Source organism: Xiphophorus hellerii, chromosome 9 (genome assembly GCF_003331165.1).
Source record: "Xiphophorus hellerii strain 12219 chromosome 9, Xiphophorus_hellerii-4.1, whole genome shotgun sequence".
NCBI classification, from domain to species: domain Eukaryota; kingdom Metazoa; phylum Chordata; class Actinopteri; order Cyprinodontiformes; family Poeciliidae; genus Xiphophorus; species Xiphophorus hellerii.
In genome coordinates, this window is record NC_045680.1 from 4,148,250 (window position 1) to 4,251,986 (window position 103,737).

At 37.3% G+C, this 103,737-nt stretch overlaps 3 protein-coding genes and 1 non-coding gene across 6 annotated transcripts; 1 reads left to right on the forward strand and 3 right to left on the reverse strand.

The window, feature by feature from the left end:
* Window positions 1-3,217: 3,217 nt before the first annotated feature.
* Window positions 3,218-8,650, reverse strand: LOC116725230 (interferon-induced protein 44-like). 3 transcript variants are annotated; one of them, XM_032571151.1, is made up of 8 exons: window positions 8,601-8,650; window positions 7,207-7,726; window positions 7,065-7,113; window positions 5,644-5,839; window positions 5,391-5,522; window positions 5,119-5,290; window positions 4,089-4,189; window positions 3,218-3,996 (listed from the first exon to the last, which is right to left on the reverse strand). In XM_032571151.1, the coding sequence occupies exons 2-8, from the start codon at window positions 7,676-7,678 to the stop codon at window positions 3,802-3,804; spliced, it is 1,317 nt and encodes a 438-aa protein (XP_032427042.1). In that variant the 5' UTR covers window positions 7,679-7,726; window positions 8,601-8,650; the 3' UTR covers window positions 3,218-3,801. The 3 variants fall into 3 exon arrangements, with proteins under 3 accessions (XP_032427042.1, XP_032427041.1, XP_032427039.1); XM_032571148.1 differs by having other exon boundaries at window positions 3,802-3,996; window positions 5,391-5,543; XM_032571150.1 differs by lacking the exon at window positions 8,601-8,650 and having other exon boundaries at window positions 5,391-5,543; window positions 7,207-7,678.
* A 2,907-nt stretch (window positions 8,651-11,557) lies between these two features.
* hmcn1 (hemicentin 1) lies at window positions 11,558-94,915 on the forward strand. The gene is given in 117 exon segments (XM_032571892.1): window positions 11,558-12,085; window positions 26,739-26,809; window positions 27,946-28,104; window positions 28,193-28,315; window positions 29,505-29,676; window positions 31,044-31,150; window positions 32,312-32,432; window positions 32,506-32,769; window positions 32,859-33,003; window positions 34,020-34,141; window positions 34,843-35,112; window positions 38,299-38,440; window positions 39,550-39,677; window positions 39,778-39,891; window positions 40,094-40,252; window positions 41,645-41,836; window positions 41,913-42,008; window positions 43,942-44,069; window positions 44,161-44,305; window positions 44,385-44,497; window positions 45,416-45,575; window positions 45,719-45,884; window positions 46,751-46,878; window positions 47,998-48,249; window positions 48,821-48,916; window positions 49,072-49,266; window positions 49,387-49,517; window positions 50,333-50,480; window positions 50,911-51,037; window positions 52,064-52,218; window positions 52,301-52,579; window positions 53,048-53,329; window positions 54,579-54,687; window positions 54,767-54,936; window positions 55,144-55,298; window positions 55,831-55,954; window positions 56,077-56,178; window positions 57,026-57,202; window positions 57,284-57,435; window positions 57,624-57,747; window positions 59,202-59,377; window positions 60,646-60,742; window positions 60,937-61,059; window positions 61,167-61,322; window positions 61,710-61,771; window positions 61,773-61,992; window positions 62,107-62,274; window positions 63,089-63,202; window positions 63,294-63,380; window positions 63,486-63,677; window positions 64,633-64,806; window positions 64,878-64,991; window positions 65,085-65,230; window positions 65,320-65,470; window positions 65,601-65,798; window positions 65,880-65,993; window positions 66,430-66,617; window positions 66,934-67,030; window positions 67,174-67,335; window positions 67,458-67,571; window positions 67,664-67,788; window positions 67,790-67,867; window positions 68,429-68,510; window positions 68,624-68,755; window positions 69,011-69,160; window positions 69,311-69,470; window positions 70,197-70,321; window positions 70,398-70,572; window positions 71,182-71,279; window positions 71,360-71,638; window positions 71,722-71,918; window positions 72,021-72,102; window positions 72,863-72,999; window positions 73,209-73,350; window positions 73,471-73,523; window positions 73,525-73,560; window positions 73,562-73,617; window positions 73,725-73,852; window positions 73,932-74,044; window positions 74,046-74,089; window positions 75,504-75,625; window positions 75,748-75,912; window positions 76,092-76,199; window positions 76,684-76,821; window positions 77,603-77,737; window positions 77,921-78,190; window positions 78,768-78,814; window positions 78,816-78,959; window positions 79,087-79,300; window positions 79,421-79,555; window positions 80,108-80,298; window positions 80,849-80,930; window positions 81,046-81,315; window positions 81,460-81,630; window positions 81,714-81,884; window positions 81,978-82,148; window positions 82,569-82,600; window positions 82,602-82,740; window positions 82,828-82,998; window positions 83,091-83,261; window positions 84,288-84,434; window positions 84,538-84,557; window positions 84,559-84,676; window positions 84,763-84,884; window positions 85,604-85,841; window positions 86,515-86,577; window positions 86,711-86,830; window positions 86,929-87,063; window positions 87,144-87,175; window positions 87,177-87,258; window positions 88,252-88,377; window positions 88,473-88,601; window positions 92,240-92,605; window positions 92,750-92,869; window positions 93,024-93,150; window positions 93,268-93,478; window positions 93,480-94,915. Coding segments are annotated over 117 exon segments (16,935 nt in total). The 5' UTR covers window positions 11,558-11,757; the 3' UTR covers window positions 93,636-94,915.
* On the reverse strand, window positions 54,258-54,339 carry trnas-aga (transfer RNA serine (anticodon AGA)). Its single transcript has one exon. It is a non-coding gene; the product is annotated as a tRNA-Ser (tRNA).
* Window positions 94,913-98,507, reverse strand: arpc5b (actin related protein 2/3 complex, subunit 5B). Its single transcript, XM_032571893.1, has 4 exons — window positions 98,215-98,507; window positions 97,561-97,633; window positions 97,063-97,239; window positions 94,913-96,557 (listed from the first exon to the last, which is right to left on the reverse strand). Exons 1-4 carry the CDS (start codon window positions 98,352-98,354, stop codon window positions 96,495-96,497), a joined length of 453 nt encoding a protein of 150 aa, XP_032427784.1. The 5' UTR covers window positions 98,355-98,507; the 3' UTR covers window positions 94,913-96,494.
* Window positions 98,508-103,737: the final 5,230 nt, after the last annotated feature.

The following is a 103,737-nucleotide window of genomic DNA, read 5'->3' on the forward strand; positions in this document are numbered from 1 at the left end:
ACCTAAATGATACACTGGTTAGTAAATTATGAGAAGGACAGGGAGTAAAGCACTAACACCTGATACAAACAAGCGTATTTTAATTTGTCACATTTTTCTAAACCATAACTAGGTACATTTTCCAGTGATTTATGTGAAAAATGTGTGCAACTCATAAGTCTTGTCCTTGCCATTCTGGGAGTTTGTCCGCCTCGCCCTTGTTTTCTGTAGCTCTTTCACTTTATGACACGCCCACAAAGGCACACACATGCCCACACACACGTACACCCACTGTTCTCTCACACTCGGTGAAAAACAAGGCCTGAATGAACACTTACTGATGTGATCAGCGTTAGGGCTCGGGGAAGGCAGGAATGTGCAGACGAAACAACATCTCAGTGACTTACAGTCACAGCTGACTTGACAGGTCCATATGTAGCTTCTTCTCTGTGAATGTTTCTTTCCCCCCTCACCTTCCCACATAAGTTTAACATTTTGTTTCACTTGCATAATATGTGCATACTTCTGTGGTTCAAAATTTAAAGTGTGTCTACATTAGTCCAAATATTTTATGTACAGTATCTGCTTCTCTTTTTTTCCTTTACTTACTATTTTTGGATAAAAATAGCCTCTAGCCAGAAAAAGGAAAGCAATATTGTCGACTGTGTGCTTAATTTACTCATGAGAGTGGGTGCATGAGACTGAGGGAATGAGGGAAATTGTTTGTCCGTACAAGTGCTGGCATTCATGTGTCAGTACAGCACAGTATGTGTCTATGAAAGGGAGAGACCCCGAGTGGGAGAAAGAGATAACAAGAAAGAATGGCAGGGATTTTGAGGGGTATGCTGGCGTGAATAAGCTAAACCAGTGAGCCTCATTGGTCAGATTAGTTGTTTCCACCACAAAAGATGGAATTTACAGCTATGAGAGGCTGTAAACCCAGAGATTAGGTCTGTTGGGCAACACAACGCCAGGCCTCGAGGCAGCCTTTTCATTCGGCTTGTTGGAAGAGGGGAGGCATGTGTCATGTGGATTGTGTTTGGTAGACGGGGCGGCTGACATTGTGGTGCTGTCATGCTCGGTCAAGAGAAACCTGCTAATGTCAGTAATTTGAAACTTTTCAAGCTATGGAAAACTACAACGTAGCACACAGAAACACCTGGAAGTAAGCTTAAGTTCATGTAATGAACAGAGGACATGTTAAATTATTTAATGGCTTTTGCATAAGAAAAAATATTTTAAAAATTATTACATACAAATGCAAAATATTTATATTCCTCTAAAAGATAATTAATATCTCTTAAGTATTTGATCAGGGTTTTATGTCATAGAACCAAATGAAATAGTTCATAAAAGGGAAGTGCATTGAAAACAATTCATGGTTTGTAAAAATTATTCACAAATAAAAAATTTATTAAAAGTGGGAATTTCTTTTATTCTAGGCACTCTTTCCTCTGATATCCCCAAATAAAATCCATTCTCCTCAGTCACTTTCAGAAGTTCTCTAGCTAATAACTTGAGTCTAAATCTGTGTAATTTAATCTCACAATAAACCCAACTGTTCTGTGAGGGTCTCAGAGGTTTGCCAGAATATTAGAGAACAAGCATTAAAAGGAAGATCAGAAAACAAAGCAGACAGGTCAGCGATAAATAAGTTTGAGTTTGGCTATAAAACTAAATTTAAAGTTTGCCACATTTCACAATGGACTCTTCAACTTAACTTGTCTACAAATGAATTAGGAATTTCCCCTTTGAGCCAGATTATTGAAATTCCTTGCCTCTAAGAAGGTTTTTAGTGGTGAATTTGATTTGTTGCTCACCTAAAAATGTGCTGAATTCTAAGACAAGTTCACTATCACTGCCTTGGCTTATAGAGTAATAAATGTGTAGGAGAACATGTTCTAACAATCCTCTTTTTCCCCGTGAGAGCATTTGAGGTACAGGATGTGCCTCCAGCTTCTTTTTTGATCTGAGAAAGCAGGTGTTTCATTGTTACAGAGAAACATGTTGTGTAATCATTGCAATGCCAGATTTGGAAAGATGTCATTTCCATGAACTCTGGCTTTCCTCTTTGTTTGCCATGCAAAATCATCAGCAACACAGGTTGTCTGTCCTCATTAGTTGAGCAAATCTTGGTTAGTGAGGTCAGGACTTATATTTGAATATTTCCACAGCTTTCCATTAACATCCTGCAGTAAACACCTAGTAAAATTAAATGAAAAAAATTATAATAAATACTAGACTGATGTCAAACAATTGATGCATTACATTGTACATGTGCATTTTTTGTTTCATTTTCTTTTTATCCCTTATAACTTTTTAAGGAGTCTGCCTAAAAAGTGGTGAAATAGTTCCCCCTAGTGCTAGACCAAATATAATGTTTGTATTTCCTTTGAAAAGAAGACAGTTCAAAACAAGTTATGCTCAGAAAAAATTTATTATGGAGCTCGAGAATTGAATGCATTGATGCCAAATGTAAAATTTAAAAATATATACAATTTCTTTTTGTCTGACTACTGTGAAAAAATACCACATGTGTCAGCAATAAATCCGAAAGTCATTGTAATTCTTTAAAGTTGTCCAATGGGGGTTCCATCATTTTTTAGCCTAATTCTAAGTTTCCACTTAAATTCCTTCCTATATTTTATATGTCTTTAAATCTATATAATATACAGTAACAATGTTTTACAGACAAGTCAGGGATTATTTTTGGTTACAGCTGATTTGGTTGCTGTAATGCCAATAGAGAAGTTCCCTTGTTAATTGAGAAGGGACACATTATCTTCAACATATTGTTTTTTAATAGGTACTCACTGAAAACTTATGAATTATTACCATTTCATTAATACCAGCTGAGGTGATTGTCAAAAGGTGATTTCCATGTCCAAACTCTTTTAATAACAAGACAAGGTCTCCTGCCTCGGCTCCTCTCACATCTGCACCATATTTAACAATTAGCCACCTGTCACTGTTTAAATTCTTCATTTTATTTTACTCACTACTATTATAGGTTCCTCTGTTGCTACTTTGTAGTCTATCTGGGATTCTTTTACTTTTTAACAGAATCCTTGTGTGTTCTCCTCTCATACTCGTAAGTTGTTTTTGGTTTAATTGTTAAATTTCTTCAGGATGAAGCTCCAGTCTGCATTTTGATCCTGCCTCAAACTGACACAATATGAATCCATAGTACCTACATGATCACATTTAAGATTGAACAGAAAACCAAGTGTGGGCAAGATAAGCTACAAGACCTTTATTTCAAACAAATGTTTCAAAGAATGACTCTGAAAATATTGTCAGGCTTTTGAGACATTAAACAATGAGAGACTGCAGTATTGAATTCAGTAAAGAAAAAACTCAAAAAAGAGCAAAATGGGTTTTAGAAAAAACTAGAGAGGTTCTGAGTAATTTCTATGCAACTCGCATTTTTGACATTTTAACTCTCGACTGAATTGTCACTCCAGTAAATGTGTAGGTGATGGTGGATATGTTTTGTTTCTACACAGAATGTGTCAAAGAATCTTAGGTTATGTAGAATCTTACATGTGCAGTGATGCAGTTTAACAAGCATATTTTATGGTGAACAATATTCCCAGGGAGAACAGCTAAATGGAATAGTGACATGTAGCTTTAGTAACATTAATATACTGAAAGTTAGAATTATATGTTTGGCTTTTCAAGCTTGAAATTAAAATTAAATGCATAGATAAATGGGATATTTTATTTTGTAGAACATTAAACCTGTGCAGGTAAAAAAAAAACACATAGGTAAAATTTTAGGATTTGCAGCGGTTGATCTGTTGCATCTGCTTTTTCAAAATCTTATTCCCTGGTTTGAAGCGTGCTCAATTGGTCGCTGAAATCATCGTAAAAATTATCCGCCGATCGAAGCATCTGGGTGAGCGCACTGAGCAGCAGGATGTCACAGTTGACGTCTAGATCCAACGTCTCGGTGTAGTTCCTCACTGGAACAATGCAGCTCAGCGGTATCCCAAGCTTTGCACTGGCCTGTTGCATCTGCATCATAGAGCACACATTATTCAGATCAAATTTTCTAAACAACAACAATCAACTTTCTGATCAAATGTTCTTTGTGTAAAAACACTCACTGTCTCCTTGAGGTAGATGCTCTGGTAGATGTTTGTCAGGTCTTCTTTCACTAAGAAACAGGCTTCATCAACTTTGGTCAGTACAACCAGCTGAGGAATCCCTGCAAACACAAGCAGAAACATTTCCACACTGGAGGCTCAATAGATCGGTTTGTGCACCTAAGTGGCAATAACTTCACTTCAAGTATTTTCTTTACACATGGAGCCATTACTTTAAACAGAAAATTATAGTAAATATACTACCAAATTAATTAAAAAGTGGCTTATGGAGGACAAAGTCACTGCATAAAAAGACTCATCTTTTTTTTTTTTCACGGTTTGACTATAAATTAAATGTAACATTTCTTTTAGGTCAGCTAGGACATTTGTCTTTGCTAAATGCCAGAATAGTTATTTTTGAGAAAATGTATAATATTCTTCAAATTACATGCACTAAGATAACTATACCATTAAGCAATGGGGGGAAAAAAGCACAGCTGATGATGAGCCCCTAAAGGTCTGGTTCATTCTTGAGTACAATTTCCAGAAATCTAACAGTGTCATGTTTATCAGTTTAAAGAAGATTAGACACCATGGGGATTTCCAGCCATTGTACTGTATGAGTTCAGTAAAGAGATGGGTTTTGATTCCCAGACATGGATCCGTTTAGGTTTGAACTGTGCAAATGAACCCCACAACAAACGCAAAAGACCTTGAGAAGATACTGGCTGATGGTGATAAGAGATTCTTTATCCACAATGAAGCGTCCTCTGCTAAAGGAAGAAGCCATAAAACCAAAATTCACATTTTTTAAACTCTCTTTGAGACATTAAGATTAATTTTGAGCCAATTCTTTTACAAACCAGTACACCAGTTATGTCAGAATTTCTGCAAACTTGTGAGAAGGTTAAAGTTTGACCCTAGTGATAAGAAAATGTGACCTTCTGAGTTTGAAGAAAGTAAAGTAACAGCGGTTACTAATATGATACACGTGTTTACACATTTTCATTATACGAGATTCATTTTATATAAGAGATTCAGCTTTACTGACGTAGTTGGTTGGCCTTTTTGCGGATAGCTCCCAGCTTCTCCTCCATCTTTGCGGACATAATGGAGATGTTGCAGGCATCAAGTACGTATGTGACACAGTGGATCTTGTCTTTGAGACTTGGAGATTTGCAATAGCCACTAGCATCAGAATCCAGAGGAGTAGCAGGGTTGAACTGCGGTAATGTTTGAAGGAGAAAAAAAAAAAGAGCTTTGTTTAAGTTAACTGCTGTCAGATTTGTGCTCCATCATGTACGATGTAATCAAATGTCACACCTGGTAACGGTCAGGCAGATGACCTTTGAGGATGCTAGTTATATCTTCTATATCAAGTCCTGTGTCGTTGCTGCCCTCCAGTCCCATCGTGTCACACAGGATGACTGGCAGAAGTCTGCCTTCTCTTCCAGCCTTCAGTGAGTAAGTTCGAAACTAAAAAAGGTGAATTAATACACTGACAATAGGAATATTGGGAGGATTTTTGTTTCAGATGAATTACTTTAAAAAGAATGTAAATTTGACTGATTCAGACCTGAGTGGTGAGGCTGGTGGAGGAACAACCAGACATGGCCTGGTTGGTGACATGGCCTCTGAAAACAGAGTTGATGGAGTTGAAGAAGCTGGACTTTCCAACTCCGACTGGTCCAACGAGTAAAACCCGAGCTTGGGACACAGAACTGATCTGGGGTTTGTAGTTCTCTATGTAATTCATCAGCTCCAGCTTATGTCTGTTGGAAGGTAAAAAATTTATAATTCAAGCAAATTATAAACTAAACAGTTTTATTTTCTTTTTTTTCCCAGTGAGATGGGTGTTGTGATTCAACCACAAATTTAAAGAATTGATCAACTAAGATTCAGATTAAACTGCATCTAATATGGAACTTTTATTCTTTAAATGATAATTAAATTAATCCTAGTCATTTGTATTGAATTTGCTTTTGGTTAAATCAGACTAATTCAGTGCACTAACATGAATCCTACACTTCCGCCACTGTGATGAAAACAAAATTTACATTTCTTAAATTTGGGAAAACCCAAGTCCAGATAGGAGCTAGCTCTACTGTATAAAAGCCAATTGTGTAACTACAAAATTTATATTGTAATTAATGGAATAAATAACAGTACTTGTGAATAGTTCAAATGAAGATATTTTTTCTGATGCTGTGTGTGGTGCCATTGTAGTAGGTGGGAGTCACAAGTCTGGTTTAATCAACTCTGTAGATTTAAATTGATGAATTTCCAATTCTGTTGATATTCTTGTTTTTGCAAACTTGTTTTTCTTGTTTTTGTTTTGTTATTTGTGATACTGCAGTCAGTTGAAAAAACTGTCCCCCGCTCCCATCTGCACAAGCAGCGGCGGTAAGTCCAGACAAGTGAAGCATTAAACTTATGTTTTACTGCAGTTACAATCTATAACATAAACAAAATTACCTTAGACTTGATATGTAACGCTAACAGATTCAAACTGAATTTGAAAGACACCATCAACAACAGCATGGCTTGTCAGTTACAGGAAATTGGCAAAGAATGGCAAAATTTAAAATGAGCTTTAATTACGCACTTCCTCAAAATGTGTCTTTTTAAGCTTTAGACTGAAACCACTGTAAAATACTCAGATATTCAATATGGAAGATTGGCTTGGAATGTTTTGCCTCAAACCCATTATTGCATCATGTACATTTAGAAAACTCTGAGCTGTAGTTTAGAACACCGTAAAATGATTGATCAATGTCTGCAGTCGCTTGAGTTTCTGTTTCGTTCTTTATGCTATGTGGGTAAAGTCGGATTATTTCTGTGATAACATTTGTGTGGTTCTTGTCCGTAACCATGGCAGGAGAACAAAAAACTGCAGTGTTTACACCACAGTATTGTTAACTAGGTTTCCAACAGCTCTCACTTTACCTCCCAGCAGTTGTGTTATTGTGTGCAAGTGTGAGTCTTCATTCATCTTACTCAAGGTTCCAGGTTACAGTCCGCCATGGATCCTCAAATTTAGTCAGCTCTGTTACAGTCATTGTTGAAAAGCAAACTTGAGTTAGAAAATGCATAAAATGTTCATATAAAAATAATATTCAGACATTTAAAAGTAACTCACCCACCAGCTGGTAGACCTCACACTCTATCAAGTTCAAGTCATTTCCATGCATCTGTGCAGCATTAAATGGGTAATAACTTGCTGCCTCGCTATGTACAACTGGCATGCCCGTATTAATAAGAACCAGGGATTCTCCAAAATAAGGACCAGAGTTGCTCATCATTCTAACAGCGTATGAAGCATTAGCAACTGGATATTTGATGAGTTTTCTTCCCATAAAAGTAAAAAGAAATGCCTGGTCATCTTTAGCATATTGTCCAGACTGATCAAAAGGTTGAGTGGTGTAGCCTCCAAAAATGTAACCAGAGGCATTGTAGCCCACAGACAGAGTGGGTGACAGGCTGTCACATTGCTGGTGAAAGGCAGCAGCAGTATAACCATGGACACTGGCTTTGTAGAGCAGTTTCAGTTGAACATGTCCCAGTTGGGAGCAGATTGCTTTCTGATGAGTCTCACTTAGCTTGGAGTTCATGATGGGCTGCTGCTCCGGTGAACTGAAGGAACCTTTGATATTCACTCACTTTGGGGTGGGAAAGAGAGACATTACTATGGATTACACAACTATTTGTTGACAGAAAAAGTAAGAAGAAAGCAATGCATTGTGACAAAACTGAAAAAGCCAACTCACATACATCTGTAGGTTTTTTAATTATTATTATTATTGTTACAGGAAGTTGGAAATCAGAACTGCCCTGTGGGTTGGATAACCACACCATGCAACATTAGTTACATTTTAAAAAATTGGTCTTTATCTGCTTTGACTTCATCAGCTTTCACAAAGACTTTTTAATGATCATTACTACTGACAAGTTTCACATTTGTTTGTATTTATAGATTAGACAGCAGAAAAGATCGAAATAATTTTTGAAAATTGCGGAAGTTTAGGAAAAAGGATTAGTTGTCAGAAAATCAGAAAACCGCTGCAGCAATAAAACATCTCTTATTAGTCCATGAATCCTCGCTTGCATTTGCAATAAATTGGGAAGGGAGACACAAGCGTGTCACGGGCGATTGTGTAGGTGGCGACACAATCTTGATGCCGCCGATTCTCCTAGAACACTCAAAATTTATTTTTAATTATTCTCCATTTCTTCTCAGCAAACATCATTTCACACTTTTATTTGGTGTTTACTTCCACAAATTATTTTTTTTCCAAATGTTTCTCTCTTAGAGATAATCGTCCATCACTAATGACTCTGGGGTCTTTTAGTTTCTCCTTTAGTTAGTTTTAGTTTCTTTGAGAAGTTTCAAATTTATTTCACTAAATACAAAATCTGAACTTATTGGCCCTCCTACACAGCAGTTCTAAGTTTACATACTACATTTCTAAACTTTGAATTAATGTAAGTTAGTAACTGAAAGTATTGCAATAGACACATCAGTGTTAGTCTTACCTTGCTTCTTCAAAAGAGCACTTGGTGTCTTTGCAGAAAGCTCACTGACTGTGAAATAAATACTGCTGGCACTATAACCCCTCCCACAGTCAGCAATAGTGAAACACATTTGTTTGAGACATCTGCTTTCAAAAATTAAAGTCTCTATCATAAGTGTCATGTTTTGTCTCTTCCTTCAGTAAATTGGTCTGAAGCAGGCACGTGGAGGGGGGGAGGGGGAGGGGGGCGAGGGGGCTTGAGCCCCTGCCCTTTTTATCCTTGATGCCCCTAGTGCCCTTTTTGAGGGTTTTTTTTTTTTTTCAAAAAAAATTTTTTAAATTATTTTTCTTTTTAATCTGTATGTCAGAAGGCCTGTTTGTGCCCCTCAGCAATAATATTTAGCTAAATATAATAATTTAGTAAAAAATAAACTAGTCTGGCTGCCCTCAGTCTAATAATGACTCTCAGACCCTCCATGTTGTTCAGACACCGGGTCCATGGTGAGGAGGAGGGGGCGGATCTGTGCCTCTAACTATCAAATTATGGGCAAGAATATTTTTTCATACACTGGTTTGTGAATAAAAACGTAGGTCTGATGTTGACATTAGAAAAACTTTCTATTTATATTTTCATAATCGTCCTCGCAATAACGGGACAAAATCTGCCTCATCCCTAAACACAGAAATGCTTTGTGCTGCAGAGAAACTTCTGACTTTAAATTAATCATTCTGCTAAATGCCCGGTTCGCTACAGGCAGCTTGAGTTGGTCCACCGACAGATATAAAGAATATCTGTCTTTATATCAGACAGCCAATATGGACCACCTATCGATCTATTTGAATATGTTTGTACTTTGTAACGAAAAGCCCCGTCACATGAAATCTTATTTAGCAACAACAACCACGCTTCATTCAGAGTTACTTAAATCCTGATTCTTCCCTCTTATGATGCTTAGTTTGAACTCTGGCAAACTGTCTTCACAAGGTACAGGTGTCTGAATACATGTGGTGGCCTTATTCTCAATTTGTGTTGAACTGATCCAGCAAACAGTGGCTGGTGAGTGTTTCTCAGAAAAGCTGTTGATTTGAAAAGGGGAATTTATAATTGGCTCAAAAAGGAATTTGGCGATATTGCAGTAATATGGAAACTGAAAGCTGCTAACAATTGGCCATGGGCATTCTATGTAACATCCATAAACATGCTTCTGCCTTTTTATTGAATACTTTCACTTTTAGTTAAACTCTATTAGTTGGGACAAAATAATACATCTCAATGTAGTGGTGCAGCTAAAACTGGAGGAAAAATTATTTACTGTAGATAAAGCTAGTTGTAAAGGAAGTTCCTTCTAAAAAGGCTACATTAATGATTAGAATAAGTCACAGCCACATCAGACCTGTTTAGGCCTTAGGAAACCTTCCTAAAAATAATGGGCCAAGTCATTGTTTGCAACTTTGGCAACAACTACAACAACAAAAAAACCACCAACTTTTTTGTTCCAAAAGAGGTTTTAGGCAAAATAATAATAATAATACTTTTAGACAAAAAAAAGTCTTGTACAATAACAGAAAACTTATTGTACATCTTTATTTGAAGTAATTTATTTGTAATTGTTTTGTTATACTCTGCAACAATAACTTCTATTTACCTAAATGCTGCTGCCTGTTGATCATTTCACTCCAGATCTTAACTCAATGCATTGGTTCTCTGTTTATGAAAGGATATCATTTGAACTTTTTGAATTGGTCTGTATGGTACCGGATGGTCTTTGGCCAAAATGTATTACATTCCTGAGTGGGTTTTGTCAAGTATGAACCATAAAGACCCTTAAGGTCATTAGAGATCTCTTTACTTAGTGTCTTCAGCTCTAGAAATAAAGATGTGGAGGTTGCATTTAGTTTCTAGTTCTTCAGCTCTGGAATAACTAATCTGAGAGCCAGTGTTGTGAAAAAAAACCCACTGACATGTTTTCTTTTGGAATGTTTGTGTTTGACACAACAGTCAAGTTCTTTGAATAAAAATATTGGCAGGGCACAACAAAGCGGTCACACAGAAACTGAAAGTATCGGATAAAAGCCTCTCGTGCTACATAGATATTTTCACATCTCTAATTTTTTTCCAATGAGGAAGGTGCAACTTTCAGTTTTGAGGCATGTTCCTTCACGCATTCACCATTAGTCTTACATCTAGAACTGGAAAAAAAGCAAGTTGGCTTGCATTTCTACATGTAGTTAGTCCATAAAAACCATATGTAAATTATAGACCCAGGACTTTTTAATGCTGTAATAAAAGGGACAAATTGCTCAAATTTTCTTTAACGAAAGAAAAATCTACTTTTTGATGATTGTTTGACTGTTTTGTTGTTGTTGTTGTTTTTAAAACACAAAGCAGTGACACAAAAGTTTTCCCTACAGTTATCACACTTGCATTTTTTTGCTCAAGTGTTCTAAGTAGCTAAAAAATAAAAGAACAATTTGTTTTCACGAAACATATTTCTATAGAATTGTTTTTTCAAAACGCATTTGTAGAATATTCCATTAAATCGAATTTTTGTTTTGAATTTAGATGCGATATCAGCATATTGCCACTAGATGGAAATGCAGACTTGAGCACAGACAAGAAAATCTCGGAGTCTTCACACATCTGTTTTCGACTTGTTGCTCTTCAACTTGTGGATTTTTCAATATCTAAAATCCAACCAACTATTTATTTTTTCTTAAACGTTGCATCTAGTGACAGAAAACAATAGAGAATACACAACAACCTAAATGGATTAATAAGAAAGAGTTTAAAAAAAAAAAAACCCGAGTGGAGTAATTTTATATATAAAAAACGACATAATGCGTTAATATTTTTAAAGTGAGCTATATCAGTAGGCAGATATTTTGTAATAAACAAAATGCACGCAGGATGTCTCGCGAAACCTCTTCTTGTCCAATGGGACAGGCTTTGCGCTTCGGAGATTGTGTGGCCAGCTTAGAGGTGGTCTTTGTATGTCAGAGCAGATGAAGGGTCCTGACTCTGCATTTCTGTGAGGGACAGTGCCAGAGCCGCTGGGACCGGGAGTGCAGCTCATAGATCTCTGAGGAGCTGCAGAAACCACAGAGGCGCACTAAAAGAGTCCCGTGTTCCACTTTGGCTCACTCTGCACTTCATAAACCGCTCTGATGTCTCTGCCTTTATGTCGACACTCGCCCTGAGGGTCATACTGGCGAAAACCAACTGTACAAAAACTCTGCCAGAGAAGGATTCTTGGACTTTTGAACTTATGTGGCTCTTAATTTTATTGTCAGTGGCCTTTTCAGCCGCGCAGGACTCAGGCACCCTGGCCAAGAATGAGGACATCCCGGAGGGAGCATCCACCCTGGCGTTCGTTTTCGATGTGACCGGCTCCATGTACGACGACCTGGTTCAGGTCATCGAGGGAGCTTCTAAGATTTTAGAAACATCCCTGAGCCGACCGAAGAGACCGCTGTATAACTTCGCTCTGGTGCCCTTTCATGACCCAGGTAATACAGATCAAAAGAAAGGAATGCATGCATTAAAAAAAAAAAATCTTTAATTTTATTTGTGCAATTTTTCACAGTTCTGCGTTTTCTGTTAAAACAAGGGTCCATGTGCAGTTTTGAACAGACTGGAAAAATATAAAACTTGTTCAGATAATTTTTCAAGTAAGTTAGTGTAAAAAATTTCACTTTTTTTATTTTTGCACATAGACTTTCTTGGATGAATGTTTTACACTGAAGATTCCTAAACGCCCTTCCACCCCCAAATTTCTGATGAGTTTGGTCAAGGATTCCTCCCACAATTATGTCAGTCATATACTTTGTGAGGGAACGCTTAGTTGTGGAACATTAGAATAAATAAGTTTTAATTATTATTTTGAATATGAAAGAAAAATCAACAGCTAAAGTTTTCTGCTCATTTACCTTGACTTTAAAAACTGAAAGCTGCTTCTATGTGATATTTTGAAGTTTGGAATGGTGATTAGGAAAAAATAAATCAGGTTTTTGCTGTTGTAATGGTTTCTGATTATATAATCAGAAGATCATAAAACATCCTGCAACCTATACTCTTATTTTATGGGTTTGGAAGGTCCATAAACAAAACTATAGATATCACAAGCCAGCCCCTTTCTCAGTAATTGCAAAATAAACTATGACCCATTCTAGATTTTAGAAGCCGATCTAAGTTTGTCCGTATGCTGTAATTCCACACTGATGAACTGGAACGTCAGCAAAATGTTTTCATATTTGTGGACCACACAGATTCTAAACCTCAACTGGGAACAACTTTATGAACAAATGTCTTAAAATTTAAAAACTGCTGGAATAACATGGAAATTGAGTCTGAAAAAAAATGAAATTTTGCAATATAAAATGTGTTGGACCTTGAATATTTTGAGAGTGTTTGTAGTCCAAACAAAAGCAATTGGAAAGGTGGAAGATGTGATAGTTTACTCACACTCCGCCCTCTGAATGATCCTCACCTCCTCCCTAGCAGGAACTGTTGGACTTAGTCTCTGTGCAGATGTTTGGGCTGACGGTCTCTTTCATTAGCATTCCGTCAGGGGTGACTGAGAGGCTCTTAGTTTTGTAACGGCTTGACGATTGTCATCACCTTCTAAGTGCTCTCTCATTCTCAGCAGTAATGTCTAGACAATATATCATCGGTTCATTTAACACCAATGTCACGCTGCAGGTCAGAACTGGCAAATAGTCACGTAAGGCCATTCACTGCAACAAATTCTGTGTTTAAGAGATGTTTCATGAGATTGATTGCAATTATTTTCAAAGTGCTTAGGAAAAACACACAGGAACAACAACATTTTAATAATAAAAATTTTTAAATTTGACACTTTTCTAGGGAACACTTAAAGGAAGAGGTGAGCGGACAACTCTGAATGAATCTGATTATTTTTGCAGGTTTGGATGCTTTTTAGCTTAAATGTAAAAAAAAGACACATTCAACGCTCAAAATAAGAATTGCCTTGATAGATAAAACATCTCATGCCATATTTTGACAATGTATTGCAGCATCATTTCCATAAATGTTAATGGCTCTTGTTGTAAGTTTGCTCCCACAGCCTGAACATTTTTATGTCAAATACTGTGAGCAGGTTAATATGAAAATACCTGAACCAGGAGACCTGAAGGAAAAGAAAAGAAATTAATAGACAGATGATTTGTGTGGTGAACACAAATTCCTCATCCAGATGTTGCTTCTCTGCTGGTTTTCAACATTTTTCTGAAGCACATATCCTTATTTCTCTGTTCTGTGAGCATTCATCTTAAAAAAATAACCACATAATACAAGGCATAAATCTGTTCTTTTATACACAAATGTAATAAATATCCAATTCATTATGCATTTTTTGAGTGTGGAATTTATTAGGATGTGATATAAGAACTGCAATGCTTTGACGTATCAACAGAAATGGAAAAACAAAACTTTCGTCTTGGACTAAGTTTAAGTTTTCACACAATTCTTCCTGTCTGATGAAGTAAATTCTGAGATTGTCTTCTCACAGTTACAACAGTCTGAGTTTGAGCTTCCATGTCGTCTCCTTTTTACAGACTTTACAGCTGTGTGTTTGTCCTTCACCGGCAAGTGACATTCGTTTGCTTCTGAAGATGTTTACGAGGATGTCAGAGTGAAACCCCTCAGGGAGTAGAGGAATGATTAGCACAACACACTGCGAGCAGGGGTAGCTGAACATTTTTCCAAATGTTGTTTTGACCCCGGATCTCTGCCTTCCCTTCTGCCCCCTCCTCTGTTTTGTTTTCATTGGGACATTTATGACACAGATCCATTTTCTTTCCGTTTTATTCAGCCCAGTGCGATAACACAGCCCCTCGTGTTTGATCTGGCTGCTTTTACATCAGAAGTCTTTTTATTTGTATTGCAATCTGACTCGGTAAACACAACACTGTGTGTTCTTCTAAAGTCTATCCTTTTGCAAGTTTCTAAGAGAGTCTGTGTATGAAGCAAAAGTGTGAGGAGGATGCCTGGATATTGGGGTCAGGCCTGTATGGGAAGATAACCAGGAAGTCTCCCCCCGAAACTCCATCCTGCAGGGAGAAAACAAAAAAAGAGGAAAGAAGTAGGATTCCTTCTCAAGCCATTTTACTCACATACAGTAAATGCAGTCATGTTCTAGTGGAAAGAAATTTATTCATAGTGCCTTTCAAAATCATTTTTGTTCAATTTCGTCACCTCATAAATGCACACAATTATAGTATTGAGATATGTTTACCAAACTCTCAGCTATGACGTGCAAACATGATACATGGTTTGCAAAACTTGCATTGTGTGCTTGATCATAGTCAAAAAATAATGTTATATTGACACGTGCATTTATTTCATTGAAACACATTTTATAGATTAACTACAGACTGTCTTAAAGACTTTATTTCAGTTACAGCTAATGAAAACATTTAAGATTAGAACAGTATATCAGATCAATAAAAAAATTAATGCAGGAATGCAACTTAATGAAAAGTATATTTAATACAAATAGGACTAGACTGTACAGCTGAAAAATTAATCACACTATCAATTATTATTGATTTAGTTTTTGTTTTAAATATCTGAAATGCTGCCAAACTGGTGACGTGACTTTTCCTGTTTTATCCACAGTTTGTCCTCCACGCTGTTGTTTTTTTTTTAGTTAGCAGTTATGAAGCACAGTGGCAAAATCTGAAACTGCTGCTTCACAGAACAGTTGTATTCATACTTAAATTAAATCAAACACATGTACTAATTAGGTGACTTTTGGAGGTAATTGGTTTTTATTTACAGGGATAAGAGAAAATAAAAATGTGTTGAACATTTTCAGGTTTTTATTTGTTAAGCCTTTGAGAGAGAATCAAGTAGAAGATCAACTAGTGAAACACATTTGTACTTATATTTTCTCTTTTCTTTTTCATTATTGCATTTAGAGCCATGTAAATGTTCTTTTTTCTTGACTGGACAGAAGTGTAGAAAAAGAAGCTGTGTAAATTTGAAAACCAGCTGAAGAAAATCAGCTCAAATCAAAACGTTACATTTTTCTAAATTAAATCAAGCATTTCATCAATTGTTTGGATGCATTTTATGAAGATTCCTGGTTTGTTTCAGCTGTGTGCTGTAGAAACTGGTTCCTCTCAGTTGAAAGCCTGCCTGTCTGACGTTTTCCTGCCAGTTGTGATTAGTAAGAGGGAGACGGCTGAGGAGTGATGAGAAGGGAAGGCAGAATAGTTTCTACCTTCTCTGGAAGATCAAAGCCTCTCATCTCAAAGCCTCCTTTGTTGGTTTTCAGCGTCTTTTCCTACGAGTCCCGTGTTTTTCTTTGTTTCCTTCTGTCGAGAGCTTTTCATTTTTTGTCTTAAACACTCCGCCCGTGTGAGATTACAAGGAGCCTGCATTTAGCTGGACAGAGTCAGTAATGATGCCATTAGGTAGGAATGCCAAAAGAGAGAGAGGAGGAGATTTTGGAGAAGAAAAAAAAAAAAGTGTAATGTGAGTAACAGTGCTGGTTTTTGTAGTTTTATATATGCTCTTTTATGACCCTATATTGTTATTCAAGGTGATATAAGTAAACATTGACTTTGTTTGAATAACTCAAATAACTGAAAACAGATGTAGGAACTGATGCACTCAGTTAAAGGTGTGTGCAATTTTGAGCCTGGTACTTTAAATGCATTTGGAATTACACTGAACCCTGCGACAGACTGGCGACCTGTGCAGGGTGAACCCCGCCTCTCGCCCGGAACGTTATCCGGAGAAAGGCACCAGCAGCCCTCCCAAGGTTTCTGTATACAAGGGTATACAGAAAATGGGTGGATGTTATGGATGGAATTACACTGATAAATTGAATCCATTTAAAATAACTGATGCGGATAAGAGGGTTTTTAAAATACACCATGTGAGGTTTGTTCCCTTCAGACACTCCACATGTTTTCCTTTTGACTGAGCCTAAAGTTAAGAGGTTCCATTAGTCCAAGCAGGACCATCAGCTTTCTTCTGAAGCCACCATCTGGCCTATATCGACTGTTTTTACTATTTTTCTCCAAATTTGTTTCTCTTTTCATTGGGAAATGTAGAATGAAGACATAAATCTTTACCATTGGTACATAATTGTGAAGTGGAAGGAAAATGATTCAGTCTTTTCAAATCTTTTTATAAATAATCTGAAAACCACAGTTCTGCATTTTTTCAGGAGGGACTGGTGTTGGATAGCAGCGTGAGGAAAGAACATTGTGTGGAAATGTTGAAATGACATCTGAAGATGTCTGCCAGGAAGTTAAGACTTGAGTACAATTGAGTAATACAAATGGATTTTAATCATACGGTTAAAATAGTTATAAACCCAACAAATTCAACGTGGGCAACAGATATCTGAATTATAGAAAGATATCAGTCACTCAGAAAATTTGTGTACAAAGCTGAAAATGTGACGGCCTCATTCTGTCAGCGAGAATGGCCTAGATTTCCATCAAAACAAAAAGATTGTGGAAAGATACTGAAAATGTTTGATTTAAGTTTGCTAAACAAATATATGCAAACTTCTGGATTTGAAGAAAATAACAAAAACATTCTCCACTGACCTGAAACTGAAAAAGTTTAGTCTGATTTAATGTTAGATCATGAGAAATAATTTTGTCTATATTGTTTTAATAGTACCAACTGTTTCAGATGTTGCATAATAAACTACTTTTGAAAGCATCAGCCAGAGCTTCTCCTAAACCCAGAATTTTGAGCTGTGTCTAGACGCAATTATTAATGAAACATTTTCCTAAAGTTCTTTTTTTTTAACTCATTAATTTTACTGCTTTACATCACACTTTTATTGACTCATATGGAACTCATTCGCTTTACATCCTTTTAGGCCTGACTCCAACGCTAAGCATTCACATGATTTGGTATTGCATGACATCATTCTGGCTGTGACTCCTAAGGCTGGTTTCTCTGTGCAAGGCCCGCTTGCATACTCGAGTTGAAACATATGTTCATTTTGAGCAGTTTGACTGCTGATTTGCATCGTGGAGAAAACAAATGCACATAGTGTAATAAATATCTGTCCATCACATGTGCTTTCACACATGCACATTCCTTAAAAAGGTGTGTATGTGTGGAAAAGCATGATATATTAAACTGCTGTTCAAACAATGTTTATGGTACTCAAACATCCTTTATATAGTTATGTTAGCCCTTAAAATACTTTGAAATTGAACTTTTTGCTCTCATACCCTGTCCAAATTTACCAAGATGTTGAAAATCAGAATTGATTAGCACATTTTATCAGCTGTGATGGCTTTCCAAGAGAAGGTGTGTTTTGTGAGGGTTTGTTTTGTGAATTACAAATAATACCATTTTCTTGCGAAGCAGAGTACAAGGGATAATTTTTTGTCATTTCTTAAGTAAAACAGACAGCTAGATTTTGTACTTTATGGTCCTTTTTGCCCTATTCTAAAATTTTAAATCCAGCTCCAAAATCAACAAAGTATATATCATTAAAGAAACGCTAAACAGAAATATTGTGAAAAAACAGCTGAAATCTTAAGTATTTATAAAAAATATATATATTTCATTAAGCAAGTAGAGTACATAAGAACAAACGTAAATGTAAAAAGAAATATTAATACAAATTAAGGACATTAATTTCAATTTAACTGTAGAATTGTAAATGCTAATAGAGATTCACAGATCAGTGAATATTATGCTTTAAATGTATCTGTGTACCTCACAGCTGTGAGTTTTAACAAATTATGCTAGCATAAATGAAAGGAGATATAGTGGAGCATTGTTTGAGTGCTAATAAAAAATCTCTATCATTTTCAATGAACAAATTCAGTGTGTTGGTCTTGTTTAGATAAGAAAATGCCATAAAATTATAACTGTATTTATTACCGTATTATATTAAATATTGATGTTTTACTCAGACAGGCTGAAGACAATTGCATTCCACACTTTTCAGATTTAGATATCTTTGTTTTCAGATAATATCTGAAAACAAGGAGTTATCTTCTGTCAACATCATGTCCCACTTTGTATTGGCATATTACATAAAATCCCTATAAAATACAAACAATTTTGTGGTTTTAACAAAACACAAAAGCATCAAAGGGGATCATTTGTTTTTGTAAGGCACTGTAGATGGGTTTCTCTCTGTTCTTATTTAGATCATGTAAAAAGATGGCTTTATAAGGTGATAATGTATGAAATTTGTGGTAACTATGTGTTATTCCTCACCAATCTAGTAAAACACATTATTTCTGACTCTGTTAAGTTTGGCCTGTTTTATGAGACCTTTTTTTGCTGAAGCAAAGACATTACATCCTTGTAAAAGGTTAATGAGGCTGTACCAGCAGGACCACACGTTTACAGCTGTAAATGAAACATGTTTTATGCCTAAGCATCATTTCCTATTTGTGTGTACCCAGACTAAATAAATAAGCTTAGGGGCGACAATGGAAAACTGTTAGCAAATAATATTAACCACTGAGTTTTTAAACAGGCATCACAGCTGGTGTCTCATTCATCAAAACTGACATACAGTTGATTGATACAGCAGTTCCAGAGTTTCACTGGTTCTGAAATTGTGTGTGAACCAGGCAACTGAATTACAAGCTGCAGGACCAAAGGTCATACTGTCAGTGCTCTCTGGCCTGTACTGCTATAAAACATCTGTCGAAGAAAATCTTGTACCTACACTAGGTACGACGGCTTCAGCTCTATCGGAAAGACTTTCCACAGGATTTAGGAGTGTGCTTGTGTGGATTTTTGACCATTCATCCAAAAGCAGATCTGTGCGGTCAGACACTGATGATGGATGACCGCTAACAGTCTCCACTCTAATTCACCAGAAAGTTATTTTATCAGGTTGAGCTCAGGCCTTAAGCACCGTCACTCATGGCAGAGGCCTCCAGCCCCTGATTTTGAGAGTTTCTGTCCTGCAATGTTTAGACGCAACCCTACTTCAACACACCAAAATAAAATTGTTGGAATTAACTCCTCCCCCCGTCATCAAATTCTGCAGTTGCAATGCAGTTAATCAATGAAGGATATTAGTTCTCAAATGGTGGAGTTGAAGACATGGACCGTGTCTGGTCCACTGGTGTTCAGTGATGTTGGAATTGATGGGGCATTTCCAAAGTGCATCTGCAAAGTCAGCAAAAATAACTGCCCAAAAGATCCCAAAATGCCGCAGCATTAATATATCTTTTCACTTGACCTTAAGAAGCCAAGCCACATTTCTCAAAATAAACCATAAACACCTTAAGCCTCCTTCAACTACCCTTTACACTTGGCAAAATGCATTTAGAAAGTACTTATTTTTATATAAGATGAAAAAGTCCATAAATACATTTACATTTTCTTGCAATAGAATATTTCAGTGTCTACCTTCTGTTCTTCCACAAGAAAAATGCCTTAATCTTGGTGTATTGAAGTGCCAATTCACATAGATGGTAACATCTTTAGAGTACAAAGTTGTCTTTCATTATACATAAAATTGCTTTGTTGCTTTGAGCAAAAGAGAATGTCTGTAGTAAACTTCTGTACCTTAAACCACATATGTATAGCTCAAATCCGGGGTGTAATACATGCTTTCTGATCTTTTGAATTTAACTTTTTTGCTGTATGCAGATATACAGCACAAATATAAACGCTGTTCTTTGAAGTTGTAATTGAACCCTGCACGTCTTACCAAATGCTGCTCTTTTATTTTGAGCTTTAAGTTGTTTAATTACTGTGTTCTTCTCTTGTGGTTTCTGTTTAGACAGAGCGTAAAATTTCATTTAACTACAAAGATGAAGAAATGTTATGAAACTCTATCGTTGATTTGCTTCTTTGGTGAAAGTCCGTAATTTCCCACATGCTTAGCCAAATGCAGCCTGCGATTCAAAGTAACTACAGAGAGCAAGTGCCAGTGAGTCAGTAATAGCCAGAAAACTCAGTGTTTAAGTTGAAACTGATTGACCCCTCACCAAAATGTAGCACATAAAGCTGGCGAGCATTAACAGCCAAATGCATCCCATATATATATATATACGTATATATATATATTTATTTATATATATATAACAATGCAAGTTTGGTTATAAATCAATATCCCAAGACGACTTCCTAAACGTTGTTCAGTCCATCAACCTCAAATGGAAAAAGTCTAGCCAGAGTGGCAAGCAAGCTATAGTTGAAAGTAATCCATAAGAAGTTGTTTGGGCCATGTTACAAAAATTGAAGTTTTTTGGCCAAACTAACACTGTTATAATGATGTTACATGGCTGTGGCAGTATTAAGTTTTCTTTAGCAGGAACAAGGATATTAAGAAAATTGAGCAAAAATTGTCCTTCTAGGTATAAAGCTGGTACACATGTGCAAAAGGTAGTTCTACATAGTATCGTGTCAATACACTGCAAATGTTTGTAACATGATAAAAAGTAAATTGTTAAAGTCAGCACCACTTATTTATCCTCTTAAAGCACCGTAGGGGGTCTCCGTGATGTCATCTGTCTTTGCAACAGACCCTCCAACAGATCTCACATGTGGGAAGTATTAGATGCTCTTGTGTGGTTAGTGAGTGAGTTGCATCTTGCTTTACTTGTTGTGGAGGACTGATCTTGATCAATTGAATCATGCCATTATTAGGTATGTATGGTGGGTGACCTTTTGTCCCCCAACACATCCAACTTTCTAAAAGAGAAGGCCAACCCAGCAGAGATTAAATGCTTGGTGGTCCATTTCTTTGTGATTAGAAGTTTCCATCACAATTTCTGTTTGTGCTGGTTTGAAATAAAGCATATTGACAGCTCTGTTGCTTTGAGGTTACCGTAGTTATTGGATGATGGTTAGCAAAGTTATGCAGCATAAGAATTTGTAGGTTCAAAGCAAATGGCAAATAAAAGAAAATAAGAAAACAGAGAAGATGGTGGAAGAAACAGAAGCACATCTCAGAAAAGTTGAACAATGCAAAATAATATGCCTTATGACTAAAGTGACCTAGAAATTACAGTTTACAGCACATAAATTAAAGAGAACAGAGTTCTTTGGAAGCTGATTAAGTTCCAAATGTAGTTATTGCTTCATAGCAACAGGAATATGGTTGAGTCACCATAAACAGCAAACATAATTAGACTTAATTCAAACTAAATAGAGATTATTATCCCAACAGACTAACCACTTCCTATCCACCGAACTATACCATTTAAAATGGCACATGCGCATTTTTAATAATGCTGGCATTTATGTTTTTACAGCATCGCAATTTCCTGCTTGGGAAAGTGAAAAGGGCAGATTTAGACATTGGCGATCCAGTAAATCTGTCTACATTAAACTATGTTTTTCTTAGGGATCAGACCTCTGTTTAAAAACAAAACAAGTTGAGAAAGCAACTATATAATAATATATATATATATATTTAATAAAAATTCACAAGATTCATAATTCCCAGATTATTCTTAATTTTTGACATACTGTAACTTTTAATTCTCTTTCTTGTCTCTTGTTGATAGATGTTGGTGTGTCCTGTAAGAGAAATAAATACTATTTGTATGTGAATGTGATTTCAACATTAGATCTCTGAATTTTTTATTTTTATTTTTTCTACAATTGAGTAACTTTGCTTCTGGTCCTACTTGCCCTAAGATACATCATATTTCTCAGAACATGTTGGATTCTGTGTAATGTGTTTATTGCTTTACACTTGGCCTGCTAGTGGCTTGTCCAAACTAGTGGCTTCATGTGCTGTTTCACATGTGTTTTCTCTGTGGGGGTTGTTAAATTATTACACTCCAGAGCTGTCAAGATGATAGACAATCTCTTTCTGGCAAAATTTACACTGCGTCAGCAGACTGGCAGAAGGCTTGTATCTTTAAAGCCACTTTTGCATGCAAGTCCTATAGCAGTTTGGACACTTAAGATTTATTATTGTACTTTTACTCATATTTTATCTTACATTTGCTGAATTAATTTAAAATTGAATGTTATTAGAAATCCCAAACCATGTTCCAAGAAACAAGCATATTCCAAGAGCCAATTGGTAAAAATTGAGGTATGCTGTTGGATTTTTAAAACAGAGAATATATTTGTAAAACCTTTTTGATTTGTTTTGTTGCTTAAACCAGTAGGAAATGGTTATAATAGCTACTATCTACTAGTGGCATCATCTTAGGAAAGGTTTTGGAATTTAAATAATTTTCTTATAATTTTACCCAAGTAAGTTATTCTTACGTTATTCACAAAGGGCCTCAGACCTTAAGGGAGCACCTAAAGTGACAAAATCTTAAGAGTATTGATTGGAACTTTTAGTGAGCAAAAGAAAAAGCTAATTAATTTAGCTGTGCCAACATTCCTGTTAGATTTTGTATTCTGTACTTTCCCATTTTATGTTGGTTGTTGTTTCAGCACATCAAACAACTTCACACAAGCAGGCAATCATAGTGATTTGCTGATATCTGAGTTTCCACATTAAATGTCAAATATATGACATAGTAAAATGACACAATAATAACAAGGATGTAATCGGTTAATTTCTACCAACTGATTACTGAAGGTGTATTTGTTTTTTGTGACTATGGCTGGCAGCAATTTCTAATCGTGCACCTGCATTGACGCACAGAGTTGAAGCTTCAAGAACAACTTTGCTGTAATATGTTTATCTCCCTGGTGTTTGCTGAAGTCCGACCCGTCTCAGAGGTAGCACCCTGAATAAGCATTACGAATCTTTGCAGAAAATACTTTGGTAGAGTTTTTGTACTTCCTAAAACTCCACTTTTAAGCACCTTAATTATTCTAAAAATAACTGGACCTGTCTTCCTCCACACTGAATGATGACATCAACACAATCTGTGAGGGCTTAGATGCGGTGTGTTCACTGATCAAAGAAAAGCTCAGACTTTTCATTTCTCAACAGATGATCACAGATCAAACTCTGCCAAGTGTTAGAATCATCTGATTCTGGTCACCAGATGTTTTCTCAGCATCTCCATTATTTATTAGAACCTATTCATTTTTGCTAAAACCTTTTTTGATCTAAGGTTTAAATAGGATGCGATGTTCTTATGATTTGCTTTCCTTCCTGCTGATGTTGTGCCTGCTGCACGGTAAATGTTCGACTAATTGAAATCACTTCAAGCCTGAATGTAGGAGGAAGTGAAACTCAGTTTGCCGCTGGAAAGTTGCCTGAACTCATTAGATGTTCTTTTTGTGTTTAGGCGTGCATGTGTTTTGTAGATGAATGCTTTACATGCAGAGATTACAAATAAATACTTCCAAATGCCTTCGTGATAGTGAGGCTGATTTCGACTGTTTATCTCGTTTTCTATTGTGTCAACAACTAGCTCTACAACCAGATTAAGAAAACGGATGTAATGGAGGACTTGATTTCGTTTAGTTTGCGGTAATCACTTTCTTTCTTTTGTTGTTTTTTCAGACATTCTTTCATGTTTAATTCATTTGCCTGACCGTCATAACTCGGTGAGGACATTTATCCTTTTATTTAAGAGACCACCTTTGGGCACTTAACTTACCAAATTAAAATGTTTTTGGTGTTGATTTAATCTTATAGACATATCATTTATACAACCTGGAAAGTTCTGCCGTGCCTTGCAGAAGAAATCATATCCCTTGATATAAATTTCTAGAATTGATATGAGATTCTAGAATGGCACTGCTCATGATTGTGTGTTGGAGTAGCTTTGGGAAGTTAACTCTGATTTCTTCTTTTTGTAAACTTTTGCTTATAATTGGTTTCATATTTGTATAATTATTTGCTGTGGTTTTGGATGCTGTTCAATGGGAAGGATTTTTAATCTTCCTTTTTAACTTTATGATTCATAACAGTGGTAACAATATATTGTTTTTACATCTGAGACCTTGCTGACTTGCATCTCAAAATCTCAAATATTACCTGAGCACTTGAAAGGAGGTTTCCTTGCAAAATCAAAGAGTAGAGAGAGAAAGTTCAAATCATCTCTTCCATTAATCCCAGTGAGGAAGGATCACATCCCCAAATCCAGTTACTTTCTAAACATTCTCCCAGACAGACATTTAAACAGGAGCGACAAAAGAAAATTATTTGAATTAGGAGTGTTTGACAACAACAGATTGTGTCATCCAGGAAATTATACTTTGGAATATAATCTTTGATGCTTGGATATTGAGCTGTTAGCATATTAGAAGCTCAATAGTTATGTATACAGCAACCAGAAACCATCTACAGGCCTTTTCAGATTTTTTGCAAGACTGCCTGCTGATGGAGATCTTTCCTCTGCACAGCATCACCATGTACAACCACTGTTTGAAGATACTGGGATGAGTTATGACAACATTTAATTTTCCTTTTGGGTAAATAAAATATTTTTGAATTAAACCAAATTGAAATTTTCCACATTTAGTCCTGTTACAATTAACATTTTTTATGTATTTTATTTAGATATTATTTAATAGAAGGTGGTAGGAATAAAGTGAAAACAAAAACTACTTTTCAATGTTCTTTGAAAATAAGAAGGGTATATATTTGAACTTAACTTATTTTTAAATAAAATACAGGGCAACCAACTTTCTTCAGAAGGCAAGGAAAACAGTCAGAGAGGACGCCATGTGGATACAGCTCAGGATATCCTGTTGACAGGATAATGTTTAACTGAGCAATCCACAAACCTGGCTCTTATGGAGCTCTAAGAAAAAGCATGCATTGAAAAAATTTATCAAAAAGTCTGCATAAATTTGCCAATATCCATGTAGGGCAGTGAGTTTAAACCTTTTGTCCTTGTCAACCTTTCCATGTCTGGAAGATTTTATTCCAAATTCATATTTATTACCGATGTGAAGGCACCAGTAACAACCAACACACTGGCTTACCAGACTCTGCTCCTTAAAAGCTGGAGGAGCACAAACAGAAGCACCCAAGCACTTTCTGAATAAAACATCTCTTACTCTGATTGACAGAGCTGTAGAAGTTATTGAACATATTTATTTTGCCTGGTGTTAAAGGATGCATCAATTTGGTCAACAGGTCATCACCTCTGAAATGTGTTGAAGAATTTGCTCTGGTTGATAAGACCAAAATCTAACTTTTTGACCTGCATTTTGCAGTAATTTTTCTTTTTTTGAGAATCAAATCCTGTTTATTTGGCTAGTTGTAATTCTATGTCTGAGGTATCCCCTTACTACAGAGCATTTGATGAATGCTGAAAGAACTTCACATTTGCAAATATGTCTAGTTGTTTGGTGTGGTGTTATTGGGAAAGCTCATAATGATCCCTATCACCAAAGAATGTAGGCAAACACACCATAAAAATCAAACTTCAATTGTCTTTATATGTCAGAGTCAGGATTTATTACCTAGGGAGAGTTTTAAACAGATTTATTTCAGCTCATGCTGTTTCGAGGTCATGGGTTTTTACCGGGTTTTCCACACTGGCGGTGCTCAAAAGAGTGGCTGTGGTTTGAGGCGTCAAGCCAAAACAGTCTAAAGAATTGTTACGACAGCCATGGGAACCTCTCCCTAAAGGAAGAGGTGTCAATTTTTCCATCTCTGAAAAGTTTAACTAGCAGCCAGGTTAATTTCCCTACTGGTTTTTAAAAATGTCTTTGATCACCATAAAAGCTCCTCAAGGCTTCACAGCAGTGTCAGTAGTTGAATTATTGGGAGCAAATGCAATTTTCTCCTTTTTCTTTATTACACCATATGAGTGCTTTTTAAGAATAAATAATACATGTTATAAAACTGGAGTGCCAACAGACTCCTTGCTATTTATGTTGCCTATAAATTAATGTGGTAAGTTCTTCTTTGAAAAGATGATCAGAGGATAAAGAAAATGGCAAAAAATCTTAGCAGTACGTCAACCAACATCTTGCAGGCTGTTTTAAAACTGCATCCTTCCTCAACAGTCAGGGATTCTCTGTAATTGCCCCATTTTCAACAAGGAACCCCTTGTTTCCCAGTGTTTCAATATGCTTGCATGTGCAGAACCGCTCTGTGTGCGTCTGCTGTTTTTTGCAAACAATCATCAGTCTCGTTCTTAAGTGCAGCTGCTGCAGTCACCTAGTTTGACTCGGCAGAGATCTTTACTGCCCATCAGCCAATAAAACATCTGAGAACCAAAAGCGACTATAAACAGTAGCATATGTAAAATAGAGATGTTATTACTAATCCCATTGATTTGTGTTTTCTTGCAGAGATTGGACCTGTAACAATCACAACAGACCCAAAGAAGTTCCAGCATGAACTTAGAGAGTTGTACGTTCAGGTGGGTTCAGACACTTGCATCTGTCAAGGAAACAGCAGCTGCAGCCTGGATGCCCAGGTCATCTGGACTTCATAACATAAAAATTCAGAAGGTTGTAGTCATCATACCAGACGTCAGGGCTGGAAGATCTGTGAGCTGTTGCAGAACTTAGTTATTTTGACCTGGAGGCCTAAAACAAAGCTTGAAAGAAAGTGTAAGCCTGACAAGTTGGTAATTGCATACCAGAGTATTGTTAAGCTTGGTATTAAAAAGGAACTTTGTAGCATTCCAGCTGGAAGACAAATAAATGCCTAAACAACACCATTCAACAGCTGGACATATATCAGTCAATGCCAAAATGTGTTTGTTTGACAAGTATTATGGATAAATTAAGGAAAGAATAAAAGCTTCGAATTAAATATGTTAAACAAAGGCAGATAAACCCTGAATAGCCTTTGATGAAAGACTTCGGCAAAGAACTTGCCAAAGATCGAGTGCACCATGAAAGCAATCCCTTTTTCTGTCACAGCTTTATTCTTCAGTCTGTAATTCTTACCCTCCCCTCCTAACATTCACACTCCTTCCTTTTGCTTGAAAATGTTACAAAAAGGGTTTTTGTTTCAGAAAAAAGGCAGAACTGTATGTGAAAATAACATTGTGGCCTTGCTATAAGGCTTAATGTTGAGAACATGTTGAGGTACACTGAAAAGAGAAAGTTGTCAAATGGAAGAAAATGGAGTTCACTTGTCTCAGGCTGAAGGTGTATCATATTTTGGCTGTTTGCAACATTTGCATTTCTGTTTGTTTTGGTTCTGATACCCTTGCACCAGTTGACATAAGAAATAACAGAAGAAATCTTACTTTGGTAGGTAGTATTTCTTTTAGTTTCCTAAAACAGACTGAGGAAATTATAAGACATTTATTTGTCTCTCATGGGAGAAATTTGTCTTGGAAGAAAGGATATAGAAACAGAACATAACAATGCTCTTTTAAATACATTCAAACAAACAGAAAACATTAAGCAGACATACATCAAGCTTTGTGCGAGTAAGAAGTACAATGATGCACAATACTGTTGTACAAGAAAATAACTTATTGACTTCAAATGGGCAATAAATACCCACAAGCACACAGTACAACTTTTTTTTCTCTTACAGGGAGGTGGTGACTGCCCAGAAATGAGCATCGGTGCTATAAAGATCGCTTTGGAGATCTCTTTGCCAGGATCATTTATTTATGTTTTCACGGATGCCCGTTCTAAAGATTACAAACTGACTCATGAAGTCCTGCAACTCATTCAACAGAAACAGTCACAGGTTTGGAGATAATTTAGTGAATCGGAAATTTCTTTAAGTTCAGAATCAAAGAAACTTTATTTTAATTGTTCCACTTTTTTTTTTCAAGGTGGTGTTTGTGCTGACGGGTGATTGTGATGATAGGAATCATGTTGGTTACAAAGTGTATGAGGAGATTGCCTCTACAAGTTCTGGGCAAGTTTTCCACCTAGACAAGAAACAGGTTAATGAGGTAAGAGGATAATTACTGTATGGCCCTGCACTGTTATCAACCTGCATATTAAATGTGAGTGAAGCATTTGATTTTAGACTTGATTTAACCACAGAAAAGTGTTTTTTCCTCTTAAGTTTTAGAAATTAAATGACTTCAGACAGTTTTTACAACCCATGTCCCGGTGGGGACTCTAGATCTAATGTGGAGGGAAAAAATGTACTGATTGATGCATACCACTGCTCTTTTCAGCCTCTCCAAAATGTAAATCAACATTCTTGGATTGTGAAAAGAGCCAGTGCATGAAATTTAAATGTTCTGCAGTTTTATTACTTTTGGAGAGGAATTTATACAAAGGAAGTAAGGCCTTTAGATCCACAGAGAACATTCAGACAATTTACTCTTAATAGTAAAAAAAAAACTTTCTTTATGGATCTTTATTTGTAAAGTGCCTAGAGATCAGCTTTGATCTTAATTTGAGCTATGTAAACAATATAGAAACTAATTATTATTTCAAAAATTCCTTGTGTTTATTCCTGTCTTCATGGACGACAAATTGTGTGGATCTGGAAACATTTGTTCTTTATTTGCCAAAGTTACATGGGGTTAACTAAATATTTCACCTGCCTGAAATACTCTGTTCCCCCTGCGAAACATGGGAACTAATTCATTTGCCAGAATCATGGATGTTACATGCTACATGATATGAATTTTATGCCATATTGCGAATTCCTAGTGGGAATTAGTTTTAGATTTGGGGACCCCAATATGTATCACTTATAGTCGTCTTTAAATTGAACCTTGAAAAGACAAGCCGTTACCCCATATTGTGCTAATATTTTTTAAAAATGTGTTACCATTTTTCATACACATCTTTACCTGAAGTGTCAGTAAATGTGGAAGGCCAGATGCTTTCACACATCACATGGTCAGAATAGCCTCTGGGGATTCGGGATGTGGAGGAAATATGGGCATGGCATGTGCGGAATGCAAAAATCTGTCTGATAAAGAGTTTCATGTTTCCAAGAAAATGCTTATGTGTCATAGCTGACATGTTACTTAATTAATTTATGCTCTTAAAAGGTTTTCTTTTAAACTTAAGTTATGCTTAGTAGTGTTATGTCAGTAATTAAATTTTTTTGCATCTTCTAGTAAGCACAAGTAGTCGACCTTTTATCAACACTTTTAACATTTTTCCTTTGCATAACAGGTTCTTAAATGGGTAGAGGAGGCTGTGCAGTCCTCAAAGGTCAACCTGCTCTCCACTGATCATTTCAGTCAGGTCAGCAACACCTGGCAAATGCCCTTTGATCCCAGCCTAAAAGAAGTTACGGTGGCTCTCAGCGGCCCAGCACCTGATATTGAAATAAAAACTCCCCAGGGTAAGATTTTCACTCTGCTGACATGGTGACTGAATTCTGCTTATTTTTTGATGAGCACTGTTAAAGATTAGATTTATAACACTCTTCTATTAGCCTTAGGAAAAGAGATTATTTTAAAATTAACTTGAACTACACTAGAAGCCAGTAATTTAGCAAAATTCACCCTCATGCTTATGTCAGGTATAAATTCAGCAGTAGGATTTTGTTCCTATTGTTTCCAAAAAATGGAAGAGTAATTCCAGAAAGAAGTATGAAAAAGTAGTATAGACGTAAAGGAAGAAAAGAAGAAAAGTTCAAAGAGGAAAGCTTGATACAGGGAATACAGCTGGTGCTACTGGCTTTAAAAAAACATGATTTTCTTCTAGATATCATTAAGTTTCTGAAAATTCTCCTTTTGTCAAACAGTCAGTCTGCAGGAATCTGGCCAGAGCAGAGCAGTCAGCGAAACTCTTCGGTGGGAAATAAATCCAATAGTCATCTTCATAATAACTGAATTCAATTTTATGTTTCTGGAAAATGATGGCAGCATCTAGAAGGAGAAAGGAAGAGGCTCTAGGATGTAGCCAGGTGGTACGCCCAAAGGTGTTCAACAGGGTGCTGCATAAAGTCCTTGATGCTGATGCAAAAACAACTGTTACATGTCAGACAGAACAGTTAGACCCCTGGAGAGTTGCATCGTGATGCCTCCAACAAACCAAAACATGTGTATACATTAAATTCAGCTCAAGAATACTTTATTGATCCCAAAGAGAAATTTAATACTGTCTTGAAGGATTTCAAGCTTACATAGAAATAGTTCAGTTGAGCAGAGGTACATACCAGAAGAGGTACTTTTTTTGCCAGTGCGAGAGATACAGTAGATAAGGTAGCTAAGAGTCTAGCTTAAATTTGACAAAAAGAATGATCAAGTCAAGGCCTAATTTTTTTTATTTTTTGTTTTAGCAGAGGGAAACCACATTATCTGGACTCCAGGGATCTTCACACGTTTTCTTTAAAAATTACATCAAGAGACTTTTGCTTTTATGGCAAATTTCAGTTAACAGTTCGATGGAAGAGATGACATTAGATTGCTAAAAGGAATAATTTGCACTGACTAAGGAATTAATTGCTAAAACTGAAGTCCTACACAGCAAAAGAGTTTGAGTTTGGAATTTCCACATCTGGGAAACATATACTCTACACATGTTCTTTTACTTACAGTGTCTTGACTAATGTTTACAACACATCATGGAATTTAAAATGTTCTTCTTTAATGTCACATTTTAATGTTGAACTTACAATCATGTGGTATAAAGTTGTAAAACTTTGTGACATAAAAGTTGCTGAATAAGTAAATAATTGCATCTGTATATTTGTTTGACTTTCAGGAAAACTCTTGGGGAAGACTGACGGCCTGACTGAGCTTTTGCACATTCCCAACTCGGCCAAAGTAGTCAACATCAAGGACCCGCAGCCAGGAATGTGGTCTGTCAAGGTAAACGCTTCATTCTTCACCTGAGCAGTTAGAAACAAATTCTCAGCTTCTAGCAATTTTTAGACCAAGGATAACCATTTTTTAAAAATTGATCTGCCTTCAAATTGATTAACTTTGTAGAGAAGACAAGCTTCGCTTTCAAAGCTGTTCCATAGAAAGTTTAGAAAGAGAAGTAGAAGGAGAAAAGCATGATGTGTAACGAATTAATGTTCATGTTCTGTCCCTATTTCAGGGCAATTAAATCATGATCAAAAAGTACATTGTTAAATGTTCAGCATAAATTATAATTTCCAAACAGACCTTCATTCTCCTACACTACTGGTTCCTTTCTGACCAAAATAAAGCAGCACTGATGATCAGTTGTTTGTACAGATCTAGTACAGTTTTCTGTTTTGCTAAAAGTGGTTGGACAGTAATCAACAAGTCCTGTGTTCGAGACACAGTGACTTATGGTGTCTTTTTTTAATGCATCCTACTGCTAGCTAAAACAACTCTGCATTTAGACCTAAGGTTAATGTCTAAGATTGGTTGTAGAAGGGGAAAAATACTGTTTACTTTTCAACCAGATAAACACAATTTAGCATAGAAGTCAAAAAAACCTTGTGACGTAACTAAGAAGAACTGCTTCTTATCTATAGCAGAATGTTTTCTGGGCTAACTTTTAAATACTAATACTGTCAAAGCCTTTGTTTCTTGAGGAATTTGCTTACGGTAATGTGTTTTTCTGTTAAAAAAAGAAGAAGGTACAACAAAACCTGAATATATTCATGAAGTCTGAGTTGAATTCAATTCTGAGAAAATGGGAAATGAGCCAACCCTTGAAGACCTCATTATCCACTCTGATTATAGTGATTGTGCTTATCTTCTGTGTGAGCTTCAGTCCAAACCAGTCAGCCCAAAGGTGTGGATGTTTTATAAGTTCAGGTGATATGAACAGGGACTTAGTCACTCTTGCAGCTGTCTCTACTTGTTTGGTTGCCAGTCGTAAAGCTCAATCTGTCATCAGACCACTCAGTTTTGCTTTTGATCCAACAACTATTTCAATTAAACTGTTCATCAAAATATAGTCCAAAAATCTAATTTTTGAATCCTTGTTCTGTTGTTTTCCTATCAGTTCAGTCAAGTTAAAAATTACCCAATGTTTTTCTGTTATGGTCGCAGACATCAAGTAAAGGGAGGCACTCAGTCCGGATCTCAGGTCTCAGCACCATTGACTTCCGCGCTGGGTTTTCCAGAAAACCCACAATGGATTTTAAAATGACAATCAGCAGACCAGTTCAAGGTGAGGAAAGCCAACCTTTCAAGGCTTTACTTGTTTAGTTTGTTTATTCACACCAGTAATCTCCACTTCCTAGGTATTCCCACTCACATCCTTCTGAACACCACTGGACTTTCCCCTCCTGCTCGGCCTGACCGGTTGGAGCTCCTCACAATCACCGGCGAAGTTATCAAAACTTTGCCAATCAGGTATTACCCAGAGCGACAGCCGTACAACCTCTGGAACATCACAGAGTTCATCCCTCCCAACGAGGCCTTCTTCCTGAGGCTTACAGGATATGACAGCCAGGGTTTTGTGTTCCAGAGAGTCTCCAGTGTCTCTTTCTCCAATATTGTACCTGGTGAGTGATGTGCATTTTCACCCATCTCTAGAAACAATGTTGTTTATTCCCTGTTAAATGCCATCTTCTTTACTTTGCTTTTCTTTCAGATGCACCTAAGGTGGTAATGCCAGCCACCACAAATGGTTATTACCTACAGAGAGGGTTTATCAGATGCCAGGTAGAGAGTTTGTTACCATTTACTCAGCGCTTCAGCAGAGATGGAAAGCGACTTGGAGTAGACCAACTCTTCAGGTGACATATACAGTAGCTATACTATTAAATTAGGATATGCTTTCAGATGTTTGTCAGATTATAAGTATCTTTTTTAAGTTGATATTAAGCTTTCTTTTCGTGGAGCACACGTTTCTGTATAAAAACATGTTCTAATTGGTCTGATGCAATATTCTAATCTTAAATGTTGTGTTTTCTTTAACTGTAAGTGAATAATCATCAGAGAAAATGAAAGACTTGAAAATGTCAGTGTGCCAGAAATTAATCTAAATAATTTGTTTAATCTTGTAAATTCAGTTTCTGAAATAAATTAACTTGTGAAAATTCCTTTAATTTCTTGAATATAGCTTTACTTTATCAAACTATTCACAGTTGATGATGTAAGTCTGAAGTTGAAGGCTTAACCACCGAAATTGTATGCACATGTAAAATATGGACATTTTATATTTTTCTGTCAACCATCAAATAAAATCTAGTTTTGAAAAATAGTTTTTGTTTGCAAAAAGTTTGGCTGTAAAATACTAAAAATAGAGTACAGGACTCAGCTGAACGATGGTCCAGCTTTCAGATCCTGTGTTGAATTTTTCTCTTTCTTATATAAAAAACATTAAATACTTCTCATCCTTTTTAGTTTCTAGGTAGGGAGTTAGGCTTTTTAAAAGTTTTTTACCTGCACCAAGTAATGTCTGGTGATCAGATATTGATCAGATAAAATGAATAAATCAGATTTGTTAGTGAATGAGAAGGCAAGGTCTTTTAAAAAATATTGAAGGACCTCGAGAAAGACCAAATGCATAAAAAATATCTTAGAATATCTGGCTACTAATAAGGGATATGCAAAAAACAGTGTTGGTTTTTCTTCTTCTGTTTTTTTAAAATATTGTGTGGTAAAGCAGGAATGATACGATTTATTTTCATACCCTTATTTTCACATCATCCAGTCAGACAGGACAATTATCAACTCAAAAGAATCAGATAAACAATACATTGTTCTTTAATTTAATATCAGTACCAATATTTGTGACTTTTAATTCCAGTGAATCAGATAGCGTGTCATGGGAAATCGAAAAGGTAACTCTGAAGGACGAAGGCCACTACGAATGCATCGCAATTAGCAGCGCTGGAACAGGACGAGCTCGTTCCTTCCTGGATGTGTCAGGTAAGATAACATCCCAAGACTCTCAGTAATACAGAAACACCATGTTTTACCTGTTTTCATATGATCATGTATAAATCTAAATGAATAAATATGAAACTTGGTGTATCAAAGCATCTTTATGTCAGCCCTTGTGAAGCTGCTGGTAAGAATCTTGGTTATCCTGAATAACCTTTTCATAGTAAATTTACCAATTTTAGCAACACATGGTTAACCATTTCACTTCTAAAAACATTTGTTGCAATATGTAACATACAAGACCCATTATTAAGGAAAAAATCATATTACGCAAGTGGTGTTTAGGTGTGGAATAGCTTTGTGCTTTTTAAAAGAGTTGAGATAAATACTAACATGTTTAATTTACAAATAAATATCTAGCTTTACAGAACAAAAAATACTGCATAGTCATTGCAGAACTTTTAGCCACTACACATCAACCCAGATTACACCGACTTGGGATGGCAGCTTTAAAGAGATATAGAGAAGAATGTCATCAACATAAAAAAAATCTCAGAAAAAGCGTGAATGATAAGTACGAAAGTTAAACTGGACTCAGAACTGAACTTTTTGGAAACCCTACAGGTGAGAGAGGCAATGTTAGGATCAAACATTTAAACTCTAATAGAATAAAAACTGTCGGAGGATATTTTTTTTTATATTCAATATCCAAATAAAATAACTACAGCATTCACTTTTCTCTCTAGAACCGCCTCCTGCCATCACTGTTGAAGGGAATGTTACCGTCTCACCTGGCAATCATGCTGTCCTCACCTGCCAAGTCGTCAGCACTGTTGCCTTCAACCTCACCTGGCTGCGAGGGGGCTACGATGCCCGTCTGAACCCACGGGGGAACATCCTTGCCAACCTTTCACTGCAGGTGTCCAGTGTGACCCTGGACGATTCGGGCTGGTATGAGTGCATTGCTGCTAATGAAGGAGGAAAGACCACAGATCGGACGTATCTCACAGTACAAGGTGATAAATATGTCCTGAATTTCCTCACTGCAGGACAATAAAGGATATTTCTTTTCTATTCTATGCGTGTTTATGTCAACAAAAAGTTTGTAGGTGTCCTTGATTGATTTTACTCGGCCTGAACTTGATCTTTAATATTGTTTTGTTTGCTTTTATTTGTGCGTGATTGAGTGTTTCTGCTGTGATTTAAAGCAAAGTGGAGTGATACTCTTTCCAAACACAACTGCCTTTCCAGATACATAATTCTTCCATAAGCACCTCTATCTTACTCCTATAGATTCAACCCAATGTTTTGTATAAGAGATGTAAAAATAATTTCCGATAAATGATAACGAAGCGCTGAGATTTTCTTTTTCATCTCCAAAACGTTATTATTCCACTACTCCTGATGCTTCTCTGGCAGTAAATCAGGCACACTTCACTGCAGATTATCCCAAATTACCAAACATTCCCAGCCAAAATCCGTTGGAAGAAACAAGGTATACAAAGCAGATAAATGTTCTACTTGATTCAGTTTGTCCAAAACCACTTACTGTTTCCACCTTGTTACACCACTATGAGTTCCTGGAGGATTTCATTTCAAATCCATGCGCTCTATACTGAAGCCCACAGCTGCCAATTGTGTTGAACTTCCAGCATTTTTAAATTTTCAGTAAAAGGGAGTTAATTTTGCAACACTTAATTAAAATACGGGGCAATATTATGTAAAATCAAGTTTTTTGATATTTACATCATGTTATAATTTTATTCCCTCATCAAAAACATACTGGGAGTGTTGCTTTGATTTTTCATGTATGTTTGAGAAATCCTTTAATCTCCCGTGGCAACAATTAAGCTGCGCTAAACACCTCGGTGGACATAACACTGTCTTGAGACACAGCTCCTCCACAGCTACAGTTTCCAAACTTTAGAGCTTCTGCCCTCCCTGCAAGGCCTTCAATCAGCTCCTTCAGACTAGCCAGCAGCAATTAGCAAGTACTAAGGGGAAATGCACATCTGCTGAGTTCATCATATGAACTACTACTCAGTGCAACACAGGTAAAAACATTGTTAAAGGGTTAGAAGTGTTGCCATAACTTCCTGATGACGGAGTTTAAAAAGATCAGGTTTTAAAGAGACAGAGCCCCAATTTTAATGCATTAAATTATTAATTCAATTTTCTTTGAAGTCATATTTGATATATTTATAGCCTTTTTATAACAACTGAAGTTAACATAATTGCTTATATTTGCTATAAAATGGCACTATATGGCTAGAAAATAAATAGTAATGCCCCTTTCAACACACATTCTGCATCAGGCTCCCATTCAGCATGAGCCACCACCATAGTAGGCATCCAAAGACATAAAAAAATCCTTGCATGTGTACTTAATGCTCTTTAAGTTTAATTTTGGCTTTCTATTTACCATTGTGTTTCACTCAGAGACATCTTTTTTGAGCAAGCCATTGTTTCTCCATTTTTAACCTGATTACATGTATTGAAAATGTGAGCATTTCCAGTGATGTAAGGCACACGGGTAAAAAAAAAAGCCCTTTCAGGATTTCATCCTTTATCTCCTCAACTGTGCAATAGTTTCTTATTATTCAGTCACAACTATTTTTGTTCAACCACATTATTACATAATCTGTGGTCCTTCGTTCTTTACGTCATTTATTTCTCTTTGTGAAACAGCTGTTAGCATGCCCCAGATCCTTTCTAATTGCCCCTAATCAGTAATATCCTAGTGATTAACCTCACTTTGAAGTAAGGCAGGTTGACTCACACCAGAAAGATGCAGAAGGTGTTTCTGCTCCAAGTAGGCTTAAAGCCAAACTTTGTTTTGCTGAATTTGTAGCTATCTGTCTTATACAGGAAAAGACACATAACTTTTTTCTTATTGTCTACCCGTAAATTATGTTGAACATTTCCTGTTTTAGATTAATCAGACCTTTCAAACTTATATGCATGTTAACTAAGAGTTATGTGTTATTGAACAATTTGGTAAAGCAAACATGGTGATGTCATTCCTTTGTATGTTATTTCACAACACTTTAGTTGTTGCCAGGCAACACCTTGAACACACTGCTTCCTTGTGTGGCATCATTGAAAAATCAAAAGAAATCAGCCGAGCTCTCAGGAAGAAAATAAAATAGTCAAGCCATTACACTGCTCATTAAGGACAGATTTTGACTAGGCCATGCAAACACAAACGTTCCTGTATGTTCTCTATTACTGCAAGAGCTCTTGTAGTAATAGTGTTATTACTGGATCCCAGTTTTAGGTATTTTTCAATCTTCAATAGGATTTCTTCCAGTGTAATTTTAGTCTCATCTGACCAGAGCATTTCTTCCCACTATTTGCTTCTGTCCAATGCTTAGATGATGAATTTGACAGTGCTGCTGTGTTTTTTAGTCTTCAATGTGTGTGGAGAGTATAGTTATTTCATTGTACCATCTGCTAAATGTCCTGCATATCTTTAAAAATGTGGAATTCCCTATGATTGAAGTTGAAGCAAAAATGTAAAATCTGTTCCTTCACAGCTAATGTATTTTGACAGGTTTGTTTTATTTTAACCATTTGAACCCAAATATTTTTCCTTAAAGGCTGCCCTAAAGAGAGAATAAAACTTGAAAAGATAATAACACAGAATCTAAAACATCATGCACGGTCCTTTTTCCGTTGAATTTGTCCTCAACATGTTGGATTAACACATGTTAGAGCTGTGTGCATTGAGAATATTCCAATCATCACTCTTCTGCAATAAACACTGGCGATAAAATTGTCAGTGAGACTATAATAGATAAAACACATTTTAGAAGAGAACAGTTCTTCATCATGAATCAATCCAAGGGTCTATAGAGACAGTTCCAGATTCTCTGGATTCCACATTGTTTTCTGTTTTAGTAGAAGAAAGACATGCTGTGAAATAATATTAGTGATGTTAGCAGTCATCCCTCCTCTTGCGACACCGGCCATAAAATTTTAGGCTCCGCTCCATCATGTAACTGGAACTAAATTCACTGTGTAAGCGGATAACCCTTGTTCCTGCATGGAAATGTGTTTAAGACCTTCCCCTGATCTTCCCAAGAGCAGAGACTAACTCCAGTATTTCAATATGCGAGTTTTATTTTAGAATTTCACCCTGCCTCTCACACTCTGACTGAATTACTGAATAATTGAAACCTTTGTTGTTGTTGTTTGTTTAGAGGTACCCAGGGTGTCAGTGGAGCCTCGAAATCAAACCTTCATGATGGGAGATGAAGTGAGGATCAGGTGTTCTGCTACTGGCTATCCTCCACCCCATCTGGTTTGGACCCACAACGACATGTTTATTACAGGAACCAATAGGTAAATTAATTCATTTCACCATCACACTTAAAATATTATTAATTTTACATTCTAGGCATTTTTTTTGCACAAAAACTGTTTTGTTTAAACTGTTGAAAATTGCTGCTTTAGGTGTTTGTCCTTAAATGTTGAGTTCACACAAGAACAGGAAAGACAAAATATAAATTTTTAAATACATCATAATGTCATGTGCTAATTACAGTAGAATATCATCTTGTTACATGTCATTTGCAACGTTGCCTTTGACAGCTTATCGTTCATTCAATTCTCTGTTCTCTTTACTCTAATAAACTGTATTGTAATCTTTCTGTTCTTGTTTGCACAGTTTCCTCTTTAGCAAAATGAGTGAACGTTTAATATAAAATGTCCTCATTTGTCCAGAGTTTTTAGACACACTCAAAGAATCACAAAGGGGGGTCTCTTCCCTTTCAATAAAATGTCGATTCTGTTAAAATACATCATCTGAAAAAAATGTCACTTAAGTTATTTAGAGACATCTGTGGTGGTGTTTTAGTTTATCTCTGTGCAAATCTATATGTGGCAGAATGTGATTTTAGACTTCTGCTTGTCCCTCTTGTACTTGCAAACTCTCCTAGACTCATTACCAGCAGGCAGCGAAGAGTCTACGAAAACAGTTTTCATGTTTAGGACATGGAAATTTAATTTTCATGGTAACTTGCTGCAAAAATTGATATGTTTTTATATCTCTTCACTCTTTGCTTTTAGAGGTATTTGTCGCACTGGCGTGTTATATGTCAAAATGTTCAGCATATGGCCAAACTTGTGGATTCAGGGGACAGGGTTAGACTGAAGCAGTGACGTATAGCATAACTTGAACCAAAGACAGACAAATTTATATTCATGTTAACTAATTTTCCACGTCTTGTGTAGACACAACTTTACTCAATGGGTTATAGTGTTTTGGTGCACAAAATGTTAGCTTTATGAGAATAGTTCAATATACAAAATTTAGCATATAAATCATAATTATTTGTCCAAGTAAAATCTTTTTAAGAATATTTTTTATGGAGTGACTAGATAATTAGTATTGCCATTTTCCCTGGTAAATTGTAAAATCTATAATTTTGTATTATGTGTCTGATTTTTAGATACCGGATGACTCCTGATGGTACTCTGGTTATAAAAAATGCAAAGAAGAAGGATGGAGGAGTGTATGGTTGTTTGGCCAGTAACCAGGCTGGTACTGACACGATGACCTCCATTCTCACCTATTTTGGTGAGCATTCAAATCATTAGCCTCTTTTATGTTCCTGCTGTGTTAGTGTTTTGTCTGTTGTTGTTTTTTGTTTTGTTTTTTACACTTTATTGTTTCCTAGAATTTCCTGTGGTGATAGCACTCTTAAGAGAAATACTCAGTAACATTGGAGAAATCACAACGATGTCCTGTTCAGCGTCCGGCATACCTCAGCCTGAGATCTGGTGGTACAAAGGTAACAGTTTAAAAGCATAACAATGTATTTAATGTTAACGGGACAAATGCAGAGAAGAAATAAAGTCTTGAAGGAGACTTAAACTATTTAATTTACAGAAATAATGAAGAACATAGTCTGAATAAATGCATTGGGTTTTGCATTCTAAATTTCAAACTGACTTTTGAAAGCTGATATTTGCTGCATTTGCTGTAATTACTAGGTAATATTCAGCTCCATTCCTCGGATCTGTTGGAGGTGGACAAAATAGGAGGAACACTTACCATAAAGCAAACCCAGTTGGGTGATGCTGGAGACTACTCCTGTGTGGCTGTAAATCCTGCTGGTTCCTCCTCATTAAAGATCCGTCTTGATGTTGGAGGTACGTATTGGTGAATATTATGAAATCATCTTTTGACTTTTAAAGGAGTCTTTTGTAATTTTATACATTATGACCAGAAATTGCTTGTGCTTCATTTAATGTTTTTTTTTACTTTTTGTATTCTGCACCAAAAAGGTCTGTTACCTGATCTTGTAATCATTGTCAGCATCCAGTCTAACTTTATGTAGAAAGTTAGCAGAAAATATGAATCGAAACTGCAGATTTTGCCTTTGTAGAGAGAATAACAAAATCTTCTTTGAATGTGCAAATTAAGGTTGAAATTTCAGTGGAGTAAATGGAAATTCCAGGCCAGAGTTTAACTCCTCAGTGGATTTGGATGCATAATGTCATAAAATAGCTATGTGGCCAAATATAAGTCGATTGAGCAGCCATCTGTTTTCTAAAGAAGGTGTTGTTGACATATTTTCCCATTCTCAGATATTTTACGCCAGTGGTTCCCTGAGTAGAAGCCAGAATCTCATATGGTAATTCATTTACAATTTTGTCTGGAAATTAAATTAAGTTAAAACAACATTTTCTAGTAGTATAATGGCATCAATTGTGAAGATTGGATGAAAACTGTATATCTGAGTATTTTTTGGTTGTTTTTCATTTGGGCTTTTAGTTGTTTTAGCAATCGTTTTAAATTTCAACTATAATTGGCATCAAACATCTTTACTGCTGTTATTTTGTGAGTACGAGGTTAAACATTTTAGGAAACACTTCTTCAGTGAGTTGATGTTAATGACCTGAATGTGATTGGGATTTTTTCAGCGTTTTGTTAGATCGATTCAGCTGTTATCAAAGACTTTAATCATGGAAAACTGATGATTAGAAGGTCCATTTAGAAGGTGCTGGAGATTACAACTGAAGGTGTTAATGAATAAAAACACATTATTATTATTGACTTTAAAAACAAGTTTGCTATTAGTAGATGCTGAGCAACCTTATTTTAACCCTGTGTAACAGTCATTACTGCTAGATTCCTAGAGTTGAGTAGGGGGTTCCCTTTGCTTTTGTTGTAATAATGTACCGAGTAAGAACTCGCTCCATGATGTTTTAGAAGGAAGAAATATCGGTGATGCTGAGGTGCAGAGGGGTGCAACTTTTGTTATTTTTCTCATGTATAATAAGATAATGTAAGTTCAGTGTCGTGAAGATCTGGGTTTACATGGACAAAGTGAAATAAAGTGAAAGTGTGGAATACTCCAACTGTGCTTTTTGCTAATTCGGTTTAGCGTGGCTAACCACCGCTGCTAACTCCTTGTCCAACCTCTCACCTCACCTGGAGTAGAAATTGTTCTGAATACTTTTGCATTAATTTTTCCATATATATGTAGGATGTTATTACTCATCACTATCATTACTCTTCTTTACGCGTGACCAATCCAGCTACACCGAAGTTCACTCTTCAGCCTTCAAATGTAGTAGAGGACATTGGCTCCAACGTGACATTGTCCTGTCAAGCGCATGGGCATCCTGAGCCGCAAGTCACATGGAGGAGAGAGGACGGGTCCTCTCTGTTTAACCGAGCCCACTCACATAGCACCATCATACAGAAAAAAGGGGACCTACACATATTTAGTAAGTCTGTTAAGTCAGTTTTGTTCCTATTAAGTCAAAAACAAATTGTTCATGTTGTTGTTCCTTTTTATCTCAGATCTATGGGTGGAGGATGAGGCGGAGTACATCTGTGAGGCCAAAAATCGCTTTGGGAAGATCCAAGCCAAGGCTGGCATCACTGTGACAGGACTTGGTAAGATCGCTTTATAAAATGTCTGAATTATTGTAATGTATTGTATTTATTGGTGTGTCTTAAAAGAAGAAGACATTTTAACTCTAAGGTTAAAAAACCCTTGGTAAAGTAAGGATATGTGTAACATGCTGTCACACATATCCTTGCTTTAAGTGAGGATATGTATGAATTAAAAATGACTCACTGCTAACAAATACCTAAAATTGGTTGCACTTAAATATTTTTCTCTGTTTTATCTGGTCCTAGTTATTGTAATCGAAATGCTCACATCTTTATACATTCTGTGGATTTCTTAATGTTGGGACCATAATATTTGCATCTGTTCTTCTGAGTTCAGAATTCAGTCTTATTAAGACAAAGTTTGTGAGGCGTGGTTTGCTTGTAGTGTAAAATTTTGAATCTAATTTTGCAATAACGATTTACTTCCTGCAATAACTCAACAACTAGTTGTCGTTTTATTTGAAAAATTAAAGATTTTACTGGAGGTCTTGTTGATAACGTTGTCAGACTTTTCTTGCACAAATCCATGTGTCAAGTGGGCGTGTGTCTAATATCACATTGGAGCTGTTTAACAGAAGCTAAAAATGTGTCTGTAAATGTTAATGATATGTAAACACATATATTAAGATACTGATCCAAGTACATTTATTTTTTTCTGAAAAATATAACCTTATGTTGTCATAATTCCTCTTTATGGTCAGGTACTTTTCAGGAACAAATTACAGTATGTGTTTCAGAGTGAGCTTGCATGTTTTGACCTATGCATGTGTGGGAACACATGTGTCTTGTTAACCACCATTAGTTTCTCTGCAGTGGAAACACATTGAGTCCTTAAATGTGGGCCAAAGGTTGGAAAGTGCAAACACACATCCATATGACATATATTACACACCCCACTGCCTGCCTTTTCCCTACCGGTTAAATTACCTAATTGGATATGAACACCCAGTGCAGAAGCACATGCACAGATGTTTTATTAGCATCATAAAGTAAGATTACTTTACCCACCTCTGCATTGGACTTGACAGACACAGCTACCGTGTTCATTAAACTCACATTTTGCTCCTGTAGTTTTTGTATGGTATTGATCCTCAAATAAAAATAAAGTGAAGAAGGATCTGTGTAGTGCAATCTAGTAAAACGCAGTATGATTCAAATTCAAATCCAGTTGCAACCAAAATACAATAGAAACTGTTCATTTCTAATTAATCTTAGTTAAGCTAGAAACATAATTGAGTCAATTGTGTAATTGAATTAACAATTAACACTTTGTTCACAAATGGCAAGACATTCGGTGTTTTTGATAAAAGCATGTCAAAGTTTTCATCTATCACATAAAAACAAGGTGAGGAAAGTGTTTCCTGACCAGGTTGTCTGGCCGAATAGATATTTTTTGTTACAATAGTCTGGCAAATGTAATTATACAAGCACAGTTACCTCCATATTGTCATACAGGTGAAACAAATCTTTCTCTGTGTTTCTGAAAGATGATAGTTATTTGATAGATGCAAATGGCGTAATGTGTCCATGTTCCAAGTAATTTTTAAAGCCAATGATCCCTTTCATAGAGTTAAAGCAGCCCTCTGGAAAAATGTTGCTCATTCTTGTGTTGGTAAATTAAATACATCTGCTTTCTTTAAGCACACCAGGGGAACATACACATTTGCTTTTTATTGAACTCTATATGAAAATTTTTACTTTTCCTCCGTTATATTCAGTTGTCTACATTGATTAAAATCATATACGCTGTTTTCTGCACTTTAGGCAAAATACATACTTTACTTGTAATTTTGACCTTAGTTAAAGTAATTCAAAACAATTTTCATGCATGGTGTGAGATATAAGGACAAACATTATTATTAAACATTATTATCAAAACTTATTTTCTGCTTAAAGAAATTCCCAACAAATTTGATCTCTTTTCTCTTTGAAGTTAAACCTGTGATTGCAATGAGTCCACCTGTTATCAGTGTGATCGAGGACCAGCAGCTCACTCTGCCCTGCATGCTGCTGGCTGGAAATCCACTGCCAGAAAGGCAGTGGCTCCACAACTATGGCCTGGTGGGATAATAATAATAAAAAAGTGCATAGTTTCTTGCTCCTGCACGCTCCTGTTTCCGGTTATTTAAAAACTCCCCCTGCAATCTTCTAGGTGACCCCAGACCAGTATGTCACAGTGAGGAGAGATGGTAGCCTGCATATTGAGAGAGTTCAGATGGATGATGGAGGCGACTACACCTGCTTGGCTGAAAACGTTATTGGGGCCACCAACCATACAACTGCCGTTTACATCTATGGTACATTTATGTGCAAGAAATATATCACACAAAGATAACTACAGAAATGTTTTAACATCGGCTAACCCCCTATTCACAGTAATCCCTACAATTCAACATGGACCTCAAGTATTTAGCACAATTGAAGGAACACCTATAACTCTGCCCTGCCGTGCCAGTGGAGTACCCAGTCCGGACATCACTTGGAGCAAGGTCTGTATGAACAACATGTCTCAATTAAAATAAATATTCCAAAGCTCTCTGGAGACTACAGAATGGATGAGATATTGCTATATTATTTTGTGGATTAATGGCTATTCACTGCTTTTATGATTTTTCTTTATACTGTAGTTACTTTGGTAAGTTACAGTCAGCAATGATCTCTGCTTGTAAACTTTTAGCTGTGTAAAATGATCAGTTTCAGGTTCAGAAGACCTTCATGACTTTCATGACCTTTCAGCATGGGTCTCACACCAATGTTAGCACAATAATTCCTACATTAAGTGTTTCTAGGATAAATATATGTAAAGCATACACCATTGTTTGTTTCTCTGTTATTCACAACTAACTTTTTTTCTCAGTAATTTTCTCGATTGTAAAAATCTTTGCTTCCTGTTTTTAAGTGTAATTTAAAAACACATCTTTTTTTAATAGTGTTTGGTCCAGTGTGAGTTGACATGATTATTTTATTGTCCAATGTTATAAGTCTTTTAGTATTTGTTTTATGTGTTGGTATTTATCTATGTTCTATTTATCTTATTTTTGTAAAGCACTTTGGGGTAACTTGCTGTTTTTAAAGGTGCCTTATAAATAAACTGGATTTGGATTTGCTGTGAAAGTAAAAGGGGCAATAGATTCTCTTCGGGTTGCTTCTCTCTGTAACATTAGTCAAAATAGTTGAGTCATATGTGAGCCACGCTGTTTATACAGAAAACAGTCCTGAAGCTCTGACATAACCTATGTATTTATGTTTAGTCATGTGAAAGAACAACGTTGTTTTAATAGCAGCATATTTATTTAATATTGACAGGGAATTGCATAATAAATTTCATCACTCTTGGTTACAAGTGTTTTGACAAGACGATTAAATAAAATAAACATTGAATTCTGTCCTCTCCATTAATCTTTTAGGGTGGGGAGCTGCTAAACTTGGGTGGTCCAGCTTTCTCTTTGGATTTGGACGGCAGCCTCCTCATCACTTCTCCCTCTGGAAAGGAGACTGGAGAGTTTGTCTGCACAGCTACCAATGCAGCGGGATATGCAACTAGGAAGGTGCAGCTCACAGTCTATGGTAACCAGCTTATTATCTATAGATGCCTTATGTTGTTTATTGTAATATGACATGCAAAAGTATTCAAACCACATATCTAGCTGGGATGTTAGTGTCGCACATATTCGAATCACCTCTAATTTTATCACTGGTTTCTTTCCCAGTTCGACCCAAGCCTGGAGTTGGTGGCCCTGGAAGTTTAGGAGAGCCTGTGAGGATGTCAGTGATCAAGGGGGAGGATATTGTTTTGCCATGTGACGTTCAAAGTGTCCCACCACCCACCATCAGCTGGGCGAAAGAGAAACAGCTCATCTCGCCCTTTTCCCCGAGGTAAAATCCAACTCATATTGAACACACACAGAGAACTAAAGGCTTTGCATTGTTTTTTTTACTTTACTCCTGGGAATGGTGTAAAATCCACAGGAATTGTCATTGATCACAGTTCATTGATGCATAAGGATAGCCTGGATCTGTACACACACAAAGCGCTGGCTTATTTCAGAAAGACAGTGCCAAACCAGATTCTGTCAGTATTATGACAGCATGTCTGTGTAGCAAAAGAGTCCAGGGGCTAAACAGACTCCAGTCTGCAATCCAGACCTGTCACACTGAAAACATATGTTGCTTTGTGAAGCAAAAATATGACAAAAGAAGCTTTGAAGTTTGAAATTGCAAAACCCTGTGTCAGACAAAATGAGAAACACATCTGCAACTACTGTTTCCTCACTTCTCAATGTTATTAAAAGGGAAGATGATCCAAAACCAACACGCCTGCATCTGACTGTAAATATTTCCACAATTACATCCAACAAAAAAAGATCTCATAAATATTCTCAGATTATGCTGTTTTTATATGAATGAGTGGTTCAAATTAACTCCATGCTATCTAAATTACAGTGCTTTGTCCCTGTCATTCTTTGAGACTGTCTAAGCTATCCTACATTTAGTCTGTGATCTGCCAAGGTAACTGTAATTATGGATAATGATCAACTATTATGAATTACTGTGGTATCTGTTTGGAGTCCTAACTACTTAAATCATTGAGTGGAAACGATTAGTGTTCTACTTAACTTTGCTTTTCACATTTTTGGCAGCTTGGAAGCATAATATTTGGAAAAGGGTTTAATTTTACTGATTAATTTAGCTGCTGTTTCTTGTGTGTGAACAGTAAGGCACTGTGTTCTTCATCCTCCCAGGCATCGTCAGCTTCCTTCTGGATCAATGAAGATCCTTGAGACTAGAGTTTCAGACAGTGGACTTTATGTTTGTGTTGCCTCAAATATTGCTGGTAATGTGACGTTGTCCATCGAGCTGAGTGTTTTAGGTAAGATGAAAAGAGGCTAGAATATTTCACATTTATTTATAGAGACAGAATGAAAATGTATTTTCTCTTTTTCTAAGAACCTCTCCATACAATATGTGTAAATGTCTTAAATTACACCAAGTGTCTTCTTAAGATGAATTTAATCAGCTTTATTCCATTTTTCTTTGGACTTAACTGTTTTTATGTATTTCTGATATAATTATGGCATAGAAATAGTCCTGAAAATCCTAACTGATCTAAAAGTTTAATCTGATTTATAGTCAGACAATGAACACAAATTGTCACTTATCTTTTTATACAGTTTGCTGTGTTAGCAGGTAGTTTGAACAGAAGTGGAGGCATAAGTTGCCTGACGTTAGTCAGGAGGTAGCCACAAAGAGAGAGGGAAACAAGCAGTGGTAGGCACAGCTAACTAAAAAGCACTAATTATAAACATTGTCTCAGCTTATGCTGAAGGATTGTACCAGCAAGGAATTTAGCAGAAGCTAATGCTAAAGTGCTAACTTCAACCATGCTGATGTACACCAGGTGTCAATAACTACAAATGTAGATGACCAAACCTTCAATACAGATGTTGTCCTTTAGTCAACTGAAAGTTTACAAAACAACGAAGTAAATTAGCACTTTAGAGTTCATCCTCAAACATTAATTCAGGGGAAGGTAAGTGCTCTAAAGGTTTTCAGAGTTAGCCAAAATGCTAAAGTACTAACTTAAAAAAATAGCTTGGTTGCTTGGATTACAGAATGAAAAGACAAAGCTGAAAATAGGAACAATCGATATGCAAAGAAATTCTTTCAACTACAACACTGATGTTTACCACTTTAAAATTTTTTCAAGAAATTCTGGAAGTTTGAAAGAACATTTAATAAAATGGGCGACAGCTAAATATATTAATGTCCTGTCTATACTTAATGGGCTGTAAAATGGTTTTAACTGAGCTTCTGAACATTTGCAGTATTAATTGTCTACTTTAATGCCATCGAAGTGGCCCAGTCAATACCCAGAGTAATATTAGCATTATAATGATTAGCTGATATTTCTGATCAATAAGTAAAATATAATTTGAAATAAGGCAGCCAGAGGTTTTGTAAATCTTTTCCTCCGTTTTCTCTCCTGCAGTTCCTCCTAAAATCCAGCCAGGTCCAAGAGTGGTAAAGATTCAGGTTGGTCATCAAGTAGAGCTGGCTTGTGCGGTGGTAGGAGTCCCAGAGCCGACGGTCAGCTGGACCAAAGATAATAGAAACTTCCCCGTGTCACATGATGGCACTCTAATACTGAGGGATGTAAAGCTCGATGATGAAGGAATCTACACATGCACAGCCACCAACACTGCAGGCCAGGACCAGGCTCAGGTTAAGGTTCAAGTCCAAGGTGGGTTTCTCTATATTCCCTGGTCACTTTATTTGGTACACCTTGCTTGCTTGGACCACATTTTGTTTTTGGAACTACAGTACATGTATCTGCAGTTTGTGAAATACTCTGACCAGTTTCTTTAGCATCAACAACCGTGTGAATTTAAAAAATCCCCTTTGTTTTGATGCTTGATGTTAACTTAAAGGTAATAATTTTTACATATCTGGATGCCAAAATGCTTTGAGGTGCTGGCGTGTGATTGGCTGATTGTTTGTGTTTACAATTTGACTGGTGTAGAATGGTGGCTACCTCTGATACGACATCAACAGGAAATGTGATGAAAGAGAGCAAAAATATTACAGGAGTGGCCAACAGTTACTTAGCAAATGAAAGGAAAACTTTTACCAAAAACTATATTTTCACTTATGTGAATTAGGTTTAAAATTGATCAGATTTTTTAAATAGAAAAAGTAAAATAGAATTCAATAAATGATTTAATTTTCACAGCAAAAAATAAAAATAAATAAATTTGACGTTAAAGTGGCAAAATGTCTGCATCTTCATAAAATGCTTATTTTATTCATTTCAGTTCCCCCTGTTGTTGAGGTGCCAGAGCCTCCTTTCAACAGCCCTCTGCAGGAGAGAGTTTTGAACCAGCGCATCGCATTTCCCTGCCTTGCAAAAGGTGCTGTACCATTCCCTCTCACATTTATGTATGGCTAAAACAATTCCTGATATTTCCAACATGTATTATTGGTCTAAAAGCAACTGCTACAGAGAATAAATAGTTGATTTTTGTTTTTTTTAATGAATGAATGATTGTCTTTACTTTTGTTTCAGGTCTACCTAAGCCAGTGATCCGTTGGTTGCGTAATGGGGTTGAACTGACGGGCAATGAGCCCGGTGTGTCCATCCTGGATGATGGTACTCTGCTGATTTTAGCCGCTGTTTCACCTCTGGATGATGGAGAGTACGTCTGCACTGCAGCTAACGATGCAGGATCCACCGAGAAAAAGTACCAGCTCAGAGTCAATGGTGATTTAGCTGTTCATTGAGTTAAGAGACATTGAGTTCAGACAGTAGCAGACCATCCTGAACAGCAATATATTCCTATGAATATTTACAGCATATTAAAAATATATCACCCATCTACAGTACCACCAGATTTCCGTGATGGGGACACACCAGGCAATGTATCAGTAATCCTAAATGAGCCAATCAGTTTGGTGTGTGATGTCACAGGAAGTCCAAAACCTATCATCACCTGGTTTAAGGATGGCACTCCTGTAAGTGTCTGCACTGCTTATACCATTTTTATTTTATTTCTCTTTTCTACCTGCCACAGTTCTACACAGACCAGATTGCAGAGAAGAGTTGTTGACTCGCTAACGTTCTCTGTGCTGACTCACAAACTCAAGCAACACGTTTCAGATTTTTACTTGCAAAAAGTTTGAAATCTGTGAATTATTTTCTTTCAATTTCGTAATTGAAAAATCATTGAATTGTTTGACACTATTTGGTAATCTCACTAAAAAACCTAACTCCTGATGTTTGTGGTTGAAATGTGAAAAAATGTGTAAACGTTAAATGAATTTGAATAATTTTGCAAAGCACAATAAAACTACCTTTCAGAAAGGATTAAATCACATTGTTCATACCTGATGATAGGTTATAATAATAGCTTTCTTTTCTCATTTCATCTTAAATGCAGTCATTAAAACAATACATGCTCAAATCACATCCAAGAAAACAGATTTTAAACATGTACCTATCAGGTGCATGCCCGTTTATTGTAATTACCGGCTTCAAAAACCATCGTCATGGTAAATTATTGCAAGACTGGCTACTTCTTGATGTTTTGGCTGCTGCTGTATTTGTTTTCTGCCAGGCAGTGAGAGGAAAATCCAAGCCTTTTCTTTGAGCTCTGATTTATTTGGAATGTAAATCAAATCAGTCTGCTTTCCACACTTTTGCACATTAATGCTGCTTTTCAAATCTGCTTGCTATTAACCGAATGCGCTCCAGTAACTGCCAGACAGCATTTCCTGAGCTCTCTGTCACTGTGTTGCAATTGATTTAATGTATTAATGCTAATTTACAGGTTGTTGCCAGTAACAGCATCCAGATTCTTGACATGGGAAAATCTCTGAAACTGCTGAGGGCAGAAACAGTTGATGCAGGCAGCTACAGCTGTAAAGCCATTAACATTGCAGGCAGCAGAGAAAAAGTGTTTGGTTTAGATGTACTTGGTAAGTAAAGCCAAGGAGTAGTCCTCATGACGCATGTTTGTACATCTAGATAGCTTTCATGTGTCTGGATCTATTCTACTACTGTTGCTACATAAAGTCTGCCATAGCTTGACATGAATTAATATATTGCCAATTGAATGTACAGCTAGTTGATAGTTGATGCTGTTTATTGCAACTTTTTTATGAGTTAAAGTATATTATAGAGGAAACATTTAGTATTTTAACATTTATTTTCAGCCATATATGAAGTTCTTTGGAGAGTTTAAACTTCTATAAAACATACCATAAAATGAAATGAAGATATGTTAAAGTATCAACTGCAAACAGAGACCCTGTATGAACTCGAGGGTAAAATGGTCCTACAAAAGTTTGTGCATTTGTAGTAATTTTTCTGTAAAATTCACCTAATAAACTTGATTCTTTCTCTCAGTCCCACCAACAATTGTAGGATCTGGCTCTCCTATGGATGTCTCAGCAATTCTCAAACAAGAGCTCACGCTTGAATGCAAAGTGCATGGTTCACCTTTTCCCACAATCCAGTGGTACAAAGAGAGAAAGTAAGTGCATTCTGATTTTTACATATACAGTATACTTCTCTGATCAGTAGTTAACATGCACTCATTATAAGCATAAACTTTATATTGATTTTGGGGCTTTTAATGATTTGTTGTTTCAGTTTTCTGGGTGAAATGGTGATATGACGCATTTTAAAAAGCAAACAATTGGGTGCACAACTGCATTTTCTCTAACCCACAAAGTCAAAATACACACAACCTTACATATACTTACAATTCCACTATTGTTTGGTGTAATGTCCCTCAGAAAGTGGAGGAAAAATCCTTTCCTTTTGCAGCTATTGAAAAGCCTTCCTGCATAGTTTTGGCTGAATATCCGAGGGCTGATGATGAGAACATTCCAGAAGAATTATGTCACTCTGCTTTCTCCATATCAAAGCTTGTTTTGACCGGATAAAAGGACTTTGTTGGGCAAAGTCCACCTTCCTTATTTCTATACCACTTTATGTAGAATATCAGAACCGTCGGCACTAAAATATTTTCTCTTAATTCTGCCAACATCACAGCAATGTGGTTGCATTGGAATGTTGGTCTCATTTAGTGGCAATGGTGGTGCATTGCACAAAGTGATGGGAATAATGCAGGAAGGCGAGAGGACCAAAACTCTTTAGCTTCACCAAATCAACAGCTATATATTTAAAACTTTAGCACAATTAGGAAAACATTTGCAAACACACATCAAAGTTGGGTTTAGAAATAGAGAAAGTTGGCTAACTTTAAACATCTGGAACGGCCCTGCCCTCAGCCCCTACGGAAAGCTTAGACTTCTCTAAAATCCTCAATAGAGTCACATATGTGCACCAAACTCCTGATTTAAAAAATCTTTCATCTTTTATGTTCTATAATCATACTGTTTTTGAAAAAGAACATTTCTAATGTATCGATAAATGTCCAAAATTAACATGAGACTCATGGCTATGATGAGTATATGTAAACCTCTGACTGGGAGGATAACTGTAAATTAAAATTAAACTTTATCTCTGTCGTCTTGTTTTTGTTTCTCTCTAGGTTGGTGTTTCTTGGTGATCCCAATCTGGAAGTCATCAACAACGGTCAGGTGTTAAGGATAAAAAGTGCTCGACTTGGAGACCAAGGTCGCTTCCAGTGTAGCGTCATAAACACAGCTGGAAAACAGTCCAAAGACTTCAACCTTAATGTTTATGGTGTGTGTTTCAGTCTATAGTGATAAAGCCAAATGGTAAATTATACTATTATGATTGCTCTTTTTTTTTTCTGTTGTCACAGTGCCTCCTGCCATCATAGGAGGCAACTTAACAACGGATGTGACAGCACTGCTGGACACAATGGTAACACTGGGGTGTGAAGTACGTGGAGTACCGCATCCCACCATCACCTGGTACCGCAGAGGAGAAGCCATCATGTCCAGCCGACAGGCTCAGTATCTAGAGAGAGGTATCCGACTGAAAATCCCACGAGTTCAGGCGTCTGACGCTGGTCAGTACACCTGCAAGGTTAACAATGTGGCCGGAAGCGCTGAGAAGAGCTTTGAGCTGGACGTCTACAGTAAGATTTTTTATTTTTAGTCTTAATTTTCATTTAAATAAATCTTGACTATATGTTTAGGCTGTCTGTTTCAATGAAGAAAAATTGTGCATAATAAACACTTACGTGGAAACAAAAACATGAAGATTAAAAATTATGTTTTAGTGGTGCAACCTGATAAAAAGATTGTATATTTAATAAGAGGCTGTGTTTTTTATTAATGAATTCATGAAAATTAATATTGCTTGGTACAAAATAGGAATGAATTGATCCAGAGCTTAAGTTTTTAGGTTAGTTAGCATTTTAGAGAGTGTTTACTATGAAATAAAATAATTAAAAAAAAATTGAATAATTAGTTTGACATCATGCCCCACCCTGATTTCGATGATTTTTACTTGTGGAAGCATTCACTGTTAATACACATGCGATATTTGTTAAGCGAGAACGCTTTAACACCTTGTCCTCTTCTACTTTATATATTTCCCGCAGTGCCTCCCACCATTACTGGAGGGGAAGATGGGCCCACGGAGAGAAAAGTGGTCCTCAGTAAACATCTGACCCTGGAGTGTGAGGCAGCAGGTCACCCACCGCCCTCCCTCACCTGGCTGAAAGATGGAGTCCCTGTGCATCATGGAGACAGTGTTCGTCTTCTAGAGCAGGGAAGGAAATTAGAAATCCTCTCAGCCTCCATCTCGGACTCTGGACGCTACATCTGTGTGGCTACGAGCATCGCTGGAGAGAAGGAGGTCAAATATGATGTCAAAGTATTGGGTAAAGAGACACAAAGAATGGTATTATTTTGGCATAACCACATACTGTACTAAGTATATATACATATATTATTCATTTCATTACAATCATCACGTCTAATCTATTTTACTTGTATGTATTTTAGAACTACAGCTACATTACTGTACATAAAGATAAAGTTAGAAATTATAATTACAACAACAACACAAACACTTAAACAGGGAAGAGGGCTTAAGTGAGTTGTCTTTACAGATGTTTTTTCCTTTTTCAGCTAAAAATATTTAGAAAGTTCTGCTACAGTCCGATGTAGAGGTATAGACAGCTAAATTGAAAATCAGTATCAGCTAAACATGATGGTTGTGCAGAAAGTAAACTCTACATGTCTTTAAACTAACAGTCTGAAAAGCAAATATCCCTAAGTTGTTTAAACATTTATTCAAAAAGCACCCATACTGCTATCTCAAATTGTAATTTTCAGAATGCAATAATATTATTAAATTTAGTCAAAATTATAGTTTTACTACTAAAATTAATGGTATTTATACATACAATTATTACAAATAGCAAAGTATCAGAAAGAATTACCGTACTCTTGTACTTAAAATAAATAAATTTAGGATTTTAAGATGCTTAAATTATCATTGGAAATTATTGTTTGAATATTGTTTGAGATTGCTGAAATGTTGATTGTTTATAGGAAACGAGCCATTCTACATTTATGTTACCTGTTCCTTCTTAGTTTTGGATTGATCAGTCTGTCTTCCCAAATTTTTTAAGCCTTTGTGAGAATTTTATGTCAGTGAATCTCTAGTGAGGAAACGACTAGAATTGTCTGAATTCAGCTTTGGTTGTTAGAAGCTTTTCTGTATGAGAAACCTGAAACAACCGCACTGTGTTGTGGTAACTTTACTGCCGACACTTTGTGACAGCTGGAACAAAAACATTCTGCCGTTGTCGGCAGGATTCGAACCTGCGCGGGGAGACCCCAATGGATTTCTAGTCCATCGCCTTAACCACTCGGCCACGACAACCCATGTGTAGAAAATGCCAGTGGTGCTGCTTTTTTTTCTGTTTGAACAATGTGCTCACGTCATGGGAAACAGACACCTGCTTCTACACTGGGGTTTTCTCTATCTAACACATGCAAATAGACGGGAACGGGATCAGGAAAATATTGCCCATTCAACGCAATAGTTTTACTATTGCTTGTTTTGCCCTATAGCTTGAAATGTTATTTTGAGATTTGACTGATTTTCTGTGTTTGCCCTAGTTCCTCCTTTCATTGATGGAGCTGATGCAGTGGCAGACAGCTCAGTAATAATCAACGCTCCTTTGGAGCTGGAGTGTCATGCCACTGGGACGCCTGCACTTGTTATCACGTAAGGCTTCAGTCCAACACACCGTCAAAAATAAACAATCAGGCATAGCCAGGCAATATGCCAACTATTTTTTTTCCAGGTGGTACAAAGATGGGAAACGAATCAGATCTGGAGAAGGGTTGCGGATTGCAGCAAGCGGGCGACGGCTCATCATTTCTCGCTCTCAGATCTCTGACACAGCTAATTTTCGCTGTCTGGCCACTAATGAGGCTGGAGACCATGAGAGGAACTTCAATGTGACGGTCCAAGGTACAAAATAAAGAAAAGATACTTAGGATAAAAACGAAGTCTCGGTGATTATGCAAAATTAATTTGTTTTAAAATGAAAATACAAGCTGCTGGAAAGCTTCTTATTTGGGTAAATATCTCCGTTAGTTTAGGTTTGCTCCACATATTGTGAAATAAAATATATATATATATTTTTTATAAAAGAGTCTATTCTTTGCAATTCTACAGTCCCTCCATCTATCCGTATGACGGGGCCTGCTGATCGCTCAGTGATTCTTCACAAACCAATCAATTTGGAGTGCATCTCCAGTGGCATTCCTCCACCCAGTCTTACCTGGCTTAAAGATGGCCGACCTGTGGTCACAACAAAAGACCACCTCAAGGTTGGTGTCTGGCTATTATTTAGTTAAAAAGTATCTGTTGTTAGTTTGCATCTATAGTTAAGCCTGAAATTATTCAAACCACTGACATATTCATGTTTAAAGGATTTTTAAAAATTTTTGTTGACATTTTTGAGTGACCCAGCCACAGTGTGATCATATTCTGTTATTCCTTTCTATAACTGTCTTGAAAACCAATGCTGAATCTATGAGGAATGTCAGAAAGTCCTTGCATTTAAGTATCATAATCCAAAACCAAAGTGACATGACTTTTTCTTTGTGATTTGCTCAATCTGAATGGCAACACAGGGTACAATTTTCCAACAGTTTCCACTGAAGAGATGCTTTATTAGTACACTAATAAAGCATCTCTGTAAGCATCTCAGGAACAGAACACAGTAGTCTGTGTTCTGTTCCTGAGTAAGAATCATCAGTATGCAAAAAGAATAAACATTTCATGCCTGTGCTTCTATATAAAGGGTAACAACCATGCTTAACTCTGTTGACCCTTTATCTGCCTGTTGAACTGCCACAGCTGCACTCAGCAGGAAGAATACTAAAAATCACAGAAGCCAGACTGGAGGATTCTGGAAGATACACCTGTCTGGCCACAAATGCAGCTGGAGAAGCTCAACAGCATGTTCGACTGAGTGTCCATGGTAATTTACAGACACACCGCCCTCTTCTGTCGTTTATTTCCTGGGATTTGCTGAACATCTTTATTTTAACTACACACAGCTGCCATCATTCTTGCATAAAATGTTTTATATCTCTCTCTCAGAGCCTCCCAGCATCCTCCTTTCTGCAGACATCGTCAACCAGACTGTTCTCTCAGGCTTCCCCACTGAGCTGGAGTGCAAAGCTACAGGAAGTCCATTACCTGGTGAGACTGTTGCAGACGTCCTCCACCATCCTGCTGTGATCACTCTCAGCCTGGAGTTCTTCTCAGCAGCTCTCTTTGTTTTTGTAAAAGCAAAGAAAATTTTAATTGTATAGCACATTTTCAGCAACAAGGCAATTCAAATGCTTTGAATGATTAGACAGAAATTATAACAAGCAAAAAAAATGTACATTTCAGTGAGCTGTTTAGTGCACTTATTTATCCATATTCTAGGTCTGTTTCTCTCACTTCCAGTTTGTTTTAAACTTTTAGAAGAATGTATCTGGCTGTTGATGTGGACAAATGTACCCATTTTCTGACTTATGCAGGCAGAAAATCAATATTTTGAAGTGTGACTAAAAGAAAAGGGGCTCTGCCTCAAGCTTTATTTATAAATTGAACTAATAATTTAATTCATCTTGTTAATATTTATTACCTTATTAAAATTAAGGAATTAATTAAAGTCTTAAAAATCCCGATTAAGAAAAGAACTTCTTCAGGATTTTGCCACTAACAATTACTTCTAAAGTTTGGTTTTATTTTCAGTTTTACCACTGCAATAAAAATTAGTTCAGAAGTGAAAACCTGCACAGGCTAAAATGATGCTGCAAAGTTTTACGTACATGTTTTGCCATGAGTCTATCCTTACACGCCTTCTAGATTACATGACTTGTTAACTCTCATCACTTTATTAAAAGATTTGGAAGATAGTATGTTGAGCTGACCTGTTCAGCTACACAAACGTGACTAAATGAGTTGTAAGCCTATCATTGCAGTTTATGTTTCTATTTTCTCTTTTTTATATAATTCATGTCTCATGACTGCTCTCTGCTTTATTTTTATGCATCAGCTGTAACATGGTACAAAGATGGCCGACCTCTTACTGGTGCAGCTGCTGTCCCAATCCGGAAGCGCGGCCAGGTGCTGGAGATTGAACAAGCCCAGCTATTTGATGCTGGAATATACAAATGTGTGGCTGTTAACCTAGCAGGAGCAGCAGAGAAAGTCTACAGTCTGCAAGTGTTTGGTTGGTGCTTCGCTGGCTTAATAATCCTCTCACTTTATCAACGGCCATATCCAACCATTCTTGAAATCTATTTACTTACAGTCCCTCCAGAAATCTCCAGTAGAGGTGGAACTGTTACAGCTGTGGTGAATGAAGCTGTAAAACTTGAGTGTGAGGCCTCTGGGGTTCCTGTTCCCAGTCTGACATGGTTAAAAGATGGAAGCCCTGTGGCAAGTGTATCACATGGCATACAGGTACAAATCAAAAGTTTAGCTAGCTAGTTTTCATCTGTGAGTAGTGAGATTTGTTGTACTTTGTACCTTTGGTGTTGTATTCACAACATAGATACTATGAATACAATTATGTTATCAGAAGCTTCCTTCTCTAGGATTCTATTAACTCGCAAATTCCTGAGCTAAACTCTGATTCTGTTTTTTCTCAGTTGCCATCTGCAGGCAGAGTCCTGTCTCTGAGCAGTGCCCAGGTCAGTGATACTGGTAGATACACCTGTGTGGCAGTCAATGCAGGCGGAGAACAACAAAAGGAGTACGATTTGAGGGTGTATGGTGAGAAAACATTACCTGCTCATTTTTACAAAGAAAACTGTTTTATGTGTTTACTTGTGTTGCAGTGATTGGAAGTTCTGAGACACACAAGTTTGACAAACATGCAAAAAGATAAGAAATCAGAAATGGAGCAAACACATTTGTACATCACTGCATAAACAAGACAACAGACTTTTCTCCTCAGGACACAGGAAGTAACTCAAAAGATGGCACCAGTTAACACAATAAATCTGTCTTTGTTTCAGACAACAAATTCTGACTCATGCTGACTCGAGAACATACGTTGCCAGAGGCAAATCATTGGCACTCCTGGTAAAGATGTGTTTCAATACCTGGTTATCATGGAAACTTTGGCACCCTAAGATGCTGCCATTATTTTAAACTGTTATTTTAAACTAATTATTTATTGCTATGATTGTAGTTAAATAATGTTTAAGTGTTGAGAAACCATTGACTTTGCATCCTAGTGTTTGTAGGGTGACATGTCACCAGCTTCCATTTCTCCAACTTCAACAGAATACAAGGACCGATTAGTAAATCAAAACTATACTGAACCTCATAAGTCTGTAAATGACTATAAGAAAATAGCTTCCCTCTTAAACCTGTGCATGTCTACATTCAAAGTAATAAGAGTTTAAAATAACTCGAGCTGCATGAGGGGATTTATCTTACTACCATGCATAGTTAGCAGGATGCAGAGGAGATTGAAAACACCCAAAGTCTCAATGATAACCAGTATTTTGAACACATTTTACCAATGGTGCCAATAATTCACCACTAGTAATGTGTGTTTTTGCGTCAGCTTTACTGTTCTGCTGAATATCAATGAGGAGTTGTCCTCAGAAACAGAGGCAGATTTGTTGTGTTAATTGGTACCATCTTTTGAGTGACTTCCTATGTCCTGAGGAGAAAAGACTGTTGTGCTGTTTCTCAGTGACCTGCTTTCTGTGTAGAAACAAAACATCCTGCAAAGGATATTTATCTCAAGTTATTTACCAGACAAGGCTAGATCTGCAAAGAGAGGAGCATTCTTTTCTTTAATCCTGATGGAGAGAGAATTAATTCTGGTGTTTGACTCTTTTTATTAGATGAAGACTTACCTTATGTTCCCCATCTGGCATTTAAGATTTTCAAAAAACTGGATAGCGTTAGACTCACATATTTGTGCATTGATATTTGAGGTATTATTAACAATACTTTTTGTTTCCTGAGTCATGTTGTTTTGTTTTTTCATACAGATAAGCCATTTCAATGGATATTAGGTTTCAGAATTGTTTTGTAAATTTAACATGCTCCAAGTTTAATTCTGCAAACAAATCTTGAACTTGTTTCACATTGTTTTGCACTCCAAGAAGGATAAAAATGATCAACGTATCGGAGGAATCAAATACAGAGAGAACATTTTGCCTTGCATGGAAACATTTTTCAGTGACATTTACTCATGTCTTACCCAGTTCCACCAAACATCAAGGGTGAGGAAGTGAATGCAACAGTGATGCTCGGTGGTCCAGTAGAGCTGCACTGCCACAGCGACGCAGTGCCTCCACCAACTCTCTTATGGCGAAAAGATGGCCGCCCTATTTTCAGGAAGCCTGGTCTAATTGTCTCTGCAGATGGTAGTTTACTCAAGGTAGAGACTGTTAGAGATTCTGCACAAGTACATCTTGTGCAGAGCAAAATACTTATTTGTTGGGATGTTATGTGATAGACACAAAGTTTTACAAAAGTGTGATATGGAATGAACATGATAAATGGTGTTCAAAATGTACAACAATCTTGCAAAAGTAGGGTGTGCATTTGTGTTCAGTATCCCCAAACGAAATAAATCAAATGTAACCAATTGCTTTCAGAAGTCACCTAGTTAGTAAATAGGGCAGAGCTCTGTGTAAAGTCATCTCAGTGTATTTACAATTATATGTAAGGGCCAAGGAACAACGCAAACATGTCAGGAAGAAGTTTTAAGTGGAGTCAGGTTATAAAAAAATATATCAAACTTGGAATATCTGAGCACTCACTGCTCAATTAATCATTAAAAAAAGTTAAGAGTATAGCACAACTGAAAAAGGAGAGTGTTAACTGGTGGAGTTTGAGAGATCCCCACCTCAGTGGAAAAATCTGTGAACAAGAAAAGTAATAGTTGTGCACAACACAAATCTGAGCTTTATGGAAGGGTGGCAAGAAAAAAACTATTATACAAAGTCTAGTTTGCAATTTGCCACAAATCTTTTTCAGGGATTCAACTAAAATTTTGAAGAATACCAAAATTTAGCATTTTGCCCCACATATTAAATGCTATAAAACTAACTCTGCAGCTAACCCTGAACAGGACCGCTTTTCTGTAGCAGGGACAGGAAAGCTCTCAGAGTTGCTATGCAGATGGATGGAACAACTTGATTCAAATAATTTTATCGCCACTTTAACAAGCCTTTTTGTGCTATATCATATTAAACACCCAGTCACTGAAATCAGGTTTGTGGCACCAGGGGCACACCTAAAACATGCATGGCTGTAAGTCATAAAGGACCAGGGCTGAGAAACACCAGTTTAGATCTGTGGTTAAATAGAAAGTCAGTTTATGAGAGTTCTCCACCCAATTTGATTGAGCTTGAGCTATATTGTTCAAGAAAAACAAGCTCAAATTTCTGTCCCTTCATGTGGGGTATGCCAGAAGAACGTAACTTGTAATTGTGGGAAAATGTGGTTCAGACTATAGAATCTTGAAGGCTGAGCACAAATCCACACCAAACTTTTGAGGGGATGTTTTGATTGAAAACAATTCATAATTTTTTTCTACTTCATAATTTTACTCTACTTTGTCTTGATCTATCACATAAATCCTGGAAGTTTAATCTTTGATTTTTCCAAACTCCCTGATATGTCTGTGAATGTAATTTTCAGGTTGATAATGCTCAGCTGCAGGACACAGGAAGGTACACTTGTGAAGCCACCAATGTAGCAGGAAAAACTGAGAAAAACTATAACTTGATTGTTTGGGGTAAGTTTAACTTTGTGCTCACCTGTAATTCTTCTAACAAGAAAAATGCTAAAAATGCCTATTTTTTATGAACGAATCTTGAGTGTCTTTAAATTATAAAATCCTATGTGTAAACTGATCATAGTCCAGTTGTTTGCAGTTACCAGTTTAATTTGATTTGAGTGCCTCCTTAAGGTGTCTTGTCGTCATTACAGTTGCTCCCAGTATCCGCGGCTCTGAGGAGGTTTCTCCTATGACTGTGATTGAAGGAAGTTTTACCACTTTGTTGTGTGAATCCAGTGGTATACCACCTCCCAGCCTTACATGGATGAAGGATGGTAAGTTTATTTATGCTAGCACAAGTCAACAAACCACTGCAAGAGACTGTGGTATGTGGAAGTGCATTTTAGCGCTTTAGCTAACCTTTGCTTTCTTCATATTTTAGGTTACACCCTAAAGCCAGACCAGCGACTGAGGGTTTTGTCTGGAGGGCGCCAGCTGCAGATCTCCAGTGCTGAGAAAACAGACACGGGCTCTTACAGCTGCACAGCCTCCAGCGCTGCTGGCACCACCTCAAAGGAGTACAGCCTCCAAGTTTATGGTGCATACTCCAGCAACATCAAATCCTGCATTGATCTGTTCTTTAAGTTGCTCAGCTGTGTTTTGTTGTACATTATCATCAACTGAAATCCCAAAAGTCAGTTTCACAAAGAATGAGAATACTCCATAATAAGCCTGTCGCATTGAGCAAATAATCAATTAATCACATGATTGATTAAAACGAGTGCGATAATTTCCATTATGATGATAATGTTCTTTCAAAGGCAATATTTATTTATTGTTTTTGGTTGTTGTGCCTCAATACTTAAGCTTTTTGTGCATGAATTATTGCATCATTTAATTCAGAAAAAAGTGTGGCATATGCATTTCAAAGTAATGTGAAATCAGCAGTTTCTCTCACATTGTCAACGACTTTGTCCTGTTGCAGTTCGTCCTTCAATCGGACGTAGTGAAGACGACTCCAACGATGTGACAGTGACAAAAGGACGCGGATGTGACATTACATTGCCCTGCAGAGGGCGTCCCACAGCCCACAGTCACTTGGCTTAAGGATGGGCGGCCCATAGAGGACCAGCATGGTGCAAAGGTCCTAAACGAGGGCAGAGTGTTGCAAATTAAAGACGCTAAGGTGTCAGACACGGGACGCTACACCTGCATTGCTGTTAATGTGGCAGGACAGGCAGACATTAAGCACGACGTCAGTGTGCATGGTATGATTCTGGGATCATTTTTGGTTTTGATTTTTACATTGAAATGTTCAGTTTTCAGTTTGATTAAATAATAACCTTGTTGATCATTTTCCACCATTTTCTCATCATGTTTAGTCCCACCTGTTATAACCGGTCAGGTGCAGTTTCCAGAAAACATCAGTGTTGTGCTGAAGAATCCAGCATCTCTGAACTGTGAGGCCTCTGGTATCCCTCTACCTTCTATCTCCTGGCTGAAGGATGGAAGACCAGTCAAGGCAACTAGCTTGGTGCGCATCATCTCAGGTGAGTTTGAGTTTTACTGTGCATGGATTTCTCTCATCTTATAAGTAATATTAAAGTTGTTTGTATTTGTTTAACCATTCCTAATTTCTTGATACTTTACTTTTTGTCATTAAAAGTCCTGTTGATCAGACCGTTCCTTTTGTCTGCTTGCCTGTTTTGTCTGGTGCAGTTCCTTAAATCAAAAGACATTGGAGATTCACACTTTGTTACAGTTAACAGAAAGTATGAGCTGTAGACTGTAATAAACTCATATGGCTGAAAAATAGTGTTGAAAATATCAAATAATTCAAAAACTTCAGCAAAATTCCTTCCAAAATTTTTTGACAAATGTCTAAAGTGCTCTGACTCTACACCATGCAGCCTACGATTCGGAGGATTAAAAGCATAATTGCAATAATTTGGAAATTGACTACTGTAGATCATTTCAGATAGATTGATGACTTGGAAATAGGTTTTGGCAGTCTGAGTTTCTCACTAAACAAAGTTAGAAATATGTAACATAATACAAGTAAGTTAGAAATATGAATCTTAATTTGTGAAGGAGCAAGTTATTTCAGTAAACTACAGATTTGAGTTAATTTGGTTATTTTTGCAGCAGTTTCTCACGACCTTGTGTGAAGCTTGAATCTCATTAAATTAGGATTTTAAATGTTTTAACATCTGTGAGCCCAAATTCTTAGTGTTAACTGGTTATAATCTCCAGAGCACAGGAATGCACTTCAACCAGAATCAAATTTATGTGCAGGTTTTCCTGCTTGGTGTCTGTTTACGGTGGGAAAGAGTCAGATTTTAATATGATCTGTTTAACCTGTAGGGGGGCGTAGTCTCCGTCTGTTACACACCGCAGTGGAGGATGCTGGGAGGTACACTTGTGTTGTCGCTAACAGCGCTGGAGAAGAGAGGAAAAACTTTGACCTTGACATTCTAGGTGAAGACAGTGGATTTCTTGATAATTTTCATGTTTAATTTTAGTTTAATTTCAAGCAAAATTATGAACAAGTTGAATGTTTCATTGGCAGTTCCTCCAAGTATTGTGAAGGAGGGAACGGTCATGGATACTAAAGTAAGAGAATCCCAAAACATCACTCTAACTTGTGAAGCATCAGGTAAATTACACGTTCTCCTTCTAAAAGATACTTTGTAATGTAAACTACATTTTAAAAAAAGATTCTTAACTTCACGACTGTGCAATTGTGTAAATTTATTGCCAGGTAACCCTCCACCAGAGATTAAATGGCTGAAGGACGGACAGCTGTTGGTGCCTGACAGACGACAGCAGATCACATCATATGGCCGTTTTCTCCAAATCTTTGAGGCCCATGTTGCAGACACTGGAAGATACAGTTGTGTTGCATCAAACAGCGCAGGGGAACGCAGACGGCATTTCAACCTCAATGTTCTGGGTATGAAGGCACTTTATCTTAACATTTCATGCTGAGCTAAGCACCTGATGAAAAACATTCATATATAGACGCAGACACGTTGGTTGGCACCCCTGGTCAAAACATGTAAAAATGATTTCAATAATGTTAAACCTTTTCTATGCTGACCTGTATTTCTAGTGTTGCTATTCTTACTATTCCCCAACTTTCTGTTTCTTTGGGAAATATAAATATGATGCTCCACTCATTTGTACAGTAAACAGTTTCTCACAAAGTTTAAAAACTTCCTGGATCTTGGATAATTGGTTCACTAGTTATCCATTTTATGACAAAAAGTTTATTTCTACCTGAATTTGGAGTAAATAATCTGAAATTTCACCAGACTTGATCCTCAAAAACTTAACCTGAACTATTTTTTTTATCTGATTCAAATTCAGTTTATATTCCAAACAAACAGTCTGATTTGTGATTTTATTTATGTTTTTTAGCAAGCTTCTGTGTGATACATGACTAAGGCGGTAGCATTAATTAAAGGGGCAGTATTATGTATTTTTCAGTCACATAGTTTCATTTTATAGCGCATTCAAGTCACTGTGTTAACTTTAGTTGTTATCCAGCCATGTTTTTGATGAGGGGAACAAGTTTATAACATGATTTAAAGTTTAAAAAAAAGTCAATAATATATAATGCTACCCTTTTAATACTATAAATGTTAAATGATGCCATTAGTTAGTGGTTTAATCATTCATAACTTCTTGAATACCAGTAATTATTCCACAGGTGATTGTCTTCAAAGCTGTTTTGGTCTCTGAATAAATGTTCTCAAAATTGAATCTTGAATTTTTCCTTTTGCAATAGGAGACTAATTATTTTAAAACTTTTCACACATCTTTACCAGCGGTGCCAACAAATATATTCCTTTTTAATCTATTCCTAACCTGATTGTCTGCGACTGTGGCCCTGCTTCTTTTGTCAGTTTCTCCCACCATTGCTGGTTCGGGTCCTGACATTTCTGCGGAGGAGGTTACAGTGACCCTGAGCAGCCCCACCTCCCTGGTCTGTGAAGTCCAGTCCTACCCACCTGCTTTGATCATGTGGCTCAAAGACGGCAATCCATTTGAATCGACTCGCAGTGTTCGAATTCTTCCAGGTTTGAGGTTATAAGTGTGAAAATGTAGAAGCAACTTGACTTTTGTTTGATGTGATTTTTGTTTTTAACAGGCGGACGAACGCTGCAGATTCTTAATGCCAAGAAGGAGGATGCTGGCAGGTACACTTGTGTAGCCACAAATGAAGCAGGAGAGACTCTGAAGCACTATGAGGTCAAAGTTTATGGTGAGATTCCTGCACAACAACATTGTAATAACATAAATATTATCTATATGTTGACCTAAATCTTTTTTTTTTTTTTTTTTTTTTTAACTGAAGTTCCTCCTCAGATTAATAAGAATGATATCCCCGGGGAAGGACTTGCACCTAAAGAGGTAAAAATCAAAATTAACAGCACATTGACCCTGGAATGTGTCGCTCAGGCCTTTCCTTCTCCAGCACTGCAGTGGTATAAAGATGGACAGGTAGGAATCCACAATGCTACCTATTTGCATCTGAAAGACTTTTTTCTCTCAAAGCAAAATTCAGTCAAACAATTTTATAATTTCTTTAGGCCCTGATGGCAGATGACCATGTGTCCATTATAGCCAACGGTCGCATTGTTCAGATCAAACATGCCCAAGTGTCAGACACTGGCCGCTACACCTGCGTCGCCACTAATCTAGCAGGAGAGGACGAGAAGGACTTTGATGTAAATATACAAGGTGAACTGGTTGGACTGGTGCTCGGGCTAATTTTATGGAAATTTACTCCTCCAGGGATAAAATCTGTGTCATCAAAGAAATCAACAAACTGGGGTTTGAAATGTTTCTTTCTGTTTTTCATTTATTGCAGTACCTCCACATTTCAATAGGCATGGTGGAGACAGGGATTCTTCATCAATCCCGGGTTTTGGAGGGGATCCCCGTGATGTCATACTTAACAATCCAATCTCTCTGTACTGTGAGACAAATGCTGTACCCCCTCCAACCCTCACCTGGTACAAAGACGGAAAACTCCTTACCTCTAATGATAAAGTTTTGATCCTACCCGGTGAGTCAAGTTAGCAATAATAAAATAAGGAAACAAGAAAGCAAAGTTTACATGTAACAGCCCATGCTGTCTGGTTCTCAGGTGGGAGGGTGTTACAGATTCCCAGGGCGCAGCTTGACGATTCTGGCAGGTACACTTGTGTGGCCATCAATGAAGCAGGAGAAGACTCCATCCAGTATAATGTCAGAGTGCTAGGTGAGGGTTTACTTTTGGTACATATCCAGAAGTGTCTAATTTTCATGACTATTGCATAGTTTCCTGAAGACTTTTGTGTCAAATTATTCATTTGGTGTCTTATAACTGTATAATTTAGATCCCCTTTAAAAACTCTTATAACCTATTTTAATAGTTCAAGCACCAAATACGCCAAATATGCAATAATAGATACAGTGGAAACTATCTTAGAACTACCAAAGAAACTTCTAAAGTTTTCCACTTTACTTATGGGGGTGCAGCCAATCACCCAAAACTCCCAAAGCTCACTGTTGGAGAATTCCAGCAAAGAAAAACAGAGTCTCCATTACAACCAATTATTTTTAAGGTTTTAGAACAACATTTTGCAATGGTTGTATAAGCATTTGTGTGCAATCTTTCTATGATTTCAAGCTTTTTCGTGTCTTTACTGCATTAGTACCTCCAAGCATAAGAGGATCAGATAGTGATGTGCCTGAAGAAGTCATTGTCCTGGTCAACAAAACTGCCCAACTGGACTGTCACGTGGATGGAAACCCAACCCCCAAGATCACCTGGTTTAAAGATGGTCAGGTGATGAGTTCAGGCGGACCACGCAGTATTCTGTCTAATGGACGAACATTACAGGTAACAAACAGGAAACACAGAAATATATAAGCAAACACCCTACAGTCGCTTGTTCAGCTACGATTTCATCATGCAATAAAACTTTTAATCTCGGCTTGACAATTTTAGTATTCCAGACAAAAAATATTTTTTATATATCCTGCAATGTCACAATTTTCTTTTCCAAAACCACTGCATTAAAATGATTTCAGGCCTAAGACTTACCATCTTTTTCATGTTTTCATGTTTTGTTTTAGCACAATAGTTTTTTGTTTAACATTGTTAAATTGATACTGTAGCTATTATCTTGATATTTAAGCAGTTTTGTCTCCCTCAGGTGTCGAATGCTCAGGTTTCTGAAACAGGACAGTATGTGTGTGTGGCTGAAAATGTAGCTGGAAGTGCAGAGAAACACTTTAACCTGAATGTTCATGGTAAGCTATTAGAGACTGTTCTGAATTCCCTTTTTGCTTTGTGAATTGGATGTAATTTTAATATGAAGACTATAAGTTGACTGAAATTTTTATGCTTTTACAACTGGCTTTCTTTGGATTACTGCATGGTTTTTTTTTTGCAGTCTCTCCCACGATTGTTGGTGTGACTCCAGAGAATGTGACAGTGGTGGTGAACAACTTTGTGTCCCTCACCTGTGAAGCTAGCGGCTTCCCTCCTCCCACCCTGAGCTGGCTAAATGACAGAGGACCCATACAGCCTAAAAGTAATGCCCTCATCATGCCAGGTACTGAAATTATTATCAGTCATGTATAAAAGAGAGGAAATACAGTATTTCTGTTCAAAAATGTGAAAGAACAGAATATTACGTAAGATTCTGAACATGTCTGTGTCCTTTTGTTTCTTCAGGTAGTCGTACTTTACAGATCCTTAAAGCAAAAGTGTCTGATGGTGGAAAGTACAGCTGTGTGGCCATAAATGCAGCAGGACAGGCTCACAAACACATCTATCTCACTGTTTATGGTAAGCCTATAATTTTTTTTCTACAGATTCTTCTCGGTTTTTTCGCTTTATTTCATACACTGAACAATTTCTCAATTTCCTTGCCTCACCAGTACCGCCGAGTATCCGGGGCAACAGCGGAGACGTGCCTGTGGAGGTTAATGTTCTTGTTGGGAAATCTGTAACTTTGGAGTGTGAGTCCAACGCTGTCCCTCCTCCCATTATCACCTGGTACAGGAAATGGCAGAGTGGTGACAGAAACAACAAACATACATATTCTGCCAGGGGGACAAATGCTTCAGATCAAACGCTCTGAGGTGACACAAACAATGCCGGCTTCTTTTTTCTATTAGTTATGGAATCAGAGTAAATACTTACTTCAAAACAGTACCTTGCAGAAGTATGCACATCCCTTGAAATGTCCCACATTTTGCTACATTGCAACCTTAAGTTTTGTTGTATTTCATTGGATCTTATGTGATAAACCAACACAAAGTAGTACAGTAACTGATGTGGAAGGAAAAGAATACATGGATCTTAAAATGTTTCACAAATAAAAATGAAAAAACTGTGACATGCATTTGTATTTAGCTCCCCTGGGTTCCTACTTTGTAGAACTACCTTTTGCATAATTAGAGCTTTAAGTCCTATGGTTTGTACATGTAGAGACTTAACATTTGTGTGCATTTTTCTGTGCAAGGTAGCTCAAGTTAATTCAGATTGAATGTATAATGTTTATGAATATACATTTTTAATCTGAAAGTTCAAAGGGCATTGATTATTTTGCAAGACACTGTTTAATGCCTCTTATATGTGCAGGAATCATTTGTATTTGCAAAAATATGCAAAGTTTTTATGCAACAGCTTATTTTCTGCAGGTGTCTGATACAGGCCAGTATGTTTGCATGGCCTCAAATGTTGCTGGTCAAGTGAACAAGAACTTCAACTTGAATATTCATGGTAGAGTCTTACACAATAATTATCAATCCATAGATTTCAAAAACAGCTATAGCAGATGTTTGAAAGTGTTTTTTTCATTTGCGGCACAATTACAAATAGTTCTAACTCTTCAGTTCCTCCCAGTATCGATGGTCCAGCAGAGGAGAATGTTGTGGAAACTATCAGCAACCCAGTTGCTTTCACTTGTGATGCTACTGGAATCCCTCCACCCAGTCTCACGTGGCTGAAAAATGGACACACTATAGGTACTGCGAATATATCCAGACAATGTATGACTTAAGTCATACAAGGTTAATAATCAGTAGCACTAAATGCTAAGGAAAATGTAACATCTAAACTTTTTAACTCAAAGACAGAAATAAAAGATTCTCAAAACATCTTAGGTATTGCTCCTGGATTTAGTAAATATAAATGCCATAATCCTAACAGACCTAAAACAATCAATGCTTTGTCTGATGATGTGCATAATCACAATTATGGAAACTTTGTATTTCCCTTAGAGAACTCTGAGTCTCTGGAGATGAACATCTTCTCAGGAGGCAGCAAACTACAGATAGCACGGCTGCAACTTTCTGACAGTGGGACATTCACATGTGTGGCCTCTAATGTTGAGGGCAAAGCACACAAGAGTTACCACCTCACTATACAAGGTACAATAACATCATTACTATGAGCCTTAGGCTGATTGGAATCCTTTAGGAGAATAGCTTAAAAGTATAAATGTAATAGTTTCTGTTATCACAGCAAACATTTTCATATCTGTCAGCTGTTTTGTACTTAACTTAATAATTTCTTCTTAGTCCCACCCAGTATCTCTGGATCAGAAATGCCCAGGGAGATGGGAGTCCTTGTTAATGAGAGCATTGAGCTTGTCTGTGAAGCTCAGGGAATCCCGACTCCAACAATCCAGTGGTTGAAAGATGGAGAAGCCATCAACAATACAGAACTCAAAGGTCTCAGGTACTTAAATGTACACTCCCCAGGTGTTTGATTAGCCTTGGTAGTATGTCATTAGCCTGCCTGTCTGAACTTTTACACCCTTATGCTCCAGACAGATTACAGTAATTCACAGTATGGCTTACTGCACTTGATGCAGGAAGATGTATAGCTTTGAGGAAATAAACTTGCTTTGTCCTCCCACACATTTAACTTTGTGGCATACACAGCGAACTTTGTGGACATGTCAAATCACTCCATGAGTGGGACAGGTTTACCAGACCTAAATTACCATAATTATTAAAAACAATCATCAAAATAAGTATTTAGAGTAGTTTTTAGGGGTTTGGGTTTTTCTTTCTTAAAAATAAAAATCTGTTGTAAAATTCTGAATGCTCTGCATTTAACCATAACATGGGTTAAATGTTATTAACCCATGTTATGCAAAATGGAATTAGTTTTCTATTACTTTGCACTGACGTTGTAGGTTTTGCAAATCTTGTTTGGCAACAATACTTAAGGATGAATTGAGGAAAGTATCACATTAATGAAAGCATAGTACTCTCAAAGGCACTTTCAATAAAAACTTGAAAGTTCTTCCAAATAGTAATTTGGAATATTCTGTTTTCCAAATTCTTTTTGAAAACAGAGTTTTTAAAGTTTACGGTGTTTACTTAAAGTCAGCTTAAAGGCACCTTACTCTGCCTTTAAGGTGTTAAAAATGTAAAATATCTCTGTCTTTTCCTCTAGGGTCAGTCCACATGCTAATACTCTAATTGTGACCCAAGCGGACCCTGCTGTCAGTGGAAAGTACACTTGTGTGGCCTCCAATGCTGCCGGAGAAGAGGACAGAATATTTAATTTACATGTATATGGTGGGTTTAATTCTTTATCTTAAACTCAAAGTGTATATCTAATCTATTGCTTGATCTCAAATTTGTCTTCTTTCAGTTCCTCCATCCATTCTCGGCAGCAGTGAGGATCTGACCGCAGTTCTGGACAGTTCTGTCAGTATCGAATGTGTTGCTACTGGGTCACCTCGGCCACAACTGAACTGGTTGAGGAACGGGCTGCCTCTCCCAGTCTCCTCTAACATACGACTTCTCTCTGCTGGACAAGTGCTCCGGTGGGTCAATGGTCAGGGAACATAAAGAAGGCAGTCAGGATTATTAGTTTTCTGGGGATTTTTTCCTAAAACATTGTCTGAAATATTGTGTTTAATATATTTGTAAAAGAGCTCTTATCTTAGAATGTGTTTATGTAAAAGCTTTAATCATGAAATAATGGGTTTCCAATGCCTTGTAAAAGTTTCATGCCATTTAAATTTTTTCACATTTTGGCACAAGGAACCAGAGAAGCTAGATTTTTGTTTTTTCAGAGATTATTTGTCTCATACCCTACTGTCACAACATAGCTTTAACAAATATGTAAAAAAAAACAAAAAACATAATTTTTATAAAATTACATACTGCAGCTTTAAATTACACACAGATGCTATTTAGATTAATTTTGAATGTAGGTGGTTGCCTTTGTTCCATTCTGTTGTTCTTTGACAAAAAATAGACATACAATACTCAAAACTTAGGCTTCTTGGTATTTTGTAATGTATCGGAACACGAAAAAGTTCAAGGGTTGTGGATATACGTATTTACTGTACAAACTTTTGAACTACAGTGTAGTCACTTGTAAATATGAAAGTGTTCATGATGGACCATTTTGTCCCTTCGTGTACCAGGATAAACCGAATCCAAGTGTCTGATGGGGGAAGCTATACATGTGTGGCATCTAACAGAGCAGGAGTGGACAACAGACAGTATAATCTACAGGTTCACGGTAAGTGTATTCTTTCATACGGTTTTTCAAGGCGAAATGAAGAGCTGGCCAGTAATGAGCTTTTAAATTTTCACCGTCAGTTCCTCCTGGTCTGGAAGGAGCAGGAACCACAGAAGATATGACTGTCATCAGAGGAAATTTGGCATCATTGCTCTGTATTGCTGATGGGAGCCCAACTCCTACCATTTCCTGGCTCAGAGATGGAGAAACTTTAACCGCTGACCACAGAATCAGTCTCCTCGGCTTTAACACCACCTTACAGTTTAGCCAGACCCAAGTGAATGACACAGGACGCTACAGTTGCGTGGCTAATAACAATGCTGGCCAAGCAAGCCGCAATTTTAACCTAAAAGTTCTGGGTAAGTGAAGGCAAACTTTATTCTCTAGCTTCTATTTTTTATTTTCAGCTTTTGTTTTAGCTTAATTTTGCTTACTTTTTCAGATCCTCCACGCATCAGGAGCTCTGATCAACCAGTAGAGGTTTCTGTAGTGGTGAATAATGTCCTGGAGTTACTCTGTGAGGCCACCGGTATTCCAACACCCACTTTGACCTGGCTGAAGGACGAACGGCCACTTCCACAGACAGAAAACCTGCATCTCCTCCGTGGGGGAGAGATACTCCATGTTACCGCAGCACAGGTGGGTCTCCCCAGATTTAAACTGTAAAATCCTACCTGTTTTTATCACAGTATATGTTGTATTATTGTAAAAATGTTTAAAAATTAACTTTTTCCCCCACAGCTGGAGGACACAGGCAGATACAGCTGCTTAGCAAACAGTCCAGCAGGAGATGATGACAAAGATTTCCTGGTTCGAGTGCATGGTGAGTATTTTAGCTACTGTGTTGTTTTGAGTCTTCAATAAATTTACAATATTAAGAAAAAATCCAAACATTGAGAGGATAGAGGTGAATATGACAGTGGACAGAAACAACACACGTTTATCCAAAGCACACAGGCAGTACACTAAAAATATGCTTTCTGCATATCATCAGAAACAAAAAATTGTTTTTTTAATAAAAACAAAATATTGATTGCTCAGTAAAATTCATAATTGCCGATCAGAACAACATTGACCACAGTTCTGAACGGTGCGGCCGGTATCGAGTGTCTTAGTACTGGGTGTCTTCAACTACAACTGGAACTGCATTTATTATAATTGTAATTACATTAATGGAAGCATGTTTAATGATATTTCAGATTAATGTGATTTTTACTCCATTCAATAGTATACAATGCTAATTTCTTGTCATATCAACACTACTCTTGTAAATTTTTAACAGGCACTGGTTTTACAGCAATATCACAACTAAAAAATTATTAAATTAGTTTGTAACATTAACTTATGTCTCAATGAGATCTAGGTGTTGCATCAGTGTTGATAATTGGTCTATTGCTCAGTTGTTTACCGCCAACCTTCACCAGTATATAGATATTATTTAAAAAAAAATTATTTACAGAAATTTATTTGCTTGCTTTTGTTTGATGAAAACCATGGCTACAATTTTCAATATTTAAACAAAAGCCTTAAAATTGTATTTATAAATAGCATCTGGCCTTTTTTGTTGCTGTTGTTCCTCTCAGTTCCCCCTAACATATCTGGAGAAAGCACAACTCAGCATCTGTCAGTGCTGCAGAAGGGTCAGGTAACTCTGGAGTGCAAGTCTGATGCTGTTCCACCTCCAACTTTGACCTGGCTCAAGGATGGCACACTACTCCAGGTCAGTATCTAAAACCATTACTAGAATAGAATAGGATAGAATAGAATCAGTTCTTCGTTAGTTTGTACCTTAATAGAGAACCACAGTGTATTAGCATAGCCATAAAAATTTGTAATATTAATACAAGTGGACTAGAAACTATGTATTGATGTCAAATATATAATGCATACTCTGACTTACATTTGTATTCATGTCTTTCACACGTGTAGAAATCACCACGGCTCCGTATTCTGTCCAGTGGACGCTATTTACAAATCAACATGGCGGCTCTATCGGACAGAGCTCAGTACACCTGTGTGGCGAGTAACATCGCGGGCAAGACCACTCGACTGTTTAACCTGACTGTTAACGGTAAATAAAAACAATCGTTTGAGACATTAAGAAGTAAACAAAACAAATCACAATAAAATTGGACATTTTGTCTTATGAAAAGTCAAACTATTTGGTAACTATGAACATTTATCCTATCAGTACCTCCAACTATTAAGGACGGCTCTCAGATGGTGGTGGCACACATCAACAAGCCAGCGACTTCTTGAATGTGTGGTAAGCGGAGTGCCACCAGCCTCGAGTCACCTGGAGGAAAAATGGAGCAATAATAGCAGAAAATAACCCCAGGTAGAACATGTTCTTGGGTTCTGTATTTATCCTAAACCATCTTCTTGTGAATTTATTACAATATTTTAATGTCCAGATCAATGTCTAATTTGTTCATATTTATCCAGATATACATTTGCAGAGGATGGATCTTTACACATCCCCTCAGCTCAGGTGACGGACACCGGGCGCTACCTGTGCATGGCAGCAAATCAGGCTGGTACACAGCGCAAGAGAGTCGATCTTCAAGTTTATGGTGAGTGATAGCTATGCATGAACAAAGCAACGCTAAGCAGAGCTGTAGTCACTATAATTTTTTTCCTCTCATCTTGTAGTGCCTCCTTCTATCACAAGCAGTCGCACCAATGTGACTGTAATTGTCAACGTTCAGACCACCTTACCCTGTGAGGCCACCGGCATTCCCAAACCCACCGTCAGCTGGCTGAAGGAATGGTCGAACCATCAGTACTGAGCAGAATCAGAACATGTACAGGTCTATTCAGGTTTCCTACCAATCTTTACTCATTTGTAAAACATAAATCTTTTTTAAACCATGTATCTCTTTGCATGTTGTGTGAAAGGTGTTTTGGGATTTAATGTTCTTTGTAAAAGTATTCATACCTCTTGAACTTTTTCACATTTTGTCAGAATATAACTACAAGCTTTGGTGGATTCATTGTGCACATCAGAATAAGGTGTAGCTTTGAAGTACATAGTAAAAAATTGTACATTGTACATATCTTGTAAATAAAATTGTAGTGTGTGTTTCAGGCACTAATACTCAGCTCCCTTACTCTGATATTTCTAAATAAAATTAAAGCAACCAACTGCCAATGGAAGGCCTTCAATTTATAAACACAGTTCGCTTGTCTGTACTTTAAAGCGGGATTAGGATTATGTTAACAATAAAAGAAGCCCCAGATTTGTAAATCTTAAAATACGCTGTTCATTCAATCTTATGGAGATAGAAAATAGTGTTTTACAAATGGAATTTACCAAACTATTATTGTCCACCAAAACTTACAGGACATCATAAAAATGTATTAATCAGACAAGTATCTGGTTAATACTTGTATTAATCAGACAGGTATCCAAACGGCTCATAAAAACTCTGGAGAAGCTCCAGAAATACACAGCTCAGATTGGAGAACAGCATGACTTTTCCTTGTGCACTTAACAAACCTGGCCATAATGGAAGAGTGGCAAAAATGTTTATGGTTGGTTCAGGAAACTATAAGATGTCCAAAGTAAAGTTTGTCCACCAGGGAACATAGTAAACACATAGAAGAAGGTGCTCTGGTCTGATGAAACCTACAAAAAAACTGGCACAGCGTTTTACCTTCCAGCTGGACACAAAAGCTTAAAACACACTCTGAGCTGCAATGGAATAATTTAGGTTAAATCATTTTTATGTGTACAGTTGGCCGAGTCACATTCCAGACCTAATGCTACTTTCTAACCAACCCGGCTGATTTTGAGCTCTTTTGCAGGAAAGAGTGTTCAAAAATGTCTGCCTTTAGATGTGAAAAGGTGGAACAGTCATGCCCCAAGAGGCTTTTGATTTTTATTTGTAAAAAAGAAAGAAAAACATGGATCCTTTTGTCCGTACTTCAACATTATGTTTCATATTGTAGCTCTTTCACATAAAATCCTAATAAAATAAATGTGGGAAAGTCAAGAGTGCATGAATACTTTTTTGTAGTTTGTTTTCAAAGTATTTATGGTAAATGGCCTGTATTTTATAGCTCTGTATTAAGTCCAGAGGACCCCAAAGCACTTTGCACTACATTCAGTCAGTCACCCATTCACACACTGAGGAATATTCATTCCAGATTAGGTTGTAGTTAGGTAAAACGTCTTACCATATGTTTTCTTAAAAATATTTATTTGTCCTAATTATTTTTTAGATTGCTATCATCAGGCTCCTTGGTGATTATAGCTCCTACAGTGGAGGACACTGCAGAGTACAAATGTGTGGTTTCTAATGAAGCTGGAGAGGAATCCAGATTCATTGCTCTTTCAGTTATTGGTGAGAAAAACTATTGTTTAGGTATCATCATTCTTGTCATTATTTTGATTGAGTTTTTTATGCGGTTAATTAAAACGTAAGATTTATTTTTTTTAATTCCACAAAATAATTTGTTGTCCTAGTTCCTCCATCTATAGCAGATGAACCCACAGATATAGTTGTTACAAGACTGTCCCCGGTGGTTATTGCTTGTACTGCAACTGGGGTGCCTGCACCTGCAATCCACTGGAGCAAAGGTGGCATGAAGCTTCTTAATAAAGGAGAAGGATACAACATTTTGCCATCAGGTTAAACTTTTATTTATTCAAAACATATTCTATAATTTTAGCTAAACATTTCAATATTAGTCCACTAAATTACTTATGCTTTATGTCATTTTAAATGCTTGTTAGGTATGATTCATCTGAACTTTTGTAACTGATGTGAAGCATATCGGTTTATTTGTGTTGTCTTTATCTTCCTTCAGGTCAAGTACAGATCCCTGCTGCTCAGCTCAGTCATGCTGGACGCTACACCTGCATGGCCAAAAATATTGCTGGCTCCACCCACCGACATGTGCAGCTAACAGTGCAGGGTATGCAGACTGTAACAAGCTATATCTTTCTTTATAAGTACTTTATTAATGAAGTTAATACACAATACAAACACAAATTTTTCAGCCAAATAAGGCATAAGCTGTTGAATTTCTATGCAAGAAATCAACATTATGTGTTCATGAGCTACATTTTTAAGTGTGATAGGGCTCCATGAAGCCTATCGAATTATTGAGAAGTCAAACAATACTGCAAATATTACTCAAAATCAGTTTTCAAAACTTTTTCAAAAACCTTATTTTGGAGGAGAAAACTCTAAATTGTATAATTAAATGCCAAAATGTTTTATTGCTACTCTATTATTATTATTATTGTTTCTGATTTATTTCCAACTGATTTCTAAGTTAAGTTGGACTCAAGGCAGTCATAATTACACTCAAAGTATCAACTGTAAAACTAAAAAACACTTTTACTGTAAAGTACGACGGATGATGAGTATCTTCTTTTCTCCATTCGTCTCTTCAGAACTGCCAGTGATCCAGTCCCATCCCTCCACACTGGATGTGATCTACAACAGCACCATTACTTTGCCCTGCAGAGCCACAGGCTCACCTAGACCCTCCATTACCTGGCAGAAGGAGGGCATCAACCTACCTGCCACTGGTAATCACGTCTTCGACAGTGCCATGCAAAAATATTAATACCCCTGGAGATATTTTCACATTTTGTGAATTACCACCAGAAACCATAATGTTTTTATTGAGAGGTTATGTAAGTTTTCATCCTTTCTTTCTGTTTTTCTGTAAGTTTTCATGACAATACTCCTGATTATATTAATGATGCCCTGATTACTGCACTGCACAACTAATAACTGATCAGATTAATCAGTAATCAGATATCCCCATCTGAATTGTCGATCCCTGTAGCTCCTCCAAAGTCCCCATGGATCACCTGTCCTCTTCTCTAGTTAATGCTTTCCCTGGCCGAACTCTTAAGTTTTCAGTAGACAGACATTTTTTGGCAGGTTCACAATTGTGAAATACAGTTTCCATTATTTGATGATGGACTGAACTGTTTTCCATGACAAGTTTAAAGCTTGCAATATAGTTTTGAATCATGACCCTGTTTAAAAATTCTCTGTAATTTTATCCCCTGACCTTACTGCAATCCACTGGTGTGTTCCTCAGTCTTCATCAGGTCGTTTATTCACTATTGTTCTCTAGTAAACCTTTTGAGACCTTCACAGAATACCTTGATTTATCATGACAATACATTACACACAAATTGATGTTGCTTCCCAAACAGGAATTTTATTTTATTCACCAGTATTGGAGTACACTAAATGCAAATGCCTGGCAGATTTTCTTTTGTCAAAAACTTTAGACCTGCATTTTCTTCTCTACTCCACATTTAGCACAGACATAAATCTCTTGATTTGCTTTAGGTGGAGGTTACACAATACTTCCTGATGGAAGTCTCCAGATCTCCAAGGCGTCTCTAGCAGACTCTGGGACTTTCATTTGTGTAGCACAAAACCCTGCAGGCACTGCACTGGGCAAGACCAAACTCAGAGTGCAAGGTGGGTGACGCCTAATTACGATGTTGATTAAAACAGCTAACTTTCACATTTCTCACAGAAATCTCTAGCAGGTGTACTCTATATTTGAACAAATAATATCTTTAATCAATGGAGGCATTGTTATACCATTAGTTTTCTGATCACACTTTCTAATGTCTGAGTAAATGAACTTTCTGTTTGCAGTTACTCCAGTGATCCGTTCAGAGACTCAGGAGTTACTTGCACTTTTGGACTCCTCTGTGACTCTTCATTGCGAAGCTGCAGGATCGCCTCCACCCTCCATCACATGGCACAAAGACGGGCAGCTGCTGAGTGACTCCGGACACCAGCGGCTGCTCAGCTCAGGATCCCTCCAGATCGCCTTCGTTCAGCAGAGTGATGCTGGAAGATACACTTGCACTGCTGCCAATCCTGCCGGCACTGACAGCTTGGATATGACACTTACTGTACAGAGTAAGTTGGAAACTTAACGTTATTATTCAGAGATAAAAATACTTTGTGTTGCTTTTATGTTTTATATCTGATTCCTAGCTGGATTTTTAGATTTTTACCACCACAAAAAAAGACAAAAAAAAGGATGAACTTTTCTGCAAAATTCACCAACTGCACAATTCTTAAGTGGAATAAGATAAGCAGTATTTCAAAAGAGCTTATATTTTATAAACAATAATATTACTTATTATTAATTTGGTGTTAAGAGATGAGCGGTTTTTTTTTTCTGGTAACAAACTGCCACGAAGTATAAGTCTGATTTTTACCACCAATGACCAAAGAAAAACATTTTCACTTTTCTGCAATATTCACCAACTACACAATTCTTAAGTAGAATAAGATAAGTAATATTTCAAAAGAGCAGAGGAAATATTATGTTTTTTTAACAATAACCATATTTGTTGTTAATCTGTTGCTAAGAGATGAGCGGTGCACGTGGTTTTCTAGTAACCACGTGCACAAAGTAAACATCAGATTTTTACTTTTGCAAAAGTAAAAGGAAATGCATTCTTGTCCTTTTTTTATTATTATGTTATAGTTCCTCCTTCTATCAGTGGAGGAAGACAGGAGGTAGTTGTTGTGGAAAAAAAGTCAGGTTCAGCTGATGTGTGTGGCGGAGGGTATCCCACAACCCGAACTGTCCTGGAAAAAAGACGGGAATCCTCTCAGTGAAAGCCGAGGGGAGTTCACCATCCTGCCATCTGGGGAGCTGATTATTGACAGCGCTCAGGTATGAAAACACACAGACCAGGCTTAACTGGAAATGTTTGTGTTTTTACTCATCTCTTCACACAAGTTCTTATGCATATTTGTGGGTTAACAAGAATGTTGTGTTTTTAAACAAAATAATATACCAGCCTGAAGATGCCGGCAGTTATACTTGTGTCGCAACGAATTCAGTCGGGGAGGACAGCTGGACGGTGACGCTGTCGGTTCATACGCACCCCTCCTTCACCAAACTGCTCACAGACGTTTCTCTCAACAAAGGAGAGCGACTCGTGCTGACCTGTGGTGTCAGTGGAATCCCAACACCCACCATTAAATGGATCATGAACAACAAAAATATCCCAGGTATGATTTATTACAAAATTGCGATAGCTTGGTTGGTATCGTCATATTTTTTATTTAGATGTTTCTTTGTATTTCATCATCTTTAAATGTGTTTTCTTTGTGCTTGTCCCACTGCTGTAGTCCACTATAATCATGTGAATGGTCACAGTGAGCTTGTGATAGAGAGAGTAAGTAAAGAAGACACTGGTACCTACACATGTGTAGCTGAAAACAGAGTGGGGACTATCAAGTCCCTGGGGTTCGTCTATGTAAAAGGTAAACCAGACTCTTATGAAACATTCATAAAGGGGTTGTTCTGAGTTTTTGAAGTGAGGTTCTGTTAAAAGGTTGTAAGTAAAGAATCTAGACTAGTTGCTTGTGGAGGCTGAAGTTAAAGTCCAGTTTTTGGGGTAATCCAAAAACAATAACTTTGCAGTCCAAGGAGACATTTTCACCCCAACATGTGTGTGAAGGAACAATACATTCTAGGTTCTTTGAAAAAAGATAGCATATTAGGTTTCATACCTTAGTTTTATAGTTAAAGAAAACTTATTTTGATACTAGGTTTAATTTTTACAACTAAGAAAAATATCACACTTTTACAATGGGAGAATTAATAGATTTTTATGAATGGATCATTTAATGGTTATGGAAAATGGTGAAAAAAATCATGTTTGTGGTCTAATTACAATGACAAATATTGATAGAAATGTGTATATTCCCTTTAACAGTAGTGTGAAGCACACATTGACTCTCCTAAAATGTGCATCTTTCAGTTTTGTCTTCTAATAAATTCTAGTAAATATATCTTAACAATGTATTCTCCAGAGCCTCCGATAATTGATGGGGACCTTCACGCCAACCGAATTGAACCTCTTGGTGGTAATGCCATCCTGAACTGTGAGGTTCGAGGCGACCCACTGCCAACTATCCAGTGGAGCAAAAATGGCATAAACATCCGGATCAACAACCGAATCCGTCAGCTAGATAACGGCTCCCTGGCCATCTACGGCACAGTGGTAGGAAATGACACCTGTAAAAAATGTAGCTGAGGATGTACTGTGCTTTGCAAAACTTTTTTACATTTTGCCAATTTAAAAGAACAAATATTAATGTGTTTTATTATAATGTACAAAATGTAGGTCAAAAGTATAAATCTGAGTGAAAGGGATACGTGGTTTATCAACTTTTCTTTTTTCTATAAAAAGGTTTAGCACACATTTTCATTCACCCACTTTTTCAGATCCCCTAAATAAAATCCAGGACAACCAACTGCCTTCAGATATAATCTAATCAGTTTTTAGAGTCCAGAATGAATCCAACTGGTCAGAGATTCATTTTTGAACAAAATGCATCATTAATGCCAAGGAAGAGAATTTTAAACAAGGGTTAGGTTGCAAAACAATATCCCAAGTTGTAAGAGGTCATGGAACACTGTTGAGTGATCAAATTTCAAAAATTAGAAAATGGAAAATGTGTGGCCTAACTGAGAAACAGCAATACATTGGCGTTTATTGTTGTAGCATGAATAGATGCAAAATATGTATTTCTTTAAAATGCATTTGACAGAGTGAAGACGCAGGCAGCTACATGTGTGTAGCAACAAATGATGCTGGGGTTGTGGAAAGAAGCGTCACCCTTACACTTCAGAGTAAGGTTTTGCCTTTTTCACTCCAGTGTAGCTGAAATAACATTTAATTTGTGAAGAAAATGAAAAGAAGAGTCATTGGGAGAGTTAACCTAACAGGTGCGTCCTCTCCAATCAGGGGCACCGGTTATAACTTTGGAGCCAGTCGGAACGGTTGTGGATGCAGGTACCACAGTGGTTCTTAGCTGTAAAGCAGATGGTGAGCCAGGACCCATGATAGAGTGGACCCAACATGCACGTCCCCTGCTGGCAAATGACCGCTTCTCCACCCTGTCTAACGGCTCCCTCCGGATCACCAGTGCCCAAAAGGAGGACACATCTGAATATGAATGCGTGGCCAGGAACTTACTCGGATCAGTGGTGGTCAGCGTCACTCTCACTGTTCGCGGTAAGATGCCGATTATTATTCCACTTATTTACACTTGGTAAAAACTTTTAAGTACTGTACAATTATGAAAAACTGTTAACTTTAGTTTCTGAGTTTGCAAATCGGAAAATTAAAATGAATGTGTGCATGTGATTTAATTTGCAGTTCATGGTGGATATTCTGAGTGGACTGAGTGGGGCATCTGCAGTGCGTCCTGTGGCGCCGGTACCCAGAAAAGAGTCAGACAGTGTAACACTCCTTTACCCGCTAACGGAGGACGCCACTGTGCAGGATCAGACACAGAAACACGTAGCTGTCAGGGGAAACCATGTCCAGGTACTTTATTAATAATATTTGAAAAATGTTCTGGTCTGTGTGAAAATAAAAATTCTAAAACCAAACTTTTGTTGTTTGCAAAGTGGATGGCAACTGGTCACAGTGGTCTCCCTGGGAGGAATGTTCACAAACCTGTGGTCAGGGCAACAAAACGAGGCTCCGGAGCTGCAGTAACCCACCCGCTCAGAATGGGGGCAGGCCATGTGTGGGGAAGGCAGTGGAAGCTATAATGTGCAGCATCAGACCATGCCCAGGTAAGAAGGTTTACAGTTAAAATATCTAAACTAGATGAGTTTATATTTTAGAGAAACACTTGCCACTCAGCATAATTTGTTTTGCTTTCTTAGTGACAGGCAACTGGGGTTCTTGGCTGTCATGGAGCCCCTGCAGTGAGACCTGCGGTAAGGGCGTACAATCCAGGATCCGACTGTGCAACAACCCTCCTCCAGCATTTGACGGCCCGCAGTGTGAAGGCACAGACACCCAATCACAAGTCTGCAAGGAGAAACCTTGTCCTGGTAAGAGGCTGTTGGAATAAAGACACTCATTAAAGTAAACTTAGACCTTCACTGCAAAAACACAAAGTCTTACCGAGTACTTTTGGTCTAGTTTCTAATGCATACATCTTACACTTGAAATAAGACAAAACTGACTTGCAAGTAACTTTTCAGCAAGATATAGGAACTTGTTTTAAGTAAGTAATTCCTTAATATTGTTTTTTTTAAGTCCTTGTTCCACTGGTAGATTATTTTACTCATATTCACATTTTTAAAACTTATTGGAGTTGTACATTTTCCATCCTGACAGGGCTTCTATAAGTCTTTAAACATGTAATGTACTGTATATGTAACATGACTTTGATGGAAAGTGGTTATAAAGTTGTTACAACCACTATAAATAATCTGAACCTCTAATATTTCTGTTTTTGTGCTCTCCAGTGGATGGAAAGTGGTCATCATGGATGAGCTGGGGGCCCTTGCAGTGTTTCTTGTGGCGGTGGGAGCAGACAGCGGGCACGCCTCTGTGCAAGCCCCGCCCCTCAGCATGGTGGCAGAAAGTGTGAGGGAAATGATGTGCACACTGATTTCTGCAATGGCGACCCCTGTCCAAGTGAGTTTTAAATGATAAAAATAAAGCACTTGTAAAGGAAACAGAGTTTTTGCTCTGCCTTATTTCTCTGTTTTCACTGTTTGTCAGTCAATGGTAACTGGGGACAGTGGAGTAGCTGGGGCCGCTGCAGCAAGACATGCAACGGAGGTCAGATGAGGCGCTACAGGACCTGTGACAACCCTCGACCTTCTCATGGCGGGAGAGCTTGTGGAGGAGCCGATTCACAGATGCAGAAATGTAGCACTGCAGACTGTCCTGGTGAGTCAGTACCATACCGTCTTAGTCTTGGTTTCATGCATTAACAATTACTTGACTGTTATGAAATACTCTGTTTTTTTTATGTATTGCAGTGGATGGTAACTGGAGCTTATGGCAGGCATGGGGAGGATGCTCCTCTTCCTGTGGCGGAGGAGAAAGGACACGTGTCCGACTTTGTAATAACCCGCCTCCCAGTAACGGTGGCCGGCCTTGTCCAGGTGACCCCACTCAGCTATCAAGGTGCAACAATCAGGCATGCCCAGGTAATGACATAATCTAAAAATTGGATATGTTGTCATATTTATCTGCGTAAAATATGGATGTTAAGATGCAAATAGGTTGTCATCCAGACAGGAAAAATAGCATTGAAGATGCCAATCATATTCTCAGTACATTTATATCTAATTAGGATATTGACATGAAGTCCACACCAGATGTGAAAAGTAACCCACGAATACAAAAAAATCAAGAAACTAATTAGTCCCTAAATTAAATTAAATTATGAGAAATTAGGTGAAATGGCACCACAAATAAGTATTGAAGATATTTAATACTTTGTGGAAAAGCCTTTGTTGCTAATGACAGCTTCACTACATTTCCCATATGGAAAGAGCAGTTGCCCACGTTGCTTAGATGCTATTTTGGCTAAATCTCAGAATCTTGAACGATTTTGGAGTCCTTTCTTACACTCTGATCTTCAGTTCTCCCAAAACATCTTAACATTAAGTCTCTGTAAAGTTCTTTCTCATTGACTTGTGTAAATATTCTGAAGCAAACGTCAGAATAATTATGAAAGAGACATTACAAAATCTTTAAGCTGACATTTATGTGCGCTGGCGGAATTTCTTTCTGAATACTTCAGTGATTTTTTTTTTTTTACCATTTTGCTTGTTTGAAGCCTTTCTGCAATACTTGTCCCTTCTTTCATTCCACTCTATTGAACACAACTTTATTTATGTATTTTTTATTTGGTGTGAGTTTCTTATTAATATTTACATTACAATTACATAGATTGAAAAAAAAAATTTTTTTTGTTTTCATCACTCATTGGATTTAGCCTGTTCCATGTTAAGTTAGTAGATATCATTAGAATTAGGTCAACAATTCTTGGTATGAAACCAACAAAAACTGATTTCTGTTGTGTAAATTTTGCATCAGGTTCTACGCTCTCACTGAGATATTTTGTGGGATTTTTACATTTTGAGATTGTGACTGATTTGTTAAAGTTTCTTGTGATTCTGTATAAACCTTGACTACTCACAGCCATAAACATTTTCTCTGTTTGTCAGGTGGGCCTCATAAAACTCGAGGAAGCATCATAGGAAACATTAATGACATTGAGTTTGGCATCGCCTTCCTAAATGCCACAATCACTGACAGCAACTCGGGCAGCAAAACCATCAAAGCCACTATTTCAAATGTACCAAGAACTTTAGGTCAGCCTTGAATACACAACTTCATTTATGTATTTTCACCCAAAGGTGCATAGCTCCCTTAAACTTTGATTGTAAAACTGAATGTATAACATTTAACTTTAAGGTCCTGCGATGAGGAAGCTCAGTCTCCATACTGAACCCCATCTACTGGACCACTGCACAGGAAATAGGAGAGGCTGTTAACGGTTACACCTTGACGGGCGGCGTCTTCAGGCGAGAGACGCAGGTGGAGTTTGCTACAGGTAGGTTCTGGTCATGGCCAAATAAACACACATTAAGGATAAATTTAATTGGATAACTGAAGTTTAGTTCAACTGGATTCTGCTAGGTGAAATCCTGAGAATGACCCACATTGCTCGAGGCCTGGACTCTGATGGAGCTTTGCTTCTGGACATTGTAGTTAACGGCCATATTCTGCAGCTGCCTTCACATGCTGACATAAACATCAAGGTAAGTGGTAATCAAGGTTTGAGGACAACTATTTTAAGGAAGAAAATTAAGAAAAAAACTTGTTTGCAAAAATTCTGAAAGAGCTTTTTTTGTGTTTTTAAATAAATTTGCCTCTTCCTTTACAGTGAAGGAACAACTTTAAAAAATGAGTTTATGAGAAAATGAGTTTATGTGCTCTTGCAGCTATTAGAATCACAGTTAGAATCTTTAAACAAACTGTTTGTTGTTGATAATTACATTATTCATCATAACATCAATTTACTTATCAGTTTTGTTATCAATTTAACAAAATTCAGCGTACTTTTTTTATATTTTCATGTCTGACATGAAAGTTTTTTCATTAATTAACTCAAAACTCCAATTTTGTTGATGTCAATATAGTTTAAAACATTGTTTGCATTTTTCAGCTGCAGTTTTTTAGCAAAGGTCTAAGAAGACTAATTTTACCACTGAGATGAAATACATTTTGTTATACAAAAAGTCTGTTTTGTTGTACTTAAAGTATTCTACCCGTCACTGTTTTCCACTAAACCTAAAATTATTTTTTTTTCTTGTATTTGTTATTTTTCCTGCACTTCTTGTTATATTGACATCTTAAATAAAATTAGGAGAGTAAAGTTTGTCTTGCATGTGATGAAAACCTAAAATATCAGATGTTTTTGAAAGAATTAATGATTTTTTTTCGGTGAACTGCTGAATAACACTGTGTATTTGTTTAGGACTACACAGAGGATTACATACAGACCGGTCCCGGTGAGCTGTACGCTCTATCGACCCGCATGTTCACCGTCGACAAGGAAAGTGTGCCTTACTCCTGGAACCACACCATCTCCTATGATCGCACTAAAGAAAAGATGCCCTTCCTGGTAGAAATGCTCCATGCCACTGCCATCAGTGCTCTCTACCACCCCCTGGAGGAAGTGTTGGAATATAGCATCCAAGCCAGTATAACCAAAGGTGGATATGAGCAAAGCAAGGTCCTTTGAAGATGCACATTGTATTCTGCTTTCAGGTTAAACTTGTATGGAAAGCTAGACGGCCATTGTGGTAGTTGCTTTGAATGCACTTTAAGCATCCTTCCAATTACTGAGTTATGATGTTTTAATCATGTGCGCCTGATGTAATAAATGTTTGATTGCAGCTATTTCAAGAAGGAAGACATATGGAAGTTTCCTAACTTATTCCTTACCAGAAATTGATCTCTTTTTTTGGTTACATTTTGCAGAACATTTTTGAAGCTGTTATTTTTAATTCTTATTACTTATAGTTAATACCATATACACAAATAAGTTACACATAGGCTAAACACGCAGGTTTTCATAGGTGTTTATTTTTGTATCTAATTGTAAATGATCTACTTCTTCAAATATTAACTTTTGTTAAACTCTGATTTAAAAAATCAGAAATTAACTATACTTTCAGTACTGCCCAAGTTTAAAATTATATTTAACTTTTACAGATTACATAAATCACAAATACAATAGCAATGTTCTGTGGTACTTAATATTGTGCCAACTTCTTGAAATGTGTTTTCAAGTGGATAAAAATATTAATTCAAAGGAATGTCATCAGGAACTCTGGCTTACTTCCAGTTTGGGTTTCATAGTGGTTTTATACTGGTTTGTTCCAGGTGATCGCAGCAACCAGTGTCCTCATGGCTTCACTTTGGTGTCTGCTGGGCCTTACTGTGCAGGTGAAGTCTATTCCACCACCTGCTACTGCTTTTATGCCAAAACATCAATACCAGCTATAACTAATGTCACTTTAAATATGCCTATTTGATTGTACTTACGTTGGAGTTTATTTCTGTGTTCTTTGTGCTGCAGATGAAAATGAGTGTGAAGTTGGGAACCCCTGTTCTCATGCCTGCCACAACACCATGGGAACCTACTACTGCTCTTGTCCGCATGGCCTCACCATATCAGCTGATGGCAAAACCTGCCAAGGTATGAAATGTGTAGCCAGGCATTGCATTGATTCTGGGAGTTAATTGTCATTCTCACAACCTACTATGCTTTTGATTTGCTCTTCGTCTGTGTTTTAGATATTGATGAGTGCTCCCTTGGTGGAAACATGTGCCATGGTGGACAAGACTGTGAAAACACCATTGGTTCCTATAGATGTGTAATGCGATGCGGCCGTGGCTTCAGGAGAACGGCTGATGGGCTCAGCTGCACCGGTACTTCAACAGATGCAGCTAATTATTTCATGGCTGAATTTGTGATCTGTCTTTATTAGAACTCATTGTATAATCCTCAGATGTGGACGAGTGCTTGGAGTCCCAGCCGTGTCCATCAGCAGTGTATGAATACCATAGGAAGTTATCGTTGTGCCTGTGAACCGGGCTTTCAGCTCAGGAACAGACGGTGCATAGGTGAGTCAACTACCCTGTTTAACATCAGACCAGTCAAAACATAAATGATTAGAGCTGGAATCCTAAACAACAAACGGTTCAGGGTTCTGCTCTTGGGCCACTTTTATTCTACATGCATTAATTAATCCAGATTCACATTATGTAGTACTATAGCATCTGATACAAAGCTTTATATTTCTGTCAGCAGAAATAGTTCCTTGCAGTCAAGCAAGAGTGTATGATCATGATTTTAGTGTTTGATTGGCTCAGACTTTCTTCTAAATCAATGCAGAAACTTTGTTGTTTTTTGCCCAAAAATGCACTTAGAGAATACTCAGTGTAGTTCAAAAACAAAAAACCATGCAATTAAATTAGTTGTCACGTACTCTGGTTTAAAGTTTACCAACCACATAAAGTCTATTAATAAATCGGTCCTTCTAACATCTTAACAACACGTGTGAAAATAGGACATAGAAAAAATGGCCAGGGTCACTACTGAAGGATCTTTAATTCTCTGCACTTCTTGTGTTTGTAAATAATAGACTTTAAAATTTCACTAATGTAAAGTATTGGCTGGCATGAATGTACTCAAGAGTTGCTTGTCAGGCACAAACTATAAACCTTTTGCCTTTAAATCTGGACTGAAAACATGTTGTTTATTGTACCCTACCAATGAAAGGCAAAGATTATTTTATCAAACCAATTTTTATCATGTCTCAGCTATTCATGTATTTTCAATTTGCACCTTATCTTTTCCCTTTTATATGATGTCTAAAGTGTTCCCTTATTTCTTTAATTAATTTCTTGTTTTCCGTATAGTTTTTGGCTGTTACTATATTTTCCTGTAAAGTACTTTCAACGACGTTGTGCAGGACTGGTCCAGCAAAAGTAAACTTGTGTTGTCTTGAAGTATTTTAATGAGTAATAAAGCAGTTGCTGTTTATCTTTTATGGGGGAAAAAAAGATTTTTTTTAATGTCTAAGCATTTTTTTTTCTTGTCTTATGTTGTCTCAGACATAAACGAGTGCAGGCAGAGGGTTTGTCGTTTGGATCAACAGTGTAAAAACACGCGAGGTGGTTACACCTGCATTGATCTGTGTCCGAGTGGCATGACCAAAAGTGGGAACGGCACATGTGTGGGTGAGTGACTGGCAGCTCAAGACAGACGGTATCAGCTAACGAGGAAACATGAATAAGCACACAGAGATTATGTCTTCTTTGTTTCTTGCTTTTAGACATCGATGAGTGCAGAGATGGGACGCATCAGTGCAGATTCAACCAGATCTGTGAGAATACCAGAGGCAGCTACCACTGTACATGTCCACGTGGTTTCAGATCTCAGGGAGTAGGACGCCCATGTGTCGGTACGTAAAAATCCTGTATTGTCTTCCCAGCTTAAGAAACAAAGAAACTGTATACAATTAAAGTATTTTGGAATATAAGAAAGATAAACTTGCAACGTAATGGCAAGATATTTTAACTGGATATTTGTCAGATTTGCTCATTTCTATGAGGGGCCGTTTAGGACAAAATTTACGTTTTGTCTCTCACACACTACCAAAAAGTCTCGCATACTCCAAAAAAGTAGCCATGCACACTCCAAAAAATTACGTTTTGTCTCTCACACACTACCAAAAACTCTCGCATACTCCAAAAAAATAGCCTCGCACACTCCAAAAAATTACGTTTTGTCCCTCACACACTACCAAAAACTCACGCATACTCCAAAAAAATAGCCTCGCATACTCAAAAAAATTACGTTTTGTCTCTCACACACTACCAAAAACTCACGCATACTCAAAAAAATAGCCACGCACACTCAAAAATTACTCACGCACATTCAAAAAATACTCAAATTGCGTATACACACACTACTAAAATGTCACACACATACACACAAACGTTAACTTTCTCGCTCACATACACTACTACCAGCTCGCTCACATACACACAAACGTTAACTTTCTCGCTCACATACACTACTACCAGCTCGCGCACATACACACAAACGTTAACTTTCTCGCACACATACACTGCTAACAGCTCGTACACACACAGACGTTTATCTCTCACATACACAAGACTAAAGTTGAACACACACACAGTACTAAGACTCGTTTTATGTATGTGTGAGAGCGAGACTTTTTATGAATGTGTGAGAGCGACACTCTTTATGAATGTGTGAGAGCGAGACTCTTTTTGAATGTGTGAGAGCGACACTCTTTTTGAATGTGTGAGAGTTGTCACGGAAGAGGCGGGGCATAATTTTTGGATCAAACTGCGCATGCGTAGATCCTAAACTATAAGTTTTGATTGTTGACTCACTGTATGTTCTATTACTTAGTATATTTGTGCTTTTAAATATATATAGAACGTTTAACTTTCTTGTAGATTAAATGTGCTATAGAAATAAATGAATCTGATTGATTGATTAAAAATAGCAAAATTGCTGTAGTACAATCTGTCCACTGGGTGCCAGTATTACAGGAATTATTAACCGGCGCCAACTAGTGCCGAACGAGAGAGAATTGGTCAGGCAGCTGCCATTTTAAACACCATTCTATCTTCTCCGGAGGCAACCAGCACTTTGACAGGCGCATTAAACGATTCAACGACTGCCCGCAGTGCTACAATCTGGCACCCAGTGGACAGATTGTACTACAGCAATTTTGCTATTTTTAATCAATCAATCAGATTCATTTATTTCTATAGCACATTTAATCTACAAGAAAGTTAAACGTTCCATATATATTTAAAAGCACAAATATACTAAGTAATAGAACATACAGTGAGTCAACAATCGAAACTTATAGTTTAGGATCTACGCATGCGCAGTTTGATCCAAAAATTATGCCCCGCCTCTTCCGTGACAACTCTCACACATTCAAAAAGAGTGTCGCTCTCACACATTCATAAAGAGTGTCGCTCTCACACATTCATAAAAAGTCTCGCTCTCACACATTCATAAAAAGTCTCGCTCTCACACATACATAAAACGAGTCTTAGTACTGTGTGTGTGTTCAACTTTAGTCTTGTGTATGTGAGAGATAAACGTCTGTGTGTGTACGAGCTGTTAGCAGTGTATGTGTGCGAGAAAGTTAACGTTTGTGTGTATGTGCGCGAGCTGGTAGGGGTGTATGTGTGCGAGAAAGTTAACGTTTGTGTGTATGTGAGCGAGCTGGTAGTAGTGTATGTGAGCGAGAAAGTTAACGTTTGTGAATGTGCGAGCTGTTAGTACAGTGTATGTGAGCGAGCTGATAGTGTATGTGAGCGAGAAAGTTAACGTTTGTGTGTGTGTGACATTTTAGTAGTGTGTGTATACGCAATTTGAGTATTTTTTGAATGTGCGTGAGTAATTTTTGAGTGTGCGTGGCTATTTTTTTGAGTATGCGTGAGTTTTTGGTAGTGTGTGAGAGACAAAATGTAATTTTTTTGAGTATGCGAGGCTATTTTTTTGGAGTATGCGAGAGTTTTTGGTAGTGTGTGAGAAACAAAACGTAATTTTTTGGAGTGTGCGTGGCTACTTTTTTGGAGTATGCGAGAGTTTTTGGTAGTGTGTGAGAGACAAAACGTAATTTTTTGGAGTGTGCGTGGCTACGTTTTTGGAGTATGCGAGACTTTTTGGTAGTGTGTGAGAGACAAAACGTAAATTTTGTCCTAAACGGCCCCTCATACATTTCCTTCACTTTGTTAAAGCTCCCGTGCTTCTGTCTGCAATTTTAATAAGTTGGTCTTTTCATTTAAACTAAACATAAAATTTTGAAAATCATCTTACACCATATCCATCCACTGCATGTGACCAGATGCTGCTATGAAAACTGCTGACTGAGTCTTCACAAAAAGCAGCTGCTTTGCTTTGCAGAACAACATTGCATATTATCAGTTCATATTAAGACGGAAAAGCTGCTATGTTTTCTTGATGGCTTTTCTTGTAAGTGGAAGTATTTTCCAGCATTTTTGTAGTCATTTTACAATTGTTTTGAACTGCAGTTGTTTTCATTTGCTTTATTTTTTGGCTCCTTTTTAAACTTCCTCAACACGTTTCACATCTTTCTTCACAGTACTTTTAGTATGCCTTCCTAACCCTCCTCTCCACATGTCATTCATCTGTATGAAAAGCTGTGAATGGCTAAAGCACAACAATGCCCAGGATGGAGCATCAGAAAGACATTTATTTTATCTTTAATGTTGATTTATTTGTAAGTGTGACTCTTAGCTCTTGTTTTGCTCATGTGACTTAATTATACAGCCAGGTCTTATTATACATAGATCAAGTTGACTGTTTTTGTTGTGAGATTTGGCAGCTCTTAGCACTTCATTAGACATAATGAAAGTAAAAATAATCTGAAAAGACCAGCACCACTGCTCTTTGTATGCCTCTTCTTTCCACCTTCTTCTAATTCTGTCCTTTCTGTCACCGTTGCATTTGGACACAGCTCTTGTCTGGTTTTGCTTTGGCATTCAGTTCCATATTATCTGTGTTGTATTAACCCTGGATGAATCCTAAGTTTTTTAAATGACTTATCTAGTTTTGTATATAGAAACTGAAAGCTAATATCAGCTGTCAGTTTTATTCAGCGTAGTTGGGTAGCCTGCACTCTGCCTAACAGTCACACTGCTACATACTTTTAGCATGGCTGCTTTATTTTCAGAAGAGCAATACCCTGATTAATAGGCAGTGTCCTTTAGTCTAGTTGTGTCAGAGTAGTATAATGGAAAATTTCAAGGGTGTTGACATTGTTAATCGAACCTTGAAACCTACCTGCCGATGCCTTGCATAGTCTCAATCATTTCTCAATAAACATGAAAATGTACTATAATGCAGTGAGGTTAATAATATATTCCATTTTTCCCCTCTCTGTCCTTATCTTTCTTTACTCCTAATATGTTATTTCTTCACTTGTGCATTATCTTTCTTCTATATTTCCCTCCTATATTTCTTCCTGTCACTTTGTCCTTTCCATCTTCTCCTGGTGCTGGTCTTCCTTTGCACTGAGGGCAGACATAAATGAGTGTGAGCGGCTCCCTCAGCCCTGTGCCCATGAGTGTATCAACACTCCTGGTAGTTTCAAGTGCACCTGCCCACCGGGACGCCACCTGCTGGGAGATGGCAAGTCCTGCGCTGGGCTGGAGCGTCTACCCACCTACGAAAGTTACTCATACGGCTACCGCACGTCCCAGTCCTCTCCTGAACAAGCGTCCAAACAGCGGCTGTACCACAGCTTTGCTTCTCACAGCTACAACTCCTTCACCGCCACAAATAGGCGCTACATGAACCGTAACCGGAGAGAGGCTCACAAACACCTCTCAAGGCAGGATTTCCCTGTTTGTAAGGAAGGTTTTGAGTCCAGGGATGGCCACTGCTTAGGTAACTATGTAGAACGGACAATGCTGACATGATGGAGAAGAGTTAACAGAAAAACTTGAAAGACTTTATGCTGCTTGATGCTTTAAATCTGTTACAAATAGGGAAGAAAACTGTATTTTGTGTTTCTTTATGTGACACCAATAGATATCAATGAGTGTGAAGTGAGGGACATCTGCCAGCATGAGTGTGTGAACACACCAGGGAGCCACCGGTGTCTCTGTCCTGCTGGTTACCGCCTGATGGCTAATGGAAAAACATGTCAAGGTGAAACCCTAATCTCTTGAATCTAGGGGTTGCAGAGACCCAAAGATTCTGTAATTGATTTAAAAGTTTGTGAATTTTTTACTGAACAGTCAACTAAAACATTGGATTGAGAGATGACCTCCACACAGTGATGAACCATTTGCTATATCTACAGATATAGACGAGTGCCTGGAGCAGAACATCCAATGTGGAGTAAATCGGATGTGCTTCAACACAAGAGGAAGCTACCAGTGCATCGACACACCCTGTCCTCCAAACTACCAGAGGGACCCAGCCACAGGGTAGACAGTCAGATTCAGATCTTTATTCATGTCCCAATGGGCAATCAAAAAGTCAAATCTGTCTCACAGCAAATTCAAAACTAATTTTATCAAGCATATACTGTTTTCACCTTGTAGGTTCTGTTTGAAGAACTGCCCACCGAACGACCTGGAGTGTACACTGAGTCCATATGCGCTGGAGTACAAGCTGCTGTCTCTGCCTTTTGGCATCGCAGCCAACCAGGATCTCATCAGGTTGGTGGCCTACACACAGGATGGCGTGATGCACCCCAGAACCACCTTCCTGGTGGTGGACGAGGACGTCACCTTGCCTTTCGCCCTCCGAGACTGAGAACATGAAGGGTGTTTTGTTCACCACGCGGCCGCTGCGAGAGCCGCACACGTACCGCATGAAGGTGCGAGCGCTCTCTTACAGCAAGGACGGTGCCATCGAATACCAGACGACCTTCATCGTATACATCGCTGTCTCTGCCTACCCTTACTGAGAGCACTTTAAATGACGTGAGATGAAGATGTGCGGTTGAAATGCGCCTTCAGCTTGCAGAACAACAGTGTGGTGAGAGTGATATGATGTGGTGTTTGGACTTTTGGCCACCGCAGTATGAAAACTGAAAGACTGATGTTAAGTGTGTGCGAGGACAGAAAGCGGCTACAGTTCTGACAATATATGGATGTAACATTAATGGGATGAAAGAGACTGAGGAAACGGGGATAAAACTGATCCTTTCCTCTAATCCCTATAAGCTCTGCCAGTCTGTAAGGAGTCGATTATTTTAGTTTTTTTATATTTTGACTTCACATTTTCCCACATCATTCAAATGTATTTATAAGATCAGTTTCCTTATAGTCAATGTGTAATTCCAACTACCTAATGTTACTTTACTGGAAAGTGCTTGAACATCAACATAACTGAACTTCATTTACTAGTAGAGATGCATGGTGCTCTTGTTGGAAATTAGAGGTTCCCAGATAGTTTTCATCTGTTTTGTTGTCATGGAAACTACTCAATCAGCAACACTTTTTTTCTTTCCAGGAATTACCGGGATGTATTTTATTTTAACGTGTACATAATGCTTTAGCTCAAATTGTGATGCAGTACCTCTCCTAATTTTATTAGTTTTTGTAATAAAAATTTCAAACTACACTGAAAAAACAAAATATTCATGCCTGTAGCAGAAGTCAACCTAGCAACACAAACTACTGATGTATGCATTTAAAATTTTGAAGATGATCATTGTCACGATGCACAAATATGGACAAAAATCTATATATTTTTTCAACCCATTCAATATATTGAAGAAAACAACCACACCATTGACATTGCTTCTCTGCTTGTGTTAAACACCCCACAGTCCTGGGATGTGTCAAAATCAGTGTCACATACCAAAACAAATACCACAAATTCCTCTTTTTTTCTTCAAAGAAGTTTAGACTTTTTTTTTTTGCATTTGTAAGCATCACCAGATCATCTGCAAAAATGTGAACATTAACATTTGAGCTGAAATTTGTTAAAGTGTAAACAAGGAAGTCTGAAAATGTAACTGAAAAGCAAAATCTTTTCTGCTTAATGAATGACAATCTAAAAAATTTGGCTGTTCAGACATTAAGGTGAGAATATTAATTGGCCAATCTGAATTGCCTTTAGGTGAGTGTGATGCACTTGCGACTCATAAAAACATGACAATTCTAGGATGTTTTTCGAAGCCATCAGAAACTGTGGGCTAATTATATAAAACACAATAAAAACATCAAGATGAAAATATGATCAGCAGTCATACTTTTTATTTTTGTTCCAAAAAAAGCACAGACATAAAAAAGAAACATTTGAGTAAGGCAGTTAGCACATAGGTTTGCTCTGTTCCTTGTCTTCTCACCTCCAGGCTTGAAGAGCATCACAGAAGAACTACATGAAGCAGAGGAAATCATCAGACATCTCTGGCTTCACGTCAAGTCTTATTACTGCATTGGAAACTGTATCTAATGTTTGGATGCATCATAATTGGTTACTAAATGAAAACATAATCCATATTCAAATAGCAACCAGAGAGTAAAATACTGGATAAAGTAAGTAAACTTCACTGAGTGTTTACTCACTGATGATACTTTTCTCAAAACTGCAACATGTTGAACCACAACAGACCTTGCATCTGATACACAAGCTCAGCTAATAGCCACCTAAATAGGCTACTTAATTCAGATTAAAGAAAAACAAAGGATTTGGCAACAGATAGTCTACCCTATAAGGCAGACAAAACATCTTATAAAATGTACTTTAGTCTTGTTACTTTGTGGTTGTTAAAGAATCTACAGTGAAGAGGATGTTTAAAGCACATAAAGCAGGAAATTAACTTGAAACTTAATACAAAAAAGAAACTTATATTTGTGGCAAAATATGTAGAAAAGACAGGTATGAAATGTATAATTTTAAATTTCAAAAATGGGATCATGCAGACAATATAAACATCTCAATTAAATCCCCTCTAGATATACGGCAAAACAAAAATCTAATCTGCAACAGAAAAACTTTCTGTGGAAAACTGTTTATTTTTTATTTCAATTTAGTGGGGATATGAGGAAAATTACTAAGTAAAGAATAATGCTGATTTTTTTTAAGGTTAAATTAATCTTAAAATATAATCACATATTCTCATTGGGACGTAGTTTCCTGAAAACGCGTCTCCTGTAAACAGTACCGTTTAGCCACACAATGCCCTGTTCAGTAGCAGAGGGGAGCATATGGATGTGAGAAAACTGCAAAGTGGGATTATCATGAGATGCATCGTGGGTATTAATCCTCTCCCAGCAGCCCCCCAGGGTGAATGCTGACCCCCCGTGGCTCATATTATCACCTCCCATCTGAAACTGTGCTTTTCTACAGACGCCCACGGCTCGAGTGTTACCCTCAGAGGATTTACTGCTTTTATTCACCCGGAAGTGAAGCTAAAACAACATAACGCAGAACAAATACGAACAGAAAAGGTTTGATTATTGAAGTTCCACCAGCGTTTCTGCTAAAATGCAGAGGTACCCTGCTTTTTACGAACACTGATCTCAGAGTTGGGCATCACTGGTGGAAAGGGATCAGCACATAGATGTAGTAGGAAGGTATTTTTAGCACCCTGTGAGGACTTTAGGCTGTGATGATTGAAAAAGAAGGAAAAAAAGAAAATCAGCTTTCAAACCCACTCTGACCCACATTTCAAGTCCTACATTTTTGCCTCAAGTAAATCAGCATCTCAGTGGGTAAAAAGAACAATAATCTGGTTTTCCTTTCAGCTTCAATGCCTTCTGGTAGAGGAACAGTGCAGCGTGTCAGTGATGTGACATGCCTCTACGCTCTGCTTTTAGACCGTTTTTCTCGCCGTTAGTACCCTGACGATGCTGCCCACACCTCCAGCAGTCAGAGCCTGAAAACACAACACACATTAACATCATGGAATTAAATCTGGCAGATTTTTCCACTGTAATAAATAGTAAAAAATCTTTATTGACAAGTCAGTTAATAGGATTTTAGCGATGTGTTTTATTAAATTTGGATATTATCGAAAATAACATTTATGTTAGTAATTGAACAGAAAAAGCAAAACAAACTACATACTTTCATTTCACAGACTTATAAGCGTCCTGTTGTTTCCTGGTTATTTAGATGATTTTGGCTTCCAGATGAGTAAAACAAAATTTGATTTGACTGAAAATGTGAATATTACATAAAACTATTTGAAAATGTGATGGCACACATAATAATGTGAAAGAATTGAGACTTAAGTGGTCTTAAGTTTGATGATACAAGAAGCTTAATCTTGATCATCTTTCCAGACTTAAAAAAACGTTCCGAAGACTTTTCAAGAATACGTAGACATCCAGTTATCCAGACAACAATTAATAGCTACAAAATAGTTTGGGAATATTTACCTTTTCGTGCCACTGCAGCAGGACTGCGCTGCTGTTTTCTGAGGGTCTCTCAAACCCTTTGTAGATGTATTTCATCAGCAGGTCTACCCCGTTCTTGTCGAGCGACTGCACCGCTTTCTCGATGTCGCTGCTCTTGAAGGCACTGAGCACCTTCAGCACTAGACCCTCAGCTCGATCCTGATCAGGAAAGAGGAACATTTACAGAACACAGCTACCACAAACTCACTCAGATGCTATTAGAATGCTAAAATGATAAATCCTGAGCAACACCAACTATAATCTGATGCTGGAATTATGTATGCCATTAATAATTTTGCAAACAGTTCTCCTTATAACTCAAATTTTCAATTTTAAGATTGCAGTAAAAAAAACATCTCAACTTATTAAAACACAAATGACCAGTCTGCTGTCAGTGTATGAGTAAAATGCATTATGATTAAATGTGGTCACGTTACAAAGTTTACAAGAACATTATTTAAATAAATTAAAGCAAGTAACCTTGACGTTCTGATTCTTTGTGTTGATTGGTGGGTTCTTCAGGACTGCATGTAACGCCTCTATGAGATTCCCTGTGAATGGAAGGTTAAGGATGCACACACTCTGCAGGGACTTGCGCTGCCTAAAAGTAATGATAATTATAAACATTTAGCATAAATAAATATATATAATCCATAATCCTGATACTTTAGGCGTTTTCCTAATGGGACATCAGAAACTGGTCACTATTCGGCTCCTGTAGAATGAAATTATTTAGTAATTATCTCTTCCATCTGGTGCTTCAACAATGCATAGACCTAGAGATGATGAAAACAAATGCATTCCACACTTTTAAGATTCTTCAGTTTTCATTTCATACTTTAGCGCTAGTTTGTGTCTGTCTATCACAAAATACATTAACGTTTGTGCTTGGAATGTGGCAAATAAAAAAATTACGTCAAGGGGAAATTTGCAAGAATCCCTGGAATGTGACCGTCAGGCAAGTCTGTACAGTGATGGGTGTTTAGCTAGCAGGCCAATCATTCAGGTAGCAGCAGAAACTTATGGAAATACACGTAAAAAAAACGTATCAAAAAACGCAAAAAAATATTATTCGCTTAATCCTTCATGTACCATCAAAGTACCAGTTCTGCATGCTTATAATATAAAGGATATTGTCTGATGAAGGAATCCACCTCTGCCTCGTCAGGACCCAACTGATTTTCTCCGCCGTCCTCCTCGTCCACAAATTTGTTCTCGTCGTACTCATCCACGTCCACTCGCCTGAAACGGGCGGACACTGTGTTCTTCGACATGGCTGATGCTATTTAAATGTCCGACTCTGAATCTGAAGAGGGAGGCGGTTTTAAGCTTTAATTTGGCCTTTTTTGTGTGTTTTTTTATGTGTCTTTGACGCGGATGTCAGAGACAGGAAGACAGCTGACTTCCTCTGGCTGCTTCCTCTTCCTTTTTGTGAGGTGTTTGTTGGCTTCAGTTTACTCACTAGCGCCATCTAACCGGAAAAGTAAGACGTTACAAGTAGAGAGGGTGTGAGCTTATACACGTGACGCTAGAGGGCGCACAAGTCTAATAAATAGAGGGACAACTGGGAACAATGTATGTTGACGATTCATCGATTATACAATACATTACTTTATTATTCTTACTATATATTTCTATCTATTTATATAGATAGATTTATGTATGAAAGGCTTTAGTTTATTTTGTTTCAGGACGATAAACTAAAGCCTTGTCACTGACAACACATTTCTTATATTTTTTTAGCTTAATGTGGTTTTGTTATAATAATTTAGACTGTTTTTACGGCAGTGCTAAAGCAAAGACAAGGAGTTAATTTTAATTGTTTCAAAAAACTAAATTTCACTTTGAAATAAAGCATAAAAATAAAACCTCTTTAATAATAAAATTTACGTAAACCTTTCTTTCTGTCAGTGGTGGATGGTTTACACAAAAATATACTCAAACAAAAGTAGCAATACTTTAAATAAGAGTAAAAATACAGTTTATAAGACTTTATTTTGGGCTGTGGTTATATACACAGCCTTTACTTTACTTTGTAAAGTAAATATGTTATGTATGTACAGTATATATGCTCATGTATGGGTGTATATGTGTTTGTGTGAAGTATAGCTTATGTTCCTCATAATGTAACCATTTTTCACACCAGTTTTCCTACACTAGCTTTAATTTGACTGTGTAGCTTTGCATCTCAACTGCTTTGTACTAAACGCAGAAGATAATTTACTAGTCTGAGTATATACTGTATTTTCCTAAGCAACAAAAGACTTAGACTTAGACTTAGACTAACTTTATTATCATTTTGCATGCACAGGATGTATACAGAACGAAATTTCGTTGCATACGGCTCAGGACAATGTTTTGAGGTTCCAATGTTATGAGGTTACTCCAGAATAAAATAAAATACAATATAAAATATAAATATAAATATAAGTATAAAATATACTTATATATTTTATATATAAGTATATAATACACACACAAAAAATACACACAAAAAGCAGAATCTCAACAGAACGCGGCTGAGGCCGAGCCGACACGCTGACATTCAGAACGTTTCATCTTTTCTTTTTCCTTTTTACAATAAATAGAAGCGTTTGTGTTTCAACAGTTAGCAAACTCCAGCAAATAACCACAGTAAGCATGATGTACAGTTCAGAGGTTTACACACAGTCACAGCACAAGAAACTCTGTCATTTGAGGCTCTTAATTCTACATCAAAATTACATTTGAATGACTGTACAACTTTAATTAATGTTGCTAATATGAATTGACGGCAGTTTGACAGTAAAATAGAAGTTATTTAGCTATGTATATGTGCAAGGTATGAAGTGGAGACCAGTGGAGACCAGTTTTTGAGTGCAGTCCAGTTAAGAGTTCAAAGAGAGTTCAAAAGACCATAAGGAACTTAATTTGGCACATCATTGACTTTTTGTGCCTTTGATTTATATTGCTAATAAACTGAGATCAGTGATTGGGTCTCACTCTTGCATGTATTTCTCCTGAGACGATCAGAGTGTTCAGTGTAATAGCATCCAGATGGAAGAGGAGCAGTGATGAAATTTGGGAACTTGCTGGAATGTTCCCTTGTTTATCTTTGCCTGTGTGTTTAGTCAGTGTTCTGACCACTACTGCCTAGTCAATGGAAGGTTTTAGCAACTGGATCAATCCGACTGTGCAGACCACCGCCAGCGACATGATCTCAGGCTTTTTCTGATTCATATCATCGCGTGCTTTTGCAGAAAGTGATTCAAACTCTGCATGCTGCCATAAGACTCTCACTCACACAAGTAATTATTACTTAAAATCGAATGGAAAATGGAAAAACTTCTGCCAGCTGCAAATATTATGGGTTTTTATGATGCTTCTAGGGAAAATAGCTTACTGGCACAAAATCGTCACCAAGAAAAAAAATCACTCAGGCTTCTTCTGGGAAGTGAATAAAAGAAGGGCACACCTTTTCTTTGATCATGTGTGTGTGTGCGTTGATCATGTTTTTGTGTGGGCGTGTGTGTGTGTGTGTGTGTGTGTGGGTGCGTGGGCGTGTGTGTGTGTGTGTGTTGGAAGTGGAATTTTAATTCCCTTTTGCCCCTGTCTAGACTGCTGACCCTTTGAATCAGGAGGAGAAATGATAATGCTGACTGATGCCCTTTCCGGTTAACATGCACAAGTACGAGAAGTGTTGCGCACTGGACTTTCTGGACAGGAACAAGGTTGACGGTAAAGCTTGAACAGAGATAGAGGACAGTTTTATTCACCACACACTCACCAATCATTCATTTCTCTCTTGCAGTCCTAACGGTTGAATGACAGTCATGCACAAACACCTTTCTTTCCTCCACTCCCTGCCGTAATCACACTAGCATCACACTAGCTCACACATAACCACTTTTCATGCATTGGTCGTGAGTGTCCTCACTCTGGTCTTTGTGCAATGTCCCAACCTGCCTGTGGTGTGTAAATGACTCAGAACATCAGAAGGTGAGGATGCAATCTCACATGTAGCCTTCTGCGGAGCGTGCAAATCAAATAAAGCTTAGGAATAATGATATCATTAAGATTAATTTTCCCCTGTAGCCCAATTATCTGTTTTAAGACCACCCTGAACTGATTTGCAACCTTTAAAAATCTTCCAGTTTTTGATGCCAGAGCAGATCTAAGGGCAACAGGTGCTTCCGTGTCAGCACTCGGGCCTATGCTGAGATTATGCAATCAATCCTAATCACATAATTAGTACTCTTACACGAGGGGAATATTCCTTCTGAATAATGTCTTAATTGGGGAATGTAATGATTTCATGGGTGCTGCGTTGGAGCAGGCCCCTGCTTTGGGTGAGACTGTGGGTGGCTCTCTTTATTCGGTAATCACAAGTGAATCTGCTGGTATTTAAAATCAGATTGAAATTTAAGTTTTTCTTTACTGAAAGTTTTTTGAGAAAACCAGGTTTTTAGATTTCTTCACTCACTTCTTTGCTTTGTCATATGTAATGCAGAGGTCCTGGAAGGTCCTAACAGATTATCAATTGAATTTATGCCTCAACTTTGACTAGGCCAATATAACACTATATGCTTTGGTTTAGCATATAGTGTTATATTGTACTGCTGGAAGATCTCAAGTCTTTCATAATCTAATTTTTTAAAAACGATTGTCCATACTTAGTTTCCTTCGTCATCCCATTGACTCTGACCTGGTTTCGTGTTCCCACAGCATGATGCTGTCACTACCATACCATGTTAGGGATTTTTTCTCACACATAGCTTTGCATGAAGGTAAAAATAAAAAATCTAAATGTGAATGCCTTCTTGCCTCTCATTCAAAAAGAATTCATGATGATTAATGCGCTCGCTGCTCAGCCTGTTGGCTCATTTCTGTCAGTTTGTGATGTAGTCACAAACTGGGAAACTGGTTGCAATGGGTTTCATTAATGGATAAAAGATTAGAGGTCACGTAATAATACTGTGTTCTATCTACCTCATAAAATTCTAATAAAATTTCCCAGTTAAATTTACATTATATCTAATTTTTGTAGAGATTTGACAAAACCCTTAAAAAATTCAAAGGGTGGGAATACTTTTTCAAAGCACAGTAAAATGAAATACCGTGGGAAAGATTTTTTTGTCATTTTTGTCTTTATCTTTTGCTTCCAGACTCGGAATCAGACTTCCCTTTAATCAATGTTTACCCTGACGGTCCTCAATGCAGCTGACCCAGGTTCAATTCCCAAGTCATTTGCTACATGCCCTCCCCTTCTCTCTCTGTGCTTCCTGTCAGAATACTATTGAATAATAGTAATGCCAAAAAAATCAAAGAAAGTGTGCCAGAGGTCATAGTCTTCATAGAAACCCATTTGTTTGGGGCTTATCTTTTACAAAGGGTGGGAATAATTGTGAAGGTTGCTGTGCACTGATGACAATTCTGAAGGAAAAGAATCCTGCTATTTTCCTGGAACAGATAACTTCTTCACACTGGGGATTTCTCACAAGTGATGTGTTTCTTTACTAAAGGGAAGCTAAAACATTTTGAAGGAAGCAGTCCCTAAAATTCCTGACAGTGACCATGACTGTATGGACGGTCGATCTAGTTTATGTTTGACTTTTGAAGAGAGATCAAACACTTGTGTACGACCTTCAGAAAAAAGAGTGTACAAGCTTATGGGACTGGTAAAAGATGTAAAAAAAAAAATAGAGAGAGAAATATGGGAAAAAAAACCAGCCATTCACTATGAAAAGTGGAGGATTTTTAAAACAAGGATTAGCCATCTAAGCAAGTTCCCCCTAAAGGCAGACTGCAAGATGCTAACTGGTATACAAAAAAACACAATTGTCATCAAAGGGTCCACAGCAAGCTCTTGTCATTGCGTATATCAGTGGTTCCCAAAGATTTTCTGCACCTCCCTATGAATTACAATAAAATCCCCCCCAAAAAAGAAAAAAAAATCAACTGGGAACACACATCGTTCAACCAGACATAAACCTATACACATATTTTGTTTTGAAACTCCACTGAAGTTTATTTCACACTTCAGGTTGCAACAAAACAAACTACAAACCATCTTTACAGTGAAATACTTTTGTGTAACTGTTTTTTTTTTTTCTTTATTCATTCATCCATACCGCTTCCCGTGTCCCCCCCTAGGAGGCGCGCCCCACACTTTGGGAACCACTGGCTTGTATGATTTGCTTTACAGTCATGTATTCTCTGTGGCAAACTTTCATGGTTTGCCACAGAGAAATCTTTGCCTGCACACAGAAAATGCAGGCAAAGATTTCTGGAAATAAATTGAATTATTTGGACAAAAAAACAGTGGAAATATTTGGGATAAATACAGAATTCAAGCGAAAAAAAGAGACTGAATTGTGACCACGGAGGTGGAAGTGTCATGATTCGTATATGCTACTGATGCAAAAGATGGACTGGATTCTGCAACATGACAGTGATTTAAAACATACCAGTTAACCCACTAAAGCTTATGATATGGAAAGAACTTAATTTCATAGTGATCCTCTGGGACGACTTGAAACAAGTTAAACATGCAAGAAACTCCTCAATCATCTTAGAGCAGAAACTGAAGAGCGGACAGGTTTTCTCAGACTGATGTGGTTAGTTGACCCTAGCTATTATTGAGTATCCTAACGTTTTCCACAGTTATAACATACAGTA

Bases quoted from the DNA above. Each gene is read 5' to 3' on its own strand.
- LOC116725230 (XM_032571150.1), bottom strand. From the start codon at position 7,678: ATGAACTCCAAGCTAAGTGAGACTCATCAGAAAGCAATCTGCTCCCAA. The intron at 7,114-7,206 runs GTGAGTTACTTT...TGACTGTAACAG, and splicing joins TGAGGTCTACCAGCTGGTGG to AGCTGACTAAATTTGAGGAT. The intron at 5,544-5,643 runs GTCTGAATCAGT...CACCTTTTTTAG, and splicing joins CCACCAGCCTCACCACTCAG to TTTCGAACTTACTCACTGAA.
- arpc5b (XM_032571893.1), bottom strand. From the start codon at position 98,354: ATGTCGAAGAACACAGTGTCCGCCCGTTTCAGGCGAGTGGACGTGGAT. The intron at 97,634-98,214 runs ATATCCTTTATA...CCTTCCATTCAC, and splicing joins GTGGATTCCTTCATCAGACA to AGGGAATCTCATAGAGGCGT. The intron at 97,240-97,560 runs GTTACTTGCTTT...TTTCCTGATCAG, and splicing joins CAAAGAATCAGAACGTCAAG to GATCGAGCTGAGGGTCTAGT.